Source organism: Falco cherrug, chromosome 9, assembly GCF_023634085.1.
Source record: "Falco cherrug isolate bFalChe1 chromosome 9, bFalChe1.pri, whole genome shotgun sequence".
NCBI classification, from domain to species: domain Eukaryota; kingdom Metazoa; phylum Chordata; class Aves; order Falconiformes; family Falconidae; genus Falco; species Falco cherrug.
Window position 1 is genome coordinate 51,849,419 of NC_073705.1, and position 121,896 is coordinate 51,971,314.

The following is a 121,896-nucleotide window of genomic DNA, read 5'->3' on the forward strand; positions in this document are numbered from 1 at the left end:
AAAGAAAGCTTCAGTCCAAGTGGACTCTCAAGTTCACAGAATATGTCATATGCACATTACTATTTTAGGGCTTTTTTTTTTTTTTTTTTTCTTCTTTTTTTAAATAAATTGCCCTGTGGGAAAAGCTGGCTGCAAGTCAACACCACAGAAACCTAATTTTAACTCCAATGAATACAACTATTTACAAGGCCCCCTTTCTGCAAAGGAAAAACCCTGCCACTGCTGGCAGTTTTGATGTGATATGAACGCATATTTCCAAGACATTCAAATGGACTGGCTTAAAAAAATACTGTGTTTTTACTCATGCATCTTTAATGTTCAAACTGTTCTTGGCAGCTCCCAGTCAGAAGCACTGTCATTCAAAACAAGAGAATGACAGACATTAATATGGAAACATTCAAGCTTTTAACTGAGCCGGAACAACAATTATGCCATCCAATTTTATTTTGAAGATTATTGACCTCCGTCTCTACTAGCAGACAAAATCCAAAAGACAAACATATAAAGGGGTGTTTAGGGAAAGTGAAATAGAAGGGTTTTGACCATGGTGCCTTGCACAGCATCAGAACCTTCATGTGAAACTAAAAATATCATTGTAGGGGTATCAGGGGATCCATGGTATGACACAACAGTGAATCAAGTCTTTACTACAGGAAACACTAATGCTCTGAAAACACTGTGCTAACACATCAAGGAAACAGCCATCCAAAGGGGAATTTAACATTGCACAACCTACACCACACTTCCCCTAAATATAAATAAATTATATGAACATATGCTCCATACGCTACTCCCAGATGCTAGAAGTGCAAAGACCAATAATGAAAACCAATGCTAGCAGAGAAAAATCTGTTGTTAAACACAACACGCGGGGAGTGTGGAGGGGGAACAGCTTTTAATGAAACAGGTCACAACAGTTTGAAAGAAGCTGACAACAACAGGGAATGCTGGAGCTGACGTCTCTAAGTCTTCCCACTTTTGGTTAAAAATAAGAGCTATAACCCCTTGCAGACAATGCAATTCTGTTTTATTACACATACAAAAGCATGCAGGTTTTTTTCCGAGACAATAAACAGATGGTTGTTTTACGCTCAGAAGGGAATGAGAACAGACTATTTAATGTAGGCATTAGGTACTGCTGATACGCTAAATTATAAAGTACTTGGATGAGCTTTTGGCCAGCTAGGGTGCTATCCCAGCAAAGCACCTTCTGCGGCCGGGTGCACTGCTCATCATGCTTGCTTTCTCAGGAGGAGAGAGAAGAAGGGGCAGGGGGGTCCAACAGGCCAAAGCAGCAAGGGAAAAATATTTTTTAAACACCAGAAAGACTGTTTAAATTTGACATTGATTGTCCTATTTATGAAGATGATCTCCAGCTACACTTGCTTGTTCACACAGTCCAGCGAAGTGATGCCTCTGCTTACCACCTGCTTGTCTGCAATCCAGGTCTGAATGACAGCTAGTGATTTTTTTTTTTTTTTTAGCTAGTGCCAAGGGGAAAAAAAAAAAAAAAAAAAAGGCTTTCCACTAGCCTGAATCGGGCATTTGCAAACATCCTTCCATGTTTGTAGTCCTAGTGACTGACAGTCACCTTACAAACCACAGGGACAAACCCACAGAGTAAACCAAATGGAATTTTCCCTCTGCATGTGCATACGCTAATGCTTCTGTCTGTGTACCTATACTAACGCAGCAGAAATCTCTGTCAAAATCTAAATTATATTTCCAAGTTGCAGCGCACATTAATTTGTCAGGATTTGGAAACTGATTCAGGCACTCGTCTTGTCTAGACTAGACTATCGTAATTCTCTGACAAATGGCATTTTTTCCAGCTGCTTAAACAGTCTTCACAAAAGTACCGTCTCCTTGTGCTTTCTCTCTCTGGGGAGAAACTTGAAAACACTTCTGTCCCTCTCCATTTGCTTCACTTTTAGCCTTTTAATTTATAGGCATGCGCTTGAAATTTCCACACTAACATATATGTGCAAGGAAATCATCAGAAGCCCTAATGCCAAATACATTTGTGCCTGTGCTTAACGGGAAGCGTGTAAACAGCGCCATGTCCCTGAAGGACATTATTCGTGTTTAAGAACATGACTAAGAACGTGCAGGATCGGGGCCAGAAGGTGCACCTCGTGCACAGGCTTTGATACACACACGGGAAAGAAATACCTGAACTGTTGCTCAGAAAAGCTGCAGTGCAGGCAGCAGTGTCATAGCGCAGCCATACAGGGTGAGAGGGAGAAAAGGCAGAGGTGAAGATGGAGCCTTGCTTCGACGAACCTAAAACCACCTCAGCTGTGCAGTGGTGCAAAGGCACCAGCTCAGCTACCCCTGCCCTTTGCCAGTTCCCCGGAGAGTTAGTGGCATCAGCCAGGGGAAGCATTTCCTAGGCATCCTGGAAAGGGTTTGCATGCAAGAGGTGAGCAGAAGTCAATTTTTCTGTCTGGAAGTCTCTTTGGAAAGTTTTCAAGTCACTGCCAGTGTTTTTTTTTCCAGACTGTCCTATCTAGGCAACCTCTAGGGAGTTTGAATAATTTTCTCATCGCCTACCAATTCAAACGCGTTCTTTACCTCGATATGCAGCTCCAGTGAAGTCTTCCCTAAATTCCTAGCTTCCTTTGAAGACATATCTCTACAATCAGCCTAGAAAGTTTCCTGCTCCTATATGAGATGTCAAACTTTTAAAGCCAGCATTTCTGGCTGAGATGTACATTGCAGCAAAGCTGGAAGGGGGAATCTTTACAAACACCCAGACAGTAGAAATGCGGTCATCTCCTTTTTTTTGTGTTAGAAAAACCCTACCAGTGGCAGGCAGAACAGAGCTTCACCTTCCAGTAGGTCTGTGAAACAGGTACAAAAGAAATCCAGGCTGGAATGGGGGTGAAGAAGAGGAAACAACATAGAAGCAGTCTCTTGGAATTTTGAGAGTTTGAATTTCCAGCGTGGGTAGGATTACTGCCTTTTGATAAAAAAAAAAAAATAATAAAAAAAAATCAGTTGTAATTTTCTGTAAGGTTGTATTCAACCACCCTGCAGCAGCCTGAAAGCTAGTTTTTCACAAAAACGCCAGTTCTTGACGTGGTCTGGATCTGACCTCACTTTTTCATCAAATAATTCTTTATAACTGGCAAACAGCTTAAGCTGCAGGAGGTGGAGAGCAGTATTTTTAAGGCCAGGGCATCTAGCACCTTGCAAAAACACTGCTCAGGCCCGTTAAAGCTAAAGAATAATACCATGCATCTTCATTCGGGATGGGATGGCCTAAGCCCTGCAACTGTCAGAAGGCAGTTGCGTCTCTCCCCTTTCTGCTGCTAAAGAGCACCGTGTTCCAGGAGATGACACGTTCTGCAGACGTTCGCAGATGGAGATACGCGGAAAAAAGGGAGTGCTTTAACACCTGCTTGTCTGCACCGGTCTCTTTTTCCCTGCTCCTCTGGCCTGTGTTTGGACACTTCCATTCTCCTCCGGGTGCCTGGATCTCTTGGCGAATTTCCTGAGATAGGCAGTTAGCTGTTTTCTAGGCAGGAGGACGGTAATTGGGGGATATTCCGCTTTTGATGTGTGCAGGGCAATTAAATCCTCAATGAATAGAGAAGAAAATGAACCATTCGGTGTCACTTGAAAGCAGAGATGTGTAGTGCCATTTCTACGCACCAGTGTGAAATACAGAGGGGCACAAGGGCAGAGCAGCGCTCTTGATGTTGCAGCCAGAGCCGCTTGCAGATGCAACGGCACAACAGCCCATTCAGAAGGGAGACTATACAACAGGTCATGAGAAAAACCTGTTGCTCCTGATTAAGTTTGCAAATACTGTATCTGTAGGGATTCAGAGACATGACTGTACCAGATGAAAAGTCTCAACTGGAATTAGGATGAGCAGCAATTCTACAGCATGATCAGGTCTGATTAAGCTAGTATTCACCCAGCAGCTCGCTCTTACTACTTTGTACAAATCATTTAGTTGCTGGTTTTGACAGGGTTTTGCTTACTTTTCAAGTAGTTCTAACAATAATATACCCTGAAACAAACAATGTGTTCAATTAATTAATTAAAAGAACAGATTCACTCTAATATTCACATTTTTGCACCCAACCTTATAAACATTTTCAAGAAGAAAACAAACTGTCCATGGGGTTCATTCCACTGTCAAAAGAGCTAATACAAAGGATTAGGGAAATGTTAGCAAATTCCAATATTTTCTTAAATGCCACAGAGGTTTACGAAATAAGAGTTTAAGGAATATGTAGAAGCAACTTACTCATTAAACAGCAAGGAATTTAGGGGGAAAAAAACCCATAGGATTGTTAGCTGGTTTCTACATGTGGTCTTTTAAGTTACTTCTCAAGCCATGTGTAGTGCGGCATCGCAGGGCAGGTGACACCTTACGTGGAAGTCGAAAGTATGAGAGTCAGCGCTGTGCTGCCTACCAAGAGCCTGAATTCACGCTCAGCATAAGCACCGTCTTTGGAAAGAAGAAAGTACAGCTGGTGATGTGACCTGGTTTTGGCTTTTCTGATTTGAGTTCCATTAAAAAAAAAAAAAAAAAGAAGAAAAGTGAAAAATTTGTTTCAGGTGTCTGATTTAGGAGTGCAAATCCCATTAATTTCTAGCTGCTGCGTGCTTTCACAGATCCTACTCCCAACCGTCAAGACTACAAGTATGAATGTATCTCAGTATAAGATCAGATTCAAATTCAGATATACATAATTCCAGGTATCCAGAGACACAGAGCTAATTGAATTTGCATGTGTGGTAGGATGCCGTGAAAAGCGTGATGTAGCTACCCTTTCCAAAATACTTGTCCCTCTGTAACCAAGACAGTTCTCACCAAACAACTCCTACTATGTCTAGCTAACTTAATTTGTTTTTAAAGCTGCTTCCATCTCCAGCGTTGGAATTAAAAAAGCATCTGCATCTGTTTACAAGTCAGAGCAGAAAGACAGGCTGTGACTACAAGGAAAACACACACGTGGTCAGCTGTTGGGAACAGAAGACAGCCAATTACATAGGAAACACCACTGGGAATCAGCTTCACCACAGCGTAACCGTTCAGAAACTCGTTAGGGTTGGTTTGTAGCGACAGCTTGGGGGCACGATAGCTGTGGAGGGTAAGGAAAGCAGAGCCGTGGGGTGGGAGTCACAAGGCATGCCCCGGAACACCGCAGCTGGGGCAGGTTCTGCTCCTGCCGCAGGGTGCTTGTCACTGGGGGGCTGGTGCTGGGCCTGTCGGAACCCCTGGGAGGTCTCACTGCCTGGGGTGGCGGCGAGGGGAGAGCCAAGGGTGCCAGCCACAAGAGGTGGCTTTGAGTCAACACAAAGCAGAACTGCTACTATAGACAGACGCGATTTACTTGGAAGGGGGAAGGGGAAGTATTTGTTCAGTTCTGTAAGTATTTCAGAGTTTGGGCTTTTAAATGTACATTAGCACTCTTCTATGAGCAAGTATTTACTTTTCCTGTCTAACTCATTTACTTCATTATTGAATCTTACCTATGTCCAAGTGGGTTTATACTTGAACTCTCAACGTACCACTTTAAAACAGTTTTAAGAAGCCTCTCCTGCGCTCCACTGCTTATATATCAGACCCAGAATAAAATCCCTCATTGCATTTTGCTACAATAAATCACAATTCTTTCAGAACTTCTTGGGAAAAGGACCGTTTTTTTTTCCAAGTGTTGCTTTTCCAACGCAGCCTAGGTTTTTTCAGTTGAAAACAATCAAGTTCTATTTTCCAAAGCAATGCAAATGCTTTGTTATGTCTGCCATTCAGGAGAAATACAACCTAAATTAAAATCAATGCAATCTGACTACTTTATTCATATGCTTTTGCGTACCAGAAATGTAACATTCAAAGCTTTCATGTATATACCATGGTATTCAAGTAAAACATATTGTTTATGAGAACAGTGCCCAGAAAAAGCACTGCAAACCCAGTATTTGGTAACATATTCTCCTCATTTCATATTTCCTTCCTTCCTTTAAATAATTACAGAAGTGGCTCAATATTCAACAAACAAATTATAGATTACACACCCAACTTGATATGCTGCATGATATCTTATCCATCAATCTGTTTAAAAACAGCAGAAAAAAAATTCATTACAACATCATTTTCTGCGTCCAAGGTGACAAGCTTGTTGCCTATGCCCTACAACCTACCTAAATTTTTCCTGTCAAGTACTGCCAAGGAGGTATTCATAATTTTCCAAAAAAGCACATCTCAAGTGTCTGGTTGTAAAGTTTCATGCACCAGTTAAATAAAATTAGAAATCCAGCCTAAAAGAAATCAAACATGTCACAGACATCTGATATTCCATTACAGAAGTTATTTGGAAATGCTACAGTTTGATGCTATGGTTTCCTTCAATTAATTTAAAATTACCTTAAGAATGTTAACCATCTCACAGCAGCAAATCCCCCATGTGCCAAGCATTTTCCATAAAACCTAGAACTCTTTGTTTATGCTGACTGGGATACCCAGGGGATTAGGTGATCTGTCCATAGAAAGGCAAACGAGAATGATTCAAACCAGTCTTGGAAAAATCCTGGTGCCTCATAATCCATCATAATCACCGGTCTGGAGTGGGAATCACTACCAGGGATTTGTCAGGGCTATCATTTGCCAGTTTACCTGAATACAGGTATTACAGTTTTTGACTCAAAGTACCACCTGAGAGCTACAACCTGCAGCCCACAAGGTGCTGGACTAAACTCCAGTCAGGGGGAGTCTCTGCCCTTTGGGGAGGTGAATCACCTCCTGCCACAGCTGCAGCCTGCTGGGGGTGAGGCCTCCTCAGCTGCTGCTCCTGGTCAGCGCTCCTGAAGTAGGACATCTCACCAGGGCCTCAGGGTACGGTCAGCTGCTCCCCACCAGCTGAGGCACTGCAACTCATCCCATGCAGACTTCTAGCCCCCCGCAAAGGCAAAGCAAGAAGACTTACCCAAACACCCTCTCGCTGCAGATCGCGTCAAGACGAATGGCACCACTTTTCTAAAAGGTCAGGAGCACACATGCGGCTTGCTCCCAAATCTCTGCCGACACAGGGAAACTGGATTGTGTACTGGAGCCCTAGGTCTCGTGTCAGCCAGCACGTATAGTCTATGAACGTGGACTTCTCTCACACACCTCTGTCACATATCTGAGGGGTGACCAATAGACATACACGGGTAGCAAAGGCTCTAACTGTTGAATCTCACGTAAGATTAAAAAGAAAGCAAGTTTGGACTCAGCCGCATGGACTCGGGCTGCCAAGCAACTTGTGTTTCCCGAGCGAAAACACCTCCCTGTGCAAGCAATGGAAGCAAGAACTGAGGCTGACTTCAGAGCTTACCAGGAGGGAAATAAAGAGAAGAAAAAGAAACAAAAGTTTCTTTCTATCTCACGAGGGAAAAGAGGTACGAAGTGGATGATGTGCTCTTGCCAGGAATAATGAACTCTAGAGCACCTAATAAAAGTGTTCAGGGAGTCCTGTGATCTCTAACAGAAAGAGGCTGTAGAGAGATATCACTCTTCACAAATATCCCACAGAAAAATCATGAAGAAAAAGAAGGGAAGCATACTTGTGTTGCAGAGCAAAATGTTCTGGGGCTCTGTGTTTAATTTGGAAGAAAAAATGTCTTGCCAAATAGGGGTAGGGTCATCTTTAGGACACAGGAGTAAACTTTCTTCAGCAGAAGACATTTTTAAGAGAAACTGTTGTATGCTTAAAGAAATGCCTCCACACTGCCGTGGCAGCTGGACAGCCCAGGAGGAGTGAATAGCCATAGCAACTGGTGGAGAACCGAGTATGGTGACTTGAAACAGAGGCTTGGTGGGATGAAGACAGATGGAGCATGAATATCATATTCCAGTGGAAAAATCAGTTTTAAAGTTAGAGAAAAGGATATCCAGCTTACAAAGGCCTGGTGAAGGACTGACAGAGCCGTTTCATAGAATGAATCACAGAATTGTTTGGGTTGGAAGGGACCTTAAAGCCCACCCAGTCCCACCCCGTGCCCTGGCAGGGCCCCCTCCCCCCAGCCCAGGCTGCTCCCAGCCCCATCCAGCCTGGCCTTGAGCACTGCCAGGGATGGGGCACCCACAGCTGCTCTGGGCAGCCTGGGCCAGCGCCTCGCCGCCCTCACGGGGAACAATTTCTGCCTCACAGCTCATCTGCATCTCCCCTCTCCCAGCTTAAGGCCATTCCCCCTTGGCCTGTCACCACGTGCCCACGTACAAAGCCCCTCTCCAGCTTCTTGCCGGCCCCTGTAGGTGCTGGGAGCTGCTCTAAGGTCTCCCCGGAGCCTTCTCCTCCCCAGGCTGAGCAGCCCCAGCTCTCCCAGCCCGGCTCCATGGCAGAGGGGCTCCAGCCCCCTGACCTTCATTCCATGATAAAAGCAGCGCTGAAGAGTTAGATAACTCTACTAAGAATGTCAACGGCAGAACCTGCACAGACATGAAGACCGATAGGTGCCTGCCCAGAAGGTGATTAACAGCTAATTCACTGGTGTACTTGGGACAAGCAGCAGTGCGGCTCCAGGTGAACAACGCCACACAGCAGTTACGTGGCAGAGCAAAAGCAACCGCAGCCTTGAGCTGGGCAGGGAAGGAACAGAGCGGGAAGCACCAGTGAGGAAAGGCAGGCTGGTCCCAAGCGGTTGAGAGCATCATGAAGAAAACATGTGGGATGCAGCCAAAGTAAACAGGAGACAGAGCTCTGAGGCTGCGGTAGTGGAGGAGGAAGACGTGGACATGCTTAGGAAAGCCATTTCCCACCAGGCTGCAAGGGAGTGGCGTGTCACGCAAACAGCCTTGCAGAGCCAGCGTCTGGGCACCTGTTTGCAGTATCTGCACATCTCTGAGGGAGGTTCCAGGCAACCCAACAAGGCTTAACACCGAGCGAATAAAACAGTAAAACCATTCATTTTCTGGAACTGGCCAAAATTCATCACATGCCATAAGGGACAAGGTGAGAGACCAGCTGTATATACAAGCCCAGATTTTATTTGAAGAAATTTTACAGCAATTCCAGTAGCTGAAAGAGCTGACGTCACGATGCAGAGACAACACTCAGACCGGAGAGAAGCCAGAGGACTTATCTGCTGGTGAAGCATACAGGAAGCAGAAGGTGTGCAGAGGGTACCATGACTGACAGGAGGACAAGTCTGTGCAACTTTAAAAAATCCAGCCCAAGGACAAGCCTGTTCATTTGGATGGAGCCTGTTCATCCACCAGCAACTCAAGGGGATGGCATACAGCAACGAGCCACACGGCAGCGAAACACCAGTCACAGCAGACAGGTACCAACTCAATCAAATCCCACCCCAGTCAAGGCAAAACAAAAGATGGCATGAGTGGCAAGAGAGAGGAACTCAGCCCAGATGGCACAAAAAGAAGCTAGAAGACACCGCGTCGGCCGCGGCTCCACAAGGAGAGCCACAGGCGGGCTCACCGGAACAGCCTCACACAGTGAGTGTAGCTACACAACGGGAGCAAGACCCACCGACAAAACCAGGCAGCTCACGTGGGGCTGGCTCAGCAGCCGGTGCTCCAGGCAGAGGATAAAGAACAAAAAGAAAGTCACCTTCCATCCACTTCCAGAAAGTCACTTTACAACTGAGGTAAAGCAAGTGCATCTCCTCCTTGGATCCTAAGTTCCTGGAAATGAAAATATTGTCATTACGCAAAAAGGACTACATTTACATCTACATAAATGTGCTAACACAGAGAAAACATCAAGAAAAATACGAGGGGTGGGAAAAACACAGCACATTGTTTAACCTCCTCTTAGAGCAGGCGGACTCCTAACACTTCTGGAAATATGTTTAATTGCACCTAATGCATTAAAAAGGCCTCAGACTTGTTGGTATGGTGGTTGTGCCTCACCTATAGAGAACAGGCACGAACCTCACCAGTTTCCAGCTATTCAGCAGAAAAGAGCTACAACATGGCTAAACTGGCTTGTGTTCATTCCTGCCGACCTCACAGGGAGAATAAATACATTGAACATCAAGAGGAGTCCAGGTATTACTCTAAGCAGAGTCTATATAATTACTAAAAATAGATGCTATGGAAAATCCCTGTGCTTTAAGCCATTGCAGCTTTGGGCCAAATTCCAGAGGCTGTCACAACTGACAATGTGCACGTTTGTTAAGCAGCAACGCAGGCCACATCAAGCTGATTGGGGACTTTATAATGTATGGTTTACTAATGAATTTTAAGTTAGCTGTGCCAAATCAGCTAGTTTATTTGGGCACATTCATGCAAATCGTACGCCGACTTGGAGCAGAAAGAAAATTCTTCAACTTTCCAGCAGCATGGAATAAAGGGGATGTGTTCTGCAAGTTGAGGAGCACATTTGGCACGCTGAACAAGGGTCTTGAAGGCTTTGAGGAGGGTCTGCCACAGCATGATTAGAGACTTTTGCATTTTGGAATGGCTTCTTTAGGGGGGGAGAAAACATTTTCCCCCTGTTACATTTCCTCTATAATCTGGGAGGAAAAAAAAAATGGGGTAAATAATAGAAAATCATTTTTGTTCACAAGAAAATGTCTTTGGAGACCAATGTTGTGTTGTGCCAATTAAGCAAGTGGGAGAAAGAGGGTTTCTGGTGTGCTTTGTCCCAGGCTGCGTTCTGGCCCGGCTCCTGGGCGCTGCGGGACGGCGGGAGGGCAGGGCTGATGCCAGCGACGCCTCCTACCACCCCTGCCATCATGGCTTTCATCCTCCTCGGGGTCTACAGCTACTGCTGTAGGAAGTCAGCCCTCAGACACAGGATAAAAGGCCGTTATGTCAATAAGACTGCACTGGGGCTCCTTAAACTGGCCAACAGCTCTGCCCCTCTTGGCTGCTTCCCACCCTCAGCCCTTCCCAAAGATGTCGCTTCCTCTCCTGGTCACCTCATTGCCGCAGCCCAGCATTAAGCAAACTAGGGAAGCTCATTGCTCATCTCACCTGCTTAAAAGACAGGAAAATCCAGTAGTACCCGGGTGAGCAAGGATCGGCAGAGCAGATACCTGCATTTACAGCTCTGCTTCATTCCCTCTTAGGGCTCTAAGCGCTTAGGCAAGAGAGAAAACACGAGGTATTATTAGGTTGGGAGAGGAGTCAGCATTTCCAAGTGAAAACTTGTTTCGTAAGCACAGTGTAAGCAGAGAAGAAAATCTCATTTCATACAATTTGTCAGTCTCCCTTGATTAAGTCTCAGTTTCTATGTTTTCACCCTCTGTGCTTCTCCATCCCTCTTTCCCCCCTGCTCCGTCCCCTCTCACAATTCCCAGATTGTGCTTTAAACAACAATACCGCAGCTGAAAGGCTATTATGCAGATTCATGAATACATAATTCAAAAATCAAGCTACCACAACAGTTGCTCTTAACTTTTTTAACCCTATTGTCAGCCAAGTGGCGACGTTCAGCTGCGACAGCAGACGAGAGAAATATGACACACGCAGGTTTTCCCACAGCCTTTCGCCCCCTCTCCACGCTAATCCCATTGAGAGCATTTATGCCCGGAGCACAATGCGGGGATCCCTGCCGCGGTCCGGGGACTGGCCGCAGCTCAGCCACCCCGTGCCAGGGGGATCCCCCGCCAAAGTTTGGATCTGGGGTTTCGGGGGGTAGGATGAACCTCTTTGCAGCGATCCAAGCCTGGCTGTAGAGGAGGGAGCTGCTGTGTTAGCTTGAACGTGAGAAACATTCATTTTTCAGGCACTCCAGTAAGCAAAGCCACGCTACCGCAAAGATTTTCACTGTAAAATGAAACACCAGAAAAACTACTGAATTCCCACCCCGGTGTTCATACTGGTTTGTTTTTACCCATTTCCTTCCTCCTGCCTTTTCAGGCTAATATTTAGAGAAAGCCAAGAAACAAGGCTTTACAATCAGTGGCTTCTGACAGGAGCTGTGGTGTCCATACCCCTTCAAACCAAAACCAGCTCCTGCAGTTTATGGGATAAATTTGTATATTTTCTCTTCCAATAACATACAGCCCAGGTAGACCTGGGTCTGGGTGACACACTGTCACTGGCAACCTGCCTCTGCACAAAACGCCGCCCTATTAACTTGCCTAACAGCCGAACGCAAGCTTCGGTATCTGTAAAACAGCCCCTCTAATGTAGCCCATAAAAGACTATTTCTGATTAGTGTCAGGGCAATTCAGTGTTCTCAGGACTTTGCAGGGGTTTCCCAGACAGCTCCGTTCTCCTCTGAAGAGCAAAGAATGCTCATCACAAAGGTAATTTTGGCACTTCAATTAAACCACAGTAACTGTGTGCCTTTTTGCCTATTTCCAGCCCACTGTAGTCAATCCCCAGTGCCCTGGAAAGGTCCCGCACAAGGGAATGAGATAACCAACTCTTTAGCGAGTGGATTAATAGGTTGTGAAAAGCCCATCTCTAAAATTTAGCGCAAGCATTTCTAATGGTCTATGGACAAGTGAATGATGGGCTGATTTTTATTAAGTTTCACACAAAGGTGAATTAGTGTCTTTTGCTATGGCAACGGCAATAAAAGGATATAGAATGACTCCGAAAGGTTCTGGCTGGTGGGGGAAATTAGTTGACATTCTGCAAGCCTATTCAACCAGGAAAGGGTTTCATTATGTGCATTTCCCCCAGGTTGATGGGTCCCATCACGTGCTCCCCTCCAGCCCACTGCCAGGGAAGGGAGGAGGGAGCAGGAAAAAGAGAGCTCATCCAGACCCCTAAAATGGTGGGGTTTTGAAAAGAAATCATCCTGCTAAAGGGAGGGAGGAGAACATGGATAATTGCTACTTGCTGAAGCTGCTGGGGCAAAAAAAAAACAAGGAAAGAAAAGCACCAGGTCAAAGCCAGCTTGAGGCTTCCCACTAAGTCAGGCAAAGATCAAGTTCTGCTTCATCAGCTAATTCAGCAAACTGCACACCCCGAGCTACAAGATACCTGGCGTGGGGATTGACTGGAGCTTAACAACAGGAGCTACGTTTTCTGCCAGCTGAAACGCCATGCAAACCACCTGGGACTTGCAGTGCTATGGCTGGTTTCTCAGTAGATGGGCCATATGACGTCTTTCCCTTAAAACCTCAACGCTCCCTTCCATTGATCACTGTCATCTTCTATAGATCCCACTCTCCAGAGACTTGGGTCAATGACACAAAAAAAACCACCTAGAAAAAAGGGCATCCTCACTCACACTCTGAAGGGAGCACACAGGGAACAAACAAGATATTGAGCATTTAGGCTGGTCAATGTTATATTGCTGGGGCAAGTTCCTACGCCGTGCTTTTGTCCTCAGTGGAGAACCTTGCACCTGTGTGGCAAAATACGTTCTTTCTTTACTTTCAGTTCAAAAATGCCATTAACTTGCCATAAGAACAGGAGTCTGAAAGTCTTGCATGAACCCATCGAGCACTTCAGCCATCCTCTGCAGAGCCTGATCCAAGATGTTCATTTCTTCCCCGTTGACTCCGGGTTGGGTTAGTCACACAGTCCTGTGCTCCTCATCCGCTGCCACAGCCCTCATGAGGAACTGAGTTCAGTTTCCACTCAGTCATGGAATTGGTGGATAACTCAGGTGGGAAGGGAGGACCTTTGGAGGCCAGCTGATCTAGCTCCCTGTTAACCAATCATTTCCATTCGGCTATTTTTTTAATTTGTAAAAATTCCCTGGTAGTACAACCGTGAACTTCACCTTATCTGTCCTTTTCTTGCTAGAGCAACCGTTGGGTGGCCTCTCACCCTCCCACAACACTCATAGTAGTTCTTTGCACTCACAACCCCCGTTCTAAGGATGTCAGAGCTGCTGGAGCGGCTGATTAAATATCATCTCTTTGTTTTACCGAAGGAAAATAGTGCCTTCAAAGGATGAAGTGGCTCAGTACATTCCTGTTGTCAGGCTTTGCCCCACAGATCAGCAACACACCCAGTCGGCCACGTCGCGGCAATCGGAGCATCACGGCGGGTCTGGCTCTGAGGAGCCTTCGCTGCTGAAGGGGACTGGGGACTGCACAGCACTCAGAGCAAAAACCAGCAGTGGGGAGTGACTACGGCAGGGGGAATAAACTGCAAGAAGTGTCTGAGGTCACAGCCTGAAGGCCCTAATCAATAAAAATAAATGGTAATCTTCCCCCAAGGAAACGTTCTGTACCTTTTTATCTCATTTCTTCTGGAGCTGATAAAAGCAGAGGGGAAAGGCATTGACTTTTTGTTACTTATTTACTCAAATGTGCCGTATACTGGCTGTCTTAGCTCCAGCTTCATTGTTGTCTTACCTTACTTGAAATTCTTCCAGACAGTTTGATAAATGAATCGTCAAGTGGTCCAACATCACTTGTTCTTTCTACAGCGCTATCAATAGAATGTGCTTTCAAAGTACAGAGCCCCCAAATAGCAGGGGGAAAAGACCCTTGCAGGATTGCAGCTGCACACTGCATATGTGCTATGTTTATGGAAAGCGTAAACACGAAAAACAGACACATTTGGCTTTAATTCACTTTGACTGACCCAAGGAGTCCTCCCTAGAGATAACACTCAGGTCAGCCCATAAATTTTCAAATAAATGGGCGTGCTTTTCACTGCATGTCCTCTATTTAAAAGCCAGAAACTTGTGTGGGGAAGAATTCCTGAGCAGACATCCAGTAACGCTGACACAAAACTGGTTTGCTCGTGGACCGGTGTATCTGTGGACTATTTCACCAGAGACGCCAGCACAGCACACACCATGGCACACATCAACAGTCTCTCCAAAAACCTGCTTCTATAGACAGAAGGACCTCATGTTACTGGAGGCAAGGGTCAGAGGCTCAGACATAACACAGTGAACAAGATCTTACCCTGCAAAGAGCCTCACTGAAGACAACAGATGAAATCATGCGCTCAGATACCACTCAACGCAGCTATCACAATTTGATCCACGATTACAGCTTCTGGGAAAATGTTCCCACTTCTTCGCTCCACCCAATTTTTAGACAAGTTGAAGGGAATTTGTCATAGAAGAGCAAATTTTTATTTTATCTTAGTTCTTTATAGCAACACAAATCTGGAAAAGCCTGAACAGGTGCCAAAACACGGTCCTATTAATTATAAGCAAAATGGTGTAAGGTTCTAAGTCTTTATAGCAAATCGCAACTCTGGACCACGCCGTCATGTCCTGGCTCTCATGGAGTCCACCTCATCAGAACATTCCTCATGCACTTAGCCTTAAGCTCTGTTTATGCGGTCTGCTAAGCCCATGCCGTGCGATGCGACTGTTCCCTGCAAGAAGTGTCCTTTATCAATTGAGCTCCACTAATTTACAGCGGCCGGTGTTACTTCTATATAGCGCTTCGATGTGTGGCGCCTTTTATTTGGTTTAGTTCTGGCTCTTACTTCACTGACACAGAGAATGACAAATTTGACTTATCATTAAGGCAATGACTGTCATTATGCAATAGAAAGGATGCAAATACAAGATGCCTCTTGTCATGTAAGTAGAGAACTTATTCTGATCCCCTGCCACTATCCTGATTACACAGCACTAACATCCCAGCATTTTTGTCTTTGCTGCATTCAGGGTTTCCTTTCTTTTCTGATTGCCTTTTTGTTGACAATGGTGACAATTTCAGTGTCATTTTAAAAGATGCTCAAGTGGTACCCAATTCAATTCTCTTACATTGCTTTCAAATTTGAGAATCCTAAACTCACTTTCAACAAAGACATTGCTGGAAGCACAGGAGGACGGCCCCGATGTACACCAATTTAACTTAATTCCCCAGACTCAAGCCAACTGCTCCCAGTAATATTCAAGTGAGGAGGTGATATTGATGAAACTCAGCCAAACACAAGAGCAAAATCTCTTTTTTCAATTAGATGTTTTTAACATCTCCAAAGCAGAGTTCCATCATGTGACAACATCTTGAATTAATTGAGCTACGGGCAATCCTTGTTCTTTGTGTGTACTATGAAATGCAAGAAACACAGATGCTGTCTGTTTAAACTGTCAAACAAGTTTCCTGATGGTAGCTATCATGTCTGCTACAGTCTTGTTGGTTTAACAAATGTTGTGAATGCAAAGTTGGAACATGTGTGCAAAATATTCCAAGCTATAAACATCAGAATCATTAAAGGTTTGGTGAAGGTTTGTACCATCACTATGAGAAGAGCTGGAAGTGCTCTGGCCATTTTGCTGAAGGGTTTCAGAGAGGCTTTTCAATTTCAAACATGACCACAGTGACTGTGAAAAGCCTCGTTGCCCAAAGCAGGAGACCCTTACTTAAAACTGCAGGCAACTAAGCAAGTAGCTGGGGCATAAAAAGCATTCCCCTTGTCTTGGTTCAAGTTAACCACAAAAGACGTACTGTGGGTAATTTATGGCTTCTTATTAGTACAATCCCTGAAAAATGGAGGATTAACTCAGCAAGAACATTGAGAAATCTCAGATACCGCACCTAACGGCCAGATGCCATCTTTGCACACACATTTCTATAGGTAAAACTGTTGAGAAGTATGGCACGCACGAGACCTTTATGGGCGAGACACCACAGTTAATACTGCACATGTGCGGCAGGGAAAAGGGACAAGGCCACGCGTGAAAACTTTCAGAAAAGGGATGAAATCACAAGACTGGTCATTTTACTGAGCCCCTGAAGTCAGAGGCAACACAATTAAGACAAACCATTGAGCTTATAAATTCACATTAACACCCTAGCTTCAACCTTTTAAGAAGCACAAGTGTTTACAGCTTTGCTATAATATATATAATAATGGTTATTTCTCGATCCAGGTTATTTTTATCTCTGGTAAAAGCAAGATGCAGACATTTATTTGTTGCATTTGTAGTACCACCAGAAGGTCCAAGAGATTGTAATTCTGATTGTGCTTACTATAAAATACACTAACAAACAATGGTATAGAGAGGTTTGAAAAGGATCAAGCAGGAGCTGGGAAACCCCTTTCTTGTTATGTTGGAATCAAACTTTTTAATACGTACCCAGTTGTCACTGCACAGCACCAGCAACTGCAGGACTTCTGACGAGGACAGACTGCTGGCTTTTCAAACCACCATGCCATTTCTGCTCGATGCAGAGTAAGAAGAAACGATTACACCCCATGAAGCCCATTCTGAAGACAGCTCAGGCTCGCTGAATACCAAGTCAGGGAAATCAAATATACTGCATTTTGAGAAAAGTGGAGTCACCTCTGAAGGCTTCAGCAACTACGTAAGGGTAGGAAACCACCCCGCAGCCAGCGGTCTAGATTTCAGAGCGGCTTACCTGCCCCGCTCACGCTAGGTGAGAGCAATCCACGACGGGATTCTGTGGGACTGGCACCGAACCACTTCCAAGTAACGGCAAATTGAAAAATAAGGTGCCCACGGGGAGAGTCATGACATTGTGAAGCCGTAGCTCCAAGGCACTCTGGATCAATGTACAATGTGCTGTTCATAGGACTTAATGAAACAATTACAGCCCTCCCGTTGATTGCCGTTGTTTTCTACCATGAATCAATAGATTATCAACTGTAGATGTCAATGCGCTCGGTTCTTCCCTGGGAGGTCACTCTGCAAGGTAATAATGAAGAACACACATTGCTTGATGAAATATGCTTTTGAATCACTAGCTACCGATTAAATGTCTCAATTTCTAAAGAGTCTAGAGAACTGAAAGATGCTCATATGTGCAAAAGACAAACTGAGGACACAAAAAAACCACCAAAGGAAATGTGGACGGGAAAATCAGCTGCTAAAGAGCACCAAATCTTCAGGCATAAGAAGCATATTCCCGTTTGTAAAGGGGAGGTATGTTTTGGCAACTTCACTCCTTTGGATTGAGTGGGTTTCTGTTAGGGGGGGTTTGCCTTTTCAGGAATGCCCATTTTTTATTTTAGCAAGTCTCATTTTTCTATTTCAGCGTTCTGCTTTTTCCCATTATGTAAATAATTTTTATTTTACAGTAACAAGGCAATAAAAGAAAAATACAGACTTAACATATTAAAAGCAGACCAAAAGAAGATACATAAGCTCCAATCTCATTTCGCCCCACTGGGATTCCTAGAACATCTCTACCCCATTGAACAGGCCCGTGAACACAGGGATGGCCACCTGAAAGAGATAATGATTTGAAGTGTGTCAGTAACGAGTCGGGGAATTGCATGACACCAGAACCTGAAGCAGGTTGGTGTAAACCTGAAGGCTGCACGTTAGTCGAGGTGCATTATTATTCCAGCAGCTTTGCTGCTAGGTCCCACCTGGGGCCACTACCTTTTATCCATGCAAGCGCCCTTCTCATCCCAGCTGAACACCTAAACCCCTGAAGAGCCTTGCCAGACTGCTGCCACGCTTATTTTTGCTGAGGAGGCAGTGTCCATATATCCCCTTATTAAAACTTGGTAAGAACATGCTAATTTAATTCCCGATTGAAAAAGCTGACAGCCTCAAAATGAAAGAGGGAAGCGACACAAATACGGCCGTCTCAGAAACAGCACCATGGCACGTCCCCATTTCACGTAAGAATGGCAATGCCGCTCCATGCAAGTATTTCTAGCAGACAGACGGAACAAGCTGTAGGAGTTATTATAAAGTATACGAGCTCTCAAGGATGCTGACATAGCAAGAAGAGTATAAAAATATGATATACAATAATATAAAATATTATACAATAGTGATATTATAAAATAACCAGAAAATCAAGTGTGCTGATCTGAAAGGCCAGCAAGGGCGAAGTCCCCTCTCAAAAATTTCAGGGATGATGATAATCTCAAATTGAGGACACACACGGCATCTGTCACAGCAAAGCCTCTTCTAAGTTTCTGGACACTGCAGTAATCATAGAGTCATTTAGGTTGGAAAAGAACTTTAATATCAGCACATCCAACCATAAACCCAGCACTGTCAAGCCCACCACTAAACCATGTCCTAAGTGCCACGTGATGTGTTTGTATGAAAAATAGTAATTAATTTAAAATTGGGAACCTTGTTTTTTCAACAAAGTCTTTGCTTTCATCCTGAGCAACAGAAACTAATATATTCGCAAAACAAATGGGTAGCAATGCCCTTGGCAATAAAGAAAAGCGTTGCAGTCTCCTGACCTCTAAGTTCACTATTAGAAACCTTATTTTGAATAGTTTTATACCCTGAATTGGTGAGAAAAAAATCCTGGTATCAAAATAACTTATGTTAAAAGGAAAGAGAGTTAAGGAGAAAGAAGAAAAATAGCACACATGGCATTATATTTTTTTTTAGCTTTCACAATGCACTAGAAACCTCGCCAACACATCTGTTGACAATGAAGATTATTTTTTTTAAGGCAGGTGTGAACCGAGCATTAGCTTTTTAAATAAAATGTTGTGTTTGACTTAAAAATCAGTTGGCTTCTGAAAGGAGAGGGCCTTAGCAAGGCAACGGAGAAGCTGTTAGTAACTGAAAACGCAACTGCTAAGTTAATTGTTGGTGAGCACAACACACACCTCTTGCACCAGAAGGTGCGAGCACACTTTGTTCTTTTTTGGAGACAGCATTTTTCCTGAGATGCACTGATTTAGCTGTTGCAATACCGTTGAGAAATACAGAGCAGCTGTCAAAATGCATGCAATAAACAGTATATCAGATATTATTCTTGCTCCTACTCTACTGCACACAGTTTGATAGGAACAGCATGGAAAGGAATAGCATCAAAAGCATTTCAGGATCGGTAACTCTGCCAGCTGGCCCCTCCTGAAGTGTTCTACGGATCTTAATTTCAGTAATATACTCATAGTATAATGGAGCTAATAAATCTAGTATTATAAAAATCTAGACTGTCTTGAAATAGCTTTTAATCCTGATATTTAACAAATTTGAATTTCATTCAGCTAATGAAGCACAGAACTTTGCCAACCCCACCTGACAATAATTTTTTTTCCGATAACCACAATTAAGAACACAGTAAAAAAATTAAACTTGGAATAAGACGTTACTAAAAGAGACCCAGGAAATCTGGATATTCAGGCGAGAAGTAACATTACTGCTGCAATGAACTTTGCAAGCTGGAACATGCCATCTGGTGGCTGCAGGCTGAGAGCATTTAAGAGGAGAAAAATTATGTTTGCTGGTCTAGTAAGGGTTGGTTCTTCACTGTATTTTACCAAGTATGATAGATACACAGAAAATGCAGAACAGTGTTAAACAGAAGAATCGGTTAGGACAGTGACAATTATTATTTTGAAAAAGCAACATTTATTTGCTGATTTAAAACACCAAAATCATAGAATTATAGAACGGTTTGGGTTGGAAGGGATCTTAGAGATCATCTTGTCCCACCCCGTGCCCCGGGCAGGGCCCCCTCCCCCCAGCCCAGGCTGCTCCCAGCCCCATCCAGCCTGGCCTTGAGCACTGCCAGGGATGGGGCACCCACAGCTGCTCTGGGCAGCCTGGGCCAGCGCCTCGCCGCCCTCACGGGGAACAATTTCTGCCTCACAGCTCATCTGCATCTCCCCTCTCCCAGCTTAAGGCCATTCCCCCTTGGCCTGTCACCACGTGCCCACGTACAAAGCCCCTCTCCAGCTTCTTGCCGGCCCCTGTAGGTGCTGGGAGCTGCTCTAAGGTCTCCCCGGAGCCTTCTCCTCCCCAGGCTGAGCAGCCCCAGCTCTCCCAGCCCGGCTCCATGGCAGAGGGGCTCCAGCCCCCTGACCACCTCCGTGGCCTCCTCTGGGCTCGCTCCAACAGGTCCGTGTCCTTCTCGTGCTGGGGGCCCCAGAGCTAATTACTGAGCAGCTGCCACTAGGTCACCACACTAAAAAAGTGGGCAAATGCCGGAATACTTCAGAAAACTCAATAACATATCTTCCAAACATGGCTATTTGGAAAGGTAATTGGAGTTGGTTACTTTAGAAAAAAAACAAAACCAAACAACAAAACGGCAGGTTGACTTGGCAACAGTCTTCGAAAACGCCCAGAGCTGTTGCAAAGAGGAACCCCAGGCATCGCTCTTCACATTCAGGTAGGACAAAACAAACCACATTTATTTTAAAGCAATCTTGCAACCCAAAGTATGAAAACTAGCTATCAGGTACTAAAAACTTTCAATAAGAAGGATGCTATTCCCTGCAGGAAATCACTCTAAGGAGGTTACTGAACTGCCATCATTAGAAATCGATGCAAACAGTGAGGTTTGCCCCGTGAGGGATGGATGGCACGTGTGTTCTTGCTCCACTTCAGCCTGGAGAAGACCAGATGAAGCCACGAACAGGTTCTGAAAGTTCCAACCCACCTACCCTCTTCTGCTGCTCTGTAGACATCGAGTGAGAATTTCAATAGAATTAAGGCCATTCCATTCCTTAAATCTAGCTTTTTGCTGTAAATGCAGTACACCGACCTTAATATATCTTTTTTTAATATTCTACAGGGCTCCATTGATTCTTCCTGGACAATGACAATCAGATGTCAGAAACAAAGGGAAACGAATGAAATCTGACACATTGATTTTAAAGCCTGCAGCAGACGACGTTGTAAATAAATCCTGCTTTTTCTGCAGCACAAAGGTTGCAGACTGGCTGTCCCTGTGGACTCCGCTCTCTTCTCACTACTTAACAGACTTTCTAACACTTTCTTTTGTCCTGATAGCAATCTCTCAGCAGGACTTTTGGCAGACACATCTCTTATGTGTCAAAACCAAACTGGAAATAACTGATGGGCTGCACAAAAATCTGATGGGAATAGCTGTAATAAGGAAATGAATAAACATCAAAACAGTAACAGATAACCATGAAGAGATACAGCCAGAAAGCTTCCAAGCTGTCACTTGTCTAAGACAATCAGTAAAAGCCACAGTTTTCAGGGTTAAGATCATTTCATATTAATATAGATAACATTAATATACGCTATACTTAGGGCACACGTTAATTTCATCTATTTACATCCCTATTTATTTTCATACTGTTAGAAAACAAAGATGAGCTTTCACAAGATGAGCTTTAAATGTGCTATAAAATGCATATAGTAGATTAATTTGCAGAACAATATTTTATGTAGGAATCCACTGACCACAGCTAACACCTGCATACTCTCCGTAGCATGAGTTACTATTTATTGTACATTTGTTCCTGTAAACGTGTTTTGGCTTATGCAAGGTATTTTAACACCCTCCATTATCTTTGTACTTAAGCAGTTCTGTTCACAAAATGTTCTATTTAGTAAGTGCTTGTATACTTGGTGACTTGGGTCACCACGCTTTTCAAAAAAACTCATATAAGATGAGCTTATTATAACCAACCTAGCCGGTGTTCTTATTTTGTTAGTGGCTATAGTTAACATATACAGTTAACACTGTGTATCAATGGGGTTATTTATACAATTTGTTTTCCACAGTGTTTTTTTATTTCCTCAGTGAGACTAATAGCTGTTTCATAACTAAAGGCAAATCACAGGGCTACTTACCTGATAATGCTCCTCTGACCAGCAGCCACCACCTTTCGTTTCTCTCTGTCACGCAGGGTCATCGCCAACCCATCCTCCGTGTCTTCTCTGTAGCACCTGCTTCAGGAGATGCTCAGGTCTGACAGAGGAACACAGCTCACCACCCTGGCCTCCTAAGGACAGCCATGGAGCCAGTGCTTGGAAACTCTCCATCACTTCAACTAACTTAAGAAAACAAATCATTTGGCGTGTAGAAACATAAACTGGCTTTTTCTTATGCTCAGTATGGGAGATCATATGCAATTAGCTCTGAAGGTGCAGCTTTATAAATATATTGGGTACGATGTGTAGCTACGACACTTCTGGAAATGCTGGTGATTTCCCTGAAATGTGGTGATGATTTCGACCCTAAATATTGTCTACACCCTTGCAAATGTGGACTCTTCCTGCTGCAAGACTGGGACAGAACAAGCAAGAAGAACCCTCAAAGCTGGGAGGGGGGACAGTGGACATGGAAAGGCAGGTGAGGAGCACCCTTAATGCACATCTGAAGGATCATCTGGGACAACCAGAACGAGAGAGAATTCAGCAATAGATGGCTGATCAAGCTGGTAGCTTCAGAATGATTGCCTGGCAAAGGTATTGACAGAACTTCAAAAAGAGTGATGGATGTCGTCTCCCAAGGAGCAATGAAACAGGAAAAGTCTCACCAAAATGTTGAGCCATGGTGGCACCGGGCTTTGACAAAAGTCTCACTCAGGAAATTCAGAATTAGCTGGAATTCTGCCTTGTTCAGCAGGAAAACGAATCAGTGTTTGGTTATCTTTGTGCACAACATCCACATTGCTGCGTTGCTTGTTTGGCTTCAGAGAAAGGGTTTTTCCTACCAACTAGAAATGGTGTCGCCTAACTAAATTAAACAGCTAGTCCTGTGTAGTCTCCATTTGTCAAAAGCCTCTTTATTCAGTTCTATTCTATCCACAAAAGAATTATAAATTCTGTTTCAAAGCACAAACGCTTTATTAACCTAACTACAACTTAGTTGTAAAACACGGCCATGTGTTTTGAACTGATTGATACGAATCCCTTCTCATACTGCTGCTCTTTCACTTCCCTGATTTTGCTGTTCACCAGACACTTAGCCAACCTCCAAGATAATGAATTCCTACAAAGTAATACAGAAGTCACACTCGGAGCTGTTATTTATATTAATTCACAGAGACCAGAAATAACTTTATTTTCTATACTTGCAAGTCAAACAGGCCTGCTGAAAAGCAATTACAAACTCAACATGCGGGTTTGTTCGCATTTACTGAAATATGTTGATGCTGGAAATGAGTATTCCCAATTAAAACAAAGAATGGTATTTTTTAACACTGGTCACAGCTCTGCACTTTCTTACGTTTTATGCTTATTTTTCAACAGAAGATAGAACAAGGCAACATCACTTTAGGGATTAACTCTCACAAACTAACTACTAAATTATCTCTAAATTCAGTAACGCTCAACGACAACCTCTTATTAAATACAATTGTGACAGTGGTGAATTTTCAGCTCCACTGAAGTCAATAGCAACATTTACAGAACTTCATCCTCAGACTCTACTCCCCTCCTAAACCAGGGATAGAGGTATCAGTCCTGAAAACGACTGCTCCGATTTCCTTCTAAAATTACACTAAAGCAGCCAGTCAAATCTCAGCGTACAACATCAGATGAACTCAGTTTATGAGTTAATCTCAGTGTTGACCTTTCTTTTAATATACTTGAGTCCAGTAGGAGTCAGAAGCCCAGCACGCCGCGGTGCTACGGCTCAGTGCAGGTCAGAAAGCAAAAGCACCATCTCAGCACTCACAGGATGTGGCCATTTACCTTTAGTGGTCACACTAACGAGAACTTCAAGCTGTACTGAATTTTTAATTTTATACTTATCTTGCTTTTCTTTAACGGCAGTTCTTAAAAGCTCCCCAAGAGAAACAAAGCATCAGATAAAAAAAGCCTAATGCGTATCTAGAAGGCGTATCGGTAACAAATAGTGGGACAAAAAGATGGAGCTCCTCAGGAACTCTCAGTGGTGACGTGAAGTCTGCCCCCTTGCAACTTAACAGAAACTTTAACTTCTCCAGGAGCACAGTGAGGCCGTCATTAAGTGGTTTTGATAATCTTTAAGATTTTTGCAAGTCATACTGCAATTCCTCTGTGCCCATTAACATTTTATATCATATAAAAAGGTTTTCTCATTTATTTTGGTTTTAAGCCATATGGGCATCGATGCTTTTCAACACATTGTGCAGGCAGAAAATGTTATGCTATTTGACATTTCACTGAGTGGCAAGAGTATTTTCTCCACAGAAAGGAACTCTTTTACAATAATGTTTATAAGAAGTATTTAGTGGTTCTCCCATGGCAGTAAGTTTAGATAAGACATGGACACAAACTAGATGGTACACTATACAGAAACTTCTTGGTACCAGGCAACAGATAAACACATACCAGATATAACACTGACAGAAAGAATCAATTTTGTTGTAGACTGGGAGTAGTTCAATACTATACATCCCAATTTATTAAATATAAAATTACTCTTCAAAATTATCGTCGAAGCTGTACTCTGTATCAATAATACTACAATGATCAAACAGATACGGGAAAAAAAAAGTTAAATCTGCAATGCACTTGAATCCCCAAATTCTTACGTCTGTTCCACATAAAAATCAATGATTAATAACGTTGACCAAGTGTTTAAAATTAAATCAAGCCCATGAATGATAGGAGGTGTAACCCTCAGAGTAAGACTGAATTTGGTTCCTTTCTAGGGGAAAACATCTACACATGTATCCTTGAATAAGAATCTTTCTTCAAAGGTTAACAGGAAACTTCAAGTTGATTCAAGGTAAATACTAGCTCTCGTTATCCAAGAAGATAAGAAACAAACGCACCGGTATTCTTACGATGTCATAATAAATTACTGAATTACCTAACAGTGTTATTTCCCCAAACTCCCGTAACTTATATGACTTGAGAGGGACACAGACTACTAATGACAACATTCATATATCAGATAATAAAGTGCTTTCATGAAGCATCACAACTTCCTGTATTTCCAACAGAAGTATTTAGTAAAATGTTATTAAAGATGTTACCTGTGAACTACTGCACCATAAATAAAACAGTCAGTAAAAACTCAGGAACGTGATATTTAAGTCTTCCCAAAAAATTCGGCAGAGAAAAAAAATCACAACAAAACCCAGCAGTGGTACCTCATGTCTTTTTTTGAGCATAGTTCTGAAATGTGCACCGAAGAGCTATAGAATAAACCTTCCAAGCTCTATTTCACATTAGTGATGTGCATTAAAATACCCATCGTTTTAGACAAAGGATAAGGCTTATACCAAAAAAACACTGTGCCACTTGGCTACATATCTTTGGTATATTTCTAGTGCAACTATTCTGTTTCATCTCTAAAGGGGAAAGTTTTCCAAAGCATTGCATCCCCTGCCACTGAGAATCGACTATGAACTCCTGCACTCACTAGGACCTCAGACACCATCCTACTGCTTTAAACAAATGAAGAATGTGCAGTGAAAATAATTTCTTCCTGTTTTTAAATATGCTATTGAAAAAATTAAACCATGCCAGATTTCACATTAGAAAGCAACAGCACGTTTCAATTCTCTTGCAAGAGTTTAGAAGCGTACAAATGCGAGCAAAAAAGTCATGGCAATTTTGAACGACAGATATCCAAGGTGCTATTTGAAAACATTTCTAAGTTAATTATTGTTTATCTAGATTTAGTCAATGTTTTTCTCTACAAAAAAAGACACCTGTTTTTCATTTTGCTTAGATACTTAGAATTATTCAAAATGCATAGAAAGACTAGAACTACTTAATTAAAATATATTGCAAGCATGTTTTTCTAAATGTATATTGCTAAAGCCTTGCTGTATTGTAAGTTTTATTGGAGTTGGCCTTCAAACACAGTACCATGTATTGACACACGCCTAGATAGATACCTGTATTTCATACTGCTACTTGAGTAGGCATACCGACACACAACTATAGTACATATCACCCAGTGGCAGTGCAATAAAACGTAGCGCCATTGAAATGCCATTTAATGATTTTTTTCAACTTCTAAACAACAACATTCTTTCAGAACAGGTCTGTCCAACCAAACTTGCATATTGCTGAACGCTGGCTTCATCGCTTGGCCCCTTCCTTCTTTTCTTATACACACTGTAAGGCATCACGGTTCTCTTGTGAAGTACCCTCACTCTGCCCAGTTCCTTCATGCGACCTTCATCAACTGCAAAGAGAATCAGAGAACATAAAACCTAGTTATGTATGTTGTCCATATGATCCTAATTTATGCAACTAACTTAAATATGCATAATGAAAAGTATACGAAGTAATAAAGCTAATCTGCAGATGGACAGCAGATGAAAGCAGAGCTGATCTATAGAGCAGTCTTCTTGAATCATGGCCGAAAACAAAACCTAGCTTGCAAAGTAACTATATTTGCCGTCTGCAAAAAAATAAATCATGCATCACACATTTCTAATGGTGATATACAGCATTTCTCAAGATAACTCTACTGGTGTATTTTAAAATTCACATTCATTTAATGCTCGCTGGAGCCCACTGCCAGAAGTGAAACTCTATCTGGGAAATACTTTCAAATGCAACCGATCAGAAGAGACTTGCTGTTATTACCATATCGCACTTAATTACTACACCGCTTGCAGAACCCACCAGCACGGAGCCCTCCCTCTCCCCCATTGTGGAAAGTGTATTAAACCCAGCGAGAAGTCTCCGCACTGTTTGCCTTAGGTAAGCATCAGGCAATAAACTACCTTCCCAGGTGAAACTCCCCGGCCCTCCAGCCCCCACCTTTTCCCCCCTCATTTATACAGGTCTATGAGTTTCTCCAGTAGAATGAAGTTAAACGCATGCCCTCACTCAGAGTCTGACCCCCAAGCTCTGCAGACTGACAGAGAGAAGAGCAGTGCAAGCGCTAGCTGGGTGGGCATGACTAAATTCCTCAAGCTTTCAAAGACACACGCACCATAGTTGAATCTTATTAACCTCATCTATAGACCCCTTGTGACTTAATTTAACCAGAACCATACACGTAAGAGCATCGTTGAGCAAGTTAAAATTTCCTTATTTTTAAGAATCCAATTGATGCTACTATTGCTGAACAATAATGTTATATAGCCGCTGTATGTCAGAAAAATTGGCTCTGTAATGCTGGAAAACTCTTTAAAGGAAGGGAGAGAACATGCCACACACCTGGGTCCCCTGCAGGATAAATGAAATTAAAGTTATTACAAAATACTGATATAAAATTTGGGGATTTTCTGAACCTCAGGTTTAAAAAGCCACCAAGGTAAGAGTCAACTGAAACACAGGATCTGTAAGATGAGTTTGAGAATAGAATCATATAAATTCAAACAGTAACAGAGAAGAGATGCTTACTAGAACGTCAGCATTTGGGGACGTGAACTATGCAAAGACTCGATCTTCTGTCCCCATTGTCGAGGTTTATCCCCAGCCGGCAACCGAGCCCAGGCAGCTGCTCGCCCGCGCATCCCGCATCGGGGCCAGGGAAAGGATCGGAAGGGTAAAAGTGAGGAAAGCGGTGGGCTGAGACGGAGACAGCGTACCCGGCCAGGCAACACCGCGCACAGGAGCAAAGCAAAGCCCGGCACTGGTTCCCCGCTGCCCGTGGCAGGCAGGTGCTCGGCCATCCCAGGGGAGCAGGGCTCCAGCACGCCCAGCGGGGACTGGGGAAGGCCAACGCCATCGCTCCCAGCGTCCCCCCGTCCCCCTTCGTCCCCAGCTCCATATGCCGAGCGTGACGGCGCATGGCACGGGGTATCCCTGGGGTCGGTCGGGGTCAGCTCCCCCGGCTGTGCCCCCCCAGCTCCCCGTGCCCCCCAGCCCGCTCGCTGTGGGGTGGGGGAGGAGCAGGAACGGCCTCGGCTCCGTGTAGGCACCGCTTAGCAGTCACGGAAACATCCCTGTGTCATCAGCACGGCTTCCAGCACAGACCCAAATTGTGGCCCGCACCAGCTATTGGGAAGAAAATTACCTTTATCCCAGCCCAAACCAGCACAGGCATCAGGACATTATCCAGACTGAAGAGCCAGCCCAGGTGAGTATAACCGCTTAACTGCTGCATCACTCTGCCCCAGACTAAAATAGTTCACATGTTCATGTACTTGCTTCGTTTAGGTTAGAGTATTTTAGGATCTGAATGGCATCCACCTACACCGCTCCCCACTCACAACGCCCGCAGCGAAGCCTTCTGCTGATCATCGCTTGCTCGACTCAAAATCAAGCCAACTGCTGTGGGAAACCGGGTACCTCGAACAGCTGCTTCATGGGGAGCACCAGGTTTTATTTGTAAGAGAATAAACAGGGGTAGCACTTTCTCAGCAAGTTTCACAAACGGCAATAGGTGCAAAGTGCCACGGATGTGACACTGCCTCTGGGAAGCAAATTGGTCACCAAGGTCATCAAGTCCTGCCTTCCTCCCCCGCCCCCACCTGCTCAGTAGACTTGCCACACGTAAGCTAAGCAACTCATCCAGAAGAATCTGAAGAAATCCATTTGACAAATTTCTATTCAAATGTAGCCCGTACTACGGAAAAGCTGAAGACCCCCTTTTGGGCATTCTTTATGCTTTAATAAAGACAAAGGGGGTCACAGATTGCTTTTCTTTGCAAGGCATTCTTAAGAACCTGCCCCTATTCATCCACAGAAGTGGTTTATAAACATTTTTCTGCTGATTGCCTGAATTTAGTACGTGCAACGCAAGGAAGCCTGCTTTACAAAGTTTAGAATGACTTCATTACTTTTATCTGTGTTTTGATTCCTAACATGAAAGCACAATGTATTTCTTAAGACTTAACTAGGAAAACATGGTTTGAAGGAAGAAAATCTGAACAGTACTTGCTAAGATTGCATTCTCCACTAATTATTGTTGGCAATCGCTATAGATAAACACCAAGTCAAAAACACTTTATGGCTTTCTCTCCCTCTTTGAAATCCTTGAGGTTTTTGATGTGTGGCCAACACCTTCCTGATATCCCAATGGGTTGGTTTTACTACCAGCCCTACTGCCTCTTCTATTAGATCCTCCTTCCATTCCAAATGTTCACCAAGGAAAAATTTGCAAGCTTAGCTTCTGGAGGTGACACAAGTGTAAAGTTATTTTAACTTCTTAAATTGGAAAGTTTATATTTACTGCACCTCTAGGCTGACTATAAGTTTGTGTCCCGCAGTGGATTTGCGCCAAGCCTAGCCTTCATAGCCTCGTGCCAAGAGCACTTTCAAAGCCGTTCACTGCTCACTGTTTGATACTCATTGCTTTCAAATAATACTGAAGCTTGATACTCCGGATGAGTTCATCTTTTGGCTTGTAGCGTTTCTGGCTCCAGATTCAATTTCTTACAGTAACTACAGCTACCGTACCTTCAGTTTCACTATAGCCTTACTGGCTCAGCAGAGCTCTTGTTCTTGTTGCTCAGCATTTACAGCCTTACTCCGCTTTTACTCATTACATCAACCGCAGTCGGCGGATCATCCTCCTTGCAATCAGGCCCACGCTAGCTCTAGCTTTACAGCCTTATGAAACTGTTACTACAACCCAGCGTTTTAGCAAATTTGCTAAGCACCGCAGCCAAGTGTTTCCGGGGAGGAGTAAGGCTTGCCAAACCACGCTGCAGATCAGTCCCTTCTTGGACAGGTTCGTGGCACAGGTTCTCAACACAACCCTCAGGCAGGAGAAGGCTCCCCCAGAGCAGTCAAGAAAATACCAGTATCTTGAAAAAAAAATATATCACTGTAACGTGAATACTTCAGACATGTTTTAAGCTTAACACATGTTCTGTGCATAAACTACACATATAAAGACTTGGTAATGAGTTTATCATCAAGAAAAGTTTAGAGCCAGCTATGTTTGCTCTTAGAAACTTATAAATACATTCAGTCGGACATATTTGTTCTACACATTAAGGTTGATTCCAGATTCTTCAAATAAGGTTTGAAAGGCAAAAAAATAACAGTCCAACGATCACCTATTCTAGTGAACATTTCTCCATTTACTCCCCCCTCAATAAAAACCTTAATGATAAAAATCACCTTCTGTGAAAGTACTTAAATATATCTAACAAACTCCACCTGAAAAAAGAAACTTTTTAGTGAAATGTTAAGTATCAGTAAAATAATCTCAAGTATATAGTTAAGCTTTTAGAGAAAGCGACTAAGAACTCGCATCACCATAATAACAAATCCGCAAGTTAAAATTCAGCCACCTTTCAATTGCTACTGCTCTGGAGGTGACACCATGCAAATTCAGGGAAGTACTCCCTTTCTTCATGATTTAGACCTAAGCCAGAATAGATTTAAGAGCATTTAATAGAAAATAAAAGCAGACCGGGCTCCAGCATTGTTTAAAAAATAAATTACCTTCCCAAAAAGAAAAATTAAGCATCTGTTCCTGCCGACTGGCGCATGATAAAATGTGCTTTATATTTTAGAAGATGCCAACTGAATTCTAATAGGCCTTCTCTGTGTGACTGATGCTGGGATACTGGAGCAATCCCAATCCAAAAATGAGATCATGTGCTGTATTAAATAAAACCTACTTGTTGAAAATAAGAAAAACATCTTTATCAATAAGTATTATTTCCGTGCTTTATTAAAGTAATTTCAGTTAGTGACTTCCATTTCTGGGAAGACTCAGACTGATCAAATAGTGGAGCAATCTGTTAGGGCAACTGTAGTCATTACTGTAATTACCAAATGCAGTATTGTTACCATTAAAAAGCTAAAAAAAGCCTATTTTTCCCTCCTCACACACTTTCCCGAGTCTCCCAGTAACCTCTGCTTCGCCTCACAAGTAGTTAGTGCATTAATTTATATAACCCTCAAACGGATAAAATCACGGGTTTGAAGACAAAATCTCTTTTGCAAATGCATAGTTGTTAGATGCCTCATTGAGTTATAATTTATAGCCAGTTAATTTTCTAAGGCTTGCTTCTTTAACCATCGCCCCAGTCCAAACCTGCACGAGTAAGACCAGACCTTGTGCGCCACCGCTTCAAAGGCTGTGCCACGCAGCTCATGTGGTACGCTGCTTCTTAAGAGTGCTGTAGAAACCATTCTCCTGTAAATGCCCATTTTGTTCACCTAAGCAAATATCACCAGGTCTCAGAACATATTTTTCTGGGTTTTTAATATTTTTTCACCATTTATCTATTTCTGTGCATTTTCCACTGGCGCCCCTGAAAACAGTTCATCCTCATCCCTTGAAACAACTGGATTTGGTGGAAGCGGTTCTGTTAACAAAGCTTTATAAATGAGCAACAGCACTAGAAGGAGTTACAGTACTGCTTACGCCCATTTGAATCCTCAGGGCTTTGCCTTTGTGAAATTATCTTCTCGGGGAGCTGCTGATTAATTGTAGTCCACCAAGGAGACACTGTCCCTTCACATACAAAACAAATAAAATAAAAAAAAAAAACCACAAAACATAAACTTCATTCAGTTGCATCTATCAATAGAGTTTGGGTGACAGATACATAAAACTAAACTTCAGAAAAATCAATTCTATAGATTGAAAGTACCAGTCATTTTAGGAAACTGAGAAATTGCAGATGCCAACCACCTGTCTTTATAGGAATATACAGGAATAGACTTTAAGTCTAAAGGCTAAAAATACAGCTGAATTCTTGTTGAATAAATTGTCACTTCTCTCTCTTCTCCTCTATATTCCTAAAAAAGCAAATTATTTATACAGCATTCATCTAGTAGAATTTGAATATAAGAGAGATATCATATACAACTCAACCTCACCACTGCGATCCCATAAAAAAATTGCAAAAAGGTGTTAGAATTCTTTGTTCCCACCCCCATAACACTATGAAATGCAGCTCAGACATGGAGGATTTCTTTTCCGAATAAAACAAAGCGTATCAGATATGTTGCTAAGCACTGGTAAAAAAACAAAGTAAAAAGTGTAAGTGCTCTAAAGACCCTCTACACAGCGGTTTGTCTTGGCAGACGTCGGGCAGATATCTGTTTGATTTCGTGGCCCGGCTACACACACCCACCTTCAGCAGCAGCCCAGGCGACACTGCTGAGTGACACCAAGTGACAAGCTAAAAGTAACGGCGGTCATCTCCAAAGGCAGCCTCCTCCGGCCACCGGCCCCTGAAATACTTTTATACTCAAGGGACAAGGCGGAATGCAAAGAGTGGGAAGCCCGGCAGACTCCTCCACAACTCCGTTCTTATTTCTTTGCACAATCCAAAAGCAGCTTCCCCCTGAACTGCCAGCTCCCTCCTGAAACCAAAAGACAGTTTTCAAATACTGACGTGCATTCCTGCTGAAATACCAACATAAAATAAGGAGGAATTATTTTACCTCTTTTACTCACAGTAACAGGCAAAACGAGCATCAGTGTGCTTTTATATAGAACTCCGAAGTTTCAAGTTCTGAATTTTTTTCTTGCAGCATAGGAATTGCTTAGCATCCTTATAAAATATAAAATATAGACCAATAGCCAAATATTTTTTGTTCTCCAAGTGCATTAATCTTTAGCATCGCTACCTAATACAAGCTGAAGTGAAAAACGGCTATATCTGGCCAGAAAGCCGGGTAAGCACGTGCAAAGCCACCCAACTGAGACTCCGAGAGCCAGCCCTGCGACAGCCTGCTGCAACCCAGCAGGCGGGAAGCCAACGCCGCCTTGCAAAAAACGTGTGATGGTTCAAAGGCTTTTGTAGAAAACTATTTCTAAGCCAGCTTTTCGGTGGTGGTTGATTTGGGTCAAGCTGGTTTTGATCAATAGTGATTTGGAAAGACAGCCGGTGGCGGCGGCGTTCTGGACCGCTCCTTAGGCATGCCCGATGGGTGCAGAGTCAACGGTACCTCTTCCCTCAGCCCTTTCAATATGCTCCTCACAAACACGACATTTTTCAATTTACTAGGGGTATAATCTAGAGATGCAAGCGAGCTAACATTTTTTGTTTGTTTGTTTTAAAGCACATTTTTCCCTTTACAGGAAAATAAATTAAGAAATGACTAAAAAATAAGTGACAAACTTACTGACTTTCTTATTTTTTAAATAGGAAAGAGGACAACTGCCAATTTCCACAATAAAACCCACATTACTTACAGGAAAATATTTATTACATTTTCTGCACAGAATGCATTCAGAATTAGTAAGAAGCCTTACTGAGGTCTAGTATATCTAATTAAAAAAAAAAAATGTGGCTCTCCTGCTAAACTCTGACATGATGCTGTTTCTGATCGTAAGTTTCCGTTTCCTTCAACGCTGCTTAACCCCCTGCAACAAAGAAAGGATTTGGCCACCTTCACTTTGTGCTTCTGCATCCATGCTACGCAGAGAATCTGGACTACATATTTTTTTCTCCATAGCAGGATGAAACAGTGGAAGAAAGAAAGGAAACACGCAAAGAACCAGACCTAATTCAGAATTAAAAATACTTCAAACTGTGCCATTAACTGAAACCTGTGACTCCCTTTGAAAGCAGTCTGTGAAGGAAACTCCCACCTAAATAACTCACATTATAAATTAGTTTCCATTTTGCCTAAAAATCGAATCTCAGAAAAATTATTTTTACTTCTAATCATTAAATTGATAGCAGGGGGGAAGTACAAAGATTAATACTTAAAAACTGCTGTATTTTCAGATTGACAGCCCAAAGGGTGTGCTTGGTTTTGGGTTTTGTCTCAAGTTGTTCTTGATTTTTAATTTTAAATTTTGGAGCAGTTAGGACCCACATAGTTTTTAAAGATGAACACAGTGTTTGCATTTTGCAAATCAAAGAAAAATAACGGGTTTAAAATTCAATTTACAAGGAGTTTAAAACTTTTGTCATACCCCAAGCTTTCAAACCAGGCATAAAAATGATCAAAAGCAGCACCCATCCCTTGCCGGTTACACTACAGCAACATTCACTTGGGTGAGAAACACTACAGCCTTGTCGGTTTTTATTTAAAGAAAAGCTACGTCTGGTTTACACAACCTTGTCACAGATAATTATCAGTGATTTTAAAACAAACAAAAAAAAAACTTTAAAAGGAAGAACTTTAATTAACTCTTCAAATTTTATGACTGAAATAGCGGAGATATTAATTACTGGAAATACAAAATATTTCCACCTCAGTCACAAGTCGAATGTATCTGACCTTTGAATTTAAGCTCATTTCTTACTCAATTTAAAGCATTATTTCTGTTTGTTCACCAGCAAAGCATAGAAATCAACCTCAAAACCAAAACAGACAACACACAGTGACAAGATAAGCCATACTCATTAATAGCAGTATTTCTATAAAACAGCAAGTTGAAATGTGGTTTTTCTCATATTGCTTCGTTCATCCTAGGCTCATACATGAAGAAATATTAAAGACCAGTATGCCTCGGGGTACAAAAACGCTAACTTGAACCACAATAAGAGTACAGTTAAAATGAAGCATAAACAACAACAAAATTCAATGAAAAGAATACTTAATTAAAACCAGAAAGCACAAGTCACAAAGGAAGTTCAGTAAAATGCTCAGGATATTCTTAATCGGCCAACTCTGCAGTTACTCTAACAAGAAATAAAAGAGGAACTCTGGAAAACACTGCTCAAAAAGGGGGAAAAACACACCTTATCAAAGTATTACCAATGATCCTTTAACACAGGAAGACAGAAAAATTAGTTTTACAAGTATAATGTCTAGGGGACCTTAAAATGGGTAAAGACGGGAAGCTGCGACAAGGGCAAATCCTACCGACATCTTCCAAACAAAACTTTTGGGCTTTGTGCCTGGAATCATACAACTGGTTTATGATTTGCAATTCAATCTTGAGAAGCGAGCGCACTAATCACTTGACAAAACTCATTCAAAATCCGCTAACCCTGCTGTGCCGCACGGAAACAATAACTCATTGTGTTTTGACTCTTTATTATTCCAGTAGTAAACATGAACGGGGGCAACGGAAAACATTTCCTGTGAATACAGCGATTACAGCAGCTCTCCTTTGCAGCCGTCATTTGCAGGCTTACCTGCAAATACAATCCGTCGGCTACATTGCCTAACACTAAAATCCAAGCACAGCCTGCTGTTTTGGACACATTTGAAATAAGTATAAAATTCCTGGTTTATTTGTAATGAGCTCTAACAATACAATTATTCTAACCCGCCTCAATTTATCATCCTGAAATATGGTGACTGAGAAGGTTTACAGAAGGGCTAGATTTAAACGATACAGATATTATTCTCCAAGGACTTACTTTTCAGGGATGCACTACAAAAAAACCGAACAACAACAAAAAAACCAACCGAAAAAAACCAACACACACAAACTAGTAGTAGCTGGGAAAACGTTAGTTAAATGAGACTGAACAACTTCCCATTTAAAAACAGTATGAAGTGCCTCCAAAATCAAGACACAGAGACAAACAAAACAAAACAAAAAAGCAACCACCTCTTCCAGAAAGACAGAACTAACTAGTCAATTCCTTGGAAGTTGTATCTCTGACACTATTCTTGATGACTTTGGATATGAAAAATGAGAATGTGAATGGCCAAAGAAGAATATTAATTGCATACCCCAGTGGCTATTGCGAGGTTATCTTTTTTTCTGGATTTAAATACCTAAGGTTTTAAATACCTTTTTGGTCACCTAGCCAACACCGAGTTATGCCTTCAGTTTAAATGTGCCATGCCCGCGAGGAGCAGGAGCAGCACCCAGCAGTAGCACTGGGTGCTGACGGCACGAACCCTGCGCGATGCTGGCTCCCTGCGGGGTGTCTCCCTAGCCCAGGCTGGGGGCTGCAGCACCCAGCAGGCTCCACAAGGTAGTCTTGCAGATCCAGACTAGCTGGGTCAAAGTTTTGCAAGCTCATCCATGCCCCACCTCGTTTTTGCTGGGCTCTGAAAGCGTTTCTAATGCCTGACTCTGATCACAGTGGGTTCTGGGAAGGTTTATTCGCTCTGTGTCAGCACTGACGAGCCTGACCAAGATTTTTCCTGCATCACATGCATCTCCGTGCTGCTCAGAACTTCTGTTAGCCAAGTTTTTCTGTTCCTCAAAGTATCCAAATTATTCAGAACAACAAAAGAACATTCAGTATTTTGAGCCGCTCATTTCTCTTTAGAGACTGAAAGGGAAAATCATGGTCCAAATCCAACGAGCGCTCGGAAACAGCGCACGAAAGCAACTCTAACTCACATGCTAACAGGGAATTACAACTGCACACATCTCTTTCTGGAGTTCAGGCAAGGTACTTACCTCCAGAACATCATTGAAAGTGACTCGGGTACTGTTAGGGGAGACCATTAAACAACCTGTTAAACTTGTGAATTATAGATTAGAAGTACTAAATTAAGGATGCATCTTAAATAGAAAAGATGAGAGACAGACAGCAACTGCCACACAAACACTTCCTATTAGGAATGAATGAAATATTTCATTAATTTCTTATGAAAAACATGAAAACATATTTTTCTTATGTAAACACAGAATGCTTATCTCATTATTAACTCTAGTAGAACTTTAAAACTGGTAAGTACACTGACATCTCAAACAGAACAGCTTATTCCATCTATTTCCTGAACATATTCTGTACATGAAAAAAGCAGAAACACTACATAAACCGCATTTTAATTTCAACTTTTAACTAAAATACTTGTAATTCAGTAAGACTACACAAGAAGCCAAATATTGAAATCTACTAAAATCAGTAATTTTCTAACTGTACAATGACACTAATGAGTCAGTCTAAGTTTTGTCACATGAACAGTGTCTAAGATGTACTGACCTTCGTGGCTGCGTGAGAGCAAATCATCACTGCTCTTCCAAGTATCTGGATTTCTGCAGCTTCCAACAATTGCAACGTTGGCATTTATGACACATAAAAGTGTTTCAGACTTCATTTTTCATGTCAAATAGATTTTATATTACAAGGGCTAAAATGCAGGAATAGAATTATCGCCTCACATCATATATTTTGGAGTCATTCTGCATTGCACAAACAAATTAAGAAAACACACCTTGTCACTTTAATAGGCCATCCTCACCCTCTGAATTATAACCTTGCTTCCAGGGAATTAAAAACATTTTTTATGAACTAAAAACATTAATAAAGGGAATTTTAGCAATTCTGGATAGGATTTTTCAATACTATTTTATAAATGTACTTCCATATATTTATCTTCATCACTTTTATGCAAGACTAAAACATTTTAGCGGCTGGCTTGCTTTTTCTGATGCAAAATCTTCCCATGGGACTGATCCCAAGCCAGCTGATCCTGAAGGGCTATATACAAGGATTTAAGACTTTCAGAAGAAAGCTTCCTAGAAGACAACCCTATTGTCAAGCAGACTGCCAGACACGTTTAATCACAGGTTTTAATGACACTTAAAGCCAACAGCAAAACGCAGTACTGATCCCCAAGCTTGCAATGTCAGTAAACACAATGGAATAAAAGACAGCACAAAAGACAAAATGTAGAGCGCTGTGGTTTAAGGAGTTACAACTCAAAAAAAATGGGATGGCAAGAGGAAAAAAAATCTGAAAGACTAAGAAAGTCAAATACTCCTTATTAAAATATTTGAACTTTAAAGAAGTGAAAATAGCAGAAAGCAGTAAGAGGATCTTTCAAAAAGAAGGGCAAAGCAAAGTCCTTGTTAAGACTGATATAGGAGGAAGAAAAGAAAAACAAATAACAAGAGTCAAGCTGAGAATTACAAGTGCAAGCTTTTCCATGAAACGGGTGAAATTGAAGCAATTGGCAGTAGCTTATCAGCTAAATAAATGAGATTACAGCAATCAATTTACTGGCTAAATTAATTAAAACATGGAATCAATTATGTTCTATGTGAAAAGTCGGGATGATGTCACCAGAGCAGAGAGTAAACATGTTCTGAGGCACCATGGATCGTTACAAAAGGTCTGACCCTGGGAAGAGTTTGCCGCAGTGGCTGGTAGCGTGTAGCTGAGCCGGGACGCGGCACATGCCTGTGGTGGTGCTTCCACAGCTGCTCTAGATCTGCCCCTAATTACAGCTTTTAACTTTTATCACATTTTGAAGCTAATCCCATATGCTAGTTATCCTCAGCATGAAATAAATCTGCACGATCCCTCTACTAATCCCACATTATTTAGTTTTTAATTTCTGTTATTGTGTTTCTAACACCTTCTCTGTATGGAAAATGATTCCTACAAGATTTGGCTGTCCTTGCCCTCTCTTACGTTCCCCTGAATCTTTACCAACTAATGATTTCACTTCTGGTCCAGTCACACAAAAAAAAAAAAAAAACACCACAAAACCACAAAAAAACAGAATTATTGTGCTGCAGAATCAAGTCACAACATCCAAATGGTGAAGGAGTATCTTGAGCACACAACCAGCTAAGATTCATCTCTTCAATGCAAGCAGCATGCCAGGATATCTTGATTTGTCAAGCACAGCTCTCAAAAAATTACATAATTTCAAAATACATCTGCTTGTTACACAATCTGTATGACAGTCATTTTGGATTAAAAATGTATTTTGGGGAATCTTGCAGCCCAAGTCAAACGTTTCGTGAACTACACTGAAAGTCAGACGTTGGTACTTCTTGAGGGGCACTGGTTTACTCTGCTACGTGTATGTCAGGAGCAATTATATTTAGGATATCAATAAAACTAAACTTTTAAATCACAAATATTTAGCAAAATTTGCGATTTGCTAGAACAATGCAAAACAGAGTTCATGTTATGACCATACTTCAAATCACATTTTAAAGACCGTCCTTGCTAATGTTTTTTTTTGGAGATGCTGTTATAGGGCTGACGGTTCAGTGTAATCTCTAAACCACACACCAATTTATGCAGTGCCAGTTGTTTAGGACCCACAAATTACATGAATAATGTTACCTTTTTATTACAGAAGCACTGGAATATTTAAGCATCTTTTTGCATATGAAGCTAAAATCCCATGTCGGTCATTTCAATTTAATCCAAACAAACTAAAAGTGAGGGGAAAATGTGCCAGGCTACACCTTCTTGGCACTGTCTTCATCATTTAAATATCTTGCATGCTTCAAGAATCACACTGGATTTAGAAATATGCATTCTGATGATTTTAAGTGTTTATAAACTTAATTAGAAACAGATACAACCTTGTAAGATGTCTCTTGTCTAGAGGAGCTGCTAGAAATTACTGGTATGTCTGCCTTTTTCTAGGTTACAGAATTCAAATTTATTGCCTATAGCTCTGATAAGATAGCGAAAAGTTAGTTCCTCAGAAGACTTCAGTTCAAAATCTGTCAGAACTTATTTAAACTATTTCCTAACTTGCCAAAGTACACAAGACTATCTTTAAAAAATTGTAAACAGCAGTTGGTTTAGAGCAGCCCAGCAATTTCTCTCTAATCAGATGATTGCACAGTTCTAAACAATTTGTTTAATGTTTTCCATCTGCGATAGTTTTGGGACTACATTTTCATCGTCTCAAGAACTTCAGCACATTTACCCTTATAAATGTTAATCGGCACCACAGTACTCTTATAAACATCAACATATGCTGCTTTTTGCATTAATCCACCTGACTAGATCCAAAGATGCAACGCTACACGTAGCCATCGCTTTGCCAGGGATCTAAACCATCAGACGTGACCAAATGGCAACCGCAGATCACTTTATGGATACAAATATGTCATCATGGTTTGTCTGTGCAGAGGAAGGAGGAATAAGAGCAGTATAGTACACTATACTTTTCGAATATGTCTTAAATTAAACAAGTCTTTGTATTGACAGGGGAAAAAAGAAAAGCAAAAACGAATCAATAAAATACATAATAAATTTAAAGCATTATTACTGGAAATACACCCTTTTTATTAGCATAGAATAGTATCTAAATTGTACAGAAAATTAAAGGTTCTGAAAAGCACAGCACTAGAAATCAAGGTTATTGAAAGAGTTGTGACAGATTATTTTTCTAGTGAAAGCACTATGCACAGAAGTGTATTTTTAAAATAAATACAGTTTTGTATAACAGCCCAAGCCTGCAGATTTCTGGGGAAAAAATTCTAAGTTTTATTTACTAGAACTAATAAGCCTCAGTTTCTTGCAAAAAGCATTAAGATGCATAATCAAATCGCTAATAAGAGGGTTCAGAAGTTATTAAACAGTGGGAATGTTGTTTGCCTTTTACTACTCCAGCTTATTATGTGCAGCAGAATAGCAATACAAAGCTGTGAAAATTTTCATTTTGTATGTAGTGAAGAAAAATGAATTAGTTCTGTAATATGTGAGAAAGATGTATTGCTGAAGGGAAGGAAAAAAAAAAAAAGGTTTTTGATGCTCGTATTCCTAGAAGTTTTACAAATCTGGTAAAAACGTGCAATAAAAGTTATAAGACTACTAAAAAAAATTTCCAGTCTAAGTAATTTTCTTTAGTTCGGTAACTCAAAAACTGGTGATCTGGTGTCAACTCTGTTCATAAGGTAATCCACTGACCGGGTTATCACAGAGTGATTCCTGTGAGCCTGGAGTGAGACCTCCCCCTTCAACCTCTGCATAGCTAGGTGTGGTGTCCCAGGACTCTGGCACGGACCATTGGGCTGATACTCCTGGAGAGGAGAGTTCAGGCACTGCTTTTAGTGTTGTTTTGGTTTTGTGGCTCTTTTTCAGATGGTTCCGACTTGTATGTGAACATGAATATAAGTATATAAGAATTTTTTTATATGTGAGTATAAATATAAGACTTTCCGGATTTCAGCATCTGTCCTGTGTAGGCATAGCCTCACCAGCTCTGCCGGGCTGCAGGGAGATCATGGAAAAGCACAGACAAGACCAGTTATCTCCTCCCCATTCCAATGCCTACTGTCAGTTTAGCTCACACCAGCTGGAAATACTCTAAAGCCTAAATTCTAAGGACTTTCACTCCTCTGCTGGAAGAAGAAAGGTCTTTATCACTGTGTGGAGATGGCAGATGCAAAGCCGGGTCGGCAACAAGAGCAACAAGAGGAAGGTGGTTGATGAACTGTCAGGCACCAGCAAATTTCTGCTGGCATATGACTTTGGCTTCGAGACATGTTCACGTTTTCACTTCTAGTTTTTTCTCCACGGTGTTACCTACAGAACAGCCACTCTTATTGAACTCTACAAACACCTATCTAGATTTTCAAGTTTCAATCCTACAATTACTTCAACAGCTTTCTTCTGTTCAAGTCCTTCTTCTCATCGTTCTACCTACATGAATTACTGCCAAATTTACTTCCCCATTGTCGAGGTTTATCCCCGGCCGGCAACCGAGCCCAGGCAGCTGCTCGCCCGCGCATCCCGCATCGGGGCCAGGGAAAGGATCGGAAGGGTAAAAGTGAGGAAAGCGGTGGGCTGAGACGGAGACAGCATACCCGGCCAGGCAACACCGCGCACAGGAGCAAAGCAAAGCCCGGCACTGGTTCCCCGCTGCCCGTGGCAGGCAGGTGCTCGGCCATCCCAGGGGAGCAGGGCTCCAGCACGCCCAGCGGGGACTGGGGAAGGCCAACGCCATCGCTCCCAGCGTCCCCCCGTCCCCCTTCATCCCCAGCTCCATATGCCGAGCATGACGGCGCATGGCACGGGGTATCCCTGGGGTCGGTCGGGGTCAGCTCCCCCGGCTGTGCCCCCCCAGCTCCCCGTGCCCCCCAGCCCGCTCGCTGTGGGGTGGGGGAGGAGCAGGAACGGCCTCGGCTCCGTGTAGGCACCGCTTAGCGGTCACGGAAACATCCCTGTGTCATCAGCACGGCTTCCAGCACAGACCCAAATCGTGGCCCGCACCGGCGGCTGTGAAGAAAATTAACTCTATCCCGATAAAAACCAGCACAAAACCCAAATCCTCGTCTTTCCACACACGTCTCTACCAGCTGCCCATACCCTGACCACATCAGAACCACCTCACTTCTAAAGCTCTCCACAGTCTGCTTCACCTTCATCTTCTTTCCTAGCACCTACAGGCAGCAATGCAAGCTCTGCCTTTGACTATGGGATCTGGTGTCTCAGACCAGTTTATCTGTTTTTGAAGGAAACTCCTTTGTGTCTCCCCATACCCTTCGTTTCTCCTACACCTCTTCTGCTGTGAAAGTCTTCTCCATTAACTCGAAAAGATAACTAAGGTACTTGCTTAGGTCCCTCTTCAAAACTCTCCTTCACTGTGATGTTTACCAAAAAAACCCCAAAACAAACACCAAACAAAAAATATACAGTCTAGTCTATTACCATTTAGTCTATGAATAGATTACAATTTAGGCTATTATAATAAATCAACCTGACAAACCAGAAGGTGCTTCTCTTTCTTTACAGCATCCTTTTGCATCCATCCTGGTTGGTGTTAGACTATCCCCTGTGGAGCAGAGCGTCTTGTCTCCAGGAACACACAACACCAGCACAGAGGAGCCTATGTGTGCCTTTGTTATCTGTACTTCTCAACATTGGAGAAAGCACTTTCATTTTAATTAATGTATCCCATTTGATTCCATTTTGATTTTGTTCTATTTTTAGATATACAAGATGTTGCAACAGATGTGTATTAGCTCAGCCAATTTATCAACTTCAGCAAACAAATAAGTCAAGGAAAAAAAAAGGTATTAAAGTCCTTTTTGATCTGCACTGTTCAATGCTTGTGCTGAAAGCAGCAGACGCAGGAAGGTGGGAAGCAACTTCCACCACCAAGACTGCCGTGGGCCATGCCTAGCTGGTCAGATCAAGCATAGCTTTTTTCCCTTGGGTAACAGCAGCCTGTTCACCCTGGCTGGCACAAGGTACACCCCACGTTACACGACACAGGCAGGAGGCTATAAAACCATGAGGGCTTTGAAACCACCACTTTAGACTGGGATTGTATCTGCCCTTATCTGAAGTTGCTTCTTAAAGGTCTTGACAGTCCCGTCCTGATGGGAAGAAAGTTTTCCCACTAATTACCAGCTCAAAAGTAGATTTTCTTAAAGATTTTACTTCGTGAAGAAACAGGCTTCTCTCGGGAGCAACAAACTGAAAATCTCAACAGATGTTAGGAAAAAAGGTCATCTCATTGGGTTAGTCTCAGAAAAATGGGAAGTGGAAGGATAAAAGTATTGCCAGGATACCAAGTAAATTACTTATAATTCTTTTCACACTGCACGAGTTCCACAGGCAAAGCTGTTAGTGAAAGCACCAACGAAGTAAAACCCTGAAGACCAGTTTTGAGAGGAAGAAGTTAACTAGCATGACAGACAGACCATGCCAGGATATTTCAGTAGGCGCTATCACGTCACTGAATTCTGCCCATCAGTTGTTGATATGTTGTCAAAGTCACTGCCAAGTACTTACCTGCAGAGCAATCTTTTAATTAACTTCTTTTTTCTGTAACTCCATCTGTACTAAAGTCAATGGCCTGTTAAATGAAGTTTAGCACGATCTCAATTTTCAGACTGCACTAGCATCCAAAGCCTGTGTTACTGCCCTACCTCACCAGCTGCTTATTTATTTTTAAGTAAATGGCTGGCCACTCGTTTATTAACAAACACATCAGAATCCTAATAAACCCCTCACATTTATACAATGATGCCAGGTCTTCTGAATTTTTCAAATTGAACAGACAACAGAAATGAAAGATCTGTTCTAAAGCATGAGTAACTTTGGCAAAACTGGTAATTTATTAAAGCAAGAATACTTGACAAACACGACCTTTCATCTGTGAGTGTTGTCCGAGTATTGTTATGCAATTTTTTTTCCTGAAGTAACTGATGTTTGTCAACACAAGTTAGAAACCACATGTGAAAAGCCTACTAGCAGTTTATTTAAGTATCAAATTTGAGTGTTTGCTGGCACAAGACCTCATCGTTGTCTCTGTATGACTGGAGTGTTTTGAGGTTAAGTAAGGCTGAATCTCATTACCCTGGCCAGAAGCAGTAAAGAGTTGGACCCAATTCAACCATCAGGCGCCCATGATTTGCCATCCTAAACAATAAAAAGTTATTGCAGTTCCTATGATTGCTTTTTTAAGTTATTAGCTGTTAGACATTTTTTTTTTAGACTTATCTCTGTGGTATAAGGAGTTAAGAACTTTGTTTAGTTCATCTGTCCTCTCTTCTTCATTCTCCAACTGTTAACAAAAGTATTAGATGTCAGAGGAGAAGGGGATGGAAAACAACACACTTTTAAAACTATCTGAAAACACTCAAGGTAGGGACAAACACATAATGTACACCAGGCAAAAATCCTCTGCAAAAACATAATAATATTTTCTGATACCTTAGAAAAAATTTGCTACTTTTTGTGAGCATCTCTTTTTTCTTTTATTTTCAGAATAGAGAAAATAAATCTGATTCTAGGAAGGAGCTCTGCAATGAATGTGTATGGATACTCAGAAACCCTTTCCATAATGCAGAAACTTGGAAGGCCAGAGCCCACAGCCCCCTCTCCTGAAGTAGCATTCATTGCTGTTCTATAATGCATTTTTGTAACCCACAACTGGTAAATTAGGTTATTTTAAAATTTTTTTAAAGGGAGGGAAAAGAAGTTCAAAAATTATCAAACATGATGAACAAACTAGTGTGAATTAGTGTTTCAGAAATTTTCTGACATTACAGACAACGTTAAAAGATGACCCGTGCCAGTGACTGTTTCCTTGCCTCAGGCAGCAATGCAAGTGGCACTGTTTCTCCCAGTTGTTTACTGGATCTGGTTACTGCCCTCAGTTTCTTCGCTGGAAGTCCCACTCCTGATAAATCACGACCTACTTAACTGACATAATTATAGGTAGTATTATAGAAAGCTTATTCAAGAGGAAGAAAGCACACAATTATTCCTACTGCTCTTTTTTAAATTCACTGTAACTTCATTAAAGTCCTATTACTGACTATTGCAGAGTAAAGAAGTAAGAAGGAACTGACTTTACTGTTGAGAAACAGCTTCCTTAGAGCCAGCAACTATTTAAACCTCAAACGACTATAAGCTCACAGCAGGTCCAGCGCATTTCAACATGTAGCTATGTTTTAATTTCCTTAAACCACAGGACATAAGTCACAGTCCCAGTAGTGTCTGGAGTGAGATATTCTGTGCTGATAATGATGCCAAGTTTTATACCCTGCAGTTTCCAAACGCGTGGTATGCCACAGGAATTTCACAGAATCGAGATGATGATGCCCCTCTGCTGGTACAGGGTTAGCGCCTTCAAAGGCAGTAGTTTAGTTGTCATTTTTGCGCTTAAATGAATGCACTCCCTTCTTTCTGAATAACAAGAGTCTTGACCACCACTGGCCTCCAAACCCATTTCCCTTCTTTCTCCTACCTTTGTAATTTTTTTCCCATTTCCCCTCACCAATCCAATGATGATTCTAGTTGATCAAGACATGATGTGCCACCCGTTTAGATCTCCTACCCACTGAGCTTTTCCCCTGGTGATAAACACGCTTCCCAAGGAGCATCCAAGCGCTCTCCCCAGCCTGACCCACACCACCCTGTGCAGCTCCCTGCACAGCCCCTGAAGAACATTCTCTGTTTGCACAGGGTGCCCCAGGCAAGTCTGCTACTCAAACTTTTCAGTTGGTATCTATATCTAGAAATTTATTTCGACATCATTATCGTAGTTCTAATTACTATCTTAATGTTCCCGTTGAGCAACCAAGTCACAGCATAAATGGTTAACAGGCACAGGATGAGGAAAACCAAGGAACTTCAGCAGCTTTTCCAGAAGTTCACAATCCTGCTTCAGCGGTCATCTCTGTTCAAATGCCTTTCATTTATCTACAGCCTGCCCTGCCAACAATTAACAGTTAAGCAGCTAGTGAATGAAAATTGAACTACAGCCATGAGAAGTAAAAAGAAAGCAGCAGCTGTTGAAGACTGCGCAAACACAGACAGGTAAATCTGTGTTCTGATGGCTAGAAACAGCACGGCATTATGTACTCTTGAGCTCAATCACTGACATCTCTGAATAACGCCACCACCTTTCTGAATCGTTATTCAGTGGAGAAAGAGAAATTTTTAAGAAAAGGATATTCAGCTGTTTGCAATTAATAGAAGTAGTTAATCCATTTTCCCCTTCCACCCAAGCACCGCACCAAGCATGCTCTCACACAGCTCCCTTGGGGCCCACAGCCAGCCCACACGGTCAGTAGCTGAAGCAAGTAGGTGCCTTTTTTGCCATTTGATTGCATTGTTTTACAGTATCACTACTGCATTACGTTCTGGTCTGTAATATTTCTGACCATTCTATGCTGGCAAAACATAAGTGCCTATTTTACAGAATAAATCCAGAAAAAAAATTATGTCCCATCTACTTCAAGACGTTTAAGGTGTTTCTGCTGTTCGTTGGATTCTTCACATTCAGCGACAGATTGTTACATTAAATCTGCCAGTTTGTTTCTTAACAAATGCACCTGATGCCTTTAAGCCTCTCCAGCCCTTTCACTTTCCTGTATCGATTCTAATTTCCTTCCTTCATGCATTCATCCGACTGGAACATAAGGGAGGAACAATTATTTGATTGGTTTTGTTCATGCATAGAATAACAGATTACCTGAAAGGCAGCGATGTGTGTTAATTTTGAACTACATATAGTCTCTCAAACAGAATGTACTTAAAATTTGTATTGCTCATTTTCTGTTAAAACTATCTGCTAATGCTTGCTGGAGGAGCTGTGCAGCAGATGATACCAATACATTTTAAAAACAAGACAGACAATTTATATGGCCATCGTTACCTGTAAACTTACCTGCTTTTAAGTCCTGGTTGAATCGACAGTACTTTGAGTGCTCAAGCAAGGGCAGGCATTGCTCAATAGGTGTCCAGACATACGTCTCTGGACACAACAAGTCAGAAGGCCTGTACTGACCCTGGAAAGGAGAAAAGAAGAAAAAAAAAAGAAAGAAAGAGAGTCATCATATCAGTTGCATAAGAACACTCTGGCTACAACTTTCCAGATTTTTCTATGAACAAGGAATAGTTTTAATCTAATCGGCACCAAATGAGTCAGGAACAGCTTCACTGCAATCGCAGGGTTACTTCTTCAGCAATTGCAGCGTCGCCTCAGAAATACAAACTTAACCTTGGCACTTGAAGAAAATGTAAAATTAACATCGCACATTTTTATGATATCCACGATGAACTACAAAAGTTTTGGCTTTGCTTACTGAAACTCTGTATTTAAGTTATCCTCTAGAGTTCTGCTGAGCTGGTGCTGACACTAAAAAAGTCAGCACCTCCAAAAGCAGCTCATCTCGAGTGTTGGTAGTTCTAGCAAATAATGGAGATGGAAAAAAAATGATCTAATAGAAAAAAAAAACACTTAACTGTATGCAGGATGCTATTTTTATTACAGTAGTGATTGAGCATTTCCTACTTAAATAGCAACATTTTCTTTTTAATTCAAGGAGTTTTTCCTGGAATAGCTTACAGGTAATGATTAGTGAAATTCTACCATTTTTTGTTGATTTATTAAAAAGATATCCTTTGCAGACATTCCCAGAAACTAAACAGCCATAATTATTTTCCCTTCAGCGACACAGAAAATCACCACCTCAGCAATAATAACCTCCTCTAATCAGTTCTTCTTTGATTTAAAGTCAGATTTTTCATCGGCCTGTAACTTCGGTCAAAAGTCTATCTTTGAGCCATTATTCACTTAGCCTATACCCTCTCAACATTCAAAGCTATATGGTGGCAATATCAACTTAATTTTTAAACTGGAAATTCATTACACCTATCAGTTTGAAAACCAGACATACAGTAAATGAAATGAAAAATTTTAAGGATCTCAATCATACAGGTCTTGAAGCAACAGCTGAAAGACTGGGCATTACAAGAAGTCACACTGCAGTTGATGCAATTAAGAGTTCTTCATGTAAATTACTTTAAATACGTAAAGAAGATGATCATGTTGATACAAAGTTGATTTTTTTTTCCAATGTCTCCTATGAAAAAAGGCCTTGAAAAAAGTGGTTTTGAATGAGACTGACCAATGTTTGGGAAGGGGCACAGATAATTCCTGTGACTACACCTGGGTGATAAAGATGTAATTCAGAACAGCCCCATTCAAAGTTCTGCTGTTCTTGTAAACACACCCTTCTGTGGCAACACCCAGTTTTGGAGAATCAGAAGAACCATTTTTTGAATGTTTGCAGAGATTCCCAATTCTTTTCATTCTCCGAGTCTTCACAAAATTTACAGCAGAATTAGCTTGGTTTATTACGTATTTCCCACCAACTGTAAATTGAGTAATACAGAAATTCTCTCTGATAAAAAACAAAGTCGTAACTGTCCACAGGAAAGAAAAACAACCAACCAAGCTTCGTGCTGAACCTTGTCACATACCTGACGTATCTTTCTGAAGTCACTCTGTACAGACTGATTTCCTCATTTGAAAAGCATTCAGGAATGGCTTGTAACTACCTTTGTTGGGTTTGGAGTTGTTTTGTTTTTTTTTTAATTAAATGCAAATTTTTAAATTAAATTAAAACAATATTCCTCCAATTCCATGCAGAAGCTTAAACCTCCAGGCCTTGGAAAATCCTCTAAAGCCAGAGAATGGAAATGACATTATTAAATAAACCACTTTGAAATCTTACGCTAACTAAACAGAAATAGTTGAAAGGTATGTGAAGGTAATACTTAAAGAACACTTTTAGTCACCATTATTCAGATGAAACAATTTAAGGACTTGAGGAAAAAAGTATGCCTTTTCAGTCACATTTAAGAAAAAAATAGAACATGATTACTTGTTGATTTAAAGACATTTTCTCAACTGGCCAAGGCGGCAGAAATAGCCAAGTTACCGTATTTCAGAGCTGTCGCTTAAGTGCAAAAAATATAAGGTGGCAATTTCGTCTTTCCTAGTAGCATAGGTATACTCTTGGCTATAAGTAAAGATTACTCAGACACTCACAGTTTTCCTAGAAGATGCTGCACCTACATGTTGAAATTTATCACTTTTGTGAATCCCACCCATGAAAATCATATCATGTAGCCGCATTCTGAATTTCCCGATTACTTCTATAATGTCATATTATGTCATAAAATGGGATGTATAAAATTAACTCAATTGCAGTACCACTAGGTTGGTTATAATAAGAAAAGAGCTGCTTTAGTATTGAGCAAAACAACAACAGGAAAAATTGATTGTCCAATCCATCAGTGTAAACTCAGTATTTATTTTGGGTCTCAACATACCCTACTTAGGAGAGAAAAAAGAAGAAATAGTTCTGAGGTGACTTCCTTTAGATGTTTTCTTCCCCCAAAATTTAGAATCCTGTTAATAAACTTCCCTGAAGGGGTGTGAGGCTGAGGGGTGATGACACATCACTGAGAAGTGACACACAGTGTAATTACAGGTAGAAATTAACCGAGCCGCTGACGCTCTTCAATATCCTCCCTTGTTAAAAGTATTTCCAAACATACTAGAAGTAAGAGATTTCTCCTGTAAAGGCGCGTTATTTACGCTGCTGGTTAAACCCACATCCCATGATTCATTCCGCGGAGGATGTGGGAACACAGAGACATCCCAAGGTGAGTTTCCCAGTGAACAGCACTGACGCCCTGTCTATATTGGTAGAATTTAAAAGGGAATCCACAGAACTTGTTAAATGAAACACAACAATTTCTAAAGGCTTTTCCTTTTCTCCCCCCTCCTCTAAGCACTTACTCTCAATTTACTTACTTCTTAAAAACATATAAAACCTCAATATGAAAATAAACAACTATGAATCCACCTCGCTCTCCCCACCCCTCATCCCTGGACTGTGAAAAAATCTGAACCTCAGAGCCCAGCCAGATTCTGCCTCACTACAGGAGCTTCTCTACCTTAAGAGAAATGTTTGGATCTTGTTATTCACTCTTAAATATTACATCATCTAAACAAATTGCCTCTAAGCATACTATTTGTATTCCTTCTTATTCTTAACATTGCATTCGCATTATGCACCCAACATAAATCCAAACTAGAAAGGAGATCTGAATGGAACTGCTGCAGAGCTATTTATCACAAAAGAACTTCATCAGATTTGCAAAACTGTTTTAAAAGTAATTTCTTTTTGGCTTCAGATTAAATTAGCATACGTTTCAGAAGTAATCTTGTCTGTGGTAAAATTCCACAACTGAAAACATTTTGCTTTCTTTTATCTGATAATATAAAAGCTCTTACACAGTAGCACTGGTTTTGCTGTCCAGACCATCTTGGGAATACTTCACTACAAGACTTTCAACAAAAAGTATCATCTTACAGACCATCCCTAAGCACTTGTCTTATGTTTCAGCTTCTTAAACCCAATACCACCTGCTGACAAAATGCACCCTGTCAATATACAACAACTGCACATATTTCTGCCTGTGCATCTACGTTTCATTGAGAAATATCCAGCAAGACATAAAATGGGCTATTCTGAAATGGGTTTGGAAATAAAAAAGATACACTTGCCTAAAATGTCATTATTTTAGATGCTGTTTAAAAAGTTCATGGACATCCAGAAACACCTTTCTCAAGACAGAGTACTAACACATTTTGAGCTGCTATAACATAACAGCCACTGTGGGTTATACCAGAGAGCCATGCTGAATTTTGTCACATCTCCCATATCTGACAGCATCAACAGTAAAAACAGTGAAGGCTAAAAGAACAGTATGAGCAGGCGTTACTCTGCCAATACTCTCTTGACCTCCAACAGTTTGCAACAGATCCTTCCACAACCAGATAACAGATAACTTGAGTAATAATGCATTTTGCCATTTGATAATCGTAGTCAACTGCGCTGATTTGCTTCCATCTGCAAATGGTAGCTCATTCCTACCTCTACTACAGAAATGCAGTGAACAATCATTGCCTTATTGCCATGCCAGTCATGACTTTGCAAATAAATATGGTACCTCCATCAGACTGAAGGGACCTAAATTGTTACTGCGTCCTCCTACATAAGGTATTCTAGACCTTTAACCACCCCAGTCAGTCTGTCCTCCTCCCAGTTTTGCTTTGCCTCCTTTAAAAAAGGCAGAAAGGGCCACAGGGGGAAACCATCCAAACCACATCATTCAAGAAGCAGGACAATAAAAGTCATAATAAAGATACAAAGAAGACCAAAAGAGAAAACTGCATCTTTATAAATATTTGACTAATACATCAAATGGCTTGATTAAAAAGCAATACTGAAAATTAGCAGAGCTAAGAAATTCCTGAGTACATGGTTACTTCTACCAAGTCAACTCATTGCAATATAAAGGTGACTATTTAATAAAAAAATACCTCCAAGACATTTTATTTTCACTAATGTTTGGGGCATTTTTCCTCCTATATAATATAAAAGAAAGAGCCTTTAAGGTGCTTTCCCTTATGCTATTAGACATGCTGCATTTTAATTGGAAGCTTCTGGAAATAAATTTTACAGTGAGCCTGCCAAGCCTAAATTAATACTTCACACCATGAATTTTTTTGTATTAGTTTCCAAATAAGATTTGACCAGAACTTCACTGAACTTTTGTTCCACAGGAAGGGCAAAGGTTTTAATGAGACTTTAGTCTGGAGATTACTTTTTAAATATTTTGTAAAATCTGAGGGATTTGGTAAGCACTTCAGATGAAAAACACCAGCAGAGTTTGTTTTTGTAGTCTAAGTAAAATTTAAAAGGTAAAACTACCAAGAAAGAGAATAGTCTCAAAAACAAAGAAGGTCAAGAACCAGTAGCACTGAAAAAACAAAATAGGAAGGTTAAACACACATTTATTTCTTTTATCGGGTACCGTTTACATCTGTATTCTATTTTTTCACAATAAACCCATTGATCTTTTATTAAAAGTGAATTAAGACTGCCTTCATCTCCATGTCCAGCCAGCTGCTTTAAGAGAAGCTCCCCGACTGCGTAAACAAAGTAACCCCAAATTATCAACAGCCACCCATATCAACAGTGAGGCAGCACCGGCCGAGAAAGAGCGTGCCGGACCACGGGTTTATTAAATTCAGTCCTTGCATTGAAAGACAACCCCTCTGGAATGCCATCGGCCAAGTACTACCGCAGACGCTTGCTCCCTGGTTTCGTTACATAAACAGAAATAGACCCCATGGATCCTCAGAGCATCCTTCGCAGTCACCCGAACCACTGTGCTTTCACAGAGCGGGGCTGCGCTGTGCCCGCCTGCACCCGCGGGGACAAAGAGCCCATCAGAATCTGCTTCTCCATCCAACTGTCCACAGCTACTCACAGGGGATCCTTCTGTGGAAGGCCTGAGAGACTCAGGAAAAAACACAAAAAAATCCCACCCCAAAACAACCCGCACAAATCCACTCCCACCTCATAGTTCTCCCTTTTTTTTTTTTTTTTTTAATCTCTTTAAACAAACAACCCACCCTCCTCCAAGATTAATAGATATGGAATAAAACTTTATTTCTCAACGCGAGATAGCTGGTGACCTCAGCTTTATCATCAAGAAGCATTCAGTGTACCTGAAGGTACACACCCCAGAGGAGTTAGATCAGCCAATGTATACGTTGCGGGTAACTCAATGAGTAAGTAACAACAAGCTGTATTTAACCGTGGGGTTCACATTGCACGTGCAAACAGGCTGCCTGCTACTCCACTGCCAGTATCAAACAAGCCGATTTTATCCGAACTTCAAATTAATTATGCAATCAACTGTTTTAGGACCCCAGAGCTGCATTCTTGAGAGCTTAGCCACCTTTCTGTTTTATTAAAGAATAATGCATTGTAATCCTTAAAAGATGTCGGGAATAATAACCAAAAATTCATTTTGTAGCTCATAGAACTCAAACTACTTTAGGGAAGTATATGAAGTGCTAGCCTTCCCTCTTCAAAAAGCTGTGCCGATTCCCATTATTTTAGTTACATTATCACAGGCACAAAACCTGTGTCATGGGAATTTCACAGGCCAGCCAGGGAGCTGTAGCGTGCTTCCCAGCACATCCCAAACACAACAACGTAGAGCACGTGCCCACCTTCCCCTATAGTGTTTGTTTCCCATAAGTGAAATGTAAACATCATTTGGAGTTGTATTTTGAACAGAAGTATACCAACACTCTTTTCGATCAGTTAATTTGTTACAAGGTGCCTTTTTTGCTATTTGCTTTTTAAACGTGCTCCAACAATCTTTACACTGACTGACCAGCTTTCACCTCTCCTCATCATTTCCCAATTCAATATAAAGTATTAACAGAAATAACTCATGATAAACTGTTTCTAATGAGAAAAGCGTTATGGCACTTATGTCCTACATGGCTTACAACTAGTAGGAAACAAACAGTTTCCTACAACTATTGACTACATCTTCAGACTTAGCTGTTCTTTGCTCAGGTTTTAGTGTCTCTGAAAGTTTTCACAGTGTTCCTCAGGTAAATAAAAATCTCTGTAAGTGTAGAATAGTTTAAGTAATGAGTAAAAGACAAAAAGGAAGACGGCCAAGATTCATGCTCAGTATCCTACAACTATCATGCCTTTATGTGGCCATTAACTGTCCATATGCTCTTAGCCCACCACTAAAATGGAATTAAATTTATCTTCAATTTCACTCAGATTTAAGGTAAATCTCAGCACTTGATTTTCTGATGGTGGTCTGCACAGAAGCACTCAAAAACACACACACACTCCCAAATACTTTCACAAAATATTATCATTTCTTTGTTTTCCCAACAATGCTATACCTAGGAATCTCCTGAATTGTTTGGATTTTGCTATCTTCATAACTCATTGTACACTCTAAATAGCTGCTTTCACCTTGTCCTCTTTCATAAATATAACCTGAAATAGTTACCACGTTCTAGCTTTTTTTTAACACTGGAAAACAGCCAACAGGTATCTGGAAAGGCTCATGGACCACTAGAGAAAAAATTGCTTTCCATTGAGGAAAAAGGGGGAAATTTGGGGACAGGGTGGGGTTTTTTTCCCCATTTTCCTTTTAGTCTCTAACTCTGTCCAGCTTTTCCTCCTTTTATATGCCAATATTACCTTTCCCTCCACTCACCAAGTACCACACGCTAAGGGAGGCTGTGGATGTTCACGTCACAAGGTCCAAGCTATGAAGTGCTGCACATCAACACACAGACATGCCCTCAGCAAGATCCAAGAAGCCAACAACGCGCTGCCTGAGACAGCGTCTATCCATGACCGTACTCAAACAGATCCCGTTATCCCCTCAAACACCACCGTATTAATCAATGAGATAACTTTTAAAGTTGAAACCAGAATTAACAGTAATTAGCATGCTCAAGAGACTTTGGCTTTGCCGTGGTGGGGGGCTGCTACAGCAGAGACATGACAGCAGGCATTTATCACCTCGAGTTTATCAGCTTGGGATGCAACTGCCCAGAGCTACAGATAACACACGCACGGCTCCGGGCACACTCTGCCAACCGCTTCGAAGCATTGCTCTCTCCTCCAAAACTCCTTGCCAAGAGTTTGTTCTTTTTCAATTACAAAGACCATTAAGTGAGAGTTTTTCATTGCTTGTTCTAAGCAACTAAAGCCACTCTATCTGAAGTCACTATATTAAAGCCACTATATTGGGAATAAAGCCTGTGATAAGGCTTGCACAAAAGAGGGAAAAAATCTGTACGTTCAGGAATTACAGCATAAAAACTATACTTCTAACATCTCCTTGGTAACTAGACAGACAAACACATATTTAAATGAATACTTATGAAAAGATAATCTAAAGATAACTTTTGCAGACAGGGCAGTTGTCAGTCTTTTATGTTCATATTCTTTGTATTTTAAAATTTACTGGAGCCAATGGGTGTCTAGCATGCAGTAAAATTACTGAACTTGGACACAAACCATTAAATATCCGTGGCTATTCCCACCCCACATCTGTTCTCACTCTTTTTTTTTTTTTTCTGAGTAAGAAAGATGGATAGATACATACAAGTTCTACATTTGCCTTTCTTAGATTTCAGCAAGCTTAATCTAAACAGTGAGCACTACGAGGCTGAATCTGCCATGTCTAGGGTGTTTCACACCACAAACAGTACAAAACGTTACAAAACGGTCCCTTCAAGACCAATGAAGTGCATTAGTTACCCTACAACAGCTATCGTACCCTGGTTCCAGGCTTTTGATGACAGAAACAGCAAGTTTATGGATTCTGAACTGCCCTAAATTGACTGACTGTTTATCCAAAGCTGAAATAATATTATCCAAATGACAGACAAGTATGAAGGCAACTCCTGAAACTGAGAAACAAAGAGAAATATTACAAGTATGTCGCTACTCAAAGAAGCTTACATAAAATTAGTCACTTTTTAAGCATGTTTTCTAACTACTTTTACACCATCAAACTGTTGATGTATCTATTTTTCCTTTTGTATTTCACAAGGTTCCTTTCTTTTTTAATTATCTTTTCTTTTTTGTTTCTATCCGCTAATTGTGCTGTACACAATGGCATTTTACTAAAACAGACTATTGAAACGAAGCTTAGTTTTCAATGTTCCTACATTTGTTTGGCATATAAAAATAAGAGATGCTAATATGGGGTGGCACTTAGAGGAAAAGGAAAACCCTACTGTACGCTCCTGGCTGGAATTCCATAGATGGCCACCAAGAATATTAAAACATTGCATAGCTTCAAATATTGCCATTTTATATCTCTCTCATCTACTAATATTTAATATCAGTGATACTACACTGGCACAATAGTGACATCCAACACAAAGCTGAAATTCGAAAGAATGTTTCTAATTAAAGGTGTATTCGGACACGTTTGGAACTGAGATTCCCTGTGAATTCAAAACAGACGTATGTTCAACAATTTTACATGAAAAAACATGATTTTGTGATTTTAAATAAAAGATATATAAAAGCAGTTAACATTTACTGGAAACTGCCATTAAAAATCCAGTTGGGAGCAAGCTAATTAAAGATGGTGCCACACATGTACTTCTGAAGCTGAAAGCTAGTACTCATTTTGCCCATAAAGAAGCTACCCAAAAATTCTAAATAAAGTAGCACAGTTTGAGAAAGCTTGAGTGGAAAACAGCAAGAAAGAAGAGTTAAGCTTGTACATTTGATGAACATTAGCTTCTCTGAATGTTAGCCAATTTTTTCAACAACTTAAAAAAATATCAAGTGTATTACAGGAAAAAATGTAATACGCGTTGCCTTTTTACTTCAAAAAAAAGGTCTTGGGGAATAAAAATCATATGATTACTGAAATGGAACTTGTTTACTTTAAATCTGCAGCAGAAATTCTTAAGGAGACCCTAGCATTACACTTGGAAAGAGAGATTTTAAAAAGCTATGACAAAAAGCTAAAACCCAAGTAGGGGCCTCAAGAGGAATGCTTCATTAGAGACACACCAACTATGTTGACTTAGGTCTATCTCAAAGGAGTTTATTTTGGCAGCTGTGAGAAGCAAAAGAAAAAAAAAAAAAAAAAGTGTTTCAGTCATGTGGATCTCGTATCTTTCTCTTGAAGAGTTGCTATAAACTGACAATATTTTTTTAGTTCATAAAATTACACATACAGAATTAAGTATTAACTTCCTTATACTTAACATAAAGTGAAACAATCATGGGAAAAATACGCACAACTTCGTATGTCATACTCACGCTTTACCCTTACGTACACAAACTTGTCACGCTGATATCAAATAGCTTTAAACATTCATTACTACCTCGCTAGCTCGAGTCTTACCTAAAAGAACAGCATTCATCTAAACAGCTCGCAGACAGCCTCCACACGAAAGCTAAATTAACGCCCTGTCAAACAGGCTTCTACTGTCTAGTTATCAAAGTAAAAACACTGCAGACCATGTTTATTTCATAGAAAAAAAGAACCCAACCATCTAAACACAAAATTAAATTGATAGAATTTAAATGAAAATAAACACATTTTCATATATTTTTCCATACAACTGCACAAGGGACCAGAAAATTCACATTCATCAGAACTAAACCACCAGCACAACAGAAATGGGTGTGAGGGCAGAGTGCGTAATTTTGTATTTTTAAAAAAACATTGACCCTGATTATGATGTACCAAAAAGTAAACCGATGCAAGTTAACTTTTAATCCTTTGTGATGATTAAAAGAAAATGGGGACTAAACCTGCTACCCTTGCTCATATGACTCACTTCAGCTCAAATCTGGTTCTTCTCATCTTTTAAAGCCGTAATTCTGAACGATGACACAAGAGAAAAGCAGGTATATTCTACAGCAAGATACGGTATGTACTTTACAAGTATCTATGAATTCTCCAATTTACCCGTTTTATGCACACAACACGTGCGTTGCTCTTGCAGCTTAACCCAGCTGCAGATCCTCAGCTCCAGGACAAACCTGTTCACTACTGGGCTCTACCAGGGCACACAGAAACCTGCGTTTCTTCCTGTCCAGGAACTTCTCTGTATTTGTAATGCTTTGGGCAATTCTTTGCCTGTAAGGTCTATCTTCAAATCAAACTCCCCATTACAGCCGTTGTGTTCTGTGGTTACCTCCAAGACCTTATGCCATCCTCCCCAGCAAGCACCAGTGCTCATCAGCGCCCAAGATTTCCCCGTCTTTCCTAGTGTCTCTCCAACGACTCTCCAAAAAACAAAGGGTTTTCCTTGGAGCCCCAAACTTTCTCTTCTCCCAGCTCCAAGACTCAACCCTTCATCCCACTCAACCCTCCACATGCCCAAGCCGCTCAGAGCACAGGCTAGCACTTGCTGCTCAGCGCCCCTTCTTCTGCTCAGCCTTACACATCACATCCACCTCTGCATCACCGCCTGCACCCATCACGCCACCGCTGGGAATACTACCTCTGTACTAGACCTTCTCAAACTCTCACTTCTGCCTTTAACAGGGTTTCCAAAAACTCAGCCAGAAACACACAGAACTTGCCAAAAATCTATCCAGACAAGACTGCAAGGGCAAGAAAATAAGTCTGGGCTGATGGTAGCCTTACACTGAAAAAATAACTTCATGCTTCACTTTCATGACCAGCTACTGACTCAGTCTGTGAAATATTTGAAGACATAATGATAGACTAATTGACAGCTTTTCAAATGGTGAAACACCGATATTCACAAGTTGAAATACACTCCTCATTAAGAACTCAGTTGCGAGACGTTGGCTTTATATTAAGATATGCTATGTGGGATTTTCAAAAGCATTTATAGTGTTTATGCAATTAAATCACGTTGAAAAATAATGTCACTTAAACTGCCACTCCAGCTTTTTTAATTTCTCTTTGCTTTCACACATCTAAGACTAAGACTAAGACATAATATTCTGAACCTGTATTTCAGAACAGTACAAGATTTTTAACTTTATGGTTTTCTATTAACATATGGTATGATATGTTTTTTTTCATGTCCAACAACAAAAAACCTAGTAAAAGCCAAATAACAGTCAGTCACCACTGCAATGTACACAACCCAGTACTGAAGAAATAACTTCAGCAACAGTGGTACATATACATAACCAGGTATTTACAGTAATCTTAGGATAGTAGAAAAGAGTAAAGTTGTAGGACAGAGCAGAGGAAACAGCACAGGAAAGCTTATTGGCAAAAAAACTTCATTTCTGCTGGATCCTGACTAAAAAATACTCTGAAATTCAAGCTAAGACATCTTTCCACACACAAAAATATGTTATTCAGACTACAAATCCAAAGGAGAAAATAAGGCAATGACACTTCTCAGCATTTAGGTGTCTACAGTTTATATCGTCAGGATAGAGCAACACAGCTCTGCCAAAAAATCTGAACCTACTCGTCTCCATCACATCTGCAGATTGAAAAAAGGAATAAATACAAAGGCTCGTTTTACCACAGTATTCCAAGCATGTGTTAGAAATTAAACCTTAACAGCAAGTAAACCAACAGCTATCTGTACAAAGTACCATCAAGTATCTGTACAAAAATACCGGACTATCAAAAGCAGCGGACTCCGAAAGAAGTTTCTTCTATTGTCCCTAAGTGTGTTTATTTTCATAGGAAATTTTCATTCATGAAACAAGCATTCTAATTTTAGGTTCATTTTGTTTGTCAAGTGTTTGTTAAACAAGCTTGCTTTGTTTGCTGGGAGAGGAGAATTTGTACACAAAGCCTCTCTGTGCTCTCCGAGGAGCCCGCTCTCAGCAGGAGACCACCGCACTCCACCTTGGGACCACCTCCGCATGCAGAGCTCACAAAGCACACATCAGAACTGGAGCCAGTATGGATCTCACTGCAACGGTCTCAAAATGAGACCAAAAAAACCTGTACGGCAAAAACGTGGAAGTTTTGTCACAGTAGAAGAGATGGTACGTGGTCTCCAGAACTGGAAATGTCTAATGCAAAGCAGCCAGGCACAATGCATCCCCTGCCGCGTGCACAAGCATCTCCTGTAAGAGCCAAGAAAACCAGCACTGCAGAAAGCAGCACCTGAACTGCCACCACAGCCCGTACCAGCGTCCATTCATCTTCTCCACCATAACACTTGAAGCTGAAAACCAGGCTGTAGCTGCACCAATCGCCAGAAGAAATCCTAAACAGAGAGCGCCCCAGAGTTTCTGGGCTTCCACGCATTTGCATCCCTCTGGGACCATGCTAAATGTAAGAAAGTGGGGAAAGAATCCAAATACAGGAACACTAAACAAATGTAGGAATAAGACATAGCAAATATGGCTGGGGAGATGTACTGAGTTTTTAAGCTGTTTTACAGGGAATAACAACTGCCTGAGCACATGATACAGTAAGAATATCTGTATCTTTTCAACGTGTCCTTTCTGCCATTGGCTTGTTTTCCAAGTCCTTATGTTAATGAATTCTGTCTCCTTACAATAACTTAAATATTTTGTTTATAATTACTGAAATCCTTGTCAAGTAAGTCAATTTTTACTACACAAAACTGAAAAAAATTAAATTATAGTTGCAAATTCTGTAGCAGTAATTCTGCATGCAGCTTTTGCGTCTATTAGCAATGTAAATACACACATGCGTGCTTGTGGCTCTGTAAAACTGCCCAACACGATTCTCATAGTTGGTTCGAACAGATTCACTATTATGCTTTCATCTGAATTACTACCATTAAAAGGTACACTTGCATGTTTAGGAAAACATACTGTTTAACATTATGTATCCCCAAAGCCTTTGAGCTGAAACATCAACACTCCACTTTTCTCTTCATGCCAGATGTTTTGAAACTGTTTTCTTTATAATGGCCTTCACAGAAGAACACAAGTCTGAAGGCAAACGGGATGGAATAATTAACAGTATACCATATGTTACATTAGGTCTAGATCATACCAAAACCTGGTAATTCAGGAGTATATTAAACATACATCCAAATACAGGATTAGGGGAGTATTAAAATTAGAACTGCACTTAGAAAAATCAAGCACTTTGTTGACATTATCACAGATTATAACCCTTTCTTTGCAGAGTTATAAATAATTAAAAATTCCCCTGGCAATCACCTTGCTTTATTTTAAAATCAGCAAAGCTCCACATGGTATTCGCATGCACATGTATCTTGAAACATGAAAGCAGTTTCATGCATTTCAATGCATTTGTAACGCATTTCTAAAACAGTGAGCAAAGTATAATAAATACCTGTACGCTTAGCATCATATGCCAATAAATACTGACACAATAGTTTAAACCAGACCTACACATCTAAAGGACAGTGACCAAAAAGGTTTCTAAGCTCTTCTGCCTCCTGCTCAGCTTTGGTGGCACCTGAAGCCGTTCCAGCGCCCAGCAGCACGCAGCGGGCACTGGGAGGCTGTGGTGCTGGCGGGGCTTGGCAAAAGCATGGCACTTGCCAGCTCCACCACCCCCCCCTGCAGAAGGTCTCCAGCTGTTCCTTTAGGGAAGTGTTCTGTTGCGTTGCACAGTCCAAGCAACCTAACACAGCCAGGAGCCAAAGATCTGGCTGCAAACCCAGAAAGAGTTCATAAATCTGAGGGAAGGAACAATTCTCTGCAGTTTTAAGAGACTCCCAGGAGAAGGGTCACACTCATTCTCGATTGCTGCTGCTCTAAGGACGTGCAGCCACCATAGGGGCAAGGCAATTATACACAGGATTTAGCTGAACTCGGGATTGTAGACACGTTTGTGGCAGTCTGCAACTTTTCCAACTTAGTAAGTATTGGCTTGAGGAGTATTAGCACCTTTTTTCTTGGATCATCACACTAACTTCTTCCCGCACCACAAGTAAAGGAGGTAAATGTGTATCACTGAAAACTCCATCAGGTGGGGCCGTCAGTACAGGCATCCAAGGGCTAACAGTTCAGTCACCAATGCCATCAAGACAACATTGAACGTAGTTTCTTTACCATCCCCCATTGACAGAGAATCACTTTGTGTTCATAAATCCATTAAACCACCATCAGCAACAAGCAGCAAAACAGATACAGTTATGAGAAAGAAACTGCTTTATCTTCTCAAACAAAGCTTCAGTCAGGGCTTACCAATTGAGCTCTGTTAGAAGCACACAACGATGTCCAAGGCACAATAAAATACCACCTTGCAACACTTGAGGCTGTGCAGGTACTGTCCTTTGGATCCTTTCTCAATGCCACACCTAATTTAGCAGGAATTGTGGTGGAGCAGCCCCAAAGCTTCTCCTTACGGACACCTTCCCACCTGATCGTCCTGCACAGCATCCTCAAACTGACCAAACTGAGGAGCAGCAGGGGCAGAACTTGGGACAGGCTCTCTGGCTCCCAGCCGGTACTACAGCATTTTATTCTGTGTCCTTCACTGCCACTGTATGACATAAGTGGAGGATGCAAAGAGGAGCAAGCCCCCCCCAAAATATACTGTAACAGGTCTCCACCTTCCTCCCCTTCCCCCTGAACAGAAGATAATTAAAAACAATTAATAGCAAGCCACTCAATGCCAACAGGTAAAGACTGAAATGGAAAGAATGCAAAAAAAACCAAAAAACCCCCACATAAAATAAATCATGGTTCCCTACTGACCATATTAGCACTAAGTAGCCCTTCAGAACACTAGCCTTAATATCTTAAATAAATAAATAAAATCAATAGATCTGGGGAACAAAAAGCTCATCTTGTCTTCTGTCCATTCGCAGAACAACAGCACAGTTGTGTTGGGGTGAACAGAGAAGTGGGTTCCTGTGTACTTGTGCTCCACAAACCCATTCTTCTTCCATTAGTTGACAAAGGGGTCATTTTCATATCCTTGTCTTTTCTTTTTTTTTTTTTCATTCTAGCTCAGTGTTATTTGTGAAACCATTTTTATTCCAAACAAGAAAGGGGAAGGAAGTAAACAGTGTAATATTCTATTAAAAAAAAGATGAGCTACTTTCTTGAAACCTTCTTAGTAGAGAATCCTGAAATTATGCCACACATCTAACACAGCACTTAACAGTTTCTTAACGCTACTCTTAACAGTTCCGGTCATTCCTTTTAGAACAGCTCAGTTATTCAGTTGAAAACAACTAAACAAAATAGTTTTTGGCAGTAGTTAACTCTCTCACATGATAAATGGAAACCTCAGGGCAATGTCTGGAAACAGCAAGGGGGGGTTGTGGTTTGTTTTTTTTCATTTTGCACTCCAAAGACAACAGTTCGCCAAGCTTCCAGGTCTTGCTAGGCCTCCCCAAGAAGGTAACCTTTGAAAGCCTCTGGGAAATGATTTTATTAGATTAAGAAAAAGCTCTAAAGAAGCTGTAATAAAAATATTTCACTTCTCCACTGACCCTTCTGCTTGGGGCCCTGCTCTGTGCAACGTCTCAGAGCTCCAGTGCCCTCACGATAGTCTCCACGAAAACACAGCACCATCCGACACCCTGCCAGGCTCCACAAAACTTTGGCTACCACCTCGAATACCAGTTAAAGAGAGCAGAGATTTGTTTTTAAATTACTTGCATCTGAATAATGTTGATGGTTTACCACGTAAGGTAAACTCCTCCCCTACCAGTGATATGCTGGCGGTGCGAAAACACAATTAATTACCATCATCTGCAATCCAGAGCTAACACATCTTTGCTCTGGGTTTTGTTTATTCTTCATTTACTGTTACTTTATCCGAGCTGCCGCTTCCAGCATTTACTATAATAGTATAAATAATAATTTACTATAATAAGGAAGATAAAACTCATCAGAAGATCTCTATAGGCACTGTAAAGAACAACCATAAAACCCTCTATGTTTTGTCACCTCATTTAATGCAATATTCTCTCCTCCAAGAAAAATGCCACTTTTAACAGAGATATAGCTACACCAGGATGAACAGCAGAGAGATTCAAGAGCATACATACATGTATGCTTTCATAGTTAGTCACAAACCTTGACACTAAAAATAACTCAGCTCACATCCCAATTTAGCCTATTCTGAGAACTTTGTAGTCACACAATTCCCATTTTTCATCCTTTCTACCCCTTCTCCTTGCCTCCAGAGCCTACTGTCTTCTTTAGTACAATGAAGGCAATAACTCATGTTATATATACAGATGGGAGAAGCTGACCTCAGCATCTGAGTGCCTTAGACAGAAGGGCTGATTTTAGACATCGTTCTCTAGGACAGAAATGCATCAGTTGATGAATATCCACTAGACTATATAAGGGTGTTGAAAGAAAAAAATATAAATACATAACATGGGGGTTTACGTGCATGGTAGGTAGGCCAAAATGTAATATTCTTGAGGAAGAAAAGTTCAGGGTTTCTGAAAATTAAGAAAAAGAATTTCAATGGCAAGACTAATAAAGCAGAAGAATATATAAGTATATAACCTCCAGCACATGGAGATAAGCTTGTCAAGAGAAGCCTTTGGCACACCTATGTCCGACAGGTCTTAAAAGTTAACACAAATACAGCTGAAACCCACACTGGAGTAAGGGGATGGACTACACAACCCCTCATGGCCCTTGACAAACCTGCTTTTCTATGATTCCACTTTTCCCTCCTGGCTCCAAATCATTCCTCCCTATAGGAATCTGGGACTCTCGTTCCTATTCAAACACTGATGTTGAACTTTCTGCAAACTAGACTTGTTAGAAGCATTGTGTTTAATATTAGGACTGAGAATAAATAACATAACCTCATTAATATCCTTTTACTTGGAGACTCAGTAGAGTCAGCAGCTAAACAAACTCAGACAAAGAAAATCATAATTCAAAATAATGAATTGTCTTCTTGATTAAATGTAACACTTCAGAGAAGTGTACTGTGATACCTCTGTAAAATTAATGAGGTCTTAGCAAAACCAGACCTCATTAAAGTATCCACCATTAAATCTTTCTTGGAAAATTGGAGAAAAAACATCTCTTGTGTAGATTAACTGACTTGTCAGCCAGCTCCTACTGTAAAGACCACAAGGTGAAATACGGTAGAGCCAGGAAAAGCAGGAGTTCCTGGCTTTCAGACCAAATAAATTCCACTTGACAATATTGCCTAATTAGAACTAATATAATCAGCAAAATAGCAAAAATAAGAAAGAATACAGTAAAAGCAATTGGATTCGAAGTTAAATGAGAGATCCGATACTCCAAGTGTTGCCAGATTCAATAAATGTGGTGCATAGAACAAGACTAACCAGTGTTTCAATGACTTACACTCCAGCGACAGATTTAAAGGGCTGATTTTTCTCCAGGACACAAGAATTTTGATATTTTGCCCAATGTTTGAAAACTGGCATGGCTACGAACAACCCTTCACAGAGGCTATGTTAGGAAAAGCTAAGAGCATTACCTTCATCAGTGTGCTTTAACGTTCTGCACCGTGGCATTGTAAGATGTCCATCTCTGCCCATTCAGTTTTACTCACTCTTGGGAATACCCACAAAGAGACAGGTAGAGGGAAAAAAGGCAGAAGAAAATACTGGTAACTAGTGTTTGAGGACCGTCCAGAAATGATTAAATCAACAAAAAAAAAAAAAAATGAAGTGAAGCTGGCAAAGCAGCACTACATTAATTCATTTGCTGTTAGAAACTTTAAAAATACACCCAATTCCATGCATTCTTACACTTACTAGCAAGGACTAATGGATTTCTAGAAATATAATTGGAAAATTCTGAAACATGAATTGTGACTTCATTCCTGAGATGGAAGAAAATTAAAGACACATGAATTATGAAGTATATTATTCCCCCTCCAAAAAAATCCCAACCAAACAAAAACCACACCTCTTGTCTACATATTTCATAATTTACAGTTCTCACTTCAATTGCTAATGGTTGCTATGGAGTCCCCAAATAAGCCCTCAAGAAAGATTTAGTACAAGTCAGCAATAAGCAGTGAATTTATGACATGTAGAGTCATGAATTAGACATGATAAATCTCTACCAACTACTATCATTCAGAAGATGCATTTGCCTCAGGTTTATTAGCATGAGCCCGAATAAATCTTTTTAGCAGCTCCTTTTGACAGAGACCGGTAAGTTACCTCTAATAACTCTGAAAACATCCACTGGTACAGAACCGGCTTACAGTTTAACAAACCATACTTCTTATTCTTGTGCTTTTATAAAGATGAGGTTAGATTTTAGTTTACTTAAGCCTCACAAACACTAACAAAATCACATTTATTAAAGAAACGCTATAGGGAAGTTGTCCCAAGTCAATAAAATTCCTGTAACAAGTAAAAGGTGGAGAACTTACCCCTACTGATGTGCATACATCGGTAGGTAATACCATCTCTTATCACATTTCTATGTTTATTCTTCAGAACATCTGAATCCTGACTGTATACCTCCTTACGCACCAACACATCTTTGTCGTATGCAGAACAAAGAATCTTTACTGATCAATATTAAAATCACTTGTAGCATCAAAATCAATAAATCATCAACATTCAAGTCTGATATTTGAATCACCTCAAAATTCAGAATTACTTACAAGACACAAGTGTATGTATGACTTTGAATATTCCTGTGAAATAAACTGCCTGGGAACTCGCTCTTCAAAGCTTTATGTTGGGTTGGTTTGGGGTGGAAGGATGTGTTTGGGTTTTTTAAAGACTGCATGAAAATAATGTAACCTGACCCAAGCCTCATACAGAATATAACAAATGGATGGTTTTAAAAAGGACCTACTCCTACTTAATAACATTTATTTATCTAGTATAGTGAAGTAAACCACCAAAAAACAAAGTTTACTCAATTTGAGGAAATTTGTAATCAAAGACCTATCCAATAAAATTTTACAGGTATACAGCTGAAGCTGTAGAAAGGCCACCTCACAAATATGACTTCATTCTGAAAATTACTTTCAGATACAATTCCTTCAAGCTTGTACAACATACACCCCAAAATTCCTGCTTTTGGACACGTTTATTTTCTCAAGAGGCAGTACAGTAATAAGAGAGACTTGTTCACTACAGAGGTCAGCTGACACCTATACAACAGATGTTTTCTGCCCTGATAAAAAAGTCCACAAATAATACAATCAGGCATAAATGTACATATTATTTTCACTTCAGTCCTGCTACATTTCAATCATCTTAAATTGCAAGTAAACAATTGAGAAGAAATCCACATTTCCAAAATCAGACAACTAAGCCCCCAGGGACATGTTCACATTTTTTCCAAGGGAGTTGACTGACACAAAAAAAAAAAAAAAGTTCTGATGGCAAATATTTTAAAAGGAAAAATGAAATTAAAAAAAAGACATGGCTAGGATCTGTGTTTCTTTCCATTAGGAAAATGGGATTCCAACTGGTTTTAGCCCTGCAAGCACAGTGTCAAATTCAGCACAGCTTCAACACCTGCACCAAGGAAAAACTGTAATAATTTACCAATTACACAGTACAGAACAGCAGCTGGGTTACCAATTACACACAGTATAGAACAGCAGCTGGGGGGGGTGGGGAGGGGTGGAGGGGGGAGAAGTAATTGCAATCACTGTATTTACCTGACATGAAAACAACATGGAAACTGCTGTTTTGCTTTTAATAATTATATTTTCAGTGGAAATCTACTGTCAGCATTCTGCAATGGTTGTTGCTATCCTGGATGGAGCACCTCCTTATTCCTACTTTTTGATGCTCTTAGTAATGTAATTTTCACAACCTGACTAGAAATGCCTTAAAAAGTAAAGCAACCTAGAAAGTGGCCTCAAACACTTTGTAAGGTGCTGTTCAAAGAAAATAAGAAATACTTTTAAATATTTATCACTAGTGCTACATCAAGAACTAAAGAGCTAATAATTTTTCACCCGTGGTATTTTTTTTATTCCACCCCACATTCTCATAGTTGTTTATTCCAACATGTTTATTTCCATTTACTTAGTGTGGGCTCTGAATAGTAAGAGTCTTCCAGATGAGGACAGGTGAAAGGAGAAAGCTTTTATGGAAAAGGAACAAAAGAAAAAAGAAAAAAAAAGGGGGGGGGGGAAGGCAGCAAGCTGTAAGGGACACTGCAATCCTGAATACAGCATACGGCCTGTCAGACCCAAAAAACAGCCAGCCAACCTTCCAGTCAAAACACATTTGATAAAATATACATAGAGAGATAAGGATGTTTTTGCGCTAGCTACAACTGAAGGAATATTAAAGCAACTTGATTTTCAGAAGCATGTACACCGAGTCAATCATCCAAAATACTTTTGGAAGTTTCGGCCAGCCACTTTAAAAGACTTCTCAAAATCCCTTTGGGTTTTAATGCCAAAACTCCAGTATAATTCAGAGGAGTCTTTTTCCCTCAGTCACCAACCCAAACCATTAGAAGAAACACATGGGTTAAGTTCACAGCTCTGAAGAATGTTCAGGTTTAGCTGCTGATGCTAATGTAGAGGAGTATCCCAGCCATTGGGGAAGTCCAGTGAAGAAACAGAAGGAAGGAGGAAGGGAGGCAGTTAAAAGTGATGTTAACAAGACAAAGAAAAAACTGGGGTTTCCCCCTACCATTTCTGTAACTTGAAATATTCAGGGCTTTATTATTATTAATGTATGTTTCTGTCCTTGTTTATTATTTTACTCTGTTTTTAACAGTCTTGCCAAAAAAGCAAAGCCACTGCATTGCTAAAACTTTCATTGCTTTCATAGAGTAGATAATAGTTTTTCAGCGCAGGTGTTTCAGTTCTTCATCACCAAACAGTATTGCAAGCAACAGCTGGCACTCTATAACAAGTATCGACTTTTCAGACTATTTAGTTGACTATTTATCACCTGTTTATCAAAAAAAATAAATCGTACTAATTTGAATGCATATTTATTCCCATAAACTGACAAAATTAATCCTGGAAAAGCCACTAGTACAAGTGCTAACATCCTTGAGCAGTGCAACCCCAGTCCTCCAAAGCACTCTCAGCTTGCCATCTTTTCTGATTGTCAAGGTAAGCCACAACACCAGTGAGAAAAACAGCCTGGCAGCTGGCAGAAACTTCAGTACATGCTGAATAAAAAGATCACACATGGAGTTAGAAAAATGCCAGCTCTTTTTGCATGGAGCCAGCGACACACGTTTTGCAAAACTGTTTGCTGCACAGCAGCAGAACCATAACGGCGCGTGCTTGTAACCCCAAAATCACAAGGGATCACATTAAGTCATGTCACATCAGGTCTCTTTTCCTTCAGACATTTCAGCTTACACAGCAAACCCAAGCTTATTGAAAAGGTTAACTAAATTCCACAGTCAGAAATGCTGGAATAATCAGGACGAGCGAGGATGAGCCAGATGTTTGTGGATCCCGTGGATGTGGAAATCCAGGCTACCACTGGATGCATTTCACTGCTGCATGAGGAGCAATGCTGAAATTCCTGAAAGCAGCCAAAGAAATTGGCTCTTGAGTGCCATAAAATTCCAGGGGCACCGCTTACGACCACAGTCAGTCAGAGGTATTTAGTTTAAGAATGATTAATCACAGTTGAATCAGCCTTTTGTTTCTTTTCTGACATTTCAGAACCCTTTCTAGTATTCCTTCTATCTGAAGTCTGGCCATGCCTTGATACTGAAGGAGACTGTTTGAAATAATTCCATTTACTTTGGCCTGTATACAAGTCTGGATAAAGATTTCAGTCAAAACACCTCTTCACATCATAGAATGGTCTTAAAATGGTACATGGAGATAACACAGCAAAAAGACATTAAATCTCTTACACACTTCAAAGTATGCTGATAGTTATTTAGAGGCTTCGCAGAGCAGCTTCAGGGGAAGCAGATCATTGACCAAAACAAGGAACGACACGTGCTCCAGCTGCAGGCTTTGCATGCAAAGATCGACACTGACAAAAACTCAGAAAACCCAGAACTGAGAAAACTCACGTAGCAAACCCCACCAACAAATCCCTTCCAACACAAGAACTTAGAAGAGAACTTAATTTAAGACCCCAACAGAGGCCTGAATGGCAAACGCACGGCAGCAAGTACACTTACTGTTTACACCAAGCACAAGTCCAAAATCTATTCAGTGTCACCCACCACAAGACTCAAAATCAGTATCAAAGAGCTGTAACAGAAAGAACAGAAAGGATCTCAAAGAGTTCAGCAGTGAGTGGAAAATGTGAATTTAGTAACACAGAGCCATGGAGTAAAATTTTTTACTTGGAAAGATGCAGGAAAAAACAGACAGAGTATCAGTACCGGAAAAAAAATCCAAGATCCCCTCAATCACCTCTCCAATATGGCTGTTGGTTAAAGGTGGTTCTTCTATTTCTGTAACTATACACGTGTTTGTAAACAAACGCCTTTACCTGGAAAGCATTAACACATACAGATACAATACTTAAAATACATGAGAAGCAAGCCCGAGACCAACATCAACCTAAAGTAAAATACTTTCTTATACTTAAAATGTTATCAGACTCCAAAATGCATTAGGAAAAAGACTTTGTATCTTATGAGTCCTGGAAAATTTTCCAGGAGACTGTTTTCCAACATAAGAACTACCACATCTAACAGAGCCTGAAAAGTTTTACCACAAGGTCGTGAATTTCTTCAGAGAACCATTTTAATCTTGTATTACCCTAACCTACCTGGAAAAAAAATGGAACAAAGCCACTGCTTAAGGTTTTTCATAGAATTTTTCCATATTAACATAGTTAATAGGACTACAGGAATCCTTTTGTCTCAATTTAATGTAGATTTTATTTTACCAGTTCATAAATATTAACCCATATATGGGAACAAATCTAAGAGAAGCTGGGAACTACGAAATAGCCTAATGTTGCAATATATTATCCCCTTCCCCCGTCTTAAGTAATTTCACTGGTAGTCCATTGTTTTAAAATCACATTGCAATCAGATGCAAGCTCTTTGGAAACTAAAGGAAAGGGAAGGGAACAGCAATTCAAAAAGCAGCTCTATTTTTAAAAACTGCTGTAATTACATCTGATCTATGGGGTAGATGATACTCTTTAACCATTTATCTTCCTGCCTCATAATCCAGAATTATCCAACTCTGTTACTGATCCACAGAAATCCTGACCTGGGGAACCTCCTTCAGGACACTCAGGCCTCCCCATCTTCCGCTGGATTATACACTATTTATGCCCAAAATTGTACCATTCATGGAAACAGAATCATTCAGATGAAAAGGTCACACGCTGACCCCCCAAAACGCATTCTCTGCCAGTTCATCCCTGTACCTGCTCAGTGGTAGCTAGAAACATTCAGCTTCTGCATGGCACAGTTGCACTGTGGGCAACTGGTGTGACATTCTGGCCGCATCGGAGGTGACTGTTCAAAGACACTTTCTAAGATAAAGATATAGATAGTGTTTGAAGAACTGCATCAAAAGCAGAACAAGTGTATTAGCAGCCTTATTTAAAAATAAATACTTCAACAAAATATTCTATCAATGCCTTGGATCTCCTTAGAGCACACAACAAAACCAAGAAGGGAGAGGCTGTTACTGTATATGGCCCAGTCACTGGTATATATGGTCACCTATTACCAAAGCTTTAAAAAAAAATTTGACTATTAATTTACAACCACAAAAAAAGTCAGAATCCAGAAGAGATGTCTATAATTTGCATCCCAAGAAAGTACCCATGCAGCACAAAGCTTTAATGCTTGCTGTTGGATATCTGTACCTCCAAGTTAGGAGTCAAGAGCATTTAAAGCCAAAGCGTCCAGCTACATCCTCATGTGCGCAACGTTAACCCGTCACTCTTGGATTCTAATACAGCAGTTCATTCACAGATCCCCAATTACTCCAGCCACATCTTGTACAGAAGACTGAGTTTTACTCCATGCAAACTGGAACTCTGTCAAGCTTCTTAAATCAACATCATAAAGTCACTGTTCCTTATACACCCCAGCTCATCAGCTGTCCCCCTTCCGTCAGCAGGAAGAGGGACAGCCGTTTAGCACAAACCAGTAGCCAAGCTCAGGCACCTTTGCTAGAAGTAGTCTAGTACTGTGTTTCCATCAAACACCAAATGCAAACATCTGCTTAGGCATGTCCACTGGTCACAACCTGTGACTAGAAGGGAAATTTTCAAAGATTTCCAAAATCCTGTCACTTCACTGTAAATAGGTACCGCCTGCGTGTGTTCTTCGTAAGATGCTGCTTACATAAAGAAGTGATGTTGTGCATAGCCTCCATTTCTAAACATCTTAGGAGAAATCATTTGCAAAGAAAATTACAAGCAGAGGATAAAAAAAAAAAAAAAACGTTGTTAGCTTGTCAGCTCCTGCCTTTTCTTTCCCTCATTTAATTTGCTTACCTGACATCAGTTTAGCCACGGGTACCTACAGCCCGCCCTTCTTCCACACCATCACCGTTAAGGGAAGGGAGCCTCCAACATCTCTACTAAAGTGTAATAAAGCAAAGTCTTCAGCATGTAATGCCTCTAAGTCAACCAGGCATTACTGAAATTACTTAATCAGCAAAGTCAGTACTTACCCACCCTACCTTACCACTACCAATCACTTCACAAGAATAATAGCATTATCCAGAGGCATTTCAGAAATTAGTTTTCAAATTTGTTTCCGGCGTACTATTTCAGCCGGGACTATTTCAGTGGAACTACAGTATTAACGTCAATCTGATTTTCAATTGCATTACATTTGGCCATTTCTAAAACAAATATACACAGGAAAAGAAATATAAAAAAAAAAAAACCTCCTTGCAATTAATTTATTGAATTATTACCTTCCCAACACAGAGCATTACTTACCTGCTATTGTGTAGGTTCTAGGTTCTAAATATATATGTATAGGCTTTCTTCTTCTCCCCACCCCCTGCTTCAGTAAATCTCATACTGGGCCACAGTTAATTACCTAAACACATTGACATGTATAGGTTTCTGGAAGACTAAAATGTATATTCTACCAAATCACAGTCATATCAGATAGTCATTAAGTCTAAGTAAGGGAAGAAAAGGAGCTTTTGTGGAAAGGGGGAGGGGGGGTGGGAATTATAATACTGCCCATACAATTTCTTCCATTTCCATTATTTGAGAATGAAAACTGGAAGCATCATGAGTCTTACACTCCTGATGCAATCATTTTCAAAGAACAGCACAAGTCCAACAGAAAAGATACCGTATTATAAGAAATAGTACTATGGTATAGTGGCTACTGGGGCTAGTGCCCAGACTTGCAGCGTTTCATCTTCATAATCAAAACAGTTTGCTGGCTACTTTAATACACTGACTCATATACGAGCTTTGTTTAATCCACAGCATACAAAGTTCACACTTTTATTAAAACTTAGTACAAGTGGCTGAGCCCAAAGTTTCTTAGCAATGACATCTTTCAGAACTGGGACGCTTTTGCCATTATAGTCATATTTGTTTCTTAAGTGCCCTAGTAAACTAAATGCATTCTTTTTGCAAGTCTTGAATTATGGAGGTTGCAGAATAGACAAGGGATGTTCAACCGCAGTGTCACTGAACACATGAACAGATCATCCCAAACTTTTAAATATTTCCAAAGAGTAGAGCAAATAATCAGAACCTATGATTCAAGGTGGTCTCGCGATAGCTTTTAAGATTATTTATATGACAGAGGCAGCGTTTTCCAACTCACCAATTTGCTTCCCTCAAACTTAATATTCTCTTTGTTTGGCCAGCAGGTGTAGATGATAAGTTGGCAAAAGGCAGGGGAGGATGGGGAGGACAGACAAACATATTCTAACAAAAGGAGAGGGAGGGATTTGTTGTTATTTTCAGAAGACTGAATCATCATGGTCACCTGTAGTGTGGGCCAGAATAAAGCCAAAATGGTTTTTCCTTCACAGCCATCACTTCAATGAGCCTCACAATTTTTTGGCTATTTGAAAACTAGCTGGAAACATAGCAGATTTTTAGAAAAAAACAAAAAGGAAAGAAAACACTGTACCTCTTACTCTAGATTTCATGAGCTTTTTGTCTTTCCACATTGTTAACAGATATATTTGGTTACATGAACATGGTAAATGTTCACTACTCTGATGGTAGTGAATGGTACACTAATGCACCATAATATTCAAAAAGCAACGACACATTTCCAAAGATACCACATACATGAGATCTAAAAAACACAGAGCAGAGACGCCCTTAGGCACTCAGGTCGAAACAGAATTGAAGCTAACCAGGGTTACAGAGGAGGTTTGGTGACACACTGGTTATTCTAAATGTTCCATGGATTCTCCTGAGGCTCTTTTCAACAATCTGCCACCTGGCTCAGAATTGCTGCTAACCTCACTCCTCGTGGTTTGGTTGGCAGAGCAAGTCCCCCATCTCTAACAAAAAACAAAGAGGAAAAACCCAAGTACAGCCAAGACCATGAAGGCATGTTATCACTGCCCACAGTCACTAAGCAACGGTTTCACAAATATGCAAACCTAAAAAAGGCAGAATTTTAGTCTATTGGAAGATATACTGTAAACATGAGATAACAGTTGGTCATTTGGTTACCTGGCTATCTGACAGCCTTGAAAACCTCTCCACGTGAACTGCTTTTAAGCCAACTTGTAATAAATACCACATGCAGCTAAATTTTAAAAAAAAAAAACAACCCAACACAAAAACCACTCAAGCCAAGTTAAATAGTAACCAATGCTCAAATTTAACTGTATAAAGTCTACATTAAAATCCAAAATAACAATTACAAAATATTATATTACTATGAATACTATCAAATGCTTTCAATAATAGTACACTAAGGAAATATGTAAAAACACACTTTACCTTGTATCTCATTTTGGGGCATGAATGAATGTAGAAACCCATATAATAAAAAGAGAGATCAGGAGCTTTTTCGTGAAGTTCCCTAGTAAAAGCAATTTCTCTGTGAAAGGAAAGAAAAGACTAATTACTTCTGAATACAATTCCTACGTTCATTTTACCTCTTCATATTGAAACTTTTTACCGCTACCTGGCTCTTGACCTATTCAAAGCACTAAATTTCTATCAAGTAAAAAATGAAGATAATAAACTCAAAAGTAATACTTAAAAAACCCAAAGATGACAAACTGAAAATTAATGCTTAACAAACAAACAAACAAAACACCAAAATGAAAAACACCGTGTCAGGCATAAAACTACTTCCATTTTCGTGTTTCATCCTGACCACCGACTGACTTGAAATTCAAATAAAAGTGACTAAGAGCCCCAAATTCACAGCTTTCTTGTTAATATTTATATACACTGAAATTTTATAGAAGTCTGGCTGAGTTGTTGTACACAGACTGGCTAACATGGCTCAGGAAAACATCAGAGTATTTCTAAAAAACAAGCTTCAAGAATAAGCCTCTTGTTTGCTCTATCATCTGACTTCTAGCAATTTACATGTAAAAACATTTGCCTTTATGCAACAAAAGGTATTTTTCACCCGTCCCGTGTTTGATCGTACGGTTTTTCTCATCTATTCTGAAAGAGAAGTGTCAATGTATTCCAAAATTAAGTTTGCATTTTATTTCACTGGCACAAGGACAGCAGTATTATCACAGATGCAGCCAGTGTTTCCACTATAACGTTCATTTTTACAGCATTTGTAACTTTGCAGCTCACTTTTGTAAAAAATTTGATAAAACATGGATGTTGGTTCTTACTTTTAATGTCAAAGGGATAAGAAGGTATGAGCACATGCATATAGGAAGCAGGTACCAATACTTAATAATAAGGGTGTCTAAACGTACTGAAAACCTAACATTTCAGGTGCACGCAGTTTGCTGAAACCAAGTTCATGATAACTCTGTATCTATATATATACACACAAAAAGAGGAGAATGTCTAGAAATAAGTTAGTCAAGATCTGAAAATCCAGGTAAATGCAACATATTCCAGAAGCACGATTATGTTCTCTCAAAAATATACAAACATGCACTTCATATACATAAACTTTAAGACATGGCATGAAGGTAAACGACCTTGATGCACATTTTCCTGGACCTAATTAAACAGCTACCTTTCTGCAATTCAAAAAGTTGGAACATGACAGGGAAAAAAACATTAACTTTGCATTTCAGTATCTCTTAAACACTCTTTCCAATTGGACTATACTATCTGATCTAATAAAGTAAAAGACTCAAAGTGAACAGAAAGTAAAGTAAATACATCGTAACGTAATGAGGTAAAAACTGAGCTGCAGCAGCAAGTCTTACCACGGGCAACAGAGCTTCAGGCAAGCAAATTAGCACACATGATAGCAAAGCCAGCTTGCTTAGAACTGCTGCCAGGGTCATCGCTGATACTACAATCTCTGGTGACGTGCCCTAGGTAAAGACCCTGAACTCAAGTTCTTGCTCTACCTTGCATTTCTCTTTTAGGCCAACCCCACCCCAGGCAAAGTTTTACCGGGGGTATGCCAAACCATCCTTCTCGTTCCGCTTTTCAGGAGCATGTGCTGTAATCCAACACAAGAGAATCCTCCAACGCCATCATTTTACACCAGGAGCAGCAATGAGGTGTCACTGTACGGCATAACAAGCATCCACCTGCATTCTTTCTGCCTAAATCTTTCCTACAGAAAAGGGACTACAGACTTGTGATTTCCTTTTTGTTAAATTTTCGGTTATGGTACGTATCTGAAGAGGTATAATGGCTGCTGGCAAAAGTAATTAAGTCAGCTAGTGAGGAAGACATATATCCATTTCATCAATCCACAATTCAGACCGAGTATTTCAGTGCCACATAACCCAATTCCAAAAGAAGTTCAAGTATTTGTCCTACTACTACATAGAGATTATGAATACTACACTTGTCTACTATTCATCATTTCAGATAGTAGGGGGTAGGTTTAACTTTTTCCTGCAAATAAGATTCTCTCAGTATTTCCTGATGATTTTTTGGGGGAGTATTACACAAGTAGCTTCTCCTCCCCTCATTCTTCACTTACAAGCCTATATATTTCAAATGATCTTCAAATCCTACCCTTTCTACAACTCCTCAGCAAAAAAATCTCAAAGTAGCATGAAGTGGAAGTGACAGCACTGCAGTGCAGTTTAACCTCCTCAGAGTAAAATTGGCAACAGCTTTGAAGGTATCAGATTCCTTTGCAACTTCCTAAATCCTCCCTAACTCTCAATTTTTTTCCCCCTTTTTTAAAGAACAAGAAGGTTGGCTCCCTCTAAGACTGTTGGGAACTCATTTTTATTGCCTTAAATGCTGCAGAATTTATAAGCTGCCTTTTCACTAGTTGAGCCACGCACGCATGTTGCGCCGACAAAGTTTTTAATTTATTATGTAGAAAATGTAAAATCATTTCAAGAATTCATAAGCATGGATTAGGTCAGTCTACTCTTACATAAAGTAATGTGATACATACAAATACTAAAACACAACTTTTAGCAGGACAGTATTTTATGTTATATGCTCACCTTGTTCGAGGAAAAAAAAAAAATCAGTTTAAAGTACCTAGCACGTGTAACAAAACAACTTTTAAAAATCCAGACCATAACAGACAAAAAGATTAAATCTAAATCATAGGAGTTCCAACATTTTTTTCTACATTTGTTAATTCTGATTACTTTCATAAAATCACCAGTGCTACAGACTGCCTCAGAAAAATGACAATTCAGACTCTTTTAGACATCAGCCACTGGAAATGCTACAGCAACATCTACATTAATGCTCAGGACAGCTTTGAAGTTAGCCCAATTTGCACTGGAACTGGACCAGACAACATTCAGAAGTCCCTTCTGACCTCAACCTCTTCTCTGATTTTACAGTTTGTCCTTCATAAAGAACCGTTCTAGAACAAGGTGGGGAGAGCCAACAGGAAAACAATGTTATCAGCTCTTACTGAAGGTGACATACTTGAGGAAATTGCACTTCAGGACTTAACCGACCTACAAGCGTACCGGAGTGGGAGGAGGTGCTGGTCTCCACTCCCTGCCCATTCTCAGCTGCACATTGTGGCTCCGTCACAACTCTTGAACCAGCTCTGGTATTAACAGGCTCTTCACTGAGCCAACTCAGCTCACTAACCAGGTTGCTAAAGCAAACAGTCTTCTGCTCAGTCAATTAAACTGGCTAAATCTGGGGTTGCTAGAAACCCAGCATGTAGCAGAGACGGAAAGGATGATTGCAGCACCTTGTTACAGCAGCAATAAACCATTAGACTGATGTCAGAAACCTAACAATGAGCTTTGTGGGAAAACAATCTTGACATACGCATTTGAACAACTTACGTAAAGATAATTCAGGAATCACAAAATTCACCACTACAAAGAGAAGAATACACCCAAACGGAAAATAAAAATAAAAAAAAAAGATTCTTAGGAAATCGAAAGACCCTAATCAAAATCTAAACAAACTATGAGTGATTAGACTTCTGAGATTAAACTGCATACTGCTTATTACTTATCATAAAAGTATATAAAGTAACTGTGATAGGGAGAGGTTGCCTAAAAATAAGGTTTAAGCTTCACCTAAATATTTCAGAAGTCATATCATATGTTCCCATCCTGGTGGGTAACACTAAACAGCTAAGAAGCTCCACCCATAGAACAGGTGATGCCTTGGAGAAAGAAGAAAGCTGGATCTCACCACCGCAGCGCTTCTTTCACACCTGAAAGTGTAGTGCAAACCTCGATAGGTAAAGCCTTTTGCTAGAACTTCTCAGACCCAGGGAAACCTGAAAACAGACATGTCTGGCACGCAGTTCAAAGCTAGTTGCTTCATGAGAACCTCCCCTGGAAAACCACATGTCTGTGACCAGCTTACTTCATGTAAACAGAGAAGCAAAAAAGGGAAGAAAGAAACCCTGATGTGCACAAATATTTCCACTCGTTTAGGTTTTTTCCTTATAATAATAATGGAATCATAAGATTGCTTATAAGAAAAACAGTAACTCACAATTTAGCATACAAGTCTTACTCACCGTAAAAATCTTTACCCACTATTCCTACTCTTTTGCAAGACTAGGCTGATAGTTAATTTAAGGCTTTAAAATTCATAGGATCACTCTCTCCATCAGGCTCTCTAAAGACAAAGATAATGAGATTAACATACCTGAAAAATATACTTGGTGCTGGTACAGCAGGAGACTACTAATTCAGAGGACAACAGGTTTTAGGCACTCTACTATTTACGATTTCAGTGTGCATAAAACTATAAAAGTGATTAATTTCTTTTGGTGACTGGGCTAAGAAAAAGGTCAAAGGAAAAATTATTTCTATTCAAACAAAAAAGGGGCTTTTCCTGCTGAAACCAAGCTATACTAAATTATTTTCAGGGGCAATAAAATATAGGTATTTCATTCCTGAGTGTTTTTTTAATCTCTAAAAGTATTTAGCTAACTAGAAAGATATAGCCCTATTCAACGATGACAGTTAAAAATGTATGTGAATGCAACCAACTGTAGAGAAAGAAAGAAAAAAAACCCCACCACAAATACTTTGCTAGAGAGATAGTGTTACCAGTATATGTTCAGACTGGAACTAAAAGCCCAAGTTTAGGAACAAGTATCAATTCTTATTATTATGTCTAACCAGATAACAAAAATGTCATCTTACCGTAATGCAGAGTAGACTCCCAAAGATAAGAAAGAATAGTCTGGATCATAGTACAGATAGACGGATGACACGCAGTAGGGCAGTATATCAATTACACCGACAGCAATTATCTTCCCATCCAGCCAGTACTGCTGGTGGAAGGAACCATAGCCACAGTCTGGTCCGTTGGGTGCATCCTCTGCCTAAGCAAAAACAAGAGGGATGTAATTGTCTGACGGGTAGACTTTCAGTACAAAAACAATGTTAGAAAGAATTTTAACACTAAAGTAAATACTGTGAAAAATCACTTCTACCCATGTTTAGAAAAAGGAATTTGAGAAGCAGGGAAAACAATGTTAGTTCACTGTAACATTTGTGGCCTTTGCTGTGCTTGTGATTGGTAAACTATACGTATCATGCATCCCAAACACGAATCTGCAAATAGCCTCTGACACCAGCATTTATAGTACTGCCATGATAAAACAATGTGATCCAGCAAGTTATTAATGCATTATTAGACACAAATTCTGCAGGTACTCTTGAATTTGACTTATTACTCTTCAACAGGAGACAAAGCCCAAAGGCAGAAAGGTGAAACGCAGACGTTTCCCTGTGCTGGTGCTTCCCAAAGCTGGCTGATTGCTGAGCGCCCCCAGCACCTGCAGTCACAGCAAGGACCCAACTGTTTCTACCCCCCCATGCCCCCAAGTACTGGAAGCACTTTGGCCACAGAAATCCAGCTTCTCAGAGGGGCCGTCAAAGCTGCTTGAGAAAGGCATTTACAAAAAGAACAGAACAGCTTATTCTTTATGTGAGGTTTACTCTTTATAAAAGTACATTTTATCTAAGAATCTGAAACTCCTGTGTTGCAACAAAACCTGTGGAGCTTCTTTGTCAGCCCACATCAGAGTATCTCCTGCGCAAACACTGAGGAACTCGCTCTTGCTGCGCGCTGTGGTTTTGGATCTGCAGCGAAGAATGTCTCTGGACAGGGTAAAGCACCTAGAGCCAGAAACTGATGCTTCATATTAAGAAGAAAATGATCTCCTAATTTAAACTGTATTACGCAACCAACTTTGGCATGCCATTTTCTCCCACGTCAAGTTTACTTTAATCCCGAATTCCACTGTGCTCAACTTAATTATCCATCTAGTCATGTTTTTCACTGCACTGGCAGATCTTCAGAAAGCTGCTTCTCACTCAATAAATCTGACAATATTGCCTACTATTACCAACTGTTTTGCATTACAACAACAGAAGGTGGGTTTAATCACGTATTTTGATACAGTAGCGCAGACTGAAGAGATGATGGGCAGTAGAAGTTATTCTAATTGGTACCACATGTGTCAAAAGAAATCAATCACGTGAACAAAAAAATCATTTCAAGTGACTTACCCAACCAATAAGTCCCAAAATAAAGGCCAATATAATAAAATGCCTGCATTTTTATATAGCTATATAGCATAAAACTGGATATGGAGCTACAGATACTGTAAAACTGAAATGATCAAACATTTGAGAGCTCAGTCTGCAGCATACGAGGATATTACACTCGAATACCAGCACATTAAACTGGGTTTCTTCTCATTCAGATAAAGCCTACTTATTCAGCAGTCATGGTTTCATACAATATCCTCAACTTTTCGGTAGAGCCAAATGAAATCACATGGTCAGCAGTAAAACTTTTAAGCTGGGTCACAGTCAAGTACGAGATTTTCTCTAAGGATTTCTCAGCCCAGGTTAAGTTCTCTTCTCAGCCATCAGGGTGCAGGCAGTGACAGAAAAAAAAGAAACATCTCCTCCAAGCCAAGGGGAAATGTGGTTGGTAATACAACACAGACTTGCCTAAATAAGTTTCGGTTAAAACAGACTTTTTTTCCTTGTCAAAAACTCATCATACAGAATTTAATGAATGCTAAAAAAAGATAGTCTAAGCCAACATGGAAAAGATTTTCACTCAAAGGAAAGTATTCTGAATTTAAATGAATGCCACGTCTCTGTGTGACCCCAACCCTCCAAACCACAAAGCATGGCTTCGGTCACCAGACCACTGCAACCTGAAGTATTAGCATCAGTTAAGAACTGCTAGTAAAGTATAAACTACAGTTATTTCACTAATGCAATTACAACGAAATGTCACGAACATAAAAGAGGCTATGTTCTGTAACAAACGTAATAAGCACAGCACTGATTTCAGACAAAATGTTCAGGGATCTCCATTACATTAAGCAAATAACATTTTTTAAAAAGAGTAACATTTTTCTCCTTCAGAAGTTTTCATACAATGTAATCCTTTGTAATGCTTTAAGTATTATGTTTTCTCCAATTTCTCAATGAATACTTGGCGGCTTTAACTTGATTTCTCATTCAGCATCCAGGCAATTTGACATGAAACAGGTCTAGAGTATGAAACCTTTTCCCGAAGCAGGTTATACATTTCACACTCCTGACATATCCACCTGGGACCATGTCTGTCAAAGGTGATGTCAAATACACCAGTGACATCAGGTGGGCAAGCCCCACCAGAAAGGGCTTACCTTATCTACCCAAAATTGTACTTTAGCCCTGGAAACAACCCAATTTATTTAAAATTAACAACTTATACTCAAACTTCAATATAATGAGTTATTGTAATCTGATATTGAAACACTCAAAAAAATAAGAACTAAACCCAGGACAAAAATTAAAACAAATATTCTCTCCAATGTTTAACTACAGTGCAGAGAAAAATACAATAGATTCCATCACATGTTAATTCTACCTCTCTTCATATTCTGCTAATTAATGATTCAATTAACACATCTGATTGCTCGTATTTTATAATGCATTATTAAAATCTAAATATTTAATAGCAACTGGTATTACATATTGCCCCAATTAGTACACCTCAACGTAATAGCTCTTATAATTGAACTTCAGTGATGATGAAAGTGCTCAATTTTCTTCCAAGCACATTGGTCTTTCTCTTGACTTTTAAGAGATGTTTTACTACTTTAGTAGTAGTAGTAGTATTGTGGAAATTGCACTTGTTAACCCACATGCCAGACCAGTGTGCAACTGCAGAAGGCACTGCATACTCATCAAACACGGATCCTGACCATACTAACTGCATGATTATTTTTCTCTGGAATTTCCTATTTTGAATTTTTCCATGTGCTGTGGATGGAGGGAGGAGAAAGATGTGAAATCCATGCTACCCCTTACACAAAGAAAAAAAAAAACAAAACGGGGGGGGGGGGGGGGGGGGGGGGAAGCCAGGAAATCCTTGACTCCCTTGACTTCTACACTCCAGTGGAAATTATTTGCCGAATAAGTGAAGTGATTAATTCCAGCAGTTCCTTTCCCAAAGGTGCGCACACACACACTCCCCCGACCATATGGTAGATTTCTATCTCTTGGTTAGCAACATATTTCCTTTTCAGTACTACGTCCTCCTTTCATTAGAGATTAGAGAAGATGCTGTGAAAGCAGCCTGCAAATAGAGGCTCTGTCAGCAGCGAGGTAGCACCGCATGTTTTCAGTCAAAAAGCCAGCAATGCACCCTCGCCCTGCAAAAGGCCGACAGCAGGTGGGCTGCGAGGCAGAGCACTGCCAGGGGACGGGACGGGGACGGCCAGCGACTCTCCTTGCTGCTCAGCACCGGTGAGGCTGCAGCAGCAGCACTGGGACCAGTGCTGGGCTCCCCAGTACAAGAAGAATACCAACTTACTGGGGCAAAGCCATAAGGGCCAGAAAGATGATTAAGAGGCTCGAGCATCTGCTGTATAACATGAGCCTGAGAAAGCTGGGACTCTTCAGCCTCAAGAACAGATGACATAGGGAGCTTTTATCAACATGTAGGAATACCCGATGGGAGGGAATGAAGATAAGGGAGCCATATTCTTCTCAGTAGTTACCACTGACATGACAAGAGGCAACGTGTACAAATTAAAACACACGAAATTCAATCTGAACAGAAGGAAACTGATTTTAACTGAGAAGGTGGTCAAACAACGGCACAGGCTGGCCAGAGAGCCTGTGGAGTCTCCATCCTTGGAGGTATTCAAAACCCATCAGCCTGGACAACCTGCTCAAGCCGGGGGGTTAGACCAGGTGATCTCAGGAGGTCCTTTACAAACTGCACAATTCTGTGATTCCGTATCAAAATAGAACAAACCAACTCGCTGCATCAAAGTGTAAAGACAGAATCTACAGAGATAACTTTGGTACCTTATTAGAAAAGTAGAGTATTCGAGCTATACTGTCAACTATTTAATCAGGACAGTGATAGCAAGCTTAAAATGCTAAAAAGATTAGTGAAGCTTGAAGGTACAAGGGACTTCAGTAGCGAGAGGCTCTGACTATCCCCATGTAAACACCATGGTGATGTCAACACCACTATAAGAAAAAAACAAGCAACGTCCCAAGTTCTCTAAATCAAATGAGTTTTGATTTAGTCCTTAGCAGCTCATCGAATGTGACTAAAATACAACATTCTACAGGAGGTGATCCTGGGAATTACAGACCTGTAATGGTAACATTTGTCTCCTAATGTCTGTAATGGTAACATTAGATCTCCTAAAAATTAACATGTAACAAATAATGCAGAGCAGAAGATGATGTGCTTTTCAAAGAGCAGAGAGCTAGATTCGCAAACGTCTCTCAATTCTTTAGAATTCAAAAGCATCTCGATATGGATAATAGGAAACAAATGGCAAGCAGCATATTTTCAGTTGTGCTGGGTCTATTATGTCTATACCAGCAGGTGAATCACTGAAAAACAAACAATGTTGCAGCAAACTAAGCTGATGATTTGAGAGTATTCAGGGTGATTAACCAAGAGCTGAGTGCAAACAACTCCAGAAAGATCCCGTAATACTAAGTGATTAAAAAGGCAGAGGAAATATCAAATGTTCGTAAATCCATGGGACATAAATGCATGGAGGAGAAAATTAATATATACAGATCCAAAACTATAGGTATAAATTAACAATTCTCTCAAAAACATGCTTTTGAGAGCAGTTTTATAAAATCATCAAATTAATGCTTAGCATCAGTCAAGATGGAAACAGACTAAAGAGCAATTAGAGAAAGATTTGAAAACAAACAAAACAAAATCATCATCTGACTGCAAAATGCCGTGGGTTTTTGCATCTCATCTGGGTGCTGAGGCTTGTTCCAACTGTACAACGTGGAACAACCTGGGAAGTACAAACGTAGAGGTGACTTTCAGGGATAGCGATAGAATCACAGGCACAGAACACCGCCCTAACTCATTGAGCACCAAAAACTAGGAGCCCCCCTGAGCAGTCCGGGTATCCCCTGTGCCCTCCTTCCATAAACACTCTCCCCTTGGCAACAACAGGGTACCAGGCTACGCTGGGGTTTGGGTATGTGGCTGTATCTTGCGTGCCCTTCTCCTCTACTGAACCCTTCTAACCATACCTCTCCAAACACGGCGGGATTTCCATATGTGAAGTGGTAAAATGGCAAAGGTTTAAATGTAGCTTCTAAGATGAAAGGATGAATAAAAAAACAAAACAACCCAAGTGGTTCTTTCTACATTATCCTGTTTACTGCTAGAAAATTGCCTAGTTTTCTGCTACTATACACTGTATCTCTTTTTTTTAAAAACTATTCATTTTTTGTGCCAGAGCCCATAGCCAAAACAGAAACCAAACAAACCAAAACAAAATGAGGAAATAAAGACAGGAAGAGTTCGGGTGTTCACACTATTTGCAGCTAATAAAAACATTAAAAATTCAAAAAATTACAAACTGAAATCATGTAAATTTTAAATTTTATTTTAGATTATTTTTATTCAAAGGAGTAAACAGACTACACACTACTAGATTTGCTTGTGGCAACTGTTTTGGAATAAAGAATTTCAAGAATCCCTTGGCCTCTGATATACAACCCCTTTTATTTAACTTCATCTAATTGAAGACATCTGTAGTGGTGCCACACAAAATTCAATTCAAGTTTCGAAATGTCAATAAAAAGTGTCTGTAAGAAACAATACTGGTATAAACCTGGCAGGGAAGTGTGCATCAACATCTACATAGCCATACAAAATTAAGAATATAATGGCAGTCTGCTGCCTGAGTTGACGAGGTGATAAAAGCCCTTTTCCTATAAAGTCTAATGAGCTCTATTACTCTTCAGCTTTCAGGAATGTAAAGGCCAGTGGACTCAACAGAGAAAAGCAACAAACTCCCCACACATGGATTCATTCAAACTGCGACATATCAAATTACCAGCGTAATTACTATAACCTGACAATTTCATTACAGTCACGCAGTGCTTAACTCTTTAAGAGTAACAAGAAAGATGGTGCAAAAATCCACAGCATTTTGCTTACTTGAAATGAAGCAACCGCATCGCTCCAAAATAACTCAGGTTGTAGTCAAGTACAAGCTTAGCAAGGTGTCTAGTAATGCATTATTTTATTTCATAGAAACAAATCAAGAACAGAAGAGAGACAGCACTTTCTGCTACTGTCTCTTAATGCAGTGATATAAAATTCAGTGGTAGCACGTTATCCAGCAAAAGGAATCCGCAGACTCCTTTGCAAACACAGTGCCATACGCCTTACCAGTCAGTGTTGATACCAATACTGCGACACCCACCTATACCATAAAGGTTTGCTGTCTGTACAGGCAGTGGAAAGGAAAGAATACATTCATTTCAAAACTTGCACCTAGAACGAATACATACCTCCAGAGGTGAATCACAGAGGAATCGTGTGAACTGCACCGAGGCAGATTAATCAGAAACACGTGCCCAAGACGACAGTTCAAATATGCAAAGCAGAAAAAGAAAAATATTAGCAGTATATCAGGATACATTCACAGTCAAATACACTCTTTCAAAACCATCTATCTGAAAAACACCATCAGATTTAAGAGTTAAAATAAAATATCCATAAACAAACTCCCATGTTCTATTTCATTTAGAAGAACAAATAGGTATAATAATAAACTATCCAAAGTACTTCCTTTCTCTAAAATAGAAGAAGGTTTTTTAAAACGTGATGTGAGAGAATTACCACCTTGTAATACAGGTTTGTTTCTGGTGTCCTTGATTCTTAATTACACATTACCCTTCCCCATGACTGCCTGCGACAGGGAGTCTTTTCCCACCGTTCCACTGGGACCCACCCCACCACCAAAGCAAGGAGGGGTTAGGGCCCCCAGATCTCTTAATATAAATTGGTTAAGTTATATAGTTTCAAAACTATAAGCAAGCCCATTTTAAGTCTAAAGAGGAGGAAGAAAGAAAAAATAAAAAAATCAGCTTCCTGAAAGTGCAAGTAATTTCAAACCTAGATTCTTTACCCGATACAAAATGATGTGCTGCAGGTAATCAACCAAAAAGGAAAGGTTTTAATGATCTGGAGCTTGTTCAAGATTCTAAGACTAATAATATATAATAGTTATTTATTTGCCATCATTTACTTATTTAATAAAAATACTTCCTTACTGGTGGATCCCACATTAAACATGTTACAAAGTTCTGGTATGTATTTAACCCCAAAACATCCCTTTGTTAAAAACCTAGTATGTGTTACACCATTTAATTCCCCCTCTTGTAATAATTGGATGATGTATTAAGTCAGCAGCTTGCAAACTGCCAAGCAATAGTAAATAGGAACTTTTAGTTAAAAGTTTGATAAAAAGAATATATATACCTACAAAAACCTGATTGTTGTAAAGGCTTCATCGTCAAGAATTATATGAATTTCTGAGATTAATTAAAGAAGATTATTCTATATACAAAAAATGGGGTGATCACTTGTCAGTCATCCCAGGAAAGGGCAGGAAAGGAAGTAAGGTAACAGTAAAAAGTGCCAATATTGTAAGTTGTTGACTTAGGAGGGAGTTCCATATACAGCCTAAGTAATTAAAGCTTTCTCCTTTCTTCAGAAGGTGCTATAAAGCAGATTTTAGAAATAAAACCACAGCCTCTGGTAGATGTATATATTGACCTGTGAAGATCAACCGCACCATTCTTAATGGAGCTCAAAGTGAACCTACTCTAACACCGTGTCTCTAAAAGTGCATCTGCTGATGCTAAAAGAATCAAGGCTTGGCAGGAGTCCCATTTCAGGCTGTTCCCCCCCCAGACACAGAGCAGTGGCTGATCGAGGGAGCAATGATAAACCTCTGTGCACAGGCTTTAGGGAAGAAACTGAATTTCTTTTCTACGAGATGCTGGTGAAGGCAGGAGATTGTGCATTCCCTACAATTAACCACTTCAAATCTAGTCACTAACACTCTAAATTACTCAGAATTTGGAAAAACAAATGACTGCAATATCTTAATTAAATCCTAGGATATTTTTTTTTATATGGAGGATAGGGAGAGAGAACAAGATTTTTTAAAGAAACAGAAAACCAAAACAGATACTATCTAAAGAGGGGAAAAAAAAAAAAAAGTAATACAAAATTTGAATTATTGAGTTATATCTCCATAAAAGAAGAACAGTTACAAATTCCTACACTGCGAGTGCATCAGTCCTCACAGCCAGTGATTTTAGAACGTGCAGGTTTCAGAAAAAAAAAAAAAAACAACCATGTGTTATTAATTTTCTTGTCAGAAGACCCCCAATAGTTCTTAATCTGTAACTTTAGCTTTATAGCGCAAGTTAAACCCTATGGGTGAGAAAACTGAGCCAACACCACTTTTCAAATAATTTTACCAATTCTCCAGGCCCTGCTGTACAATCCCTTGGCTTTGAGGGCAAGGGGGAAATTTTTCAGTGTACCTCCGCATAACTTCTGCCTGCTAGGGAGGATATACTGTTACAACTACCTATCCAGCTGGCTAGAAAATAATTCTTACGTGCACTTGAACTTGTATCACAATGTTACAGGGAAAACAACATTGCAAGTCTGGTTACATACTGTTTCACCTGTTGATACTTGCTAAATTTCTTAGCTTAGACTTCTTAATCAGCTCCTAGAAAAATTCAGAAGACTGTGAATCTTCTCTAGAGGTCACTTAAGAAACAATTACCCCAAAGTCCAAACATTTTCTGTTGCGGGTCTCTTGTTTCGGGTTTCTTTTTGGGGGTTTTTTGTTTGTGTTTTTTTTAAGAAAGAATTTAGTTGACACAGACAGCTGGAGAATTTTATAAATATTTCAGATCCACTGACCCCTGCTGTTATTTTCTCAATCCTTATTCTCCCCTCCCACTCCCAAAATCCACACCACTTTCATCATAACCCAGGAATACACCTAGACTATACATTTATTTAAACTGTAGGAAAAAGCAAGATTCAATTTCTAAATTAATGAACTCATTATTACTGCAATATTACTATGAACACAATTCAAAAATTATTCAATAAACCATGATAGAAATACAGTCAAAAGCTGGTGCTGCATGTAAAATAACTCAATCTGTCACACAAGCACAATTAAAATTCCTTTCACAAAGTCATGCTTTTCTAATTTTAATTTCAGACTGAATTACATAAACTTTAGTCTTTTAAAAATTATGTAATATATATGAAATACAGAACATTCTTTCTTTGGTGCAAACTAATTACAACTGCCAGAAAGAGCCAACAGAACCACAGGAAATAAGTTTAAACGTAATTAACAAAACTGAGAGAGGAAGACATTACTGAGATTTAAATCAAAGGGGGGCAGGGGAAAGGCAGAAAAATAAAGGGAAGGTTTGGTTCAACCCAAAGCTACGTGCTTGAGTTTACAAGTGGGGGAAGACACTCACATGCTCTGGATGCTAAACCAGAATGGGTTTCACCCAGTGACTCAGAAAGCAAGGGCTACTGACATCACGCAGGGATGTCACACAACGACGTCATAGCCTTCTCCGGAAAAAAAACAGCTCTGAGCTGTCACCATTGGTGATCGTAAAATCCAAGATGTTCAGTGCAAAGACATCACGGAAAGGCATTCATTTGTAACTTTCCCTTTGACAGTGTTAGAGTTTGCTCATATTTGCCATTCCCCATCAAAGAAAACTGAACATTTGCCCTTTTCATTTAAGAAAGGACAGGGTAGGGAACGGATATGGGATTGGGGTTTGGTTTGGTTTTTAAATCAAATCTGTGAATGGGATTAAAATAAACCTGTGGTGTTGGTTGTTTTGGTTTTGGAGCTAGACTGATAATAAAATAAAAAATAGTGTTACGAGTTTCCATACAGCCACACAACCTACAGTTCCAGTGTATCACCTTCATGCGTACCAAGCAAGTTCATCCTCCCTTCCCTCCCGTTTCCAAGGCCAACACAATGAATAATTTGTGGCCAAACAAACCTTAGTGCACTCACTAAAGAAACGAGCCACAAAAAGACCACAATCTTTCTGGAGGGTTCCTGGCATCTTCCCTATATATTCACTTCATAAAGAGTTATTCCTCCTCAAGCAGTGCAATCTTTTAGGTTATTAAGTACGCAGGGAAACAAAGAGCTAGAATCAGGTTTTTCTTCTCTAGAAGCTCCTTTCCAGGTCAAACTTTTCCTTTTTTATCCAGCTCCTCTTGGCTTCATGTAAACCCTGCACAGGTGTGTAGGACACCCTGCCACCACCAAAGGAAGGAGCGATGTCCCCCTTTCACACTCTGTTATTTTCAAGATGTTGGCACTTCTTACAGGTTCTGAATAAATAGGATTTTGCTCTCAAACATTAACTTACTCATCAACAATAACTGTTTCTAAGGCAGTTTATTGTTGGAACTTGGTCTGTAGTCATCAGCACACTTTGTTTTGGCTAGAGAAGATTATTTCAATTAAAATATGGGAGCCCAATGCACAAAAATCCTAACGCAGTTCCTGGGACAGACTGGAATCAATATTAGCCATAAAACTGTGGAGTGAAAAAAAGTAAAAAATAAACAATAAAAAAAATTTCTAACTTTCAGTAAGTCTAGAAGAAGCTTTTAAATGACACACACACACACACTCCAAAAAAACAAAAAAAAACCCCACACACAATAAAAAAAAATATCTAGGAAAACAGAAAGCAGGAAAATGAACAAAATTCTGTTCCTTGCTGTATAAATCAGTAAAATGGGAAAAAATGTATCATGTTGACAAGGAAAGACTGTGCCAAGCTATCCTGCTGCCCTTGAAGTGGACAATATACTGGAGCTAAGTTAGCAGAGGGATCAAAGACTTATTCCAGGGCTCTATTTGGCATTTTCAAAGCGACTTACAAAAATATCAGAATGCTAACAAAACAGCTTCAGAGATATCCACAGACCTAAAGGTGAAGAGCAAGAGCCTCCAAAACGTAGTACATAAGGAGAGAGGGGATTTAGAATTCAAATGCATGTTTGATGTAGTTTTCAGTACAAAAATCAGACTGATGAAATAGAAATAATCACTGATGGGACAACACGTACATTTCTGAATTACAGTTTCAATTCTTTTATGGAGTGACAAGCGTCACTGTGGCTTTGCTTGCCCAGAAGAAACTTACTGTCAAAATAATGGAGATTTGCCAGTCTCACAGTGAAGATTTTTTGATATTATATGGATTTACATAGAGAAATCAGTCAAAAATCAGGAAGGACAATGTAAACAGCGATGCAACAATCAGAACTGAAACAATATGGCTGCGGACAACTTAATTATCTGGACGCCTAAACTCTTTTGCTCTTCTAGGCATTCCAAGAAAACAAATGCATGAATCCACAGCGCTACAGTCACGAGGGCCGCACAGGTAAGTGGAGGGAATCAGGCTGACACAGATACTCACTCTGAGTCTTTAAACCAATGTTATCATGGACCTGACACACCAGCTCGAGAGCCTATCACCAGATCAGCGCTGCCATCCACTGACATGATAAAAGGCCTAATTCAAGATGATTATAAAAATGTATGTCTGCCAAGGTAACCTACAGAAAGTTAAAAATAACCACAAAGGCTATTGATTTTTCAAGTGTTCTCTCACTAGAAAAATTAAAAAAAAAAAAAAAAATCCAGAGGAAACTAGGTTAGTGAGACCTAAAAGTTTGCAAATGCCTGCTGTTAACCAGCTTTTGAATTGATTGGAACGTGCTCCTTGGCATTCCCCAGGCTACTCACACAGTTTTCTGTATTAGTTCAAGTAGATTTCTGGAAGGCAATTAAAAAAAAAATGGGAAAAAAAACACCAAAACACTGTAAATATTTCAGTAATTTTTTGCACCTTTTCAAACAGTTTATCTTTTGTGTGTTGTGAAATTCTTTTCTTCCAAGACAAATATTTAGTTAAGCACAAAGCAAAGAGAGTGTCCAGCTAGCTTTGCAGAGGGAACAGAGACACACATTATTTTTCTACAAGTTTGTAATTATAAAACACTCAGGAGAAGTTAAATAGAACGTTTGCTTCACAAGCTCTAAACAGCAATAAACTGTTCACTCTTGCTCTTTCTGAAAACTACTGTACAATTTTTATGATCTTTTATGGAAATGGTTTCTAACCTGCGTAGCTGCCACATAGTTTGTTTCAGTTATATTCAGCCATGTTTCCTAAAGACAAAAACTACTGTAAAAAGACTTTAAGCCTAAAAATCACATTAATGGACTGGGTGTATTGTATCAGTGTTTGAAACCACCCAGATCAACCTTTAAGTTCACTAGAGAAGAGGCAGGAAGAAAAAAAATGCTTAACTTCAATTTTTCTCATGACAATATGTTATATGGAAAACTCAGTTTGGAATGATAAGTACCAAGATTTTTTTTTAGCACAAGAACCGAATACAGCTAAAGAACTAAACTAGCTGCAAGCTTTTATACAGATATATATGCGTGTGCCTATAAAATTTGCTGACAGCTTCCACAATTGACTTTAGGAAGCATTTTAAAAAAGACAACATTAGGTCCGAAATGAAATGCCTCTGATGAGATGATACTTCATTAAGAAGAACTGCTAGAGGTCTCACCTACTTCATCCAAATTAGCTATTGAGTACATCACTGTGATCAAAAAATTTCCATCTTGGGATGAAAGGGCCAAGAAGAAATGTCTTCACTGTATTAATTTCATTTAAAAACTTTGCCTTCAGAGCTACACAGTTCTACATCTGTATCTACCATTTAAAAAACAAGAAACACATTCTGACACTTCATCTAAAACACAAAAGACATGCAGGTGGCAAAGCTTTCCAAAACATTTACATACACAATTCCACATACTTTGTTAATCATCCTGAAGGCTGGGGTAGAGCTGGATCACAGCATCTTCCAGGCCATTTGTACTCTGCACAGCCTCCCTGCTCTCCTTACACAGAACACACAGGTATTTTTGCTGTTGAGCAAGAGTTAAAACAGCTGCAGATATGGATTGCTCTTAGCAAAGCAGACGACAAGCCAGATCTATTACTAAGCTTCTTTAAATCCAGTGTTGCCACCTGAAGAGCCAGCTTATGCCCTCAGACCTAGTTATGTTTCTATCTTGTTTCCACATTTTTGTACCGTAGTTCTACAAAGCCAGAGCATCAAATACTACCTGGTTACTCTCACAGTCTTGTCTGTTCCTTGAGGTAAAAGCAGAGTAACAGACAGCGGTACGTCTGTCGAGAGCTGCCTCCAGTAGCATTGAATCAAGTGCTGGTGCTTGACAATCGTCAGAGTATATCTGCCTCTTGGGATTATATAAAACACATTAAAAGTTCACTCTCCTGTCGTATTCTCAGATCATCCTTCTATACATTAATCTACACATTTTCTCCCAGAAATACAACCAAATGCTATTAAAAGTTACTAAAAAAGAAAAGGTTCCAAACCCATATTTATCCATTTCTTTGTGCATGAATTATTACAACAAAGCTATTACATTTCTTACAAGAAATGAAAAAAAAAAAAAAAAAAAAAGGTGGACAAAACTCCATTCCTACAGCTTATTTGCATACTTACAGTACTCTTGACCTGCTGATCAGCTCTATAATTTGTGCTCCAACTGATCTTTCACCAAAAATACAGGGAAACAACACCCACTCCATGAAAGGATGCTCAGCCTACTACCCCCTCACTGTTCATTAGAGAAGTCTTCCCTTTTTCAGTTTTTCTAAGCTTTCATTACTTCAATTTTTCTCATTTTATCTTGACTCATTTCACAAAATAAATATAACCACCACCCAAGCAGAAAAAAAAAAAAAAAAATGAAACATGTAACTTGTGGACATGTTAAATAAATTTTTGCAATGGGTTACATTTGTGGATTTTTGTATGTTACAGAAACAGATCGTCATACTAAACATTATTATAGTCTTCCACTACTTTAGCAAAAAAACAAACCCTAAAAAAGCTCATGAAAAACAGCTCTATTATATTGGGAACAGTATATGACAACTACCACCATGGACCCAAGATAAAGGTCCATATACTGTACTTTCATACGGTAAAGAAACGCATAGAATGTCACAAACACTAGAACAGGTTCTTTCCTCATATATTTTCACAGCTTCCAAAAATGAGCAGTTCAGGGACTTGGCCAATTCAAGAGTAGCCTTGGATAAACTTCTCCAACAAGCAGCAATACACCTATTTTCCAAGACTGTATCTTACCTCATTCAGAAGCTATTTACACTTTACTGCTTAATCACCTGTTGAGGTTCCCCCTAAGTCTTCTGATTTTTTTCCAACAAGTCTTTTTAAGATAAGAGTACCTATATTCCTAAAACAGTGGATGACTAGGCATTTACAGAGCAGCTTAATAATGTTTTGTGTTCCCACAGAGAAAAACAGAAATATCAGTTCTTCTACAGCACTATTTAAGAGCAAGTATTAGGAAGCAACCTTAAAACAGAAAATAGTTTGCTATGTTTTTCCTCAGGACACCAATTCAATTCAATAAAAACATGCTGACATAAATATTCTCAGAGGTCAACAACTTGCATAACATCAGTACTTGACTGCACTCCAAAGCACTGAGACAACCAGGTTAGTGTTGAAGCTGAAATCCTGTAGCAATTGACCAAAGGTTTTTGAGAGAGCTGAGAAGGTTTCCAGGGGAAGTTCAATTTATACCAGAAAAACTAAGAGAAAAGGGGATAATCAATAGTTTAAAAGACTATGCAGAAAATACTTCTAGCTTTTATGTCAAGATAAACACAGATTTGAAAAATTTCACTTGCAAACTAAACTGGTTTTAATTCCAGGAGCAGAGAGATACTCAAAACTGTTCCTAGAACATTAACTTATTTGGCAGATAACAAACCTACTCCTGCCTTACCAAATCTTCTACTCACCAACGAGAGCAGTACTGAAGATTGTCATGATGCTTCCATAGAAAAGGCAAGTTTCATCACCACAGGGTTAATACCAACCCTGGGACTTGAAAAAAGTTTATTCCACTATGGAATTTCTACCTTGCTTTTTATTAGAACAAACAGAAGTCACTGCCTTAACCAGGAATCAGTACTGCATCACCAAAACGCATTGCAGGACTCTTCCCCAGCAAAACCTTAAAGTAAATTCTTTTTAATGAACACACACTATTATTAGGGCTACTTCAGTCTCCATCAGAGATGCAAAAGGAGAAGAGGAGAAAGTAAGGAGGAAAAGGCAAAATTCAAAAAGACTCACCATCCTGAAAGGCACTAAAACACCCCTTATCACTGGTCTCAAAGTGGCACTAACCAAGACAGCGCCCAAAAGTTCAAAGTAATCTCTGGTGTCCAGCATTCAATGGATTCCCTGTCCTGGAAATCATTTATTCCCCCTCCTCACACAAAATGACAATGAAGAGATGTGTATATATTACATAGGTGCAAAAGGAGGACCTTCTTTCACACTCATTGAGCAATAATTGGCTTCATGGTTCACACACCTTTTGTTAATATTGTGAACTGTTTTATAGCTTTCCACATTAGTGTTATTTTCAAATAATCACCAGAATTCTCAATCTATTCCTAAGATTGCCTTTTCATGTAATAAGGCTAATATTAAACTAGTCTAGCAGCTAATATAGGCAGACAATATATTGTAATGCCAACAATGTAAGAATATATTCCAAAACCAAGTTGTTAATATGTCCCATAACAATTTTTGTTAGATTCTGAACTTGAATACAGGCAGGTTTCTGAATATGAAGTGTTTGGCCAAATATAAAATTAAATACTTTTCCTAAACTAGAAACTTTCCAAACACAAAAGTGTGCAGGACTACCCCTGAAAAGGAGTCATCCACCATACACAGATTAGTTTGCACAGATTAAAAGCTAAATTTAATTTTCAGATGCAAAAAAAATCCTGGATGTTTGCCAGTTTAAAGCCCAAAGCAGACTTGTTACTACCCTGATAAAAAGCCCTGTGTATGGGACAGAATTTCATTCTACCTGTACATAAAAAAAAAAACTGCTTGGCTCCATAGAGTCTGTATGATATATTAAAAAATCTGAGAAAGAGGAAGAAGAAAAAATTTGAGGTCTTTCAAATAGCATTTTCCACCCTGCCCCTCAATAATTTGGATCAGTTTTACCTTACTTGGTACCTTCTTTTCTGAAAAGTGACCCAGATAAATATCTTCCCATACAGGTTCAGTATTAAAAAAAAAAAAAAAAGTGGTTTCTAAATACACAAATTACATTTTATGTAAAGTATTCCTCAGTTTACTTCCTGCAGGGATCAAATACAAAATGATTTTGCTTGAAATGACAGAGCTTTAGTGCCTAATAACTGTGAATAGAAAGACCTCCATAGCCAGACAGCCACACGGACACATGACACAATTTACAGTGCTAAAGGACATAAATTAAAACCCATCAGCATCAGACTGAGTTTTTACATTTACTAGATGCTTCAGAGGTCTTATGTCTGCCCTAGAATATTATATTAAGCCTCCACAAACATGATGCCAGAGAGAAGATAAAGGCAAAGCAGGGAAAAACCTATGGCAAGTACCAAGGAAAACGAGGAGAATAAAAATCCATCAAACTAATAGCAGTAAACAGACACCCACCTCCCTCCTATTCAACAGCAATTCCCATGATGGACTTTACACATTAAGGTGGTGGAAACCTGAACTGTCCTTAATGTCACTTTATAAGCTTTGCTCCCCTAGACTAAAAAAGTTCCACAGGTGATTAAACCCAAGCTTACACCAAGCCATGCACTCTGACCCAAACAGATGTGATGAACTGAGGGCTAACTGCTGTTCAGAACTGAACTGCAAGCAGCCATCATGGGTTTGCCCTTGATTCTTCATGTATTATTAAAAAAAAAAAAACAAACCACAAAAAACAGCATAATTCTAAACAAAGAATAAGTAAGTATATGAAGTTCTTATCACCCTCTCCGCGGCAACAAGATTTTCAGAGCAAAATCATGATGGCATGTATACTATATCTAAGCATTAGGGCTGAAATACATTCTCATAGCAGACCAATAATCAGACCAGGTAATACCTGGTACGAATCTAGTAAATAGCTCAATCCTTCCTGGCACACTTCTGATTTTTACATTATTATAATTAACCCAATTTACGTCAGTAATTATAATAAGGGCAGAGACTACTACTTATTGTTATGAGTCCTATTATTTTACAAAACAAAGTGAAACAATTTTTATGGCTTTCCACAGTAGCATTATGGACATCTCACAAAAAAGCTCTCCTTAGACTCTTTTGAACTAAAGCCAAAAATGATTACATGGTTTTATTATGATACCTGGAAAATAGCCACAGCTTGCTAGGTATTACTTCTGCAAGTATTGCTCTCAAGAACAGAAAAGCCTGACTAGATAGCTGATCAGTATTGAAGCCATACTTTTGCAGTAAGTAGAAACGACAGATCTAAGGTAGCAAGTTTATTAAATCTGCTAATGAAAATGTTGTGCCACCTACCAGAGAAATGGAGAATTGCTGCTTGTTTAGAACCCCGTGAGTGCTTTTTTTTATTATTATTTATTAGATTAGGATTAGCATCCTGTAAACATCATTTTAAAAAGCAGGCTTTATTCACAGGCAATGTATTCTCATTGAATCTCAGACAATCAGCTAGCGGGAATATTCTGCACTATTTCTACTGCAAAGGTAAGTTCTAGTTGAGAGGTAGCAAAGGCATGTGAATAAACCTGAAATTTTAAAACCTTCACCTATTAAATTAAGCAAGACCAAAAAAATTAAGGACAAATGTGGAAAAGGCACCGAACAGCTATAAAGTAGAAGATGCTTTTGCCATCAAAAAAACAATTCCATACCATTATCTCATTTCCAGTGGAAATCTCAGTCCCAGATCCATTTACAAATCATGTACAAACAGCAGCTCTACTTAAGTCATTATTAACATTAGGTTTTTTAGTTATGATGATGTGTAATCCCTCCCTCTTCAGCTCAGTTACCCCTTGGCCAAAGCCTGCAACAGAAGCTTCCTAAAAAACCTAATGCTTTCCCTCCCCAATGAAGATTTCAATATTTTAATATTTGGTATCACTCTCAGAGACACCATGTCTCATCATTTAACTGCACATTAAAAAACAAAGTTTCCATAAAGGTGCATGCAGTGAACTGTACCTCATTTTCGCCACAGTCAGAAGGTGTATCCTTGTGTATAGCCATCTGATACTTGGCAAATAAAGTGGCTGACTGGTTGAAGGATGATTTGAACTGGGGATCCTCAAAGGAGACAGGTACTAACCTCACCTTCAGAGCAAGGAAAATACAAGCATACTGTTTTGAGTGCATATGATCAGGTAATATGCTTCTGAAGGTAAGGCTAGTGAAAGATCTCCTCCTATCCACTTCAAAGCCTCTGAAGTCAGTTTTCTACTTTAAGCACAGTAATTAAAAAAAAAAACCAAAACCTACAGGGGAAAGTCTGACAACTAACACTAGCTCAAACTGACTGCTGATACTTTCATTAAAGAATAAAAATTGTATGACACTAGAAGACTCCAAAGCAGCAGTTTATTCAACCCATCTTTTTGGCCAAGTATCTAACAAATTAACCACAAATTTTATTTTCATTGTACAGTCTCAAGGACTTTTAAAATATATTATTGTTAATGGCACATCACTCATTGCCCTGGTTTAGCAATTACATATTCTTGCTACATATACTATTTCTCCAAACTCCTGATTTTTTCTTTCTTTATAGTACTAGAGAAGTAATATGTCTGACAGTTAACTACCATATTCTGCCTGGTCATTACAAGAAGAAGTAACGATATGTAATTTAGATGGAGTGCACAGATTACATTTTAAAGAGCTTAAATTGAAAGGGAAGAGATTTATACAACTTCTGTGAACCTTAAATGAACAGTTTGTACGTCTGATAAATTTTTACTCACATGTTGGCCCTGATCATGCTTAGTTTGTCCTTATGTAAGCATTCAAACCAAAGCAAATGAGTTAGTTAACAGGCTAAGTGTCCAGCTGGTTTTAGTTCCTCTAAGATTTGTATTTATAAGGCCCACCACAACTATCTCCAAAAGGCTCCATCTCTTACCCAACAGCACCTCCATGCAACTTCCTTAACTTTGCTGTGTGCAATTAAGACCAAATATTTGTGGCACTCACGAAGACACATCAAAAGAGTTTGCACTTTCAGGATGTTGATTTTATTTGATACGGTATTTTACATGCTCCTGAATATGTAACGGATATAAAATCCACACTTGTTTCTTCTAGAAACAAGATACATGAAATAAGAGGGGAAGCTGAGCTTTCCATAAAATTAATTCGGCCTTCTGACCTGATTTACAGTTGGTTTATCAGGTGGGTCCTTGTGAATAACCATCTGGTAACGTTTATAGACCTGGTAAGACTCCTGAAATGTGGCTTTGAACTGTGAACTCGGTGGAGATGATCTCACCACCCTCACCTTCAGAAGAAGTTAAACACATTTATTATCACAATATCATGCAGTAACTATATATTTATACATATACAAACCTCACAACAGAGAGAAATTTTGACTTCCTGCATAAGGGCGCTAACAATTTAATTAGTATTAGCCAACAGCCTTCAAAGTCTTCAGCTCAATTTAGGCTATTGAATGTTTTTATATTTACACTGAATAACATAAAGTTTTCAAACTCTAAATTAAGATAGCTAAAATGGCTACAGAAAAACTAAACAAATAGTTTTCAGGACATAACACCAATAAATGGTATGCAGATCAACATTTTAAAGAGATTTTCTGTACTTCTTAAAATCTTCTCTTGTAGTTTCACACTACACTGAAAAATATTTGAAAGACCTGTGCATTTGGAAGACTCTTATCTGTGCTTTTTATCTAAAGATTAGTTTTTATTCCAATTACCTCAAGGGGATTCCTTGTTATTTTTCAAATTGAAAGAGGGAGATGAAACAATGTTTCCATATTCAATTATGAGTTAACTGTAATAGGAAGTTGTCAGTCTTCCCCACCATCACCCTTACACACATGAAAATATATTTTAAAAAAATAAAAATCTATACATTAAAAATTATTCTTAGTAAAAATGACTGCTACCTAACCAAAAACAATGCTGTCACATGAGCAACAGTGCATGTCTTTTCAAGCATATTTAAGGACATGTTCATTTCAAAAAACACATAGTTTTCAGTATGGTTCTGTTTTTACAAATAACATTGGTTCCGATCTATTAAAAAAAAACCAAAACACCACACTTGACAGCCATAGTGAGGAGCAAAGACAATCTGGGAAAACACTGCTGGAATCATCCTCCTTCTAAGTCTACCCGCATCTTCTAAATGAAGATGTTCAGACAAAGCCATCACACTTCTGTTATACAACTTGTCAGAAAATCTGGACGAGTTAGTGAGACGGATCGATTTCATGGCTTCTTGTCAGTTATTCAGAGAATCTTTTAATTTTCAATACCATCATTGATAATCAGTAACTACAGGAAAATAGTTATATTCAAATAGTTTTCCAGCTTCCAGAAAAAATAAAAAGAAAAAAATGAGTTTATGATTAACAAATGTTAGAAAGTCCAAAAGTCTTCCAGATTACTGTCTCTATATTAATAATAGACTTAATGGCAACCAGTATAGTAAGCAAAATTTTCCACCATCACTTTTACTGCTTCCAAAGACATCAACACATACCAATGATGTTTATAAACAGCAGCTACCATCTTATCTGTTTAATTTTATGAACAGTTACTGCTTTTTTGTCAAGATTCATTAGCATAGATAGGTTAACTGTTTATATACTGCAGAACTAAATATTGAGTCTTTCTCATCATTCAACACTCAGTTAATTCAAAGTCTTTCATTTTCAAGTCAGACTGTATGAAATCAATTTGCAAGTTATTTTGGCAACTGTACTGAGCTCTGCTACGACTGACTGCAAGTGCCAGAGTACCCTCTTGTGGTTACACAGAGCTCAGCTGCACCATATATATTCCATAAAGTCACAGATACTAAACACCTAAGCATTTCAAAAACTCCTTAACCAGACTTTTCCTTAATTTGCTTCCAACAACAGTGAACAAGACATTACCTCTAACTTGTGTCGTGCATCATCAGGTAAAGAGACAAAAATGAAGTCTTCAATGGTTTTAGGCTGGTTTGTTTTAGATTTAGAGTTTTGCAAGAGGAAAACTTGATCTGCTTGAAGCTGAGAGCCTTCAATTGTGCACATCTGGTTCTGAAGGAGTTTCTGCAGTTTTCTTTCTTTCCTTATGTCCTTTGCTTTCCGACACGGTGGCTTGCTCAGATCAGCCCCTTTCCCTACAAGGGTACAGGCAAAGAATTAAACACCACATTTTGCACTACACATGGAATTATTACGTAATCACCAAAGAGAAATGGCTAAAGTCACCATTAATTGCAGACTGTGGTCTGAACATAACATGGTCTTCCACATTTACAACTACCGACAATGCCCGATGCCAAGCTAAGTTGCAACGATTCTTCCTCTACAGCTGTTTAAGGCAGCACTATAATATGGAAACACCTTGACCATGATTCCACCCCAGAGCCAAGGATATATTTAAAAACTAAAATGAAAAGACTTCCTGCTAAAGTCTGTCCTTAAATCATTCTGCCACATCCCCCTCTCGGAAACAAAGAAAAGCTCCTGTTTAATGTATGGTATGATGGTGTACTACATTCAAACAGCTACAGGATCAGCTTCAAACACCGAAAGGAGAAAAAACACAACCACAAAACCTTGCAGCCAAATTCACAGAGAATTATTCTACCACATTAAAAACTCAGGTGGCTAAACAACAGACTCCTGCAGAAAATACACCAAAAAAAGCATTTATTTTTTGTCACCTGGAATCCTTACGCACTATACAGAGCTACTGCCAATGCCAGTGCCATTCATCAGTGCCAATGCTACTAACATCATGGAACAGAAACTTAAAAGGCCACATAAGCTTACATCTTTGCTTAATATCACATTCAGACTGGTTTTATGAATTAATTCACTTTTATCAATTTGCTGCTATCTTTAACAGATCAACAATTCATAACGCTCTATTTCTGAAGTGTTATTTACTTAAAAGAGAAGTCAAACCTAGAAAACAAGTATCTCAGCATAGAAAATAGTACATATAAATATTAGAATAGTACACAGAACTATAGCATAGTGTAAGAACTTAGTTTTAAAGCAACACAAATCCAAAGACATGCACAAATGAAAACTGAAGTGGTCCAAACTCTTCAAGTAAGCGGCTAGATAATTTTATACGTTGGACACTGACACGAGATAAAGTGTCAAGATATGGGAATGCCAGTACTAGACAAATTAATACAGAATTTTTTCAAACCAATAAGATACCTAGTCCCCATGCTACCCTCTAAAGGCACTGAAAGGATGGTTACCAAACATAATCTACTTACAAGTAGCTATTTCCCTAGACAGCATGATTTTAATCGATACAGATTGTAAATCCATAAATTCAAATATGTAAAAATTACAAAAAGCAATAAACATTTTCTTAACACTTCCAGTTCTGCCAAAAATTTGTACATCATTGTTGGCTCTTCCATGTAGCACACACAAGTCACTGAACACCTACCTTGCTCCGGCTGAGCAAGAGCTCTATGAACCTGTTCCACTGCTGGAAGAAATAATAAATTTTCAAGGAATAGCTGTCTCAGCTTAGCAGCTGCTGTTCCAAGTTCCATACAGAGTGAAAGCTGTACTCAAAATGGCATAAGCAGCCAGCTAACGTAATACAATGTGACTCTAATTCTGTATCTTTTTATTACTTTTTAGGGCAGTGGTAGATGAGTTGGAGGCCAAAAAAGAGCCACAATATCAAAAATTTCAAAAAGAGAAGAAGAGAGGAAAAAACTAATCCCATACAGGGAAATGCAGTCATATCTTGCACAGAAGCAAAACTGTAATAAATATTTATGACAAATTGCTGAATAAGTCTTTTATGCCATCAGCTTTCTCCTGAACTCCACATATTTGCAAAAGATGCAGCGGCAAGTTTTGAAAGACTTACCTTTTCAAATGGGAAAGTACCCTGAACAGTACTTTCATTTGAAGCATTGGAAAGAAGATACGTTTACAAATCTGTTAATATTTATAACACATCAAGTGGAATCCAAACAGGCTAAGCGGTAGTTATTCCCTTAAATAATTATAATAAATAAATTCCTTTACTCCCTTAAAGGCCTGGAAATTACATGGAAATTGTTTTTTCCAGGATTCCCATGAAACAGTTACATCTTTCTTTCCTCCTCCTCAGCAGTAACTTATTAGCCAGAACTGACATTTTCCGTGTTCTCTACCCGCATCAGACCTTCTCATGGACAATGGGAACAGTGGTATCCTTCTGCAAACTAGAAACGGTGAAAGCACTGGTATTTAGAAAGCTCACTGGTGTGTTTAGAGTCACTTCAACTGTCAAGAATCACAGCCCTCAGAGCCGCTGCCTGCATCTTTCTTTACCAACAGATATATCACAAATTTGCAAAATACTTTATGCTGGGATAAACTTTTAAGTATCAGTAAGACTGTAAACCATTCTTTTTAATGTGCATACCACACAGAATTTACAGAGTTTATGAGGGCACTTCTGGGGCAAGTTAGTAGCAAGCTCTTCGTGGCTCACCCAGAGAAGTCCCAGGCTGGTTTCTCCACATAGACTCCAGGACAGCTGAAATTTGAGAGCATCTCAGGGACTTGACAAGGAGCCGATGCCACTTTGGCACTGTTAATACATCCTACGGTTGCACTAGCAAATTTTATGATCAAGTGTTCTTACCTCTCAGCTAAGGTTTTTTGAGTATTTGTTTCATCCATACATCTGAAATTATTCACCAGAAAGGAACAAATATTATGAGGAAATTACAGACACTATGTGACCTGTCTACAGGCAAACAAATCAGAGGAAGAGCTTATTTAAAATCCTCATGATACATTTGAAGAATGAGTACTTCATCCATACTGAGATCTGTTTCATGTCTCCTATCTTCTATAAGCTGTGTTACCAAGAAGAACTTCTTTAAAATGAATGTTCCTACAGACATAAGCAAACCTTCTTTTCTATCTGAAACTGTGCAGAAGCAGCCCATTATTTCTATAGGACAATGACCTTTTTTGTTTATAAAGGAATAAAAATGCAATTAAACAATCTTATTATGGAATAAGTCTAAGTTTTCCAAGATGAAAACTAAACATCTTTCTAGCTGGAAAATTTTAAACTAAATTTGACCTGTGACACCACTTACCCTAAAAAAAAAAATAAAAATTAAAGATCAGTAAGCTCTCTGATCCGTTTATTACTCACTTTTAAATTTCATTTAAAACCTCCAGAAAGACACACACTAATGAGTATTTCTCCTCTGTAAAACCTTTTTCCAAAACACAGCACAACATTTCAAGCTTTCTTTATCTCTATTTTCAGTATTTAAAGGTTTACCCAATGTTATTTCTAACATAACTGAAGACCATACCTCACCTTTTTCAAAACAATGGCAGGTTACACTCATAAGCTTTACCCAAGACTGCCATCTGCTGTCAATGTCCACTTAATTTGCTTTCCAAATTGAGTTTACATAACCCAAAGGTTTTCATTAATTATTTGCAAAACAAGAGGGTTTTGAAAATTTGCACAACAAATAGAAGTCATATAAACTATACAAGGGCTATAAAAGCTTTGACTGCATTTTATAAAATCAAAATATAAAATACAGTCTAAAAAATTCTGGAGTAGTTTTCCAGGAACATGTAACAGTACTGCTTTCGTGCAGCACTACTGGTTTTCTCATCAAGCATTTCTGAAAACCCTCCTTTTTGATCAGATGCAAAATTGCTTGTTAAGCTGGTGAAAATCTGATCCAATTTGAATGAGTGCTCATTAAGAAAAAAAAAAAAAAACTATAGAAGGGGACAAATATCTTTGTAAATGACGTTCTCATAAATACCGGCACAACTTGTAATAGGTGAGTGAATTTAGGAATTAGTATGATGGATGTCCCAACACATGCAGAAGCTCTATAACATCCAGCCTCCGTTAGGATTTTAACTAACATCATACGCTATGCATTGGCCAATTGCAGCTCAGAAACTGCCCTTTATTTTTCTCGGCAGGCCATTGTAGAGGCTATGCTAAACTGAAAACACGATCTGTAAGACAAGGCTGCCTCACCTGCAACCTCTGGGCCATAAAGAGCCTGTCAGCAACCCTACCTTCTCTTCCAGTGCTGGCTGTTGGTGAAATTAATTGTTCTGCAATAATCCATCCACACCTTACCATCCTCCTTCCAGAAATCACACATGTCCCACAGGAACGTAGCCAGCTAAAAAGAGAAGCCATAGGAGAGGCAACTCGCAGCACTCTGAGCATATCCTGGCAGCAGTGGTTTCCAGTGCTACTTTTTTCCTCAGGGACCCTCCTCAAGGACTCCCCTGCACATGCAACAGGTATGACCACACCACACAGGGGATCACCCACCAGCTGCGACACAGTCTGCCCTGTCACAACAAGCTACACAAAAAGCTTAACACCATCGCAAGCAGATGTAGATTCCAGGTTCTCTTGCCACACAAAGGGGTACCACAACACCTATCACACACAAAAAATTACAGTCAGATGACTGACAATGAGATTACCTTTTTCTAGGGTAAAGATTTCATGATCAAATTCAGCCCAAAGGCAGCATTTCAGTATTGTAATTGTAAAGATTTCCAAAGCTTGACTGAGGGATAACTTCCATACTGAAAGAAGTGATCATACTATTAAAATCAGTATTATACTAAAAAATATGTTAAAAATGCCACCAATATTTCACGTACTTTTACACAAAAACTGTAGAAATGCTAAGCATTTACCTTCAGTCTTTAACGCAAGACCTGTAGCATTGTATAAATGCATAAGTAGTAAAGAAAGATTGCCTTACTTCTACATATTTACTGCACTTCCTTGCAGAAATGTAACATTAAGTCCACAGAATAAAAAATAAAAAAAAAAAAAAGGAGAAATTACTACATAATTTCATACCCTTCAGTGATAACTGTTCCTCTAATCTCAAGTTAGCCAAAATCTAAAACAAGGAAATCTCCCGAACAGATGAAAAAGCTCACCTAGAAAATGTCATTCTTCACAGAGGACCAGAAGAATCTGTACTCTTTTTTTTGTAAATCACCAGAAAGCTACACAGTTTCCTTTAAGCCTATGAAATACCAACATGACAACATACTGAACGTATTTCCAATGCCAGTTAGATCTGTGGCAAATAGTCTATGAAAGCACAAAAACCATAGTCTTAAACTAGCTATTCACAGGGGTGTATGCACAGGGTGTAAGCACTACAATTTGTATTCCAACAAGATGGCGTGCAGAAATGAAAAAATGTAAAGAACAATAATAGCTCAGGTGTTTTTCTTGGGTCTTAAACTCATCTCCCACTGCTGCACAGAGACAAGGTTAAGCCTTAACCTAACTCAGTCGCTAGCACTGCTGCAGCACCAGCCAGAGCTGTATCGAGCTCTGTCTTGCACAACCAGGGAGTTGATCCTTGATGATCCTTACAAGTCCCATTCAGCTTGAGAAATTCCGTGATTCTACAAGCCATACCTCAAGGTACTTAAAGCCTGAGTCACCACATCCTACAGAAGAAAGGGAAAGCTGGATATACCTCTTATTCTGCCCACAAATGTATCCCAAACTGGAAACTAGTGCCTATGTCTGATGAGATTCAACCACCTTGATCAATGTGACTGCAATCTAAATAGCTTACAGAAAACTACTTACTGAGAATACACATTTACAGCTGATAAAAAAAGAAAAGCAAGAATGAAGATCAATGCAACTTTCAGAAAAAAACTAAGAAAAGAAGTAACATGCAGTATCTCTCAATTTATACACTATAATTCCACAAATTGGGAAGAGTACAAGGAACAAAAAGAAACAATTATTGTTTTACTAGACAAGACAAAAACAAGGACTTCACCAACATGTGCAATCATGATAGTATATTCCAATTACCACAAGAAATTTGACTACCTGGCTTCGGTGGTGCAGGAACAATTTTAGCTGAACGTGATGGTTCTCCAAGGAGTGGTGTATCTTTATCTGCACTTATCTGAGGAAAACCTGATTCCACCTTCTGCACGTTCACCTCTTCTTTTGTTTCTCCTGCGTCCTCATCTTCATACTCTGCCCTCTCTGTGTGATCCACACTCAAGGGAGTCAGTTCAGACTGACTGACACGAGATTCACCTTTGTACGCAAAATCGCATGGGACCACATCCTCTATATGGGAATCCATAGGCTCTTCTGTAAATAATTACATGAGTGAATTTCTGTATATATAACACACAGCTCACACCTTGCACAATTAACATTTTACGGTAAATGAACTCATTTTCAATTTTACAACTGTTTTCCAACAGATAAAGTGACTGTGATAATCTGGAAACAGAAAGCTTCCTTTACAATCCTGAATTACTAGCACCAACTCATTCATGAGAACAGTTTTAACTTCTCCACTAAAACAGAGCAATTAATCTCATGCCATAACTACAAACAAACAACAACAACAGAGATACAAAAAACCTAGCGCGCGCGCACACACACACAAGAAGCAAATTATGATTCAGAACCAACGCAACAAGTTTCACCACAACTGAGAACAGCTACTTTTGGTGTTGGATAAACGGGGTGTAACTGTTCAATCACTTGGAAGAAAAACTCTCTTTTTCCTGCTTGCTCTTCCTTTTCTCTGCCACCCACTGTCCTGCTTAGTCCTCTCCAGATTATTGCTTTTATGACAGAGGTGAAAACAGGATCTAAACCTCTACAGCACCCAGCTAGAAAGTAAGCACGTACCTAGAAATGAAAAAGAAAATAAGCTGGTCTATGCAAAACGTAAGGAAATATATTCTTCAGAAGAGCAAGTCAGCTGCACGGTTTGGTCTCTGGGCTACACAGTGCTCTTGATGCAAAACAACAGTGTAAAGACACAACCTACGTGGACCTTTATAAAAGCGTCCATATAAACATATCGAAGTGTACCAGCCGTTCTATCAACCAAGTAGGTACGTCATCCTTTCAAATATCAACATTGGTTTTCAAACACTAAAAAATTCTTACCTTCACTCACTGCTTTCGAAACATCTCCCTTAGAAATAAATTTCAGCATTTTCTTCAGAACTTTCTTGTGAGATTTGGAAGTCTGAAAATGCAAAGCCTGGCACCTTAAAAAGAAAAAAATTATGACCACTTACTTTGTGAAAGATTTTTTCAGAAGCAAATGTTAAGGAACCGCTTGAAAAAGTTACACTGTATGTTTATTTTCTAATTATTTTTGCATTTCCCTATATTAAGTGGTCAAATATTTAATCAACATTTTTGAGTTAATAAAATCATTTTGTACCACACAATATCATTCTTTATTTAGTGTGTATATCAGGATAATCACTAAAATATGCTCAAGCACTGCATAAAAAAGCTTTCCTAGGAGGCAAATACACTAGAATTCTTCAGTTACCTATTTTATAGATACAGCACTGACACTAACTAATAATACCAGAAAAGCATATTTAGAATGATTCATGCCTATTCAACTGACGGCCTCTCTTATTTGGGCTATTAAAGCGGTGTTTGTGGGACACAAACACACAGGTTCACCTGCAACCAGTGAACAAGACAGCAATCACAGAACTCTTGCTTTGGATTGCAACCCAGAAGCAAAAGGCAAGGGTACACACTCAGCTTACAGGAAAACATCACAGAGCCACTGATGCGCCTATGCACAAACACAACAGCATATACTGAGTACTCAAAGTACCATTTCAAGTTGATAAACTTTCCAAGTATTATGCATTTAAAGCAGGAAACACAACTGGTTCAACATATTTGAAGTGGTCAAATCACTTACAGTCATGTATTTTGAGCTTCTTACCTTATCGTGTATTGAGGACAACATGTTTGATTCATGATAGGTTTGTAGACGTATTTTCCACTTCTAAAAACAAGAATAAATATGTATTGATTTTTTGTTGCTTATACTACAAAATAAATGGAAGACAAACCTTTTTTGTTAAAATATCAAAATATTACATGATGAGTAACAAGTCTGAAGCAAGTTCTTCAGCTTCTTACTGCTACAGTAAAATACTCTCCTCCTAAAATAACGTATCTTCCTGTTCAACAGCATCACGTTACAAAAAGTGCCAGAGCAGTGGACAAATAGTTCCACTTCGATTAGTAATAGAAACTAGTTAACTGTTTCCACCGACTTAATTTTAAAACTGGACTCTAAATTGTATCTAAACAAGACAGCTTTGTATTTTCTTTTTAAATTTACCTTCGCCATCCTCTGTCTATGAGATCCTGGTAATCTTGAACTGTCATTGAATGTGCCCACATACCTGAAATAAATAATACAGTAACACACTTGACTGACCACAGTCGTGCTTGAAAATACAAGAAGTTCCACAGAAATATCACTGGAAATCTGAGCAGGTAATGGCAAATAGGTGTCCTTCAAGGATTTTTCCTTGGTATATTTGTAATTCTCACAAATTATCAAGTTCAACACCCACACTGAATATAAAAAGAAGCCACCATAACCAACATAAATCTTGGGATGCAACCAACTATATTGCTCTGGCTGTACAAATTAAAAGTTTATCTCCCCACCTGCTCTCTTTCCCAAAGATACACCAATCAAATAACATACAGTTGCTCCTTAATTTTGTTAAAATCATTCGGAAACACTGGGTGACAAGCCCAAGGTGGCACAGACCATTCCCAGGGACTCCTCAGAGAGCAACTGCCGGGGCAAACCCGGGCCCGCCACCTCCTCAGCGGGCAAGAGAACGCAGCCGGCTCCCCAGCAAAGGGGCTTAGGCCAGCCGTGTCTGGCCACAGCTTTAGGGCCGCGGGGCCGCGCCAGGCAGACACGCTCCGACCCAGGGATTAACCCGGGCGGCGCTGAGGCGGCGGGTCAGGCCGGGCAGCTGCACCTGAGGCGCCGCGCTGGGCTGAGCAAACGCCGAGGGGGAGAGCCCAGCCACAGCCCGCGCCAGCAGCAAGCACAGCGCTGCACCCTCCGCACAGCGCTCCCTCGTTTTTGACCGTTTGCCCTCAGAGCGGAGAAACACACCTACAAAAGCAGACCGGGACGGGAGGGCTCCCGGCACCGCCGCCGCCTCGCCCCGCGGGGCTCGGCGCCCCGCAAGCCCCCAGCGCCGGGCACCTTCCAGAGGGAAGGGCGGCTGCCCGCTGCCGGCGGACGCTACGGCCCCACCGCCGCCTTCACCCGCCGCCCGCAGGCCGCCCCCAGCCCCGGGGGCACCGGGGCGGCACGGCCCGGCCCGCCGCCGGCTGCCCTCAGAGCCCGCCCTGCCCTCGGGCCGCACCGTGGGAGAGGTTGCCGGTCTCGTTCTTGCAGTAGCCGCAGCGGTAGCCATCCTCTCCGCCGAAGTATTCGACGATGCTGGGAGAGCCGCCGGCCGCCGCCATCTCCCCCCGTGACCCCCGCGCCCCGCCACACCGCCCGGCTCAGGACAGCACCCTGCGCGCTGCCCCGGCCGGCCCGGAAACAGCCGCCGCCGCCATCTTTGCTACGGGCAGGGCACGGTCAGCGCCCACAGGAAACGGCGGCCCCGCCATGTTTGCGGCGGGCAGCTGCGGCGGCTTCCCCGCGCGCCCCGGCGAGCTCCCCCATCTTTAGTGAGGGCGGCCGCGCTGCCCCGCTCCCGGGCGCGGCTGCCGCCGCAGGGGCGCGGCCCGCCTCGCCGCCTCCCGCTTACCGGCGGAGACCTTGCCGCGCTCCGAGGCGCAGTAGCCGCAGCGGTAGCCCTCCTTCCAGCCCTTGTACTCCACCACTGCGGCAGGCATCGCGCCCGGCGGCCCCGCTCGCCGCCGCCTCCCTGCGCTGCAGCGCCCCGCCGGGACCGAGCAGGGGGGGAGGCCGCCGCCCCCCGCGGTGCCGCCTGTCCCCCGGCCGAGGCCGCCGCCCGCCTGCCGGATTTGCATGAACGCACAGCCCGCAGTTCTGTTGCTGGTGACCGAAGATGGTCACAGTGTTGCCACAAACCCTCAGAGCCCGGGCACGTTTTGTCACCCCCCAGAAACATGCCCTAACGGCGGATACCTGCTACCCTCAGCTGCTTGAATCAGAAATCCTACCCAGTGTTAAAAGGAAGGAAGAAATCCTAAAAAAACCTCCAGAGACAGTGGTCCTCCGAGGAGCAAAAGGAGGAGTTACCATCAGTAACCGCGACCAAGTTGCCAAACTCAAGCCTTTTATTTCCAGAAAAGAACAGAAAGACAGCATCCATTTGTCCCGCAGCACCCAAGATCATCTAGGTAACAAGACTAAACATCTCTGCCGTGACAACCATTGAAATTCCACCTGCAGGCTGCTGTTGGGGAGAGACGGGATGAAAGAAGGGGGATAGCATTTCCTTTTCGTGAAAGCTTTGAAGTGTCAGTAAACTTCACATAAAGTAGTAAACTAAGCCATAATAAATAGAAAGTATATGGTAATAACCCTGTGATGGGTATAAACAACACAGCTCAAAATGTTCCAATAAAAATAAATTTAATTTTACAACATATACATATAAAAACTTCTCTGAATGAAACACTAACATATTTTCTTTAAGGCACCTAGGGGAAAGAAAACAAGAAAAGGCAATTAAGAAATTAAGATGTGGAACTTACCAAAGAAGTGTTACAATACAAGAACTGAATCCTGTTGTTGAAAGGCTTTTAGAGGGAACCAGGCTGTCTCCCCTTCCTGCTTCCCTACGCCCTTCTTCAGATTACTCCATTAACAACACTGGCTGTCAGTAGGTTAAATAGTACAAAAACTAAGCTATGACTCCACATAGCATCGCATTCCATGTTCAAGTATAAAGTTCCAAAAATTAACTGAAGCATATCACTTAACTGACCATCAAATGTAAAAATAAAGTGGTTTTTTTTCAGTTAATCGCTGCATACGTTTCATTCCATGAAGAGATCAAGAATTCAGAAACGCTTCAGACATTACACAATTACCTGCTTATAGTTTTTCTACATTTTTTTAAGTCACAGGTAGTTTCCCTGCAGTTCTTTCACATGCATAAAGAAGTCAGACACTGTATACTTATTTTGTTTGATTTATTAGAAGAACTTACTTGAATTAAGCTGTGTCCATATCATCTTCATTTTTAAGAGGAGAGCTAATCATGGGTTCTGTTATTTCATATGTTTCTACAATTTCCTGGTGAGAAATGACAGGAGTGAGTACGCAAGTTACAGGAGCTGAACTATTTCAATTTAACTGCAGTTACCACCAGGTAGTAGTCAAAGTCTCTCATACTAAAGTACTATTTCAAATTACCAAGTTTCTTCTGCACATTCTAAGCAAGGGACAAAGGAGGAGAGTTTCTTGTGCTAAAAACTACTTTTTGTGTAAGATTTTATCACAAACAGCGAGGAAACTGTATGGAGAACTTCCCCTCTAGAAGCAAATATCATATATAAGGGCAGAAACAGAATCCATATTTATGCAGCGCTCATATAAAACAGTAAAGGCAAATCACTGCCCAACTTAAAAGCACTGAAACTGAACAGGCTTCAAGGATCAAAGATAAAATTGCTATCCCAATTCTCAGTTTTCTTGCAGTTAAAAGCACAGATTTGTGATTGTTCTGGAACCCATAAAATTAAATGTAGTGATGATATATACAGGAACACCTATCCTCATCGGAGTACATAACAACATAGCTCCCTGATGTGTTCTTACACTTAAGGGGAAAAAAAATTGAAGTATTATACCTTCCATTCTTGATGGTTCAGAGATATGACAACCTGGTTCCGTTCTCCAGCACCACCATCACCCTCCCTTCGCTCACTGTCTTTTGACGGCTCTGTTCAAAATACAGCATTTTCATAACCTTTACAGCTGTAAAGTCACTTTCCTCCAGGAACACAAATGTTTCACAAAAGGCAAATAAATTGTATATGCTCCACTAAGTTAGTTTCTATCAATAGCCTGTACCATGTATTAAAGAAACTTCTTTAGTCTTCCTCCTAAAAATATATGAACTAACATTTCTCAGAGTCCCAGGAAGACCCAAGTACTTAATCTTTCATGGAATCTCGCCAAAGTCTTAATTCCATTGACATTCTGCGGGAAGACCTCATATATTATATACATATATATATACATATATATACACACATATACACATCTCCTTTTCAACCGTTTTGAAGTTGCAGCACTCCCCAACTCAGACAAAGGAGACTTCTTACACACAAAAATATCTTTTCTCAGCAAAGCATAACAATGTTCATATTCTTATTAGCAAAAATATCCCATAAAAGGAAGGGTAATAACCTTTTATTTCTATCAATAGAATTAATTTTTATAGATCAGCATAATGGCCTTTTCCTATATTTTGATATTTAAAGAAAGTCCATCCTTTCAGTTCCTCTCATACACCTCTTCACACCTTCAAATACATTCACTGCATATCCCCAAATCTCTACTTTTGCAGCTAAAAACATAGCTCAAACTTTGTGAACACTTAAGATGTAGCTACTTTCCAATGTTGTAACAAAAAACAATCACAGTCTTTTAAAATTAGATCTTACCTATTATTGGTAATTTATCATCATCCAACTTTAATCTTGCAAAACCATCCTAAAAGACAATAGGATTTAAAGTTTCAGAAATTAGAGCCATCTAATTAGGACAGTGCACTGAGATTTCCTATTTTTAACATAATATATTAGATAATCATAAACAGGTACATATATTGATAAAGAATCTTAATTGGCATACCAAATCAGAAAAATTATTTATATATTGCACTTATTCATAAAGCATGCAGCTGATACAGGACAGTTGGCAACTGCTGGATTATAAAAAAAATGTTTTATTAAAAAATCATTATTATTCATTAAGTATACTTGAGTTAACCCTTCATAATCACATCACTCTTCACTACAAACCTAAGTTTAGTCAAAATATATCTGTAAGTTTTTCTGTTTTCCCAAATTCATTTTACTTATCAGACCAACTATGTATAGCTGGATATGCAAATCTACAGACTCAACAAGAACATAAAACACTGCACTGACACACTTTCCTACAACCTCAGTAACTCTTCAGTACTCTGTGAGCACTCTTCTACACTAAAAAGTAAGCTAGAATCCCTTTTCAAAAAGTGTATTAACAACAAAAGTTTCACTATTGTTTTGTTGGTAAATTGATTGTAGTAGAAAAATCTTATTTAAAAAGATTAGTCTGTCAACTCTTTTCTATTCATTTACCAAATTATCATACACTGTGTGTTGAAAACAAATTAGGATTCCTAACATTTGAATCCTAATCTGTCAATATTAAAGCCATAAAAACAACGAATCCATATTTATAGATAATTCCAGTATCTAAAATAAGATTTCAAGAACATGTCATGCCTTACCCTTATAATGAAGGACACATGAAAGATGTTTTCCACAGTGCGTGGAAATGATTTTGGATCAATCACAAGATCAAAGAAGGAAATGGGCGTATCAGCTAGAGAAGCAGAAATGGGTTTGTTAAAAAAAAAACCACAGGTGGTATTCACAGAGCCAGTTACGTAAACAAACACTTAACTCCTTTTAAAAGCTAACAATGTTTATGTCAACTAAGTTACATTGTTGAATTCCTAGTTGCCTACACAAACAAAATGTCTAGAGCATATTTCCTTCCACCTTTTGCCACACACATATACATACGTTACGACTATTTATTGCCTTCTAAAAAATGGCATGCTGTAATAAGAGGGAGAGTAGGATTTAAATTTATTTTGCAGTCAAACAGCAACTGACCAGTGTTCATTAAAAAATACAGTCAGCGTATATCCCTTAACATAAGGATTTTTACTTGCAAACTCCACCTAATTTTGTAGTTTAACCACTCTTAACTGTAGAATATTAACAGCATTTATCTTCTCAAATTAATGCTTTAAAAGCTTAGTTGAATCATACTTACGATCATTTTTAAAATGAGTTTGCAATAATCCCAAGATCCTCTCTACTTCTTTTTCTGTAGCTTCCTGATGAGACTCCTCCATTTTTTTTAACTGGAAAAAAGAAACAGTTTCACCTCAACTAACCACTGTTTTAAGACATAACACAAAAGATAATTTTGTCCTCTATGCCACACATGCACAGTTACAGACACACTTATGTAAGCATTAGACAACTTCCAAAGTGCTTTAGGAATGAATTCCCACCTTACAATATGAAACTGAAAGGCCACAGTTTTTGTGGTTTGGGCCTATTTACAGGTCTATGCTTACCTTCCAATAGTTCTGTGGAACTGGGTTACCCCTAGTGGTACAGTCTATGAGTTTACTGAAGAAGTTAACTTGCAAGCATAGAAGGGCGGGTTATTAAGATCTTTAACTTTTTTCCAGAAAAGACACCTAAGTTGACACGTAAGAAACATCATGGCATGAAGTTTGACATGGTCAAAGGACACAACTATTGCCATTTTACAGATTTGTTCATTGCCTGCAAAGCAGGGTACTCCAATCATCCTTCAAGTACTATAATCAGTTCAGTTTTCAAGTACAATCTTCAGGAATCCGTTTGCTATTCCTGTTAGCTAACACTTCCCCTTTGACCACCTTACAATAAAGCAAACTACAGGAACTTTCACACGTAATGATGTATCTAACACAGATTAACACGTGTGCTGGTGTTGACCTAAGCAAACCACAAAGAGCAGTCACTTCTGGAAACAACTCTGGCAAACCCTCCAGCTCCTCTTCCCCCCAGTACAAATTTTATCAGAATAATTTCTATCACTATTTGGATTATTATGAAGTAGGATGTATTTAAAAAGGCATACTCAACATTTTGCCTTATGTCCTGGCATTATCTGCCAGAGGTTCCCTGTAACAATGTGGCTTATTCTTTCAAAGTTTCAAATGTAAGCTTTCCTGTAAGTGTTCTCGGGCTTTTGCCTTTCTGCCAGAGTAAGACAGAGAACATAAGGAAACGGAAACAGGGAAGAGCTCATTAGTTTGATGCTGTTAACCACATTTCTGTGCAAATGCCACACACTGTTAAACACTCTTCAAATAAAGGTTGAAAACATGCTAATGTAGAGAAGTGGGGGTTTTAGTTTCCTTTCAAAACAATGACATCAGAACAAATGAGCTAATTTGAACTTGGAAAAAACCCATCAGTCTGTAAATCCTATCTCCTTCCACTCGCTGAGAAACTGCACTCCATATAAATCAAGAAGCCTGATAATGAAGTCTGAATCCTTTAGTACTACACAGTTCGTAACTACAAAACCCAAAACAACACAAACAGAAAAAGTCAGAAGTCAATTGCAGTAATTACACCATAACAAATAATTAATCAAGATACCACTTCTACAAACCTGAGCAGGCATTGCCCGTTTCTCTTCTCCTCCAGTAGTCTTTTTCTGCCTCTCAATCCGTTGCCTTGGTACAGGAGGATCAGACTTGAAAGATCCCAACCTAATCAAAATAAAGAGAACACATATGTGGAAATACATTTTACATTATATGCTAAGAAATCTATATACTGAGCAGTTGATCGCCTGATAAAGTATAAAGAAATGACTGATAGCTAAAAATAAAGCCTCATCACATTTAGAGACTTCTGTAAACAACCATCCCCAAAAGTTGCTCCCAATATAAGTTGGCAGCCTCATACCAGAATTATCAACAGAGGTATAAAATTTGATGCAATTAATCCAAGTGATTTTATTTCTTTCGAACTGAAAACTTTAAATCTACTTCTCTTTAGTGAAGAAATGAAACAAAGAATATGGTTCATATCCTCCAATATCTCTCTTTGAATTTATTACGAATTTTTCTGTCTGAAAACTCTCTCCGTACAATATTTACCTCTTTTTCATCTATTGTTTAGTTTCTATAAGCTCAGGTTTGCAGTAAGCTCTTTTAAAAAATAATCCACAAATTTTTAAAACACAGCCTATCAATAGAACATTCAGTACACTAAAAAGAGATCCAACATTTCTCACTAAACAATGTGAATGTAATATACGTGCTAGATTTAGGCACTTTCTTGAAGTGCTCACCTCTCTTCATTGACTATACAAGGAACCCAGGCTCCTAACTTGCCTTGCCTTGGATCTCCACCAAGTTAGGTGCCTAAAGGAGAGAGGGTGAATTGAGATTCAATCCAAGTTAGTTCAGCAGGTACCCAAAAATTCTGCAGCACATTTTTCCCTACCTTGGATGAGTTGCAACTGCTCAATTTCAGAAGTCATGGCCTTATCTTGGGGAAAAAACAAAACTCAGGCCTCAGATAATCATAGGTGGAGTCAAAAATAAGTAGGTCTTTTCCTAAACTGAGAACTACACTTTATTATTTAAAATTAATGCTTTGCAAATATTCACATAACCTCCATCAAAAGAAGCTCATCATTACTTAAGATGTCAAAATGCAACTAATGCGAAAAGTCTTTCTTGCAGCCAGTTTTATCTTAAGATCATAAAAGTAATCAGAAAATATACTTATCGTTTAGAGCTTACAGCTTGAAAGTGCAAACAGAAGTTTGAAATATCTCAGTTAGCTATCCAGCATTAAATATCTGCTATCCAACATGATATCATCATCAAAAATGATGAAATTACTATAGTCAGGAGCTTTCTTAAAATTACAGTGATATGCATTTAGGGGTGGAACCAGTTTAAAAGCATAGACAACTGAATAATATTCTATCAGCTCTACTGTTGATAATTAAATTGAAGTAGATCCTGCTATTGTAGGCTGACTTTGAGAGATTTAAATTGGAGTGTTGTCTATAAGCCAGGTGACCAAGGGTCATTTGATAGCAAATAAAAAGGCTCCTACTAAGTGGGTTGCCTAGGCATAAGGACAGATGATGCTGATTCTGCATAAGGCCACTTGCCAGAAATCAGGCAATTTCTTCTGAAGGCAGAGTCAGAAAACAACACTGTAAAAGGCAACCCATTAACACAGACATACAAGAATTGTTGGGTCTTTTCATGATAATAGAGTCATCATGTAAAAGACATAGACCCTGATGGACTGACCTTCCATAACTGTCTGGAAAAGAGAAAAAAAATCTCTATCCATAATTCTGGCTGCAGATTGTAGCCAAGCCAATTCAAAATCAAAGAGAGAAATATTATAAAATATTTTGGAGACAAGTAGTTCACTGTACCATAATAATAAACACCACACAAAAGTTCTTGTTGACATGACAATCTGCGACCTAAGATTAAACTCTACTGAAGCCCAGGGCATTAAAAATAAGAATCCATTAAGACCACTAGCTTTTGCTGCAGTAAATACAATTTCTTAAATAAACTTACATATAGTGAAAAGAAGGTGCTCTTCTAAAGTACTGTTCTGCTTCTGCTCCCAGTTTATGCCAGGCATTACAAGCTAAATAGCCACCTGAAATGTCCTCACAATCAGAATCACCATCATTCTCTTCTTTTTCTATGCGGTTTATACCCATGAAGGTTAGCTACAAAAGGAAAAAGCTGCAATGAAAATTCACTTAAAAGAAATACTAGTAGCTACATTAATGATGAAATACAGTATTATGGTGTTTATCCTGCAAGATTAATATTTAATATCACTGCATAAGAACCTTGACTTTCCTGAAGATACTGTGCAAACAGAAGAACACTCACATACAGACTTGCTGTGTTCAGCAAACAATGAAATAAAGAGCTATAGGTAAATAAAACTGCCTGCATTCCAAGAGAATTTCAAGGATGTATGAAGTAGCAAAGCATTACTTAAATTGCACTATAAAACTAAGATGTCTCACAGTTTCTGAACACCACACACACACACGCACTTTTCCAGGAAACCCAGCTCCTCAAATACCAAAACACAACTTATTTGGCCCAACTCCAAATCCACCAATCCTGACTTCCCCTGGAAAAATTTCAATAAGGCAACTGAACTGGATGTTGTTTTTATATTGCAGAGCTCTAGACTTGACCAAAGACTCCTTACTAATCTGCTGTAACATCAGAGAAAATTTTTGGCAGGGAGTCTGCTTCAAAGCTGTTCTGAACTGACTCTTCCACCCAGTCACAATAGAGACACAAAACTTGTCAAGTCTGAAGACACACAAGTGATCCAAGCTCCCATTGCATGTCAGTGACACCATGCCTTAAGAATCCAAAAACATATAAAACTGCAGACAGGATAAAGAAACTACTTAGGTTTTGGGAAACTACAAAACAGCGAGTATAAAAAAAGTGCACAAGACTACCTTAAGAGCATGAACCAACTGAACAGTGATAAAAGCATCAGCAACACAACACAATGGGCAAGATGTCTGCATTTTAAGTTAGATTTTCCCCTACGCATACTGAAAATGCTTAATACATAGTTTAAAACTATTAACAACATTAACCAGAAAGTTAATCACAGAAATCAATACGAAAATTTTAAAATTCCTTCAGAACTGTTATGTGTTGGCTGATAATATTTTTTTTTCTCTGATTCTGTAACAAATAGGGCAAACCTCCAGCAAAATTGTTGATAAATTCAGAGCCTGGAACTTACCAAGTCTTCCGCAAATGCTAGTGAATCAAATGCCGTCATCCCAAAGTGCAACTCACTGGCCTTCTCCTTTCCTAGATTTGATGCTAAGACAAGAAATTGGGCATCCAGCGCAGCCTCTCGTGCACAGGAAACTGTTACAGAAAAGATTTTATGTATTTAAAATTTACTCTATTTATTAATTATGTATAAAAAATTTAGCATACAGACTATCCTTGGTATAAAGCTTCGTAGCTCATATTATTGCAATGACCCCTAACACACTCATACATAATCCTTACAATATTTTCATTAAAAAAAAAATGGAGCAAAAAGGAGAGGATGACACTTGCAAAGGCAAGCATGGAAAAGTAACATGTTATCTTAACCAATAAAATGTGTATTTCATTGATATATTTTCCACCGCTCCAAGAGAAATCAACCTCTCTACACTGATATCTTTTATATGTAGTACTTACATATATTGTTCTAGTCAGGATAAAGCAAGGAGTATTTCTAAGTGCAAACAAACACTAATGATACTTCATGTCTCATATCAACTTATTCAAACAATTCCTCTTCAACTAAACATATCTATTTCAAGTTATACTTTAATAATTCTGACAAAGTACTTGGAACAACTTTATTCTCTTGTCCTTTTTTTGTTTATAAGGCATTATCGCCTCACTCTTGGCCAGCTTTCAAGCAAAGACCTCTAATGAGGACCACAGAATTTGTTTTACCTGCACTAAACAGTTTATTGGCTTCTTCCAAAGCTTCTGTCAGTCTGTTGCTTTTTGAACTCAGCATATCCTCACGATTTTCTGGGAAGGGACACAAATGCAATGCTGAATTACTTAAATACAGAAGCATCGAGAAATACATACTTACACCTTAATCAAAACTGGCTGGTTCATAGCCCATCGCACACACAAAAATACCCAATATAGTTATAGTACATTAATTGCAAGATTATGTAGGCTCTATTTTTATTAATGCTTATGCATGAACTCAGTTTAAACTCATCATTTTCCATTTACTTCAATGGAATAAGATTTATATGCTCAAACTTATGCTAGCATATCCCAGATTCCTCTTGGTTCCAGTAAAGCATCTCTATCTGTGTCAGAGCAGCTACCAGATACCATGGTTTTCTGCATGTTATTCATCTTACAAGTTATTAAAGACTTCCATGAAAGAAACAAATGAGCCCCCACCAAGCATGCATGTTTGCTTTCCAAAGATCACCATGTCAGTTACATGCAACAGCGTACATAACAAGGCTTTCAGATGTTCAGTTCAGCACCACTTGTAAGGTCATATACCATACTCTATGCACTAACACACCACTGTAGTTCTGCATAAACACAGTCTGCATCACCCATAAACTGCATTGTATTCTCTCGTAAAGAAAACCCTACAAATTTAGCAAACATGCAGAAAACAACATGCTGCTGAACTTGGCAGTGCTTACTCAACTAACCATTGTTACGCTTTCATAAGAAAGGCAGCACACTCCAAACATACAAAGGAAAAGTACTGACACACCCATCTAGAGAAGTGCTAAAAATCCATTAGCACTTGCTGTAAAGCCTAAGAATAACTTTCTGGTCCGGGCAGATACTGGTACCTGCAGTTTGAAATGAAAGCTCAAACACCATGCAGCAAAATTTAAAGGCTTTCAGTGTATCTCCAAGGCTGACACTGCTCCGCTGCATCAATGCGATTATATATGCTACATATGGGTAAATCCCTCATAGCCTTGCTGCCCCTGGGCATGCAAATACTTCCCGGGAAACAAATTGCGACCTAACTACTGGCCCAAAAATTCAACACAGTCCAAGGAACTTGGAGTTCCCACGAAAGCTTTAGGAGTTCCTCACCCAACACGGCCAGGTTACCAGCCTAGCACCTAAACGACCGCCACAGCACCCACTCTTGGCCCCCAGACAAAGCCGGCCCCCACAGCATGCTGCATCGCCCCTGAAGGGAGCTGCACCCCGGGCTTACGCTGCACGCTGTAGATGAGCTCCCGGTACTGGTTCCGGATCATCCTCCTCCTGCGTTCATCGCCGGCGCCCTCGGCGCTGCCCGGCTGCCCGGGCTCGTCTTCCGCCACCTCGGGTTCCCTGCCCTCCTCCCCGGAGGCCTGCGGGCGGTGCCGGCCCGACAGCCGCTGCTGTTTGCGCTGGGGCACGGCACCGTTGCGCGAAGTGGACGGCAACGAGAGGCGGTCGCAGCCCGCGCCCGAGCTCCGCGAGGAGAGATCACCGCTTCCACCCGCCTCCGACATCGCTGGTCGGCGCCCTGGGCCCTCACGAGCCACCGCGGAAGAGGCGCGGCAGGCCGGCGCCCCGGGAGGCTGCCGCCCCGGCAGCCCAGCCCCGCAGGAGGCACCGAGGGCGCCAAGACGCCGGCTACCGGTTGCGACGGCGGCTCGAGAGGGCCAAACCCACGGGGCGGGCCCGGGGCCGGCACGGCACGGCACGGCCCGCTCCCCTCCCCTCCGCAGCAGGCGCTGCTGCTGCCGCGGCCGCCCCGTGGAGGTCGCTGCCGGGACGTGAGACCAGCAGAGCCCGCGGTGCCTGACAGGGCGGCAGTTCCCTGCCCAGGCGGCCAGGGCCACTTCCTCAGGGCGGGCCGGCTGCCGCTCTCTGAGGCAAAAGGGCGGGAATGCAGCAGTGGGCGGGCCGGCCACCGCCCTCTGAGGTAAAAGGGCGGGAACGCAGCAGTGGGCGGGCCGGCCGCCGCCCTCTGAGGTAAAAGGGCGGGAACGCAGCAGTGGGCGGGCCGGCCGCCGCTCTCTGAGGCAAAAGGGCGGGAACGCAGCAGTGGGCGGGCCGCGTCGAGGCCCTGCTCTCAGCCCACTATCTGGTCCTTGGCTCGTCCGAAAACAAATTGCGCCTGCGTAAATCGTTTCGAATAAAGGTCTA

General features: G+C 40.0%; 2 protein-coding genes across 10 annotated transcripts; both read right to left on the bottom strand.

Annotated features, from left to right (window-relative positions):
- Positions 1-23,524: 23,524 nt before the first annotated feature.
- Positions 23,525-110,498, bottom strand: ATE1 (arginyltransferase 1). Of its 7 annotated transcripts, none has more exons than XM_055719937.1 (12): positions 110,194-110,472; positions 108,744-108,807; positions 108,339-108,401; positions 107,528-107,631; positions 106,439-106,711; positions 100,468-100,697; positions 97,530-97,658; positions 85,781-85,813; positions 79,106-79,287; positions 74,337-74,436; positions 47,073-47,193; positions 23,525-26,628 (listed from the first exon to the last, which is right to left on the bottom strand). In XM_055719937.1, exons 1-12 carry the CDS (start codon positions 110,417-110,419, stop codon positions 26,450-26,452), a joined length of 1,704 nt encoding a protein of 567 aa, XP_055575912.1. In that variant the 5' UTR covers positions 110,420-110,472; the 3' UTR covers positions 23,525-26,449. The 7 variants fall into 7 exon arrangements, with proteins under 7 accessions (XP_055575912.1, XP_055575910.1, XP_055575917.1 ...); XM_055719935.1 differs by lacking the exon at positions 97,530-97,658 and adding an exon at positions 98,710-98,838 and having other exon boundaries at positions 110,194-110,450; XM_055719942.1 differs by lacking the exon at positions 110,194-110,472 and adding an exon at positions 109,801-109,996.
- A 472-nt stretch (positions 110,499-110,970) lies between these two features.
- NSMCE4A (NSE4 homolog A, SMC5-SMC6 complex component) lies at positions 110,971-121,622 on the bottom strand. 3 transcript variants are annotated; one of them, XM_027805495.2, is made up of 11 exons: positions 120,974-121,622; positions 119,707-119,787; positions 118,988-119,118; positions 117,772-117,929; positions 115,821-115,920; positions 114,417-114,507; positions 113,863-113,957; positions 113,030-113,078; positions 112,211-112,302; positions 111,568-111,653; positions 110,971-111,055 (listed from the first exon to the last, which is right to left on the bottom strand). In XM_027805495.2, exons 1-10 carry the CDS (start codon positions 121,254-121,256, stop codon positions 111,573-111,575), a joined length of 1,161 nt encoding a protein of 386 aa, XP_027661296.2. In that variant the 5' UTR covers positions 121,257-121,622; the 3' UTR covers positions 110,971-111,055; positions 111,568-111,572. The 3 variants fall into 3 exon arrangements, with proteins under 3 accessions (XP_027661296.2, XP_027661297.2, XP_005439260.2); XM_027805496.2 differs by having other exon boundaries at positions 110,971-111,231; XM_005439203.4 differs by having other exon boundaries at positions 110,971-111,653.
- Between the last annotated feature and the right edge of the window lie 274 nt (positions 121,623-121,896).

What these genes read in the sequence shown, in the direction of transcription:
- ATE1 (XM_055719937.1), bottom strand. Translation starts at nt 110,419, where the DNA reads ATGCAAATCCGGCAGGCGGGCGGCGGCCTCGGCCGGGGGACAGGCGGC. An exon ending in TCCTGCACCACCGAAGCCAG is followed by an intron (nt 100,698 to 106,438) that starts GTAGTCAAATTT and finishes GTACCCTTGTAG; the next exon opens with GGAAAGGGGCTGATCTGAGC. An exon ending in CTGACTGTGGCGAAAATGAG is followed by an intron (nt 85,814 to 97,529) that starts GTACAGTTCACT and finishes GCCTCGGTGCAG; the next exon opens with TTCACACGATTCCTCTGTGA.
- NSMCE4A (XM_027805495.2), bottom strand. Translation starts at nt 121,256, where the DNA reads ATGTCGGAGGCGGGTGGAAGCGGTGATCTCTCCTCGCGGAGCTCGGGC. An exon ending in GCTCATCTACAGCGTGCAGC is followed by an intron (nt 119,788 to 120,973) that starts GTAAGCCCGGGG and finishes GTCCCTTCCCAG; the next exon opens with AAAATCGTGAGGATATGCTG. An exon ending in TGAACCATCAAGAATGGAAG is followed by an intron (nt 111,654 to 112,210) that starts GTATAATACTTC and finishes ATTTCTCACCAG; the next exon opens with GAAATTGTAGAAACATATGA.